We start from the raw sequence: 125,167 nt of genomic DNA, 5'->3' as shown, positions 1-125,167 counted from the left end.
GAATGGCTAAAGGGGTTCGTAGACTACTCTGAAGAAATTAACACCGACTACCGCAGCAAGGATCAAATACGTAAGCTAAAAGCGGAATTAAGGGGGCTCAGCGATGCCGACCAATGCAAAACACTGCGCAAACGCGTACGAGCGAAGAAATACGAGGACTTCCTTTACACATGGCATCCAAAGGATCTGGTGCTGAGCAGCAAACGCGCAGCACAGTCTCGCATACAAAAGGATCCGCTAAATATACACCGAGAGCGCTTCCCTACGCATCCCGTACCTGTTTGCTACAAACCCCACGACACCCGCATGCAAAAAAGAGACGTCTGGGTACCTGGTACCGACATCCAACTGCAAAACGCGGTAACGCACGATAAAGCCTGGGTACCCATACAAAAGGTGGAAAAAATAACCTCCCATCCAGATTGGCGCTTGGGCTATTGCATGACAGTCCATAGTGCGCAGGGGCTTACCATAAAAGAAACCTTATGGATCATAGACCAGCGGCTGTGTTGGAGCAACCTTATCTACACCGCCGTAAGCCGCGTAGAATATGCCAAACAGTTAAAAAGAGCCTGGGGGCCGCAACTGCGCTACGATAAGACGCCAGAGGACGTAGCCAAAGAAAACATTGCTAAGAAACTCCTTCGCTACAAGCGCCACGACGAAGAGAAGGGTCATGTCTTTGACTTATGCGTGGACGACATCTACGAGAAAGGTGCACGCTGCGCTAAGTGTAACATACCGCTACTATGGAGGTTTGATCCGAATGACGATCAACAGTTCTCCGTGGATGGCATAAATAATAAACGCGGGCAGTGCAGAGGCAACGTAAGGCTAACATGCCTAGAGTGTAATCGGGCGCGTGGAGCAGCACTACTCTGAGTCTTTGGGGACTATGAGCAGCTCTTCCTTAACAAATCCACGACTTGGGCCATTTAGGTAATACAACACGGGTTGCCCTTCCTTGGTGACGGACTTCGAAATCTCATACGTTTCCAGGGACCAGTTAGGATCCGTGGCTCTCTTACTGCCACCTTCGAGTTCCCCCGGCTGATAGAGGTATCTGACCACTATGTTGCGGGGTAGCTTTTTTTCCTTCAGTCCGACCGCCCTTGAGCTTCTGACGTAGGACTTGTGTTCCACGTGTTTCTTCTTCATAGCATCCTTGGGTTTCATTCCCGTAGCCCTGGCCGCCTCGTTGTTCAAAGCCGCGACGACCTGGGGGAGCCTCTGAGTCCATTCCCTGTTGCGTTTGGAGGGATCTTCCAGTTCTTTCCAATACTGGTATCCAAAGAGACGCTCGGCCAGGGTCTTATTGAGTCTTTCAACAATGCTCTGACCCCTGTGGTACTCTGCTTCGGCTCTCCTAATCTTAGTGTCGTGGTCTTTCAGGGTCTTAGTAACCACGCCCATGAACTCTGTCCCCGCATCCACTTGCAGCAGCTTAGGCCATTTCAAGACGCGCTTATAAATCCTACCTAGGGCTTCTGCGACTTCCCCAGAATCCTTGCTGGTTATGGGTTCGGCGTCCTTGTATCTGCTTGCGATATCAACTACGGTCAAAGCGTATCTATAGGTTTTTGTTCTCACCTTGTCGTGCGGTAAGAAAAGCAAATCTGCTTGATGAACTTCGTTGGGGGCATTTACGGTAAAGCTGGGGCCTGGGAATGTACTTAGGCACGGGAAGATAGACCTGCCAGAGGGTTTGTTTTCTTAGCCAGTTCTTAGCCGTTTCTTCTGATACCCTGGCCGCGGTCGCGAGTTTCTTGATAGCTGACGCTCCTCTCCAATAGCCTTCGGGCCCATAGTAAATCCTTTTAAGTTTGTCCTCTACGCGGCCCATTATATGAATTCCAGGACAAGATTGATCTTACGTCCGTTGAAATCCACCGTCTCTCCGTCCACTTTAATGGTGATGTTTATGCTTTCTACCAAATGAGACAAGTCATAGCTCAAAGAAATGGGAGTGTATTCTACTGGGTCAAATGGATTACCTTTGGGTAGAAACTTGGACATAAGAGAAGACTTTTCTCCATTGCTGTAACTATTGACCAAGTCGCAATAGACTTCGTAAGAGGATGCGACTTTCCATTTCACGGGTATGGCTGTGTCGGTAATCGTCTTGCCCGAGGCACATAATAAAGATCCCAATGGGTCAGACTTTCCAAAAGTTACTGAATAGTTTGGCATATTATGTTTGAGGGTCATTTCGTGCGGCAATCCCGTGGTGAGAGTATAACCGCGTTTGGCGAGCTCCTTAGCAAGGGTGATTGGCGTGTAATGTCCATCGGGTAGCGTTACTAGTTGATAACTGCCGGGCCCATTAAGTACGTTGACCATGCCATTGACTAAATTATACCAAGAATTGTACAAAGAGCAACTAACCAGCCGAACCTTATGGGCTTTGATGGGGGGATTCAGATAAGTGGTAAAGTTATTTTTGTCGCTTTCCAAAAAGACAATCATTATATTAGATACGCCAAAGCTACGCCTCCCGCCAGCCCTGCGACTCCTACGAAGACCAACTCACTATCTTTTTGTTTCTTAGAAGGCTGGTAGTAATTCTTGAACTGAGGCTTTCTTAACCTAAAGTCGGGGTGTGCTTGCGCATAAAGTTTGAAGGCGTAGTCTGTATTTTCGAAGTTCTTATCCGCCTGCGTCTTGTCTTGGTAGTTCTTGTCCAACCAATCCCTGTAAGCTTGTCTTTTTTCATTCCAAGCCGCCACGTCTCGCTGATATTTCTCCAGCGCTAAGTCGTGTCTCTTCCTTTCGGTGGCTAAATCTCCGCTTTTGTCGCCTCTGACTAATCTATCCAAATACTGACCCCCGTAATTAGCTCCCGTAAATGCTAAAGCTGCAATAACTCCACCTGCGACTAAACTAGCCATTTATATGTTAGGCAGGTACTTTTCCTTCCGTAGGTAATCCTTTACCATGATAGCCCCACCCACGGCAGCGGTCATCTTAGCAAAATTAGCGAAGCTCTTGCTTGGGTCTTCAGTAAAGTCTTCTTTGAGCACTTTCTTACCTACCCAACCAATACCCGCAACGATGGAAGTAATGATAGCTGCTTCTTCAACAGTTTTCAATAACGCGGTTGACATTATATTACAAAGCGAGAAGGTTATTCCATCACGGGTATTTTGCTTCTAGGCTCCTGCGCCACATGCACGGGTTCTAATTCTACCTTTGGCTTCGTAGCCCGCCATTGTAAGTAGAGGCTGCCTGCTGCTATGATGACTCCTAACGCGCCAATGACGTACCTAGGATTAATAAAGGATTCCTCTTCTTTCTCCTCCACCTTTTCTTCTTTTTTGGCTTTGTTCTTTTTATTCATCTCCGCGAGCTTCTTTCCGGCAGCGACTCTGCCTGGAGATTTAGCCTTGGTAATCTTCTGCTCCTCTTGGGGCTGCTCTACCTTCGACTCTGGTTCACTCATTTATATCTAAGGACTTGAAGGACTTGATAAGTACTTCAGAATGACTTAAGTAAGTACTTGAGGACGACTTGACTAAGTACTTGAGGCGACCTGAGTAATTCCCGCGAATGACTTGACTAAGTACTTGAGGCGACTTGATCAGGTACCTCAGCAAGTGCCGCCTGGAAGACCTTTTCAACGTCCCTGTCCTTCTTGAAGTCCTTCCAAGAGGCACCAAAGGTGCCCGCAAGTTCCTTCAAGTCGACGTGCTGAGCTACGTGAAGTACCGCAGAGGCGACTGCCATGAACTTACCACACTTCAAAGACAACCACCCGCAGGTTATCTTAAGTTCTTGGGATATGACATAGTCATCTCTTATGTCCTTCTGTAGTGGCTCCACGTCGTCTATAGGCAGCGCAAGTCCAAGGAGTTTGGTGGCAAGTCGGATAGCGGAGTCTGCTACGGCGTCCGTGGTCTTACTTGCAAGGGCGGCCTCATACCTCTTATGGAACTTCTTGACTTCCTCGTCGGACACCTTGTTAACCTGCTCATGGGTAAGTTCCTTGCCTATCATTTCTTTGCACTTCCCAGATGACACAAGGATGTTAAGTTGTTCCTTAAGGTTACTTTCATCTAGCTGTGTGGGGACTTCATCTATCAACTGCTCAATCTCCATATACATTAGGAGTTAAAGATCGCAGATCTTTATGGAATACGGAAACCTCAAAGAGAAGATCATTTTGGAATGTTGGTGCGTTTTTAAATGCCGCATGTATTCGTGTAACTGTTCCTTGGATATCTCACCGCCGTAGTCGCTTAAGATGGTTTCCAGATCAGACTTGCTCGGAGTATAAAATACGACAAGCGAACCTATGTTTTCCCTAAAAGGCTTAGAGACGCTGGTAAGCTGCTGCGAGAGCAACCAAACGCTGATATTGTCATGTCTGCCGCTAAAGGCGAGCTTCACTAATTCGGAGGTGCGCCTTTTTACGTCGTCCCCACAGGCAATGTCATCCAGTATGAGGAGTGTCTGCGTATCCTTAGGGAATTGTTTGTGCCAAAACTTAAGATGTCCAGATAACTCGTTAGGGTCTAAGATATCTACAAAGAAGTCGTCGTCTTTCACTCCTATGCCCGTCCAGGTGCGGTTGTTCACGTAGGTGGGGCAGAGCAGCACTATGTAGTCGAAGCGGTATTTAAAGGGTCCTAATAGCTGCTCCACGACGAATTGGGTCTTTCCGCAGCCGGTGGGTCCTACTATCAGAGCGTTACAAGGCATGTGATCTGGGTTCATTATATTTTAGAAAATCACAGGGATTTTTAATACTTTCTGAACTGATATATATGGCAGGTGCACATGAGCTCGTGGTGGAACTTACGAAGAAAGGGCTGTTGGAATCGATATGCCGACTACGGCAGCAGACATATGCATTGGAGCAAGAGGTAGATCGGTTGGGCGGACACTTACGCCCACTGTCTGACATGTGGGAGAAAGTTCAAAGGGTTTTAAATAACGTATCCCTGGTATATAATGGAGCCTGTGAAAGCAGTGGAGAAGATGGTTAACGTCGTGAAAGAGAAGTCAGACCTGCAAAGGACAGTAGAAATGCAAAGGGAGGAGATCGATCGGCTGCGGGAGCGCGTGCAGGAGTTGTACGACGAAATGTGCGGTTTGAAGCGCGCAGAACGTTTTGGCGCGCTGATAACTATGGCGGGCTGGGCGAAAGATTCCGTTAAGGACTTCATTCGGTATCCCTTATAAGGCTTATTAAATCCTTATTATATATGGAGTGCATGCGGTGCAACAAGGAGTTCAGCTCAAAGCAAATGTTAAAATACCACGTCGAAAAGAAGGTGTGTCAAAAGGTGCGCGAAAGGCGTTGCAAACACTGTAGCAAGGAGTTTAGCAGCAAGCAGATGTTGAAGTACCACGTGGATAACAGGGTGTGCCTAAAGAACATCTGTGAGCGCTGCGACGAAGACAAGGGCGACGATTGGCATCGTTTCCGCTGCCTTGCGCGGTACGAATTAGACGGCATAGCATGTGAAGACCACGGCGATATTGCGGCGCGCTGTTGTCCATAGGAGACCATAACGTGGCTGATACGTCGAAAAAAGGAAATAGACATGAGCTTTGCCATGTTCGACCGCGTTGAAGGTGTGCGCTGGGAAGACAGGGAGTATTGGGAGGCGGACTGCCCCCGCTGCGGCTGTAACAGGAGTGATCAGCATATTTGGCAGTGTTTGTATGCGCAGGCTGAGGGCCCGATCGCCTTTAAAGAGTATGTGGATCGATTCGACGACTGGAGCGCCAATAACCAAGAGGTTAAGGAATCGCGCTAAGAAGGATCCTTATCATTGAGATCCCCCAAAGCGGTCAGAAAGGGGCTCTTATTCTTATTTATTATTATTAAGGGGCGCCCAACCTCCCCAAAAAGGGGTCCTTATTTTTATTTATTATTATTGAGATCCTGCAGATCCCCCCAAAAAGGATCCTATTCATTATTTATTATTTATTAGGATTCCCAAAAGCGGTCAGAAAGGGGTTCTTATTCTTATTTATTATTATTAGGATTCTCATCTTCGACAATAAGAATAAATAATAATAAGACCGTCTTTGAAATGGATCCTGCAGGATTTAATAAGAATAAATAATAATAAGACCGTCTTTATATGCTAGCCTACGCAGCCGCCTTCTTAGGAGGATTCCTAATCACCCTTTCAATATATGGACTGTATTACATGCAAACCCCCTGCTGACTGCATCGTTAAAAAAGAGTCGCCGACCCTCATTGTCGACAAACCCCACTTAAACGACGCTTTAGACGCGTCTAACCACATAGAGGCGAAGGAAGGACGCACTTTGCGACGTCAAACGCCCAGCGACCATCCTTCTTCCCATACGACCTCAGATGCGTAAACTCCTGCCCCTCTATCACGTATCGGACGCGATCCGGCGCCCACAGGCTGTACGTAACACCCTCATGCGCCAATAACAACCGTAGCCTGTCAATATCTTCAAAGGCTACATAATGTTTTATTTCATACGTAACGCCCTCCTTTAAGTCTCTCCAGTGTATCTGCCTTACAGCCTCAAACTCCATATATTCTATGGAATATCTTTAAATGCGTTCCCAGAGTCTGCGCGTTCTTAAAGCGCTTACAGCACCACCTACATGGGAGACGCATTCCTCGTGCATACTCCGTGATGGCTCTGCAGATGTCGTCGTAATCGTTACTGATCAACACTTTATAACCATTTCTTTCGTATTCGTGCAACAGGCGGCGTTGGTCCTCAGATAATACCCCGTTGCCTTTAGGGGTCTTCAGCTCTACGCAGAAACCGCGGTATCGCACGTGTGCATTCAAGATAAGAAGGTCGGGCTGGCCGCGTTGATATCCTTTCTGCCAGCACTTTATACGCTTTCCATCCGAGTCCTGCAGTTCGCCTAGACCAGGGGTCACGAGCATTTGGGGGTAATACTTGCGGATGTAATCAACCACTTTCTTATGCAGGTCGAATTCATTTTCGATCTTAAATACCAACTTGTTAGGACCGCCAAACCGCCTTTCGATCTCATACTTACCCGTTCTCCTTAGCGCGGGAAGAACGTCACCTAGCACCCATTTCCTAAACTCCTTAGCTACGGACTTTTCAGATCCAAATATTAACTCATAAAGGCCCATTTCGGTGATGTAAACGGAATGTGGTTGCGCATTAAGGGTGTCGATCTGGCCGACACCCTTCATAGACCCTAAAATTACCTTGTTTTCCTTTGAAACGTGTGCTCTAACTTCATCCCTGGAGTTAACGTATTCCAACGCAGCCGCCACTTCCTTCGCCTTAAAGTACAATTTGTCGCCTCGCACTATGCATTGCAGTTTGGTTTCGTTGTTTTGGAATACGCGAAGCATATTATACGTAAGGAATATTTTTATGAAAATCGAATTAAGGTAATTTGTCCAATTTGCAGCCAGTACGTCTTTTTCATTTCAACTGCTCCTTTGGTAAAATACAGCTTAACGTAATGGTTTCCCGGTAAGTCTATGGTTGCCCATTGTTCTTGTTCAAAGGGAAAAAGTGCTGCATATGTCGCTTTATGTCACGCAGCCACACCTTGACATGACAAAAATCAAAATCCGTTGTGGGTTGACTTACCGCTACGGTTTTACTTTGACTAAGAATGTTTGTCACAGGCGTCGTTAGCACGGAAATGTGTGGTATGGACACCGTAACAATCGTTGTTTCTCGTTTATGTACGTGGGGATTGGAAACTTCCATTATACTTTAGTAGGCAACGCTCTTTAGCTGATTCATTTCCACGCTCAGTTGCGCGTCAGACACGACGAAGACGTAGCAGTTTATCTTATCACCGTCGCTTGCATCGGTGTTCTTGGTGCGCTTGATCTCCAATGTTATGCCATCCTGCGTATTTACTAGACGTAAACCCTGACCATGCAAATCCTCGTCGTTAATGGTGCGCATATCGATCCACAGCGCGTACTTATCCTTAAAGAATTCCTCAGGGCTAATTTGGTCGCCAAACTTACGCATGGCCTCTCTGTACACGTCTGCGGGCTTTATTCCCTGGGAGTAGACCTTGTTTGGAACGCCGTTGACATTTATCCCCACGTTAGTAATGTTGGGGTTATGGAAGGCTTCGGAGTCGCGCTTGCCGGCCTCATAGGGCTTAGCAAACACCAGCATTAACCCCGTGAGACTTCTTCGGGGGAGGTTAATACTTTGATTGATAACCTCATCCGTCTTATCCAAGAAGCTAAATGTCTTGTACATCACTACGTGGTCGTATAAGAATGCCTTCCCGGAGCTGTATTCCATGCCGGCGCTACGGGCCAGCTCTTCGCTGTACACCGTCTCGTACTGCAACTCTAAGTTGGTAACGGAATAAGGATCAACAGCCCCACTAATTGCGGTGTCCATGCCCCCAATGACGTTCGTAGTGTCCGCCAAGGTTACTTCAAACTGTAACTCGGATAACTGTCTGGGGTAATACACGCCATGACTCGTAATTACTTCGAAATCCAAGAGGATAACGTACTTGCTACCATAAGCGGTCTTTACCCTTGTCGCGTCTGCTACTGCGGTTGCTCCGCTGGAGTCGGTAGGCGCCGGGTTGGTATCACTGCGAAGCTTACGAAGAATAACGCTTCCAATTCCCTGCTCTATTCTTTGTGCGCGGTCGAACGCCCTTAGCCATAAGTCTTTATAGGTGGTGTACAAATCGTACCTATTTAAGTCCAAGAGGGATTCCCCTGCGAACTTGATTCTCATCTTAGAGACGAGGTTCCTGCCCACGTTATTGACGGTGTAACGCTTGTCCTTCGTGCTTGGTTGTATCGCTAGGTCAAACCTTAACGCCAGGGTACCGGGAACCAATACTAGGTTATCCGTTAGACGGGGTACGCCTACGTACAAGGTTTCTCCTGGCTTTGCGCTGCTGGGGGTAAAGGTGACCCGGTGAAAGGTGCGTTCGGCCTTCAGTCCGCCAACCTGCTTAGGTAATACGTTGGGGTTTAACTTTGAGCTTATCATATATAATGGAAGTAGAAGGAACGGATTTTGACCCCATCACCGAAGAAGGTCAAGTCGATATTAACGACGAAGAATACGAGTCTTTGCTTCCTGATGACAACGTAGACAAACAAGGTCTCTTTAGTAAGTTACTTAACAAGTATGGCAGCAGATTCCGCGATGCCATGCATTCCTTAAGAGACAAATATAGGTCTAAGAATCCATACAAACCCATTCCGGAATATCTACAAATGGATGACCTAGTTCCTGAACCTCCCAGCGCTCAATGGCTCAGCAAAGTCCAGGAACAGATGGACGAATCCATGGAAAAAGAACAGCCGGACGACTTCGATAGGCTGGTGGAACTATTACCCGATTGGGATCCTAAAAAAGCAATAATGTTATTCGATGAAGACAATGAATGGGGTAAAGAAATAATCCTGGGCAGACTTCCAAGGAGCGGCTCTAAAGTCTACGTCATTAGAGATGAAAAAGGAAGGTTCTTTGCCGACCCCAAGATTCCTGCAACATTGAGGCAGGCCATTGGGAAACCTAATTTAGCAATACAGGAGCAAATGTCCGAGGAGCGAATAAACATCGGTAAACAAAGAATGTACGCCGCCTTTGCGCGACTGCCGCCCGAAGCAGGTGGAAAGACAGAAGACCAAAAAGTCATGTAACTTCGGCAGGCAAGGGAAGAAATCGAAAACCTATCTACGCTAATAGAAAAGCGGAACGAGGAAATCTCTACCCTGGAACAGGAAAAGCTTGCGGCCACAGCCTCCCTTAAAAGGGAAAAAGACGCGGAAATAGAGAGGCTCGTGAACAGGATCAAAGACATAACGTATGACCGCGGGGGAGAAATGCAACGACTAACCGAGGAACTACAAACTGCAAAGAAGGAAAGAGACGCAATAAGTAAAACACACGCGGCCGCCAAGGAAGAACTCGACAATGTCATAGCAGACCGAAATGGAATATTTCAGGCTCTTCGCGATACCTTAGCAAACTTAGATGAAACAAACGAGGAACTTACGCATTCCACTAACGCCCTAATGGAAGCCGAACAACATAGAATACAGTTGTTAAACGACATTACTCGCAAAAACGAGCAAATTCGGCAATTAAGTGGCGCTGTCGAAGACTTAGAACATCACGCCAACGCGCAGCGGGAAATAATAGCCGACCAAACACGCCCCGAAGAAGAGCGGGCAGCTGCAGAAAGGGAATTGGAAACCACCCTGGAAAAACTCGAAGAGGCAAAGACGGAACTTGCCGCCGCAGAGCGGGAGCGGGGGCTTACCACCAAGGAAAAGGTAAAAAAGGCTTTGGTAAAGTATGGCGTTCCGCTGGCATTCGCAGTTGCTATTTCGAGCGTAGTAGGAGTAATCTTATCCGCGCTTAAGGCTACAGGCACAGGCGTAAAGAAATTAGGCAATGGGCTGACGGACTTGGGAAAAAAGATGGCAGCCGGTCTTCCTGGGCTGCTGGGTTCGGTTGTTTCCTTGGCACTTAGGGCCGGCGGAGAACTGCTAAAGTTCGTGGGGAATAACATTTGGATCTTGGTCGTCGCTATTGGAGTGGTACTCCTGAAGAAGATGAAGGGTTAATCTTATCCTTGTGTATTACTGGTGGCTTATCGTCGTCAGGCATCCGAGGCGTCCTCGACTGGGGATAAGTAAAGATAGTATTCGCGCCGCCCTGATAATGCGGAACTAGCGGCAGCACACTCATGGTGCTAATGGGCTTATGATTCCAAGTGGCATCCGTCGAAGGGTTAACAGTCGGGGCGGCATTTATTCGTATGCGGCCGTTACCATCGCTGGGGCGAACTTGAAGCTTCGCATATTGGCAATTAGCTATCATATGGAAAGTTACCGGCGTTATGTCTTCCCCTTGCGGAGGAACAGGCTCCGACGAAAAATGAGTTGGATGTCTGGTATTACTTTTTACCCTGTATGGCGGTAATGGGTGGTTATTCTCATCAACGATGCTAAAACCGGCATTGCATGAGTACCCCGCCGAAATACAAATAGTGCACATGATCAATCCCAGGCCTCCAACCTCCACCCACAATCCGGCGTCTTGCCACTTGTCGCCCACGTACTCCTTTTCCTCCAGGTAATGGAGAAACCAATCTTCCTTCGCGTGTGGATTCATATATTTCAGCAAATAAATTTGCTTCTAAAGGCTAAGCCCCGTAAGAGTGCTAATGGTAGCGTGATTATAAGGTCGATCTCTTTGGTCATGTATGCTATTTATCGTTACTACGCCCGTGTCGTCTACTCTCATTTGCAGCTTTACCTTCCCGTGGCAATCAGCAACCATGTGGAAAGTCCAAACCGAGATGTTTTCGGCGCTGCCGGGGTTGGGCTCTACGGAGAAATGCGTAGGTTCCCTGTTGTTTGTCTTATTTCTCATAGGCTGCAGTATGCCATTGTCATCCAGGAACCTAAAGCCCACGTTGGCGTGGCTGCTCGTGCCAATGCAAATGCTGCATATTATCAACTTCTTTCCTGAGTAGTTCAAATTCACGGACATGCCCGTGACATCAACCCAAGATGCCTGGGTGTATTTTTTCTCGCCTGTGTAAGTCGTATAGACATAATCTACTCCAGCTACGTAGGGGTTGTTCATCGCCATATATAATAACTCAGACCAATGCTTGCGGTGGCCAAGCCGGCCTTTAGTAAGTTATGGTCATATTCCTCAGGTATCGCAGGCAAAACCTTCTTTGATACCTTAACTACGAGTAGCTTAGTTTCGTGTTCCTTTTTTGGCTTCTCTACGAAGTGAGGAATGCCCTTGGTCATGTCAGAGTTTACGTCATTCGCTCCAAACTTCATGTCTTCGGTTGCTCGCTGCAGCTTGTTGTTATAACCCACAACGGAATTAGTGTTGATGACCAAATTACTTGGCATCAACCAACAACCAGGACTCAAGGCGTAATCTAGCCGCACTTTAGATTGCTGCACCGCAAGTTGATATCTTTGAACTGACTTAGAAATCTCATTTTCTATTATTGCGGACTCAAACAAGGTTAGGAATTCCTGTTGCGTTTCCCGCGAAGCACCTTGGGATCCAACAATGGGGCTGCGGGTATTTACCTGCGCTCCTAAGATGCAGTACACAAATGCCTCTATGCTGCGGTTAATTCGAGCTAGGTTTCTTAGGCCTTTTCCTTTTAATAATACGAATGGATCCCAAGGACTGGGGTAAATCGCCTCAATCCTATCGATCAGCGTAACGTCATTCTTACGACCACCCAAGTCGTAAAACTTTAGGATCCCGGGGTATTTTTGATGATACATGTCGGCCGGACGCACGCCGTCAACATGCCAAGCATAGATAATGCCCAAGCCATGCGTGGCGCCCTCCCGATAACGAAAGTCTCTTCGCTGCGGCTTAAACTCATTCATTAGTCTTTCTAGGGCAGCGGAATCGTAGTGGTTATCCATTCGATTGAATGGCTTTTCCCCCGGCAGCGGTACGCTAAGCTCCTTCAATATGCGCCGCATAGTAAAGGCAACGTGGAACCTTAGAAAGGCAATGTCGAACATATCCGCGGCAACCCCGCAGCCCTTCGTAGCCGCCCAGACGGCAAAGTTTAACTGCTGCGGCCAGTACTTAAAGTTAGGTCCCCTTAACCATTCGTGGGCTTCTTTTCCTGAAGTGTGCTTAAGGTTAAAATCCTTAAAGATATCCCTTATTACTACGTCAAACGTTTGCTTACCCACTGGGATCTTCAAATGCGTTACTATCTTATCGAAGTCGTTTATGCCACCTTCGGCATCATAAAATGGATAATCCTGGTTGGTTATTAATAGATTCTTTGGAAAATTAGGTAGCCTTTCTTTATGCTCGGGTGCCTTCTTTGTCACATAATGTGGTACCTCCTTTGGTTTCAAATCCTCATTGCTGTACATTCTGGAGCCGTTGAAGTAAATCCCATCGGGTCTTCTTTCAAACTTACTGGCGTCTGCGTGTGGAAACATCTTCCTAAACGCTCTCCAGTTCCAGTAATCCCGGTTGTCGTGATGTGGCTGCTCCTCAATATCATTCCCAAAAGCGTCGTACATTAGTATATATAATGGATGTTATACCATCAGCACCTCAGTTGTACCCAGATGTTCCCAATTATCATACTACGGCACCAATAACGAATGCCGAAAACTTCAGGCTCAATAAAGCAAATTTAATCCTGGCTTACTTAGAAGGGCAGACAAAACACTACGAAAAAGTCCGAAAAAAGTACGTTAGAACCCGGAGTACGCTACATAAGATTGCGATAACTTCAGGGTCCATTTCTGTTGTGTTAACGGGCTCCGGCGTTGCTACTTTGCTTACTGGACCGGGAATAATTGTTGGGGTTCCTTTGACCGGCGTTGGGGCAGCCTGTGGTATCATTTCGGCTGTTGCTACGGGCATTATGAAACAGTTGTCAAGCAAGATATCCAAGCATGACACGACAATAGCTCTGTCAAGGGCTAAAGTAAATACCATTACCGATCTTGTCTCAAAGGCTTTGCGTGACAGAAAGATAGACGACGTAGAATTCTCGCTTATTCTGGCCGAAGAGGAAAAGTACGAGAAATTAAAGTCGGACATAAGGAACAAAAAAACAGTCGTAAAAGATCTTTCCGAGGAATCTCGCAAAAAGATCTACCAAGAAGCGAAAGAGGAGCTTCAAAGAAAACTCGCTCAGTAAACATCTGCTTTGAAAAAAGCGAGACAGGATTTTATTTGCATATTGAACGCCGGCTGTCTGGTTCATATGTAAATTAATTTCACAAAATATTACACAGCCTGCATCGTTTTCACAAAATATTACACAGCCTGCATCGTTTTCACAAAATATTACACAAATGTGAAAAAACTTGTGTAAAATCATCGCCTGGGAATCCATCCCAAGAGGGGGTGGTTGGGGTCGATTTCGTGAAATATTTCGTAGATTACGTCAGGGTAATAAGGAATATCCTTATCCAACCGACAAAACATCCACTCAGCTCTGCTCATATCAGAAACCTCGGGAATGGGGTAGCCGGTAATTTCAGACAAAAGATAGGGAATAGCTTTGTAATATTTCCCTAGTTTTAATTTTTTCAATGTCTTCCGTAAACTTTGCGGGGTTGGCTCTTCTAAATGGTCTATGATTTTCTTCTTTACTTCGTTGTTTAAATATACCGGTCGATAACCTTGGATATGACTCATCCAGTCCCTAAAGAATTTTATTCTCTTATAAGGTGTTTTCTTACGACCTCCATTGGCGTAATACTGCTCTCTGGTAGCATTTGGTACGGCATTGCGAATATTTTTACCACACTCGTAACACTGTGCTGACGTGTCATCTTCTATCTGCATTTTCTTACCACAACACCAGGAACCCTTGGGCTTGGGTATGTTAACTTTGGATCTTAAGCAAATTATACAGAAGTCATTGGCAAACTCTTTACATTCATGCATATATAAGAAAAATATTCCTAACATTCGCGCTACCAAAATACCTACGCACGGGTAATTCCCGCGGGGGACGCGTGTTTTCGGAGGGGCCTTTGACGCCCGTAATACCCGCGAAAATCGGAGCTTAGTGTTTCGGATTTCGCGAGTCCCCCTTACTGCTGCTATAGTCCATGCTTTTTGACCAAAAACACCCATTTTTCAAGTTTTATGAATAATTCATATTTTTCCAAAAGGTGTGAAAATGGTCGAAAATCGATCAAAACCATGGGCTATAGTCCATGCTTTTTGGACAAAAACTCCCATTTTTCGTGTTTCATTAATAATTCATATTTTTCAAAAAGGTGTGAAAATGGTCGAAAATCGATCAAAACCATGGGCTATAGTCCATGCTTTTTGCCCAAAAAAACCCATTTTTAAAGTATCATTAATAATTCATATTTTTCAAAAAGGTGTGAAAATGGTCCAAAGTCGATCAAAACCTATAGTCCATGCTTTTCGCCCAAAAACACCCATTTTTCGTGTATCATTAATAATTCACATTTTTCAAAAAGGTGTAAAAATGGTCCAAAGTCGATCAAAACCTATAGTCCATGCTTTTCGCCCAAAAACACCCATTTTTCGTATATCATTAATAATTCATATTTTTCCAAAAGGTGTAAAAATGGTCCCAAAACTATCAAAACCATGGGCTATAGTCTATGCTTTTTGGCCAAAAACACCCATTTGTCAAGTTTTATAAATAATTCATATTTTTCAAAAAGGTGTAAAAATGGTCCAAAATCGATCAAAACCTATAGTCCATGCTTTTTACCCAAAAACACCCATTTTTAAAGTATCATTAATAATTCATATTTTTCAAAAAGGTGTGAAAATGGTCCAAAGTCGATCAAAACCTATAGTCCATGCTTTTCGCCCAAAAACACCCATTTTTCGTGTATCATTAATAATTCACATTTTTCAAAAAGGTGTGAAAATGGTCGAAAATCGATCAAAACCATGGGCTATAGTCCATGCTTTTTGGCCAAAAACAACCATTATTCAAGTTTTATAAATAATTCATATTTTTCAAAAAGGTGTAAAAATGGTCCAAAATCGATCAAAACCTATAGTCCATGCTTTTTACCCAAAAACACCCATTTTTAAAGTATCATTAATAATTCATATTTTTCAAAAAGGTGTGAAAATGGTCCAAAGTCGATCAAAACCTATAGTCCATGCTTTTCGCCCAAAAACACCCATTTTTCGTGTATCATTAATAATTCACATTTTTCAAAAAGGTGTAAAAATGGTCCAAAGTCGATCAAAACCTATAGTCCATGCTTTTCGCCCAAAAACAACCATTGTTCGTGTATCATTAATAATTCATATTTTTCCAAAAGGTGTAAAAATGGTCCAAAATCGATCAAAACCTATAGTCCATTCTTTTTAACCAAAAACACCCATTTTTCAAGTATCATTAATAAATCATATTTTTCCAAAAGTTGTGATAATGGTCCAAAATCGATCAAAAGCATGGGCTATAGTCCATGCTTTTTGCCCAAAAACACCCACTTTTCAAGTTTTATAAATAATTTATATATTTCAAAAAGGTGTGAAAATGGTCCAAAATCGATCAAAACCATAGGCTATAGTCCATGCTTTTTGGCCAAAAACTACCATTTTTCAAGTTTTATAAATAATTCATATTTTTCAAAAGGTGTGAATATGGTCGAAAATCAATCAAAACCATGGGCTATAGTCCATGGTTTTTGGACAAAAACTCCCATTTTTCTTGTATCATTAATAGTTAATATTTTTCCAAAAGGTGTGAAAATGGTCCAAAATCGATCAAAAGCATGGGCTATAGTCCATGCTTTTAGCCCAAAAACACCCATTTGTCAAGTGTTATAACTAATTCATATTTTTCAAAAAGTAGTGAAAATGGTAGAAAATCGATCAAAGCCATGGGCTATAGTCCATGCTTTTTGGGCAAAAACACCCATTTGTCAAGTTTTATAAATAATTCATATTTTTCCAAAAGGTGTGAAAATGGTCCCAAATCGATCAAAACCATGGGCTATAGTCCATGCTTTTTGCCCAAAAACACCCATTTGTCAAGTTTGATAAATAATTCATATTTTTCCAAAAGGTGTGAAAATAGTCCAAAATCGATCAAAACCATAGGCTATAGTCCATGATTTTTGCCCAAAAACACCGATTTTTCAAGTTTTATAAATAATTCATATTTTTCCAAAAGGTGTGAAAATGGTCGAAAATCGATCAAAACCATGGGCTATAGTCCATGCTTTTTGCCCAAAAATACCCATTTGTCAAGTTTTATGAATAATTCATATTTTTCCAAAACGTGTGAAAAGGGTCCAAAATCGATCAAAACCATGGGCTATAGTCCATGGTTTTTGGACAAAAACTCCCATTTTTCGTGTATCATTAATAATTCATATTTTTCAAAAGGGTGTCAAAAAGGTCCAAAATCGATCAAAAGAATGGGCTATAGTCCATTGTTTTTGCCCAAAAACACCCATTTTTCAAGTTTTATAGATATTTTATATTTTTCCAAACAGTGTGAAAATGGTCGAAAATCGATCAAAACCATGGGCTATAGTCCATGCTTTTTGCCCAAAAATACCCATTTGTCAAGTTTTATGAATAATTCATATTTTTCAAAAAGGTGTAAAAAAGGTCCAAAATCGATCAAAACCTAGGGCTATAGTCCATGCTTTTTGCCAAAAAACACCCATTTTAAAAGTATCATTAATAATTCATATTTTTCCAAAAGGTGTGAAAATGTTGAAAAATCGATCAAAACCATGGGCTATAGTCAATGCTTTTTACCCAAAAACACCCATTTTTCAAGTTTTATTAATAATTTATATTTTTCAAAAGGTGTGAAAATGGTGGAAAATTGATCAAGACCATGGGCTATAGTCCATGGTTTTTGGAAAAAAACTCCCATTTTTCTTGTATCATTAATAATTCATATTTTTCAAAAAGGTGTGAAAAGATTCCAAAATCGATCAAAACCATGGGCTATAGTTCATGCTTTTTGCCAAAAAACACCCTTTTTTCAAGTTTTATAAATAATTCATATTTTTCAAAAAGGTGTGAAAATGGTTCAAAATCGATCAAGACCATGGGCTATAATCCATGGTTTTTGGACAAAAACTCCCATTTTTCTTGTATCATTAATAATTCCTATTTTTCAAAAAGGTGTCAAAAAAGTCTAAAATCGATGAAAACCATGGGCTATAGTTCATGCTCTTTGCCCAAAAACACCCATTTTTCAAGTTTTATAAATAATTCATATTTTTTAAAAAGGTGTTAAAATGGTCAAAAATCGATAAAGACCATGGGCTATAATCCATGCTTTTTGCCCAAAAACACCCATTTGTCAAGTTTTATGAATAATTCATATTTTTCCAAAAGGTTTGAAAATGGTGGAAAATCGATCAAAACCATGGGCTATAGTCCATGCTTTTTGCCCAAAAACACCCATTTGTCAAGTTTTATGAATAATTCATATTTTTCCAAAAGGTTTGAAAATGGTGGAAAATCGATCAAAACCATGGGCTATAGTCCATGCTTTTTGCCCAAAAACACCCATTTGTCAAGTTTTATAGATAATTCATATTTTTCCAAAAGCTGTGAAAATGGTCGAAAATCCATCAAAACCATGGGCTATACTCCATGCTTTTTGCCCTAAAATACCCATTTGTCAAGTTTTATGAATAATTCATATTTTTCCAAAAGGTGTGAAAATGGTCCAAAATCGATCAAAACCATGGGCTATAGTCCATGCTTTTTGGCCAAAAACAACCATTTTTCAAGTTTTATAAATAATTTATATTTTTCAAAAGGTGTGAAAATGGTCGAAAATTGATCAAGACCATGGGCTATAGTCCATGGTTTTTGGAAAAAAACTCCCATTTTTCTTGTATCATTAATAATTCATATTTTTCAAAAAGGTGTGAAAAGAGTCCAAAATCGATCAAAACCATGGGCTATTCTTGGCTTTCACGTGACGTCACTGACCTATTTCGACCTATCCAAATATGGGCGTCCGCCATCTTTGTGCTCCTCCGAGTGTGAAATGTTGTGATAATAGTAGGCCATTTTTATAGTGTTTAGAGTTTTAGCTCGCTTCAGAGCCAAATAACGTCTCAAAACTTTGGAAAATGGCTGTGCCAGTGCTCTCGAAATATGGATCAGGTCTTGAAAGTCATGTAAAGGAACGTTATTTGAAGAAGATCGAGGCAGTAGGCGTTGATCCAGTCACCATACCAAGTGAGCAGTTTGATCCTGAATGTTTTGTTTAGTTACTTGGTTTTGCAGACGAGCTATTATACGAACGATCAGTTTAAAAATTACAAGAGTTTGGAAGCATATAATCAAGTGGTGTCTGGATTTGTGGCTTCAGTAAGAGGACGAATTATCTCAAGCAAGCATGTGGTCGTGGCGAAAGTTCGCCATTCCCAACGCATGAATGACCCTCTGGCCGATATTTGGATCATTGCCGGCAAGGATGGTACGATTTTTTCTGCTCATTGTTTGGGTTGTAAAGCAGGCCTAGCAGAATCTTGTTCGCATGTTGCCAGCGTCTTATTTTACATCGAATGTTGGACAAGAATCAACGGGAAATTAGCCTGTACCCAAGTTAAGTGCACGTGGCTTCTTCCCACGTATGTCAACCAAGTATCTTACGCAAGGGCCAAGGACATAGATTTCTCTTCTGCGAAAAAACTCAAAGAGATTCTAGACAGTAACATTGATAAATTGAATGATGAAAATTTAGGACAGTCTCGTAAAAATCAAGCTGGACCTGGACGAGACCCGAACCCTTCAGCCCAAGTTTCAGCAGCGGAAAAGGAGGAATTTTACACAAAACTCTACAACTGCCAAACAAAAGCTGCTTTGTTAAGTTTAATCGACCCCTTCGCTGACCATTTCATTTCCAAAAGTCGGAATGTTCCAGTTTTATGTGATCTTTACGAGCCTTGTAATTTAGATCTAGATTATCTAGAACTGTTGCGAAAGTGCTTAGATGTCAAGCTGAACATTTCAGACGAGGAGATAAAAGCGGTTGAGCAAGACACAAGAGATCAAGCTAAGGGCCCAGGTTTTTTTAGACATCGTGCTGGCAGAATTGGAGCCTCTGTATGTGGTGCTGCCTACAACACCAACCTAGCTCAGCCCTCCCAGTCACTGATCCAATCTATCTGCTACCCCCACTTGTACAAGCTGGATAACAAGGCCATTCGACATGGCATCAAGTACGAACAGTATGCCATTAATGCATATGAAAGCTTAATGAAAACAAAGCATATTAACTTTGAACTTAAGAGATGTGGTTTGTTCATCAACAGGGAATTTCCTTTCATCCATGCAACCCCAGACTTTTTAGTTTCTTGCAATTGCTGCGGATTGGGATGTGGAGAGGTGAAATGTCCCATTTCCATCCCCAACTGTGACTTTAAGCAGTATGTTCTACAAAAAAACTCTTGTCTTGAGGTGGTAAATGGCCTAATGAAGCTAAAGAAGAGCCACAATTATTACTTACAGGTTCAACAACAGTTGTTGACTCTGCCAGAAAGAAAATATGCTGACTTTGTTGTTTGTGCTGTGGATTCAGATGGAAATGCACACATTGTGTGTGAAAGAATTTACCCAGACCCCCACCACTTCAAAACTGTTGTGAAAAAGCTTGAAGCATTTTGGAGGATTGGCATACTCCCTGAGATCTTGGGACGGTGGTACACAAGAAAGTGCAATGTTATCATTAAAGTTCCAGGTGATCAAGCAGTCTGCTTTTGTAGAGGACAGTGCAGTGATGAGATGGTCTCCTGCAGTAATGCTGACTGTCCTTATGGCCAATTTCACATAGAATGTTTGGCTGTAGGTGGGAAGTCCATACCTAAAAGATGGTATTGTCCTCACTGCAGCAGGCTGCCACAGTTTAAGAGAGGAATTGGGGCTTCAAAAGCCAAGCCGAAACCATCTACTGTCAACCAAGCTGCAATGCAATGCAATGCTATTTGTGTTTGTAATGCAAAGGCACTCATAAGTGATAAACTGGTCGAGTGCCACAATGCCAACTGTACAAACGGTCATTTTTTTCATCTTAGCTGTTTGGGATTGAAAAGAATGCCAAAGAATCACCAGTCAACGTGGGTGTGTGGTGCCTGTAAAGCTAAAGAAAACAAATCATCCACACCTACCACTTCTACTTCTTCAAAGACAACCTCTGCCAAGCCAAGCAATTCACCATCACCAGAAACTTCAGAATCACAAACAGATGATTGTAATAGTGACAGTGAAGACGATATTGAAATCACACAGGTTACAACCGGTGTTGTTGACAAGTATAGTGCCCTTGCAACACTAAACAATGCTGATTATGACCTCATCAGTGATCCTGCTGGATGGCTTAATGGTGATATAATTCAAGCTACCCAAGTATTATTGCAGAATGTAAACCAGTCAATTGAGGGATTTCAGCGCCCAACCCTAGGAAGAGTAAGGAACTTTGATGTAGTTTCGGGAGAATTTATTCAGATTTTGCATACAGGGACTGATCACTGGGTATGTATTAGCAGTATAGGATGCTTACCTGGTGTTGTAAATCTTTATGATAGTCTCTACCATCATGCAATTAGCCAGGAAATAGAGGAGCAAGCAAATGACTTAATAGGTGGAAGACTAGTTAATTTAGAATTTGTACCAGTTCAGCAACAAAGTAATGGTAGCGACTGCGGAGCTTTTTCAGTTGCTTTTGCTACGTGTTTGGCTTTTGGTACTAACCCCAGTCATGTAACTTTTGATGTTGCTAAAATGCGTCCCCATTTATTAGCTTCCCTTAAAGGTGGACAAATAAGCATGTTTCCAACTTTTTAATTCATTCTTTAGCAAAGAAAAGTATTAGTGATAAGTAATAGTCAGTAATATGACATAAATATTATAATAAATAATTTTTAATAAATAACCAAAAGCAAAAAGCTGATAATCAAAATAAATACTTCATTTAAGCGATTTAAATCAGACATCTTTTCATTGGAACTCAGTGAATAAAATGTAAAAATGTTTGTGTCTGAACTGTCCAGCATTATCAGCTTCTTACTTTAGGCTCAGTCAAAACAGATTAATTCTGCTTTGAGAAATACACCAACATATTAAAATCTTTTCTTTCGAGATTCAATCTACATCTCTTATTATGAAATCTAGTGACAATATTAAAATAAGCAGGAACCCATGTTCAGGGAAATGGTGTATCAGGGAAGAAACAGTAACATGACAATGAGTCATACATAGAGCAATATTTCTAGCAATAAAATTAATTAATAAACATTTCAGTTGCTATTGAATATTATTAGACCTCTGTTTACCTTTGGCATAATATTTTTCAATTTCTCTCTGGCTAAAAAATTGTTAGTTGAATCAAAATCAGTATTCATGTGTTAGCCACAGTTATCTTCTTAGCACATAATCTCAGATGAAAAATTAGGCCATAGGTAAAGAGTTATTTTCACTTTCTTTTTCCTTCATGCCCTTTTTCATATCAAAATTTAATTTTTAAGATTGTTTGTCCCCTCCATATTTGGACTTGTTGAAGAACGTGAATAAAATTGTTGCTTTATTTCTAGTGAAATAGTAATTGTGATTTTAGTGTTTTGTGCCTGTCGCAATGTAATAATGATTTCTCCTGGTATAATGTTATTATAGAAAAAACTTTAAACATTGTTACCACCCCTGCTTTTTATGAAAAATGTACTACTCAAATGGCACTATGGAAGGACAAAAATTAACAAGTGCAGAGCAAACCCTTAAAATGCGGTCAATGATTGGTACCTGGAATTCAGGTGACCCATTCTGGTTGCTGCTTACAAAGTTTGTGGGCAGTGTTCCTTCCAGAATAGTGTATTTTCGCCGCAGTAGACCAATCACTCTTTCGACGTGTATCCTAACACTGGCTATCCCCCTTGAATGTTCAACGTCAATGGGATCTAACTGGGCTTTCCCTTTGGTAAATGCTGGAATTACCAGTTTTCCATGCTTTAAACCAACACTTTCTGTGATGGTAAATCCCCGATCAGCCATGACTGTATCCCCTGGGGTCAACTTATCTAAGAATCCACAATTCTCAGTTAAATATTTATCTGAGGTGCGGCCACCCCAAGCTTCAGAAACAAAGCAAATTGTACCTTGGGGAGTGATACCAATAAGGATCTTTATGGTGTTGTGGCGCTTATAAGATGAGAACGTTTGAGCTCTGGCCATAAGATTTGTTGGTTTTTCAATAAAAACTTCAAAGCAATCGATTATGACAGTTACTTTGCGCCTAAATGTATATTGAAAGCACATTGGCATAGTTTTCCACAACTGTTCCCTTTCAGGCCAAATGGATAAAGCAGGACAACCTAGAATCCATTGCCAATATCCAAGAGGTAAATATTCTTGATACACTTGACAGGGACACCACGAAACGATACGCTAGGTCTTGAAAGGGAACGTTTAGTCTCAGCTTCATCAGTACCAGCACAAATTCTTGAAATCTATTAAGAACTGTAGATTTCCGTTGAACATGTGGCGCGACATGCTCAAACACCACCGTCAGGACTTCATAGGAAGGTAGTCCTGTGTAAAATCGAACTTTATCAGCTGTATCGAAGAATTCTCTGTCCGGAGCTTGATATGCAGATTTTAAAAACGTATTCAAATTCATCTGTCTGTGTGTCAGCGTTCTGTGAACCTTCAAAATAAGTTAAGTCTAAGTCCATCTGTGTTGACTCGTCCTTGAAAGTCACTACGGGTGTCTGGGTGCTCTTGTCGAGTATTTCTTCACGCTCATCATTCGCACTGCTGCAAGAAGGCTCAATATTAAAACATGAATTACTCTGTGTTTCGGTAGAAAACTCGATATCTTGGACAGCACTCCCAATTTGATTCAAGTCCTTCTTTTTCCTCTCGACTCCAAGTTGCTGATGTTCTATGATTCGCTTCCTGCGCTCTCTTGCCCTTTCAGCTCGTTCTGTCTTAGCTTTCGCTGCTTCCTTCAGATCTTCTTCCTGACTTTCCTTTTTTCCAAGGTTAATAGGTGGAACCCAATCAATATTATATCTGTCCCAGACTTTTGCAGGCTTTCCAGAGACAAAGTGAAGACCACAAACACGTTCGGTTTCAAGAACCCTCTTCGCGTCAGTATCGCCTCGACTGATGGCCGAAATCCAAAGCCTTCTCCGCTCTCGTGTCATCTCTTCGTGCTCTTCGCCTTGATTCGATATCACTTTAGGTATTGAAGAAAAGGAAACTTTTTTCTTACCGCTCTTTGAACCGCAACCAACTACGATACAATGCACCATGTTCAGTGAAAAGTTCACACATATCTCTCTGTCGCGTCTGTTTGTTTACTATCGAGGGGCACAAAGATGGCGGATAGCAACCGTTGTCAAGACCGGTGTCACGTGGGTGAAAGCCAAGAATAGTTCATGCTTTTTGCCCAAAAACACCCTTTTTTAAAGTTTTATAAATAATTCATGTTTTTCAAAAAGGTGTGAAAATGGTCAAACATCGATCAAGACCATGGGCTATAATCCATGGTTTTTGGACAAAAACTCCCATTTTTCTTGTATCATTAATAATTCCTATTTTTCAAAAAGGTGTCAAAAAAGTCTAAAATCGATCAAAACCATGGGCTATAGTTCATGCTCTTTGCCCAAAAACACCCATTTTTCAAGTTTTATAAATAATTCATATTTTTTAAAAAGGTGTTAAAATGGTCAAAAATCGATAAAGACCATGGGCTATAATCCTTGCTTTTTGCCCAAAAACACCCATTTGTCAAGTTTTATGAATAATTCATATTTTTCCAAAAGGTTTGAAAATGGTGGAAAATCGATCAAAACCATGGGCTATAGTCCATGCTTTTTGCCCAAAAACACCCATTTGTCAAGTTTTATATATAATTCATATTTTTCAAAAAGCTGTGAAAATGGTCGAAAATCGATCAAAACCATGGGCTATACTCCATGCTTTTTGCCCTAAAATACCCATTTGTCAAGTTTTATGAATAATTCATATTTTTCCAAAAGGTGTGAAAATGGTCCAAAATCGATCAAAACCATGGGCTATAGTCTATGCTTTTTGGACAAAAACTCACATTTTTCGTGTATCATTAATAATTCATATATTTCAAAAAGGTGTCAAAAATGTCCGAAATCGATCAAAACCATGGGCTATAGTCCATGCTTTTGGCCCAAAAACACCCATTTTTCAAGTTTTATAGATAATTCATATTTTTCAAAAAGGTGTGAAAATGGTCGAAAATAGATCAAAACCATGGGCTATAGTCCATGCTTTTTGCCCAAAAATTCCCAGTTTTCAAGTTTTATAAAAAATTCATATTTTTCAAAAAGGTGTGAAAAGAGTCCAAAATCGATCAAAACCATGGGCTATAGTTCATGCTTTTTGCCCAAAAACACCCTTTTTTCAAGTTTTATAAATAATTCATATTTTTCAAAAAGGTGTGAAAATGGTCAAACATCGATCAAGACCATGGGCTATAATCCATGGTTTTTGGACAAAAACTCCCATTTTTCTTGTATCATTAATAATTCATATTTTTCAAAAAGGTGTCAAAAAAGTCTAAAATCGATCAAAACCATGGGCTATAGTTCATGCTCTTTGCCCAAAAACACCCATTTTTCAAGTTTTATAAATAATTCATATTTTTTAAAAAGGTGTTAAAATGGTCAAAAATCGATAAAGACCATGGGCTATAATCCTTGCTTTTTGCCCAAAAACACCCATTTGTCAAGTTTTATGAATAATTCATATTTTTCCAAAAGGTTTGAAAATGGTGGAAAATCGATCAAAACCATGGGCTATAGTCCATGCTTTTTGCCCAAAAACACCCATTTGTCAAGTTTTATAGATAATTCATATTTTTCCAAAAGCTGTGAAAATGGTCGAAAATCGATCAAAACCATGGGCTATACTCCATGCTTTTTGCCCTAAAATACCCATTTGTCAAGTTTTATGAATAATTCATATTTTTCCAAAAGGTGTGAAAATGGTCGAAAATCGATCAAAACCATGGGCTATAGTCTATGCTTTTTGGACAAAAACTCACATTTTTCGTGTATCATTAATAATTCATATATTTCAAAAAGGTGTCAAAAATGTCCGAAATCGATCAAAACCATGGGCTATAGTCCATGGTTTTTGGACAAAAACTCCCATTTTTCTTGTATCATTAATAATTCATATTTTTCCAAAAGGTGTGAAAATGGTCCAAAATCGATCAAGACCATGGGCTATAGTCCATGGTTTTTGGAAAAAAACTCCCAATTTTCTTGTATCATTATTAATTCATATTTTTCAAAAAGGTGTGAAAAAAGTCCAAAATCGATCAAAACCATGGGCTATAGTTCATGCTTTTTGACCAACAACACCCTTTTTTCAAGTTTTATAAATAATTCATATTTTTCAAAAAGGTGTGAAAATGGTCAAAAATCGATCAAGACCATGGGCTATAATCCATGGTTTTTGGACAAAAACTCCCTTTTTTCTTGTATCATTAATAATTCCTATTTTTCAAAAAGGTGTCAAAAAAGTCTAAAATCGATCAAAACCATGGGCTATAGTTCATGCTCTTTGCCCAAAAACACCCATTTTTCAAGTTTTATAAATAATTCATATTTTTTAAAAAGGTGTTAAAATGGTCAAAAATCGATAAAGACCATGGGCTATAATCCATGCTTTTTGCCCAAAAACACCCATTTGTCAAATTTAATGAATAATTCATATTTTTCCAAAAGCTGTGAAAATGGTCGAAAATCGATCAAAACCATGGGCTATAGTCCATGCTTTTTGCCCAAAAACACCCATTTGTCAAGTTTTATAGATAATTCATATTTTTCCAAAAGCTGTGAAAATGATCGAAAATCGATCAAAACCATGGACTTTTTGCCCTAAAATACCCGTTTGTCAAGTTTTATGAATAATTCATATTTTTCCAAAAGGTGTGAAAATGGTCCAAAATCGATCAAAACCATGGGCTATAGTCCATGCTTTTTGGACAAAAACTCACATTTTTCGTGTATCATTAATAATTCATATATTTCAAAAAGGTGTCAAAAATGTCCGAAATCGATCAAAACCATGGGCTATAGTCCATGGTTTTTGGACAAAAACTCCCATTTTTCTTGTATCATTAATAATTCATATTTTTCCAAAAGGTGTGAAAATGGTCCAAAATCGATCAAAACCATGGGCTATAGTCCATGCTTTTTGGACAAATACTTCCATTTTTCGTGTATCATTAATAATTCATATTTTTCAAAAAGGTTTGAAAATGGTCCAAAATCGATCAAAACCATGGGCTATATTCCATGCTTTTTGCCGAAAAACACTCATTTTTCTTGTAGCATTAATAATTAATATTTTTCCAAAAGTTGTGAAAATGGTCCAAAATCGATCAAAACCATGGGCTATAGTCCATGCTTTTTGCCCAAAAGCACCCATTTTTCAAGTTTTATAAATAATTCATATTTTTCAAATACGTGTGAAAATGGTCAAAAATCGATAAAGACCATGGGCTATAATCCATGCTTTTTGCCCAAAAACACCCATTTGTCAAGTTTTATGAATAATTCATATTTTTCCAAAAGGTGTGAAAATGGTCGAAAATCGATCAAAACCATGGGCTATAGTCCATTGTTTTTGCCCAAAAACACCCATTTGTCAAGTTTTATAAATAATTCATATTTTTCCAAAAGCTGTGAAAATGGTCGAAAATCGATCAAAACCATGGGCTATACTCCATGCTTTTTGCCCTAAAATACCCATTTGTCAAGTTTTATGAATAATTCATATTTTTCCAAAAGGTGTGAAAATGGTCCAAAATCGATCAAAACCATGGGCTATAGTCCATGCTTTTTGGACAAAAACTCACATTTTTCGTGTATCATTAATAATTCATATATTTCAAAAAGGTGTCAAAAATGTCCGAAATCGATCAAAACCATGGGCTATAGTCCATGGTTTTTGGACAAAAACTCCCATTTTTCTTGTATCATTAATAATTCATATTTTTCCAAAAGGTGTGAAAATGGTCCAAAATCGATCAAAACCATGGGCTATAGTCCATGCTTTTTGGACAAATACTTCCATTTTTCGTGTATCATTAATAATTCATATTTTTCAAAAAGGTTTGAAAATGGCCCAAAATCGATCAAAACCATGGGCTATATTCCATGCTTTTTGCCGAAAAACACACATTTTTCTTGTAGCATTAATAATTAATATTTTTCCAAAAGTTGTGAAAATGGTCCAAAATCGATCAAAACCATGGGCTATAGTCCATGCTTTTTGCCCAAAAGCACCCATTTTTCAAGTTTTATAAATAATTCATATATTTCAAAAAGGTGTGAAAATGGTCCAAAATCGATCAAAACCATGGGCTATAGTACATGCATTTTGCCCAAAAACACCCTTTTTTCAAGTTTTATAAATAATTCATATTTTTCAAAAAGGTGTGAAAATGGTCAAACATCGATCAAGACCATGGGCTATAATCCATGGTTTTTGGACAAAAACTCCCATTTTTCTTGTATCATTAATAATTCCTATTTTTCAAAAAGGTGTCAAAAAAGTCTAAAATCGATCAAAACCATGGGCTATAGTTCATGCTCTTTGCCCAAAAACACCCATTTTTCAAGTTTTATAAATAATTCATATTTTTTAAAAAGGTGTTAAAATGGTCAAAAATCGATAAAGACCATGGGCTATAATCCTTGCTTTTTGCCCAAAAACACCCATTTGTCAAGTTTTATGAATAATTCATATTTTTCCAAAAGGTTTGAAAATGGTGGAAAATCGATCAAAACCATGGGCTATAGTCCATGCTTTTTGCCCAAAAACACCCATTTGTCAAGTTTTATAGATAATTCATATTTTTCCAAAAGCTGTGAAAATGGTCGAAAATCGATCAAAACCATGGGCTATACTCCATGCTTTTTGCCCTTAAATACCCATTTGTCAAGTTTTATGAATAATTCATATTTTTCCAAAAGGTGTGAAAATGGTCGAAAATCGATCAAAACCATGGGCTATAGTCTATGCTTTTTGGACAAAAACTCACATTTTTCGTGTATCATTAATAATTCATATATTTCAAAAAGGTGTCAAAAATGTCCGAAATCGATCAAAACCATGGGCTATAGTCCATGGTTTTTGGACAAAAACTCCCATTTTTCTTGTATCATTAATAATTCATATTTTTCCAAAAGGTGTGAAAATGGTCCAAAATCGATCAAGACCATGGGCTATAGTCCATGGTTTTTGGAAAAAAACTCCCAATTTTCTTGTATCATTAATAATTCATATTTTTCAAAAAGGTGTGAAAAAAGTCCAAAATCGATCAAAACCATGGGCTATAGTTCATGCTTTTTGACCAACAACACCCTTTTTTCAAGTTTTATAAATAATTCATATTTTTCAAAAAGGTGTGAAAATGGTCAAAAATCGATCAATACCATGGGCTATAATCCATGGTTTTTGGACAAAAACTCCCTTTTTTCTTGTATCATTAATAATTCATATTTTTCAAAAAGGTGTCAAAAAAGTCTAAAATCGATCAAAACCATGGGCTATAGTTCATGCTCTTTGCCCAAAAACACCCATTTTTCAAGTTTTATAAATAATTCATATTTTTTAAAAAGGTGTTAAAATGGTCAAAAATCGATAAAGACCATGGGCTATAATCCATGCTTTTTGCCCAAAAACACCCATTTGTCAAATTTAATGAATAATTCATATTTTTCCAAAAGCTGTGAAAATGGTCGAAAATCGATCAAAACCATGGGCTATAGTCCATGCTTTTTGCCCAAAAACACCCATTTGTCAAGTTTTATAGATAATTCATATTTTTCCAAAAGCTGTGAAAATGATCGAAAATCGATCAAAACCATGGACTTTTTGCCCTAAAATACCCGTTTGTCAAGTTTTATGAATAATTCATATTTTTCCAAAAGGTGTGAAAATGGTCCAAAATCGATCAAAACCATGGGCTATAGTCCATGCTTTTTGGACAAAAACTCACATTTTTCGTGTATCATTAATAATTCATATATTTCAAAAAGGTGTCAAAAATGTCCGAAATCGATCAAAACCATGGGCTATAGTCCATGGTTTTTGGACAAAAACTCCCATTTTTCTTGTATCATTAATAATTCATATTTTTCCAAAAGGTGTGAAAATGGTCCAAAATCGATCAAAACCATGGGCTATAGTCCATGCTTTTTGGACAAATACTTCCATTTTTCGTGTATCATTAATAATTCATATTTTTCAAAAAGGTTTGAAAATGGCCCAAAATCGATCAAAACCATGGGCTATATTCCATGCTTTTTGCCGAAAAACACTCATTTTTCTTGTAGCATTAATAATTAATATTTTTCCAAAAGTTGTGAAAATGGTCCAAAATCGATCAAAACCATGGGCTATAGTCCATGCTTTTTGCCCAAAAGCACCCATTTTTCAAGTTTTATAAATAATTCATATTTTTCAAATACGTGTGAAAATGGTCAAAAATCGATAAAGACCATGGGCTATAATCCATGCTTTTTGCCCAAAAACACCCATTTGTCAAGTTTTATGAATAATTCATATTTTTCCAAAAGGTGTGAAAATGGTCGAAAATCGATCAAAACCATGGGCTATAGTCCATTGTTTTTGCCCAAAAACACCCATTTGTCAAGTTTTATAGATAATTCATATTTTTCCAAAAGCTGTGAAAATGGTCGAAAATCGATCAAAACCATGGGCTATACTCCATGCTTTTTGCCCTAAAATACCCATTTGTCAAGTTTTATAAATAATTCATATTTTTTAAAAAGGTGTTAAAATGGTCAAAAATCGATAAAGACCATGGGCTATAATCCTTGCTTTTTGCCCAAAAACACCCATTTGTCAAGTTTTATGAATAATTCATATTTTTCCAAAAGGTTTGAAAATGGTGGAAAATCGATCAAAACCATGGGCTATAGTCCATGCTTTTTGCCCAAAAACACCCATTTGTCAAGTTTTATAGATAATTCATATTTTTCCAAAAGCTGTGAAAATGGTCGAAAATCGATCAAAACCATGGGCTATACTCCATGCTTTTTGCCCTAAAATACCCATTTGTCAAGTTTTATGAATAATTCATATTTTTCCAAAAGGTGTGAAAATGGTCCAAAATCGATCAAAACCATGGGCTATAGTCTATGCTTTTTGGACAAAAACTCACATTTTTCGTGTATCATTAATAATTCATATATTTCAAAAAGGTGTCAAAAATGTCCGAAATCGATCAAAACCATGGGCTATAGTCCATGGTTTTTGGACAAAAACTCCCATTTTTCTTGTATTATTAATAATTCATATTTTTCCAAAAGGTGTGAAAATGGTCCAAAATCGATCAAAACCATGGGCTATAGTCCATGCTTTTTGGACAAATACTTCCATTTTTCGTGTATCATTAATAATTCATATTTTTCAAAAAGGTTTGAAAATGGCCCAAAATCGATCAAAACCATGGGCTATATTCCATGCTTTTTGCCGAAAAACACTCATTTTTCTTGTAGCATTAATAATTAATATTTTTCCAAAAGTTGTGAAAATGGTCCAAAATCGATCAAAACCATGGGCTATAGTCCATGCTTTTTGCCCAAAAGCACCCATTTTTCAAGTTTTATAAATAATTCATATTTTTCAAATACGTGTGAAAATGGTCAAAAATCGATAAAGACCATGGGCTATAATCCATGCTTTTTGCCCAAAAACACCCATTTTTCAAGTTTTATTAATAATTCATATTTTTCCAAAAGGTGTGAAAATGGTCGAAAATCGATCAAAACCATGGGCTATAGTCCATTGTTTTTGCCCAAAAACACCCATTTGTCAAGTTTTATAGATAATTCATATTTTTCCAAAAGCTGTGAAAATGGTCGAAAATCGATCAAAACCATGGGCTATACTCCATGCTTTTTGCCCTAAAATACCCATTTGTCAAGTTTTATGAATAATTCATATTTTTCAAAAAGGTGTGAAAATGGTCCAAAATCGATCAAAACCATGGGCTATAGTCCATGCTTTTTGGACAAAAACTCACATTTTTCGTGTATCATTAATAATTCATATATTTCAAAAAGGTGTCAAAAATGTCCGAAATCGATCAAAACCATGGGCTATAGTCCATGGTTTTTGGACAAAAACTCCCATTTTTCTTGTATCATTAATAATTCATATTTTTCCAAAAGGTGTGAAAATGGTCCAAAATCGATCAAAACCATGGGCTATAGTCCATGCTTTTTGGACAAATACTTCCATTTTTCGTGTATCATTAATAATTCATATTTTTCAAAAAGGTTTGAAAATGGCCCAAAATCGATCAAAACCATGGGCTATATTCCATGCTTTTTGCCGAAAAACACTCATTTTTCTTGTAGCATTAATAATTAATATTTTTCCAAAAGTTGTGAAAATGGTCCAAAATCGATCAAAACCATGGGCTATAGTCCATGCTTTTTGCCCAAAAGCACCCATTTTTCAAGTTTTATAAATAATTCATATATTTCAAAAAGGTGTGAAAATGGTCCAAAATCGATCAAAACCATGGGCTATAGTACATGCATTTTGCCCAAAAACACCCATTTTTCAAGTTTTATAAATAATTCATATTTTTCCAAAAGGTGTGAAAATGGTCGAAAATCGATCAAAACCATGGGCTATAGTCCATGCTTTTTGCCCAAAAACACCCATTTTTCAAATTTTATAAATAATTCATGTTTTTCAAAAAGGTGTGAAAATGGTCCAAAATCGATCAAAACCATGGGCTATAGTCCATGCTTTTTGCCCAAAAACACTCATTTTTCTGGTATCATTAATAATTAATATTTTTCCAATAGTTGTGAAAATGGTCCAAAATCGATCAAAACCATGGGCTATAGTCCATGCTTTTTTTCCAAAAATGGCTCAAAATGACCCTTCTTCAAAAGGGCATAATTTAGTGAATAAATTGAAAACGGCCTAAAAACACCCAAAATCGTACAAAACCATGGGTGAGTATATGAAGTTATGAGTCCCTGGGGAAACGTCGAACTAACCATGAGTTTAATTTAGTCGAACCTATTACACTTTTGAAATAGGCACAAGCTTCATGCCTTCATGCCTTCATGCCTTCATGGCTTCATGCCACGAAATGAGACTCTTGAGTCTTGTAGTTTTTGTTTTGACAAAACGAAATATGTTTGCATGGTTTGTGAGATGCCGACCTACAATAAATGTGCTGTATTCGAAAGCAACGATAATGAGCCAGGCTGGACAGCGGGCAAAAGCAATGCGTATTGGGAATGCTGCGAGACAAACAAGCAAACAAACAAACGGAAAAAAAAAAAAAAAAAACGAAAAAAAAAAAAAAAAAAAAGAAAAGAAAAACAGGCTATAAGTGCAGAGTGCAATGCCATTCTCCGTTGTCTGTTTTGTAGTACTGCATCCCATATAAATAAATGCCCGTTATAATAGTGGACGAGCGCTATATTTCGCCATCGCAAGGATATGCATTAATCAGGAAAAGACAAACAAATGTCCGTGCGTTCCCCCTTGCATTTTCATGTCCAATTAAAAATTATAATAACAATGGGGGAGTGAAATAAGATCAACATTGGTTCGACGTTTGCCGCCACGTAACCCCTTTAGTCGGCCTTCCACCGAATGTTAAATAGGTTCGGTGCGACGTTAGTCCGACGTTTGCCATGGGCCAAAGAAGTTAACACAATATTTTCTTAAAATCGAAAACAAAATGGCCGTCTACCGCATGACTCACACTAGCACAAGTGCGCATGCGTACATGATTTCATTTCCAAGTCTGATGCATTAACATCTTAACAGTTGGTATACCTTACAAGCAAAAACGAAATCCATGTGATTCGTTGCAAATGAATTAAAATCATTATTTACATATTTTACATTGTAACGTTTTAAGTCATCCAACCTTGACTCAACAAAAACAAAGTAGTCTTAGTCCAATGTTTTCCCATTTCAGACCATGCGCGTTTTTATTCCCTGGAGTATCATTTTGTTTGTTTAACAGTTGTGCATGAGAAGACACATGAATATGGATACAACTCAAACAAATAATAGTATTCTCAAGAAGATGACACGTGGTCTGAAATGAGCAAAACATTCCGCCAAAGTGGTGTAGGTCCCTATTTCTTGTTCCACGTGAGCGGAAACTGAGGTCTAAAAATTCTACTTCTAATTCTATGTTAATCAATGTCTATACATGACTGGGAACAATTTGAAGGCCGTTTGAGGAAATTCTAATGGTTCCTGACAAAAAAGTCTTCCTTTTCAGAAAGGCCCAATTTTGGTTTTACTGTTGAGAGTCTTGAGAGGCAACTGATAACTTTCTTTTAGAGGATATTAGAACTAGATTATCCAATTGACTAATGGTGTACTGCGTGCACACCTAAAGGGCGATTTAGACGGTACGATTTTCGCCTACAACTATTATTGTACACAACACACTCGCGCCATCCTACAACTCGAGTCGTAGCGTGTAAATTAAGCCTACAACTCGCCTACGACAGACGCGAGCGTGTTGTATACGATAGTTGTAGGCGAAAATCGTACCGTCTAAACCGGCCTTAAGAGCCCATGAAATACGACTACATACAAGGAGCCCTAATTCATGTTGTAAAAAATAATATACTTTTACGTAATAATATACTTTTCATTTGTCTATACTTTTCTTTACGATATCATCGATATTTTATCGGTTCTGTGAAATAACTTCTTATCTTTTTTAATTGAAGTGAGAGCATGGCTAATTCCTCACACATCAAACCTCTTTCAAGGAACGGATAAATCACATGTATTGGGCTCCCTGCTGCAGTGACAATGGAAAGCATTAATATTCCAATCATATATTTTAACTATATACATTATCAATACACTTGATTGGCAAATATTCTTGTGTGGTGATGGATCGGCTCTTTCACAGCCTAGTAGCACACCCATGTAGCAAATCGATCTAGAGTACAATTCGGAACTGATAGGTAAGAGTGATGCAATTTTGGACGAGCCTTTGGGTGAGTCCAACTTTTAAAACATCACGAGTATCTATAAATTTCGATTTTTTGCTTATAATACACTGAACAAAATTGAGCAACTTTATTGGACTCTCTAGAGTACACTTAACGATTTAATTGTTCTCCTCTTGTCCAATCAGAATCGAGTAATTTTGTTGAGTGTATTTTAATAACTTCTATCGATTTTCAAAAACTTATAAATATTATAAATTTATAGGTCTTGGATCCAATGGGAGCGACCATACGGAACGTACATAGACTTTTATTAGCCATTTTGAGGTTGAGGGAAAACTGGGTAGAGTTTGTATTGCAGTGTAATTTGGGGCTGTTTGAGGGGGCATATTTTCAAGATGGCGTCCAAAACAGCCGGTCCAAAATGCACTGCATAGCCAACTTTTGAACAATAATCGATAAATGTATCGTTAGCTGACAAGGAAGTCCTTAACGTTCAGCTGATTGACGGAAGGTATAAACGGTTATTACCTTTTCTGATGGTCCCTCGGTGATAGAGCCGAACCTCTTAGAACTAGCTATTCATTGTGTCCTTTATTTCTGCATCCTCTGTATATCAATCGGTGAGGTCAGCGGTTCTTAATATTACATTCGTTTTTATGTAAATCCATGCACTCTAACCGCTTTGAAAATCCCTCTGCGTCTCTCATGATTGTTTTGCAGTCGAACTGGAGACGTTCTAAGTTTAATTTGAGGATAAGCCAGGATTAGAATGTTGCTAGTTCAGCTTCACATACTGTTTGAGAGGTTCTGTTTTTACTCTGTTTCCTCGAGAAACCATTCCTCGTATGTCAGAATGTGTTACTAGGCTTAGCAGGACTTGCTCTGTTGCGTCGACTCAGATATAAATACAGGCAAGGGTTGATAGCGCAGTTTGCATGAGCCAGCCATATACAGGTCAGCGGTATATAGATGGAAGTGCAAAGGAAGACATCGGCATTGAAGGCGGCAAGAAAATGCATGACGTGGACAGGAAACCAGCAAAATGCGAAGACAAAAACGATTGTCATTAACTTCTTAACAGAGTTCCTTCTTTGCAAATGAATCTTTCTTTCAATACTGTCACTAGCGTAACCAGGGGCCTTGCGTCGCCATAGATACCGTATGATGAGTCCATAGAGAATCGCCATGGCAGAAAGAGGAAATCCATAATTAAGAACGAACTTAACAATGGTGTCAATCTCAATTGCCTTGTTCCCCCACATGCGACGATCCTGAAGACAAACTATATGTCCTGACATTTCTAGAACTCGGAACCTGTAATAATCACTCGAGAAAATCATCCCAGAAATCACCCAGATCATGAGAATGGAAAACTTGACAGTGCGTCGAGATAAGGAGCGCTTAGATCTGTGAGCGATAGCGAAGTACCGATCGACCGCTATAGCCACAAGGGTGAACCCCGAGGCGGCGATAGAAATGTTTGTGCCGAAGTTAATTGTCTTACAAGTAAGCTCGCCTAGAACTCCAGGGAACCATTTGATTCCCATGTAGAAGTAAGCAATATTTGAAGGGATCCCAACCATCGCGTCCAGGATATCAGCAACCGCCATGTTGACTATCAGTCTATCGAATGATCGACTCAGCTTCTTCCTCGAAGCAGCGTAATGTATCACCATGATGTTGGCAATCAAAGACACAATGATGACGGCAGAGTAAGCAATCGTTAACAGGATCACGAACGGATGACTCACTGCTTCGAATTGACACTTTGGGATGGCGACAGAAAGAGTAGGAATAATAATTGATAAGTTCTGGGTGGTATTTATGAATAGTGCCGTTTCCATAGTAACTGTTGCTATGGTGGTACTTATGAAAGTCGTGGTTGCCATAGTAACAGTTGGTATTGTGGGAATGTCGTTAGACTCTCTATTGCTCTACTTGTTCTTGAAATCTATAGCTCCTGTAAACTTTCTAAGCTTTTTGAAATTCTGTGAATATAATAATAGTAAGATTTAGTTGTCAAATATCATTGAAGAAAGAAAAGATGAAAAAGCTGATTATAATTGTAGACTTTATAAGCTAAGTGTTTTCTTTTTCAAATTCAATTTACCTGTGTATAATATGTGCTATATCAGAAACTGAAGAAATAGAAAACCCGCGCACATGCTGTGTGCAGTTATAAAGCACGCGGGGGTTGGCAGAGAACACGAGAGAAGTGTTAGGAGAAGCACGAAGCGCAGCGGAGTGCTTCTCGACACTTCTCGAGTGTTATGCAAATCCCCAAGTGCTTTATAACTGCACACAGCACAGCAAGCAAGTTTTTTTAATTTCTTTTATAAAATACGCATTACAACAACCGTTATTTTAGATGAGAATGACACTGAAAGTGCGCGCGCGTGCTGTGTGCTCTCATAAAGCACGCGCTTCCAACCAATCAGAACGGGAGATTAATAACAATTATTTTATAAAGTACAATAAAAATGTTATAATATTGTAAAATTCAATATTAAAACAATTTAAAGCATGTACACATAAAATAGAATTATAAGAAATAATATCTATAAGAATATAAAAATGAGAATATTAGTATTTTTGAATAATTACATGAATAACTTTACTATTAATTTAAAATAATCAAATTAGATATTTCTAAAATAAATGTATTGGTAATAAGGTTACTCTAATAAATAAATCACCAAAAATTAGAAGAAAAAAATTAAAAAGAATCGGTTTTGTTACTCTTTTTGAATACTGATTCAATGATTTTTTTAAAAATTTTCAAAAATATAAACTAGTTGACATTGACTAATTAACTACAAAAGGCACTGCTTTGACGAATAAATGCGGAATGATCTTTAAACCTTTAACATCTTTGACTTTTTTTTCTTTTAGAAAGGTTTACTTTGTTCGACGAGTTTTTATCGCTATGTTAGACAATTACAAATAAAGCCATGTTCTTAACGCTGACCAAAAACAACGCGGGCTCGACGAAATATTTTTTGACTTGATCTTGAGCTTGCTCAATCGTGGAAAACTTTTTTTTTCTATTATGAATCAATACGATTAGCAAGATTGTGTTTATTTATATCTAGATATTGTTGGAATTGCTTCCCGGGAAGAAACAGTAAAATGTTATGAATCCAAACTGATGGAAAAATCCATTATTTTTTAAAGAAAAAGTCTCTTAAATCTCTTGTTGTGTTTCTAAGTTCCGCTATTGAGTCTACGGGAATTGAAGAGTCGTTTGAAGTAAGTGTTGCCGTTGGGGAGTTTAGAGTTGAAGAGCGTAGTATTTTTTCGTTTTACAGCCAAAATTAAGAGTCGTTTTTTGTTAGTACAAATTAATAAAAATAAAATATAAAGTAACTGAAATAAATAATTAGACTTGTTATTTGAAGATGGAAAGCTTTCAAAAAATCAAAGTACAATGTCTGCAGTAGAGAGTAAGACAGACCAAGAGGAGGATTCAATAGTTTCCCAGAATGCATTGCGAGTGCGATATAACATTTCTTAAATTTTAAACAGCTAAAACAAATATTTCGAAACTGAAAAATCAATTGTACCGCTTAATTTTAAATGTGTGTCATACCTCTTAGCGATACATATTTCTAATTTTCTCAAGAGATTTAGAGTTACTTGTCAAAATATTAATATTAGTCGTAATATTAGTGGTAGAAGTATCAGTTACAAAAAGATTCACATAAACCTGTGAAAGCAAAAGCCAAAAGAAAATAATAATAAGCGTGCATAAAGGCATTTGGTGTGGTGTATTTGTGTTTTATTATGTACGATCGTCATATATAATTACATGTCAATCAATGCAAATCTAACATTTCCTCCCTTCTTAGTTATGAATCACTGTGATAGAAAAAATAACTCAATAATAATGTCTCTGAATGTTCATATCTCTTATGACTGTCCTAATATTGTTCATACATATAACGTTTTGGTGGGCTTCTGTGCCTTGTTGGGTATCGATGTCCTTTGCCTTGTCCTTCTTGCGTCATGTTGCTCTTAGCGGGGGTAACTTTCTTGCTTGTCTGGGTTGTGCTGACTGATGGCTGTTCTACTGCTGATGGGCAGACATCTTCTGCTGGTCTTGGTTGAGGGTCGCTTTGATTTTCATCATGCTTCCTTTCTTGGATTTGGTCTGTGTGCCTTCTCCAATAACTTCCAGCTTCTGTTTTGACTTCATACATCAATGGTCCTAGTTGTGTGTTGATGGTTCCATTAACCCACTTGTCTTGTCCTCTGTAGTCTCGAACTGTCACTGGCTGTCCATCATCAAACAAGCGTATAGGTGTTTTCTTCTCAAGTGCTTTCTTCATTTGTTTCTTCTGCACTGTGCTTTTTATATCTGGCTTCATCAAATCCAGACGTGAACGTATGTTTCGACCAAGGAACATTTTGGCTGGTGTTTCGTTAGTGGTAGCATGAGGTGTGTTGCGGTACATCAGTAGGAAATTTGCTATCTTCTTGTTTAAAGAGGCTGATTCTGATTTCATTGCCTTCATACTCTGTTTGAAGGTTTGCACGAATCTTTCTGCTTGTCCATTCGTTGCAGGATGGAACGGTGCTGATCTAAAATGGTGAATCCCATTGCTCTTCATGAATGTTTGAAATTCCTCTGACGTGAATTGCGGTCCGTTGTCAGAAACGAGCTGCTGTGGTACGCCGTTTCTTGCGAATACTGAGCGTAGTACCTCAATAGTGCTTGTTGCTGTGATCGTGTTCATTGGAAACACCTCTGGCCATTTAGAGTGTGCGTCGACTATAATCAAAAACTGTTTGTTCATAAATGGTCCAGCAAAATCGATATGGATGCGTTCCCAAGGTGAACTTGGCCATTCCCAGGGGTGGATGGGTACCTTTGTTGGGTTGTTTCGTACTTTGTTACAACCAGAGCAGGTTTTGGTTATCTGTTCAATTTCGGAGTCGATTCCTGGCCACCAGATGTGACTTCTAGCGAGGGCTTTCATTTTCACTACGCCTAGGTGAGTTGAATGGATGACCTCCAATACTTGTTTCCTTAGGGTGTCTGGAATGATTACTCGTATTCCCCACATGAGACATCCCTGATACGTTGTGATTTCATCTCGACGATTGTAGTACGCCAGTAGTAACTTGTCGTCTGGCTTAGTTGACCATCCAGACATGGTCTGTTCATAGACTCTACTTAAGATCTTGTCCCTTGTTGTCTCTCGCCTGATTGTTGCGCTTGTCACTGGTAACTGTTCAAACTGACTTAAGTGAAAAATGTCAACAGCTTCTTCCTTTTGATCCTCTGGGGTTACTTCGAACGGTAGTCTTGAAAGGGCGTCAGCGTTAGTGTGTCGCTTAGTGTTCCTATACTCTATGTCGTAAGTATAGCCTGATAGAAACATAGCGTATCGCTGTAGTCTTGTAGCTGTGGTCACTGGTATGCCTTTGGTTGGGCTGAAGATGGTTACTAGTGGTTGATGATCCGTAACCAACGTAAACTGTCTTCCGTAAAGGTAGGTGTGGAATCGTTTGATTCCAAAGATGATTGCTAATGCTTCTTTGTCAATTTGAGAGTAGTTTTTCTCTGCTTTCGTTAAGGTGCGAGAAGCGAATGCTATGGGTCTTTCTTGTCCATCGATGATATGGGACAGAACTGCGCCGACTCCATATGGTGACGCGTCGCATGCTAAGCGGATAGGCTTCTTGGAATCATGATGACACAATACCAAATCTGACGTGACCATCTCTTTTACCTTCTCGAAGGCTTTGTCACATGCTTTCGTCCACTGCCATGCTTTACCTTGTTCCAGTAGCTGGTGGAGTGGTCTCATTACCGAGGCTAGGTCTGGTAGAAATCTGTGGTAATAATTTACGAGGCCAATGAATGCGCGAAGCTGAGTGACATTCTTTGGTGCTGGAGTATCACGCACTGCTTTAATCTTCTCCTCTGTCTTGTGTATGCCGTGCTTGTCTATCTTGTGTCCACAGTATTCGATCTTATCTTGGAAGAACTGGCATTTGTCTAGGTTGACCTTGAGTTGGTACTGTTGCAGACGGCTCAACACACTATCCAGATTGTTAAAATGTTCGGTATTGTCCTTACCAGTTATTATCATGTCATCTAGGATGCATTGGACTGATGGTATTCCTTGCAGAATCTGTTCCATAGTCCTCTGCCATATTGCTGGTCCAGACGCGATTCCAAACAACATCCGGTTGAACTGATATAGACCCTTGTGCGTATTCACAGTTAAATACTTCTTTGAGTTTTCTTCCATCTCCATGTGTAGGTAGGCTTGTCTCAAATCGATCTTTGTGAACTTTTCTCCATCTGCTAACGATGCGAACACATCTTCTATCCTGGGTAACGGGTACTGGTCCACTGCAAGCTGGGGATTAACTGTGAGCTTAAAGTCTCCGCAGATTCTTACTCTTCCGTTTTTCTTGAGTACGGGAACTATGGGTGTGGCCCATTCGCTTGTTTCCACTTTGGATATTATTCCCATTTTCTCTAGCTCGGCTAATTCTTGCTCCACCTTTGGTCTCAAGGCATATGGTAGTTGTCTGGCTTTCAGAAATACTGGTTGCGGTTCCTCTTTGAACTTTAATGTCGCCTTGATGTCCTTCACTTTTCCAATTCCTTCTTCAAAGACTGTTGGATATTTGTTTAAGATATTGTCTAGTGCGTTGTTGGTACTTGCAGGTTCCTTATTCAGTGTTAACACGTTGTTTATCTCTTTCCATTCTAACTGTATCGCTGCTAACCAATCTCGGCCAAACAGTGCTGCTGTGCCTCTCTCGACTAGATATAATTCGAGGTTTTTCTCTTGATTGTTGTACTTTACCTTGACGCGTGTGATTCCTAACGGATGAATTTTCTCTCCTGAGTAGGTTTTTAAAACAACTTTTGTGGGCTCAATTTTAGCCTTGCCGACTTGCTTCTCAAATTCATCTTTAGACATAACTGAAACTGCTGATCCTGTGTCAAGCTCCATTGATACTTTCTTTCCATTAATATTTAATGGTAGTTGAATAGGCTTAGTTTTCTTCTCTTTTATCGAATTAATGTCTAAGCTTCCTACGGGAAGTTCATTGTCGCTGTCCGACTCGTCTTCGCTATCGGCATTGTTATCGAGGGCGTGTACATTCCGGCGTGTATGGCGGCGTGTTTGTTGTCTGCGTTTAGCTAAACATGCTTTCTCGATATGTCCTTTCTTCTTGCAAAAATAACATGTAGCTTCTTTATGTTTACATGAATTAGATGAATGACCTGGTTTATCACATCTAAAACACGTATTATCTCTTGGTTTAAGCTGATTTTCGGTTGGTTTTCTAGGCTTTGCTTTAGCTATCTTGTTTACACCAACTTCTTTGTGCTTACCTTGTAATTCAATGGCGTCTTTCGCGGCCATTTCCATTGCTACGGATATTGCGATAGCTTTTTCCAGTGGTAACGTAGATTCTGAAAGCAATCTTTTCTGTATTCCGGTATTACGGATTCCACATACTAATCTATCTCTGAGTGTGTCGTTCAGGTTATCGAAGTTGCAGTGAATCGCCAACTTCCTTAGTTGTGCTACATAGTCGTTTATAGTTTCTCCTTCGTCTTGCATTCTTGTATGAAATCGGAAACGTTGAGTGATTACAGACGGTTTAGGCGATAGTTGTCTCTCCAAAAGGTGTACGATGGTATTATACTCAAGCTCAGAAGGCTTTTCTGGAGCTGCTAAATTTCGTAAGAGATTATAAGTTTTACTTCCAAGTAGCGTAAGAAGCGCGGGAACTTTCTTCTCTGTTTTGATCTCGTTGACTGTAAAATATTGTTCCAAACGCTCGATGTACGCACTCCATGTTTCTGTAGCTTCGTCGAATGGTTCTATTCTTCCAATAAAGGCCATTTTTGTTTGTGAAAACCAAGGAAATCTCACATTATTTCAAGAAGAAGTCCTCCGAATTTTTACAATGTGGCCATCCTCGTCGCCAGTAATTGTGGTGTATTTGTGTTTTATTATGTACGATCGTCATATATAATTACATGTCAATCAATGCAAATCTAACATTTGGGATACAAGTGAATCCTTCTCTGACTTAGCAGGGGCCGCGGAGAGGGAGGGGCTAGGGAGGATTTAGCCCCCCCCCCCCCCATTTTTTCCCCATGATTTTTTTTTTTTTAAATTTAATTTTTTTTATTTTTTCATGATCAAATTTTTTTTTGTAATTTCTTCATAATCAAATTTTTTTATGCGTTTCATACGTCTATCATTTAGCTCATCAAATTAATTTTTCTGGATTTTTTTTTCAACAACGTTAGAACAACAAATTTTTGTAATCTATAAAATATCTTACCCAAATTGTTTAAAAAGAAAAATTAAGAATTAAAAAAAAATCAAAATCGTGCTGAAACACGCATAGACACAAAGATAAGAGAATAGGAATGTTTATGCTAAAATACTGCCTCAGAACGCTGGAAAGCGCATCTAGAGAGTTTAAGATTGTAAAATTTTCCGGGGCAGCATGCCCCCGCCCCCCTACCTTGCAACCGCCCCCCGGTCCCCTTCCTTGCAACCGCCTTCGAATTCCCTCCACTCTTTGGGCCGCTACGCGGCCCCTACTTAGACCCTATCCGGGATTGTTTGATATTCTGAAATACAGTAATCTTACTATACCCCTGAAAATTAAAACATACTTGTCCAGTAATGTGTAATAGTCAATCATATAAGTAAGTACAATCGACAAGTTTGGAAATTTAGAAGCTACTCTGCAGGATCAAGCCAAGGTTTAAAGACGAGACTCCTGTACCGAGTCAACCAAGCAAAGAATATAATTGTCGAAATTACAACAGAGAGCTAAATAAATCAACCAATTAATATAACCAAGCAACTTCCAAATTGTCGAGAAATAAGATCAGTTGGAATGAAAATGAACTAAGCTTACCTACGAACATTGTTTCACATTCCTGTATAATTTCAAGTATAAACTTACTGTAGGCACTAAAAAACGTTGAAACGTTCGCTGGGTTGTTGAAACTATTTCTGTATTTAACTTGAATCAGTCGAAGTACAATAAGAAGAATAAGTTCACAGTAAAGTAAGTTGGGTAATTTGATCGAATGAAACGAGTGAGTCGAGTGAGGTTTCTAAACAAAAACAAACAAAATATTACAAACTAATATGAATATAAGGAAAATAATGCACTAGTTACATACCTGACGGTTAAAAGTCCTACATAAATTTATGATACGAAAAATTAAACGAATAATACTACGGATGATTTTGCACGTGTAAAACAAAACTCGAAAGTAAAAAGCTACCGCGCAGGCCTGGGTCTGATTTACCTTTTTTGGTAATTTATGTTAATTCGTTGTTACACTTACTTTAGCAGGACTCCACGGGTTCCAATTGGTTGCAATCTTCGTGGTAGTGTCAACTTCTGAAAAATGAGGATAGTGCAATAGGCCACTGGACCACGAGTGGAATTTGAAGATTGTATTAAACAACAAAGAGGTCTGATGAAAAATTTCTCGACCTCCAATGCAAAGCTGCACTAGAAAACGTCAGGAGTTCTGAAATTAACCGCTTCAAATTCGATTATATAAATAAAAGCGATAAAGTCTAACGCGCAGGCGCGAGTTGCTTGATTGTAAATCAAGTCAGTTTGTAATCAACCAATAGGGTGTCTTGAAACCCTTGAATCTCCAATTATCATCACAGCTGCTTCACGTTTTCAGAAACGAACTTTCAACCCGTACGAGCTTCGTGACAAAGCAATATAAATAGCGACTTATTATTCTATCAATAAAAGCAAATTCAACAATAAACATTTCATAATAAAGTAATCAAGTTAAAAAGCTTGACCATTCGAGAATACTATCTTAATTGTGTTACTTTATGGAAACGCGTTGACACTGAAACAGTGATCGATGATAGGATACATGAAACGCTTAGGTTCACCCACTTTCATATTTGAAATCAGTATCTGTAATAATCGTATCTTTATTCTCGACTTTCACATCCCCAAAATGCCTTGCGTTTTGGGGGGGGTAACCAATCAAAAAACTGTCCCAAATTGAAAGGTTTCTTAATTGAATTTTTACTATACCTGCTTTTATCTGTACAATACTGATTATCAGTTTATTCCAAGTTATTTTTGCGTGTACAGATCATCAAGAGTTTTGGTCTTACAGAAAATGTATTGACTTACGAAAAAAATGTTTAAAATTGACCTTAAACGTCTTCAAGCTTCTATCATTTTCTGTTTTTTACTTCTTCATTTTATCTTTGGATACCAAACAAGGTATTTTCAACATTGTCTGATCAGCCTTCAGCAAAATAAGTGGGTTGTGAAAGTCGAGAATAAGCCGAAGTGTCTTTAGATATTAATTTGTTGTTCCATCTACATATATCTATTATTTTCCGAGCTTGAACGACAAGTGAATATTTTTTAAACGAATGTTTTGATCAAACACATTTCATTCTTTGAAAAAGAAATCCTTTTATTTTTAGTCGTCCTTTTCTCGTGTTCGAGAGAATATTCTGCCTCATAGTTGAAAGCGTTTCCGGTTAATTACGGGTATTCGAAAATTAATCTATCTCCGTGAAGGCAATTAGCAATAGACGTCATCTAGAGTAATTTATTACTAGCGGTAAGTTAATTGATGATTTGTGTAGGAAGGAAAAGGAATGTTCTTTTGATTAACTTCCATTCATAACAAATGAAAACCAACTTGTTATGTGTGCCAATATACGGTAATATAGATTTTTGAACGTCACTGACCGATTTTTCCCCTAAGGCTTCAACTGTGACTCATCTATTTCTGCTTCGTGTTCTGTCTATTGCTAATCATATATACTTATTTCAATAAAGGTAGTCACCAAAAAGCTAGAAAGCAGTGATCGCTGAGAGTCATGGGAAATATTTCATATCCAACAAGTAAAGTTTTCGACACAAACTGCAGCAGTTGAGGATGCTAAGAGGAGGTTAACTTGTAACTGGTAGAAGATCTCAAGTCCATCAACAGTTATCAAGCGCTTGAAACATGTAAAATGTATCTACCCATAATCCTTGTCGGTCTCAGCTTTGAACTTTATTGAAATAAGTGTATAAATGATGTCAGAAATGCTTTGATTCGTTAAGCGGTTTACTGGACAGTATGTGTCCATAGCTTGTCTCATCAGTTGGTTTAATTTTTGTTTTTTTTTTAGTTCTTCGTCTTTTTTCTTGTTTTTCTTTTTTTTTGTTTCGTTTTGTTTCACTTTTGTTGTTGTTCTTGTTGTTTTATGCTATTGTTCAGTTTTGTTTTTTTTTTAATCTTTTAGCTTCGAAGCAAATCCTTAACTTTTCTCTTTCTAGGTCTGCATAATGACTACTGACAATCGATACTCTTTCTTATCAAATTTGATATATTGGAGCTGCTCCAATATATCAAATTTGATAAGAAAGAGTATCGATTGTCAGTAGCTGGAGCTGTTCCAATATATCAAATTTGATAAGAAAGACTATCGATGTGGCGAATACAGAATTTTTCAAAGGGGGGTTCCGTTTCTTAAACTGTGTATAATTCTCTTTTGTTTAGTCGATGTTTGACAAAAAAATTGGCTCTAATCACCTAATTTACTATTTAGTAACGGACCAAGCTATAATAACACGACCCAACGCAAAACTACTAATATTTTTTTATTAAAATTTATATAAGACATATTTCTATTACCTAAAATACCAAACCTTCAAGGGGGGTTCCGTGGACCCCTTCGACCCCCCCTGGACCCCGCCACTGGAGCTGGATCATGGAATTACCGCAGCTGGAATAAGACTTACCCTCCAATAGATCCTCGTTAAATAGTACCTTTCACAGTTCCCTGCGCCATCTTGAAAGGTAGCCGTGCCTTTGAATCGAAGCGAAGCGAACGGTGAACATTCAATAAAAGAGACCCATATTAACACCTTTGAACGATTATTCATGTCTCTATCATATCAAGCTCACCGTTCGTGTAGCTTCGAAACAAAGAGGCGGCTATTTTTCAAGATGGTACAGGGAACTGTGAAAGGGACTTAAAAGACTTGAACGTTACAATGATTAGGAAGTACAAAATCAATCCCAAAATAGATCATTAATTTCAAAAAAGTATGATTAAGTGATTTGTTTCTGAATGGAACTGATCGGATCTGCGTTAATGAACAGCGTGGAATCCTTTAAAGAATAGTGTTGATTCATTAACTGTTATAAGTTCAAAGCTTAAGATTAGTAAGTTTAACGAACCGAAAAGACAGTCGATTACATCTTATTTTTCACCCCCTTTTAGGTGACGTCAGCTATTCAACAGTTAGACTAAATTATATGTATATGTTAGGGTTTCATGGATATTCGAATGGAGGGTCATGGTACCGATAGTACGCTGCCTCTCACCTCAGGATTCTTTGGTTCAATCTCTAGACTCGGCATCACATAATTGTAAGAAGAGTTCGTTGAGTCTCTCGTTTGATTCAAGGGCTGTTTTCTCTGGTTTCCTCAGCTTTCCGTTATTCCTGTGCAAAAGCCTAACACGCTTAATTCAAATTCGATCAGTTGAACTGCCCTGATTTTGATCAGCACAGAAGCTGTTTCATCTGTTTAAAGGTTTAAAGTTTCCCCTATTTATGGCTTTCCATTTACTTAATCCTTAAATGACTTGTAAGTAGAGTTTGTTAGGTCTCTCCTTTGATTCAAGGGCTGTTTTCTCTGGTTTCCTCAGCTTTCCGTTATTCCTGTGCAAAAGCCTAACACGCTTAATTCAAATTCGATCTTTGAACTGCCCTGATTTTGATCAGCACAGAAGATGTTTCATTAAAGTTTCCCCTATTTATGGCTTTCCATTTACTTAATCCTTAAATGACTTGAACGTCATCCGTTAATCCCCAAAACAAACAGCGTTGATTTCTTACCTCTGATTTCAAGAATAACATGCACCTTTTCCAGCTCAAATCATTCAGACACGTTTAAAATGATTGTAACACTCAATGTTTTAATTTTATGTGCTTTTAAAGAGATTTCGATCTTTCTAGTCTTTGCATAATAACTTGTTATCGATATTTACCAACGTACGTATGACAGCGGCGCAGTTAAGCGCGGGCAAGTACTCATGTCCATTTATCATTGTCACATCGCTGAAATTACACGAAAATTCATAATTTGTTTTCATGAGCCCAGAAAATTCTCTTGTTTTTTAACTCTCTCTTGCTTATAACCTTGATCATTTTATTTAAAAAAAACTATTAGCGAATTGTAAAATATCAATAATCGGTTTTCGAATCATCGCTATTAAAATCAGAAATTTCAAGAAAAATGTCCGTTGATTCAGCGTGTCACGGCTAGACTTCAAATATTTCTGGAACGATGTGACGTCAACAGTAAAATCAGCCAATCGTTGCACGCCTTTATCTTTAATTTTAACAAATTAGTACGACATCTAAGCAGTCGGCGTCTCGTAAATCTGGATACATTAAATGATTCTTTTGATTACACTCAACATTAATGGGCGTTTATCGTGCAATATGGTCAAGGTTTGCCGCTCCTTAAAACGATACCTTAATTTGACGTCGTCTATGAAGCTTATGCTCTAGAAATACGCCCTGCATTATGAAATTTCCTTATTGCTGTCATGTTTTGATCGAATCCTCCTTAAACTGATGTTACACTGGACGATTCGCAACGACGATGTTTAGCGATACACCGTTACTCGAAAAATTGATACCGTGTAATATGCCATCTACAACGATTTTCGGATTCGGCAACGCGTTACATGCAAGTTTTTGATTTAGCTTCAAAAACTTGCAACGCAGAATTGCGATTTTTTTGCAAGTTGATTAGTGTAACAGCTTCATTAACGATTTTTCGCGCAACGCATACCCAAAATACAGTTCAATACTCTCATATTGATGTCAACAAACAAAATGGCGGCTTTGAAATCGCTAAAAATAGTCCCGCGTAAAATGTTGATTTACGAACTGATAAAAAGGAGATTGCTTTGATCCTTGTGCTTATGCTTATGCTTGTGCTCATGTCTTAGTGAGGCGGAGGACGTCAACAGAGAAGTGAGTGGGCTTGATACGCTTATGTCGGTGATTATGCTTATGCTTATGTCGCTAGTGAAAACCACGCTTTACGTTACGCAAAAAGCTAACTCGTGAGCATGTATTGAAAATCAACGAGTCGTATCGCGAAAAATCGTCGTTGCGAAACGTCCTGTGTAACCTCATCTTTAGCCAAAATAACTGCATAAAACTTTACTCCCTAAACACTACTCTAGACAGATTTGACTTCCCGGCCCCTATCGTACATGGTCTTTGATCTATTTGGATAATCTTGGATTGGGCAAGTACAGTCTTCGAAATTAATTTTTCATTAAAAAAGCCACCAGAATTTTCTAGATGTTTCCTTTGACAGGTTCCGTTTGCTCTAAGTGTTTTCTCGTACTGTCTTCAATGTACGTCCATGCAGATTGACCTTATCTTATAACAACGAGTATTTTTCCGGTAAGGAACCTCCCCTTTTTGAGGAGGACATGAGTAGGTATCTTTTTACACATTACATTGACTAAGTGGCCTTCCACATATAAAAAAAAATTTATAAAAGCTAAAAAAAATAATTTTTAATTTAAATTTTTTTTTTAATTTTAAAAAATCGAAAATTAAAAAATTAAAAATGACTTTCATTTGACGTTTGGGAAAGTACCAGCTGTCCGGAGAGCGCGCGAACTGACCAATCACGGTGCGTTTTGAATTTCAGTCGAGCGGCTTTCGTTCTAAGTCCTCTTTCAAGAAAAATACACGCGGTTCGACGAAGCTCGGAAAGGATTTCTGACGGATTTCACGGATTTATGATAGAAAATAGAGTTTACAACACATTTGAATATTTCTTATATTATCTACATACAATTTCATTGTTTATTTACCTGCAAAGGTAAATATAAGACGATTAAATGGCTTGAGAGTAGCGTTTGGTGATTCTGGCATTCACGAATGCGAGTAGGTTCACAGGAGTTTTGTGTTTTTATTCTTCTTTGCCTTGTCTTTGGCTATAAAATTGTTGATGGCTGCCTCTAGGTCGTTCTTCCCATCGAGTAGAGTTGGAACAGCGATCTGTGCTGCTTGAACGAGTGTTATTTTGCTATTTTCTCGCTGAATGACTCAGCCAAAGCACAAGAACCGTTTTAAGTACTTAATCTTGCTATTTGGAATATTTCTCGACATATAGCAAGTACACCTTTTGCTGTTCATTAACAGAAAATGTACATTCATTTGTGCCAATAGTTGTATCAATAATGTGTAATGTACTTTCATCAACACCACAAGTAACATCATTAGCGCGGATCAACTTTCAATAACGACAATTGAATATGCGTGTACATTCATAGGCATCAATGGACAATCAATAGCGCGTTCGTACATTCATATGCGCGGAATGTATTTTCTTGTGCGCGAAATTCAACTTCAACTGACACCAAATGACAAACAATTGCATTTATGGACAATCATTTACCTAAAAGTGAAAATTCATTAATGCTATTAGCATAATCATTGACAATCTATAACGCGTTTGGACAATCATGAGGGTCAACGTTATATTCTATAGCGTGGTTCGACAAACATTTGCATGATTCGAATAAACAATAAGAGAAATAAAACAATCATTAGCGTTTTTTTTTTTAATCACTTTAATACATATACTGTAAAAAACTCAGGAAACTGCCTCCATAATAGCGGCTGCGTAGGAGAATAGCAATTAGCTCACTTAAAGCAGCAATCAAAGCCGATCTCAGCCGTCCAGAGATCCAACAACATACGAGCGATCGGGCTGAGGCAAGACGACAAGGGATTGCTCTAGGTCTCTACAGAAAGCAGTTGCTAATGGAAGGGTTCCAGAGAAATGTGGCAACCATCACTATCGCTAAATGTGATCAGTGGTTCAAATATATGCAAACGTATTTGCCACGATGTATAAGTGGCTAAGAAATTGAAGGCTAAAATAGTTTTTTAAAAAATCGCTAATGATTGTTTTATTTCTCTTATTGTTCATTCGAATCATGCAAATGTTTGTCGAACCACGCCATAGAATATAACGTTGACCCTCATGATTGTCCAAGCGCGTTATAGATTGTCAATGATTATGCTAATAGCACTAATGAATTTTCACTTTTGGGTAAATGATTGCCCATAAATGCTATTGTTTGTCATTTGGTGTTATAGAAGTTGAATTTCGCGCACAAGAAAATACATTCCGTGTATATGAATGTACGAATGCGCTATTGATTGTCCATTGATGCCTATGAATATACACTCATATTCAAATATCGTTATCGAAAGCTGATTCGCGCTAATGATGTTACTTGTAGCGTTGATGAAAGTACATTACACGTTATTGATACAACTATTGGCACAAATGAATGTACATTTTCTGTTAATGAACAGCAAAAGGTGTAAAATCAAATGTAAGCAAACTCTATTTTTACGAGTGAAGAACCAAGACAATTCACGATCGTTAGAGTCATAATCATATTCGCATTTATTCTTGTTTCTTTCACTTACAATCAACAGACGTAATTGTGTATAAGTAAATTAACTCAGATGAGGCTTTGGAGACACAAAGGCGTGAAAAATTTGCCACTATTCACTAACTAGGCAAATCTTCAAGATGGCGGACTCAAAATTCATGTGATGAACCGTGCGGTCTAAAAGTGAGAGACGTTTCTACCAACAATCCTTTTCGCGCGTACTCCTTCGGACAGCTGATAATGATAGCTTTTCGGAAATAATTGAAGCATTAATTAGTGCAAAAACCCACTTTGGAACTTTGACAACTGGTTTCTAAATAGAGGTTGGTCGATAAATGGAGAGATAGTAAATTAGTGCACAAAGCCTCTTTGGGACTTTGACAACTGTTCGCTAAATAGAGGTACATAAACTACATTCTGCAAAAATGTCAAAATAGAAATTAGCCAATTTAACTTTAGATTCTACTGCATTGTATTTTCTAAATTGCCAAAATATTTTCTAGCAACAATCATGAAATAAGGTATATAAACTAAAATCTATCTATTTGGGGGGGGGGGGGGGGGGGGGAATTCTTAATTGGTTGCAATTTGTTTTTTCGGTTGACATATATGCGCTTGTAAAGATCTGTTTATTTGAACACTGAAATTGAAATTTGAAAACCCGGATCTTAGTTAAACGAGATTGTTGTTATTTTCTCAGTTGTAACTGAGAGAAGAGTAAGGAGAACGAGGATAAGAACTCAGTTTTACTCTCTCGAAAATTTTTCTTCAAACTTTTCTTTTAGAAAATTCTTTCCCTTGAGAACAAGAAATAAACTCTACAAACACTCTACAATATACCTTCGTTCAGTATAACTGACCTTCTTTGTCCGTGCAAAGTCTTCTTTTCTACCGGATTCAACCTGTTTCTTTCCACTTCTCGAGTCTTCCCAGTTCCCTAAGCATACAAAGTGTTTCCGCCCAAGTTGAGCTCAACACTAGATTCAAACGTTAACATTCTGATTTATATAAAATAAGACAATTGATCGTATACGTACGAATTAATTTGACACAATCTTAGTCACTACCCGATCGCTAATTAAAGTGTTTTCAAAATACCAAAATTAGCAAAGAAATGGGTATGCTATAATTTACAATGCGCGTTGGCGTTAAGTAAAAAACATTGACCTACTAGGTGCAACAGAGGAAAAAGTAATATAATAAGCCTTTGATTTTATTTGCTTTTTGAAAATATATAATAGCGTTACATGTGCCTTAATTTTGCGAGAACAATATTTGTACTATTATTATTAGAAAAGAGTGCTTTAAATTCGAAAATTCATTGCCGTCTGTGAAAAATTATGTGAAATGTTAAAGAAACAGTGAAATTTATACTTATTTCAATAAAGTTAGTCACCAAAAACCTAGGAAGCTGAGATCACTGAGCATCATGGGAAACTTTTCATATAAAAAAAGAATCTATATACAAAGCTTTTTTAATACAAACTTCAGCTCGATGATGCTCAGAAGAGGTGAGACTGTAACCGGTAAAAGATTCGCAAGTCCATGAACAGTTATCAAGCGATTGAACGTGTAAAATGAATCCACCCATAATCCTGGTCGGCCTCAGCTTTATAGCTTTTCAGGTGACTAACTTTATTGAAATAAGTGTATGTATACATACATACACATATAAAAAATGACCTGACCTCTATAAAACTTTAGATTAAGAACCTAAACCTATTTTATATTAAGGTGTTTTTGTGTTTGGGTAGTTATTAAAGATGTCGAAATTACGTTTTTTCAAGTTTGGAATTTTTTTTCTGTGATAAATGTTCTTGACTGAAGCGTAGTTCAGATCTTCCATTTTATATTTTTTTCAAGAGATTTCAACGACCAAAACAATTCTATCAGGCGATTTTAGAATCAAAATGTTATTACTTTTGATTTCATGTTCTTTGATGTAAACATCTTTGGATCAAGTTTCTGAGTTTTAAGACGATTTACATTTCCATTTTATATCCAAAATGTTTGTCTCTTTGCAAAATAAGATAATATCTACGTGAATGACATGTGGTCTAAGATGAGAAACCATTCAAGCAAAAGTATAAAAACGTGAACTAAATAGCTAAATCTTTTTATAATTACCTTTCGTCGCTATCACAAAATCAATTACTAGAGGCTAGGCGCCCAACAGCTAAGTATTCTAATAGACCATATCTGGCCTTATTTGCTTTCTCTTTGAAGATTAATTGGCAGTTTGCTCCAAATAGGCACTATGGTATATATAAATGTATAACATATATATATGTATGACTTTTTGTATATGCTAAAAAATTTGCGGTGTTTGACAAAGTGCTTTACGAGATCTCTTCATTTTATTATCTATTTCAACTCAATCTCTCGAAAAATACTAAGGATATTTCAAATACAGGATCGTTGTCTATAGAAGCATCTCGGCGTTGGCCCTTGTAATTAGACGTTATCTTAAATATAATGCTCGTTGCGATCTCCAAAGTGGACGTGAAGTATTAGGCGTAGCTATCTTTAATCAAAAAGTATTAGGGCCAAACTGGGCCAATAATTAAATGTCTCTTTAAGTTTTGAAAGGGTGCTTGTTAAGTAGGCGTGGTGACTCATTGGCTATTCATAATTAAAGATGGTTTTTAAAGACAATCCCTGAAGATAATCAGTCTTTAATATAAATATGAGTCATATATATGTAGATCTGTGGTCTGTCGTAAAAATACACATCTAGTGGGTGATCATCTAGTCTATACATAGGAGTCATTTTTAGCTCGTGGAGAGCTATCGAGGTGGCTAGATTTCGCATTTTTCGGATAACGCTTCTCATCGTTTTGGGTAATTCCCGTAACCATGGAATCCATTGTACTCGCCAAGTGACGTCACTGGAAGAATCCACGCACGTTGTTTGCAGAGGAAGCCATTTTGGATTTTCGATCACTTCATAATCAGCAGCATATTTTGAGTATTCTTAGTTTACTTTATGCTCTTTTTATTGGACTTTGAGATATGAGATTCTCGTATTTATCATTACGTTGGAAGAGGAATCCGAAAACAGCCTGGTTTGTCATATATTGGATCGATTAGACTTCAGATAATGATCTCAATCGTAGAAAAATTTCGTAACCAGAAATTGGAAAAGAAAGGATTCTAGCCAATCAGAAGCCAATAATTTAATTGATAAAGACAACAGTTTGTTTGCCAAAACATAACTTTAACTATCACCTTACTCGGGTCACAATACCCTCAATGAAATGAGTCACCAAGAGTCATTTGTTATCCTCTTAGTTCATTGGTACTCAAAAAGCTTCACGAGCTTACCATGATGTCTGTAAAATACTTTTTTTTGCTAAAGATGAGCATCTAAAGGGTGAGTATTTATTCTATATATAGAAGTCGTTTTTATGTAGGCGTGGTCTTTCACGTGGCTATACATAATTAATCATGTCTGTAAAATACTTTTCGTGCTAAAGATGAGCATCTAAAGGGTGAGTATTTATTCTATATATAGGAGTCGTTTTTATGTAGGCGTTGTCTTTCACGTAGCTATATATAATTTATGAAAAAATTATTTGAAATTTAATTTAGAATTTAAAATTTATTTCTGTAAAATATTTTTTTACTAAAGAAGAGCATCTAGTGGTTGAATATCTATGCTATATATAGAAGTCTTTTTTATATAGGTGTGGTCTTTCACGTGGTTTATCCATAATTATCAATATCTATAGAGATAAATATTGCCAATTTTAATTGCCATATGTACTGGAACTAAAAAATTAGATCAAAATCTCTTGAGACATTTCCGTCTACCATCCTGAGGAAACAATAGCTGCCCAAGATAAACTCTATGAACAATCAATTATATATCTTCTGAATTCTAAGAGCTGACCAGTTTCGATCTGCTCTGCTTTATATCTTATTCCAATTATTAAGTATATTTAAGTATCCTACCAAACTTAACATTAATGACTTTCTTTAGATAGGAAGCTACAAACTATTTCATTGAAATTGTCAGCCTTCTTAGGCTGCGTAATGTATAATGTATGGCGGGGGGGGGGGGGGGGGGGGGGGGGCAGGTGAAATCTTCAATTGACAAAAAAATTCTTAAGACCCCCCCTCCCCTTGAAGTCCCCCAAAAAATGATTTTTCCCCACCCCTCCGGAAACCTCTCGTAGCTTCTTCTAAAAACTTTGCATCCCCCCCCCCCCACCCCAATTCTCCTATAAAATTTTTCAAACCCCCCCATTTTACTGGTAAAATGTTTTCCGATCCCCCCTGAATTTCCCCTGCTCCCCTTCCCCCCCTGCCATACATTATGAACGCAGCCTTATTCCTACTGTCTTTTCCAACTATTACGATGAAGTAAATTAGAAACTAAATAAGAGGAGCATCCGTTTGGCTATTCATTTTACTAACTATAAACTTCATTAACTCAAATTCAATTCATTTTTTAGTTTTTTTTAAGCAATTGATATAAAATCGGTTACTCTAGATAACGAGAATTTTATATTCAAAAAATAATAATATCTAATATTATTATTATTATTATTATTATTATTATTATGGGGAACTTTATTGATAAAATCTCACTAAATGTATCAACATCATTACGGGCTTAGCGTAGGCAATGTGGACTAAGTATACTATATAGTATTTACATTATTATAAAAGTAATAAATAAATAAATAAAATAAATATATTATTATTATTATTATTATCATGGGGAACTTTATTGATAATCTCACTAAATGTATCAACATCATTACGGGCTTAGCCTAGGCAATGTGGACTAAGTATACTATATAGTATTTACATTATTATAAAAGTAATAAATAAAAGAATAAAATAAATATATCATTATTGTTATTATTATTATTATTATTATTATTATTATTATTATTATTATCATGGGGAACTTTATTGATAAAATCTCACTAAATGTATCAACATCATTACGGGCTTAGCCTAGGCAATGTGGACTAAGTATACTATATAGTATTTACATTATTATAAAAGTAATAAATAAATAAATAAAATAAATATATTATTATTATTATTATTATTATTATTATTATGGGGAACTTTATTGATAATCTCACTAAATGTATCAACATCATTACGGGCTTAGCCTAGGCAATGTGGACTAAGTATAATATATAGTATTTACATTACTATAAAAGTAATAAATAAAAGAATAAAATAAATATATTATTATTATTATTATTATTATTATTATTATTATGTGCACAAAGGCATGACAATGTCCGTGATCTACTTGCCATACTTTTAAACAAGGTTTGCAACAACGTTCAAAAGGAGCCACAGCTTATCCCATTGGATGGCGAACAATTTAATCTAAAATCTACTAGCACAAGTAAGGATGCAAGGCTCGACATCAAAGCTGGATCGTTTTGGGCACAGGGAGTAACTGCATTTTTTGACGTAAGAGTATCGCATGTTAATTCCAAGAGCAACCAAAACAAATCCACTTCTACAATCTTCAAGGATCAAGAAAGCGAAAAAGAGAGAAAGTACCAGCAAAGAGTAATCGACGTCGATATGGGAACTTTTACGCCTTTAGTTTTTGGTACAAATGGAGGAATGGGGGCAGAATGCCAGATTTTTCTAAAGCACCTTACTGAGAAATTAACCAAGAAGACAGGGGACACATATGCAAGTACTATAACATGGATTAGAACTCGATTATCTTTTGAAATAATTAAGTCAGTACACATGTGTGTCAGGGGGACAAGAACCCCTTTTTTTATGGACAATGAATTCTTGAATGACTTTAATCTTAACGCCAATGTAGCGGAAATTTAGAAATATTTAGATTTTAATAATAATTGTATAGTTTTAATATAGTATTATATCAGTGTGAAGAGCTGGACTCGTGTTTTGAGCTATTAATTTATTTTACAAATATGTTTTCATAGATAAATAAGTATATATTATATAGATTTGTTATTTTATATTCATAATCTTTTCTTTTTTGTTTTATAATTATAGCAATATTCTTATCACGTCTCATATTATAATGAATTATTAGTTAATTATTATTGTCAATAAAGTTATTTATTATATTTTATTATTATTATTATTATTATTATGGGGAACTTTATTGATAAAATCTCACTAAATGTATCAACATCATTACGGGCTTAGCCTAGGCAATGTGGACTAAGTATAATATATAGTATTCACATTATTATAAAAGTAATAAATAAATAAATAAATAAAATAAAAAAGAATTTTCAATAATCTATAAAATGGGTATGATACAAAACAGAAAAAAAAATTAAAGATAAAATATACTAAAAGTTCTCAATTGAGTATATAGTACATGAAGCTAAGATCAACTTTGAGTTCTTCAAGATTAAATGAGCCTCTCTTGGAACTACAAACACATAAAACGTTTAACAATTTCACAATTCTGTGAAATAATCCATTTCTGAGAGCGTTCTATGGTTAGGCTAGCTAATTGCTGTCCAAATAACACGTTCTGTCTCTACTTAGAATTTCGTAGTGAGCACCTAAGAAGTCAATATTTTAGTCAATTATTATTATTGTTATTATTATTATTATTATTATTATTATTATTATTATTATTATTATTATTATTATTATTATTATATAGACCATTAGCAGACAAAAACTTGTTGGAAAACAATGGAAAAGATGATATAAGGATATGGAATATATGTCTGAGGTCCCGGATGTAGTTCGTCTGAAAAATACGAGTGGCGTATTTCCCAGTAAAACACGAATGTCTACATAATAAATTAAATCATCCCAAGTCGTTCAAAAAAAATTTGAAAAAAAAAAACCAAAACATTTTTGATGGGTAATATATACAAAAACCTGGTTTTGATGGCTAAAATTGAGTTTACTCAGACGAGAAACATTGTTTTGTTTCCCACCCTTTTCGTATATTTTGCTTTGACAGTTATTCCAGACTTCATGAAAATTAAATCAACCAATGACTAAGAAGGTTTTTATACATTTTAAGCTTTGAAAAATTTTAAAATAATTGAATTTTAAATTGTCTTACATAGAAAATTTTAAGTCAAAGCTTTTGAATGACCTTTCTAAGTTTCTTTTAGAAATGGAAAATGCTCTAGGGCTTTAGAAAATTTATCAAAGTCTTGATCAACTAGGTTCAGAACTCTCCAAATGTCACTATTCACGATATTAGGGAGTAGCTTTGAAGTGAGGTCTCAATTTTTGAGCACAACACTTCAGCTTCAAATACTTGATGCTTGATGTCATTTTGATATACTGAAGAAAAATATTTTGAAACGTTTTAACTTCCTGTTTATCACTCACGTCTTTTTTTCACTAGGTTTTTTATTCAATTTCGTAAATTGTTGATGCACACATTAAACTAGTCATTCAGTTGATAACATTTCATTTCAACACCAACCGATATGATGAAAGAATCGAATCATCAATTTTAAACGATTTTTGAATCAGAAATATCTGACGTCAATCCTATACGAAAGACTTGGGAATGTGTTATAAAAGGTGACATTGAATGCTAACAAATTTATACCCACTCTAAGGGCAACGGTAGAAGACGGGTTTTCTACAAAAAAAAAAAAAAAAAAAGACTTCGAGTTCCTATTTTTTGTCGATCAAGACAACAACACCCATGCAGTTCAAGAGGGATTTCATTTTCTTCAAAAAACATCTTTTGCCTCAAAGTAAATAATAGGATTTGCTTCACGGCTTAAACCAAAGTAAATCTCATGTAGATATGCAGTATGAATTTTAAAGCAAACTTTTCCGATCCCTATTCATTTTAATGACTTCATCTCTTCTCTTTACTTTGAGATAACAAATATATCTGTGAGAAAAAAATTGGAATCTCAAGCAATTAAAATTCACTGATACGACGCGTTGGTTCACGTTCTAAATACTTGAGCAAAGTACCATCGCTACACCAATATTGGGATATTTTTGGCAATATACAGCCAGTAATTACGGAAGCCTTAAGATAAAGAAGATAATCTCTAACGTACAAACAAATGATTTATCTTAAGAAGCTCTATCTTTTCTAAGCCTTATAGTTTAGTTTTATTGGGTTATCATCTAGCCACAGAACTAGGATTAGTTATTTGTCTATCGTTAGCATTGATTTATGGCTGTCAACTGATATATCTACATGCTTCTGATGATCCCCAGGGTATCCTATTTCTATTATATATATGATGGTAATTGAACTGAGTGGAGTGCAATTTGGTCTGAAATCAAACGCGCGATTAGAAAATCGTACGACCGCGTAGGGAGAGTGTGATTTGTAATTGCAAGTTTGATTTCAGACCAAAATTGCACGACACGAAGTTCAATTACCACTTAATCATATCCTTTTTGTAATCATACACAAGAAAAAGACACAATAAAGAGTGCAGAATAAACAATTTAATGTAGTAGAAGAACTAAATGCGAAAAAAAACAAAACCATATAAAAAACTTTTTTTTTGATAATTTTTGTACGTTCTATTTTGTTTTATTTTATTGTTAAAATTTTTTTTTTAAGGATGCGATTATAGGCTCCTAAGGATTCGATTTGGGAATTAATCGCACTCCTTTGAACCAATCAGATTGCAGGATTTGGTAGTGATTACAAAAAGGATATGATTAATTCTTTAGATAAAGGTGTTCTTTCATTTATCGTTATTGGATACTAAATTGCTCTGATCTCAAAAATCCGACAGATAGTAACTAGTAGCCGAGTCCCAAGCCGTATTCAGAACTGGATGTACGACCAGTTAAACATTGACCATTGCTTTTTATAATATAACTGCTCTTTTCATGATCGGCTAATAATTTCTCCTCAACTTACGCACGTGAACGAAAATGAGTGACGTGAGTTACTAACTAGTACACAGGCCACTGACTTTCAAAGTAATTGGGCTGGCTTTCTATAGAGAGATATACTGCTTTTACTTCAAGATTAACTATTTATGTTGTCTAGCCTTAATGGTCTCCATCTTAAACTTCATTAAAATGTTTGTAATAATTGTTTAATGTATAAAAGCATTTTTTTTCTTTGCAAGTTTTTTACAATCGTTTAAGTTATAAGTTTAACTTATAATATGTGCTTGTGTAAGACAGGTCACTTAAGTGGCCATCAAACCCTTTGATAAAAGGCTGAGCAAATACCAGGTGAACTTATGTGGATTTCAGCAATTTCTATCATACATAGACACGACATAACGCGTGCTCTGATTGGCTGGTTATTTATGAACAAAAAAATGGATTGTGCACGCATGCGCAGGTGATTGTGCAAGCACGTGATCAGAACACAATCATTTTCTTTCAGTACAAAGCAGTTTTAAAACCATTTTATATTTTCATTTCTTATATATTCAAAATTGTTCTCGTGCTTTGGAACGCAGTTACTGAATTTTAAATGATATTTTTTTTGCCACAGCATGTTGCATGTTTTTAAACGAAATTCAGAACTCCAAACATATTGTTGCCATTGATTTGTGTTGCCTGTCGCGCCATGGTACACGAATACAACGTACTTTTAACGAAACAATATTGCGCTAAAAATCGTGTCGTGTAAAATCACCTTTATAGGAAAACCAAATATTTCAAGCATCATTTCCTTAAGAAGAAATTATTTGAATTAATATTAGTGTATTTTTATTAAGTGAAGACTTTTAAAGTGCTACTACGACGAAAATCGCTCAAACTTGGATTCAGCTGAAACTTCCTAAGAATACTCTTTAAAGGTCCAATAATCACTGTATGAAGTGTTTTCTCGATATTCAGGACGAAAGTATGATATTTTTACGATTATTTTTTGGAGTCTGTGACGTCATACACTCAACATCGAACATCGCTCCATACATTTCTTTGTAGTTTATGATCAAAATATCAGTAGTAAAGGGAGAAAGAAATACCCAAACACCCCAAAATATAAATTATAGTCACAAGTAATGTGAAATAAGCACATTAAAATAGCCACCCTTTGGGCTTCATAGGAATAGAATAAATTAAGGATTTATATACAAAGAAATATATGTAGCAATGTTCGATGTTGAGTGTATGACGTCACAGACTCCAAAAAATAATCGTAAAAATATCATACTTTCGTCCTGAATATCGAGAAAACACTTCATACAGTGATTATTGGACCTTTAAAGAGTATTTTTAGGAAGTTTCAGCTGAATCCAAGTTTGAGCGATTTTCGTCGTAGTAGCACTTTAAAGCTTATTCGTTTTGTTGCCAGGAAGTTCGTTTGTAAGCGGGTTGGTTTAATTAACTAAAAGCACATTTTTTTCGTTGGAAACCTATTTTTTCCTAAACGACAACCAGCATGGCAACCGATAATATATCTTTTCTTTAGCGGTAGTTACTCAAATAAAAATATATAGGGATTCCAAAATTATCCTTGAGATTGCAGACTGACTTGTCTAATAAAATGCATTAAGCCTTTTTCTTTAAAATTTGTTTATTTTGGTTTATTTGGTTTATTTGTTTATTTGTTTATTTTGGTGTTTATTTGAAATAAAATGTTACAAATGACCAATATTCTTTGGGAAGTCTTCAACGTCTTTTCTATCGCATAGCTAACAAGTTGAAGTTTTTTCCCGACTCGAAATGACAGCCTTGCCCAAGGCAATGATAAGACCTATGTATCTAGTATGAATCAACACGCAATTTTTCTCTGTTGTTTTAACATGATCTTATCGTAAAGGACGTCATATCTATAACTAGATCCAGGTTTTAAACACTCCGATTGCGTAAGTCGCGGTAAAAGGCATTCACGTCTGCACGGACGGCACGAGTTTAGTCGCCACCACTAGAGCAATTTTGAAATTTCATGTCGCTGTGAATTCACGGCACGAACAGGAATGAGGTGCCGTGACCGTGATGGTAACGGGGCATTTTCATTGGATTATCTGTGAGCTCAAACGTCGTGATTAGGTTAAAGGAAGCCACACCGTACCGCGATTATAACAGAACCGTGTGCTGTTTCAAAGTTATACAAAGTCCGCTCTACAAAAGCTGCTACTTCACGGCATTAGTTTACAACTCTGGCTAATCTTTCGGCAAAAGTCTTTCCCGCAACGATCACTGACGAAAAGGGTTCCAACAAGCTCCCCAAGCTAGCCTAGGGGAACCACGTACGCTCTCTTTTATCTTATGAGTACACCTTTGTAACATAGAGGTATTTCGGTAATATCGGCAGTCATTTAAAGACGCCCCGAAGCGTTTATTCGAAAGAAAAAAAAGAAATACAAGACAATTTGATCTAGTCATATCTAGATTAAGATTGAAGTTGAAAATGTCTTCCTCTTTAGATTTCATTCTCCTCTTTACCGAATCCTTGAATTTTTATTATACTACACGACATGATAATAAATTTGTATCCAGCACGCGAAAACACGACTACGCATGCTCGTAATCTATGCACGTCTGTTCATGCTCCATATTTGTAAACAAGTTTATCAAACACATCTTCGTCCTATTGTAAAAAATATGCACATTTAATCTTCAAACTTCTCTCACAAATGCCCCTTAAATGCGAAATCGTAAGTCAGTATCGAAAAGTAGCATCGAGGCGTGTTTCAAACTGATAAAAGATTTATTATCACTCACGTAAAACTATCAAAATGTATATTAAGTGAATTGATCGAAAGAAAAGTAACGCAAACAAACTTACCACTGTGCCGCTCTAAGATGAATTGAGAACTTTTTACTACCTCTCTACGCAGTGTCTTTTTTGCAATAAATGATAAACTGAATAAATTCACTTTGACAACTAAACGAAATTTGCATCAAGCAAACCCCAGGGGGAATACTAATCTAAAGTTGAATGAACAAAGGAAATAATATCAAAACTCCCGGGATTACAGATTAAACCGGAAACAAACAAAAGCTATTTCTTTCTTATATTCTATTCATTGATATTATTAAGTATCCTCACAATTTTTTTGCATACTCGGAGAAAACGATTATTTACTTTCTCTTTAAAAATCTTCTGAATTCTTAGAAAACATACTAAAAGGCACGCATGCGTAAACGTTTTTATAGATATTGGGTGAATTTTATAAAATATGTAATTTTTAAGTTCAGTCGATTCAGTTTATCATCCAACATGGCGCCGGGTGTGTCATTCTTTGGGAAAGAATTTTTATAAGATGTTGGGTGAGTTTTATAAAATATGTACTTTTTAAAAATATGTATTTTTTCAAGTTCAGTCGATTCAGTTTATCATCCAACATGGCGCCTTGTTACTGATCTTTATGTTATTTTGTTGTCGAAGTCTAAATGAAATAAGTGATCATATAGCTATATCATTCTAAAATCCAAGGAGAGCTTTAATGCTCGTGTTTCTTATTATTATTCGCGTAAAGAATACGAAGATTAATATTGAGTTATTAAGGCCTAGGGCAAACGTCGAACTTTCCACGCACCGAACTTAATTACATCAAAGAATGCCGCCTCATTATCACCTGATATCCATTTATTTGAATGAGTTCGGTGCATGGAAAGTTCGACGTTTGCCCTAGGCCTTAAGTGAACTTAATATAGTGGAGAAAGCCGTTTCGTGAATATGATGGCTTTTAGTTTGTTTGCTTTTTCAAATTTATTTATTTATTTTTCAAATTTTAGTAAATTTCAAGGAAAGGTTTTGATTTCATTAAAGCTTTTTCACTAGCGATTGGTTAAAAATCACTTTATACCTAAATATTTTTGTATTGATACCGATTTTATCGCCATTTTTTATCAGATATTTTCTATATTTTCTTCTCTTCGGAAGGTTACATATAATGTTATATACCAAAAGCCGCTTTACAAGATAAACAAAGCCTAGATATGTCTATTTTCTGTTAATATATATATAAACTTCCTCAATAATGTGGATAAACAATCTCTGTTTTGAGAATGAATTTCACGGGATTATTTCGTAGAGGCAGAGCAGATTTCAAGCCGATATTACATATTTTGTTTGAAAATACTTTAAGGCTTGTTTCGTTTGTTAGCTGTTGAGCTAGACCTCAATGTTCTAATCTTTCCTTTTTGTTCTAACTTAACGTAAGATGACCATTTTGTATCGTAGATGGCTTTGTGAGCCGTTCTTAATAGAAGGAACTCAGTCCTTTCTTTCACTGGAAGCCATCTTAATTTCAAAATTTCTTTCTCTTTGCTGTATTTGTTGTATTTATACTATCCAAATTTTCTGTTTTCTTAACATGTTCTTACCACTTTAAATTGTCTTGTATCCAGATACCCAAACATTTTATCTTGTAATCATGAAAGTAATGTCTACGAAAATGTGCCGTAGCAAAACAACAAAGAATGAATTCATGATCTTCTGGGACTAGAAACTCTCTCTCAAGCTTGCGAGTTACACAAAAAAGAAAGTAATGAAAAAGATGAATCTATAAAATCCTTAGAGAATCGTCTAAAATGGTACCAAAAGAAAGAACTCAATTCACAAAATATAAAACGCGACAAAAAAAAAAAAAAGAAAACAAAATTCTTTACGGGTTTTATAATTAGGAATTATTCGACATTTGCTTTAACTTCATCACTTATGGTCAAATTATGGAGGAAGAAAGCTATAGCTTACCCCTGAGCGAGCAGTCTTACTGAACAATATCTTGCCTACAAATTTTCTATTTGTATAAAAACTGCCACAAGAATTTTTCGTAGATGGATCCTTCAAAAGTACCGTCGTTTTAAGTTGTTGTATATTTGGCCATCCAAGGATCAAATTGTGAATTCAATATGCCCATGTCCATAGCACTCAAGCATCCTTCTCTTCGAGTAATAATTGATCGTACTGACATCAATATCACAACCCAAAGGCCCCACTAATCAGCAGATTGCATACTCTAGTTATAAGAACAGTAATACCGCAAAAGAATTAGTGGGGATCTCTCCAACAGGAGCAATATTTTTTATTTCTGAGTTGTTTAAACGGAATTTTGTTTTTTCAATAATTCATCCATTTATAAATATATTTCATTTGTTTATTCCCATCTTCGATTTGTTTATTCATTTGGACTGTATGTTACTCTTCTTTTTCAATTCAATTATAGGTTCACAAACATTTCTTTTAAATTACCCCTGAAAGTCTTCATTCACCTACTCACTGCCTTATATCATTCTTCCTTGAATTAAATAACATTTAACGTATTGCGATTTTGAGCCGAAAATACGGGTTTATATTGGAGGCTAGTTGGGAGAAACTATATTCCGTATTGGCCGTAGTCGCGAAGCGGAATATATTCTCTTTCAGCGCCGCTAATATAAACCAGTATTGTCGGCTCAAAATCGCAATAAGTTTTGTATCGCGATCCTCCTATTTCGTAAATCTTAAAATGAAGAAAAAAGCGATAAACAAGCCTGATTTGTTTGAAATTCTCACTACCTAACAGTGGTCTCCCTAGCAACGGTTTCTGGAAAATTCGAGTTTTCGCAAAAAGAGAAAGATTTTTCGTAAGTTTGACCTGTTTTTAACACTAGAATTAATTTCATTACTCTACTTTGTAAAACAAATCGTTAATAAGAGAATTTATCTGATTTTACAACTATTTTTGTTATGAAATAACTTCTAAAAGTCGAGTTTTCTTCGAAAGTTTAGTTTGAATGAAAACAAATATTTGGCGTTGTTTTTTCACTCACCTGTAGCAGAAAGCGTAGGATACAGCTTGTTATGTTCTTATCCTTGTGTATCACAAGTCAGGAAATAAGTTATGAAAATCAAAGTTGTAAAAAAAAGGATGTAAAACATGTAAAAAATAGATTTTCTGCCATCGATGTTGAGACTCCAATGAGAACCGTTGCATTCACGAACCAGACTGAGATACCAAACAAGTGTTGTTTTCGCCGTCAATCAAATCTCTTGAGCCAATCACGCGCGGTAATTCTGAGCCAACAATACGGGTTTATATTGGCGGCTCTCTCTCGATCAAACTTATAGGAGGATCGCGATACAAAGAAACACTGCAGCATCTGCCCTCTGTCTTGCTGTATTGACCTATATTTCTTTCTAATGATCGTATCGACTAGTATTTCAACTGATGAAGACTATAGACAGTGCACTTAGTGTGTTTTATAGTTTCCGAGGGCCACTTAGGAGGTCGAAAAGGATGGCATCCTGGTAATGAGTGTTTAGAAAAATCGAATGATATTCGCCTATTATTGTTTAATGTTCGTTTAACCTATGTTCTTCATCACATTTGACAATTACGCATCACTATTCAAAAAATCTTTCATTTGAATTTGTGAATAATTTGTGGCTGAATAAGTTGTTGTTTGAACTTGTGAATTTATTACAAATTATATATTTAAAAAATAAACGGTGTATTTGGAATGCGGAATCTTTTTTCCTTTACCTTTCATTTCTTCTATACATCCATATCTTATAATTCCTTCGTTCGTTCATTCGTTCATTCGTTCATTCGTTCATTCGTTCATTCGTTCATTCGTTCATTCGTTCATTCGTTCATTAGTTCATTCGTTCATTCGTTCATTCGTTCATTCGTTCATTCGTTCATTCGTTCATTCGTTCATTCGTTCATTCGTTCATTCGTTCATTCGTTCATTCGTTCATTCGTTCATTCGTTCATTCTTTCATTGGTTCATTGGTTCATTTCTTCATTGGTTCATTTGTTCATTCGTTCATTCGTTCATTCGTTCATTCGTTCATTCGTCATTCGTTCATTCGTTCATTCGTTCATTCGTTCATTCGTTCGTTCTTTCGTTTATTTATCTATCTATCCGTCAATGCTATTTATTTACTTATTTATTCGTCTTTTCATCCATTCTTATTTTTCATTCATTCATTCAGTTACTCCTTTATTTTAGTCGGTCGGTCGTCCAGATATTAACACACTTCTTTATATTACCGTTTTTTTCGTAAAACCTATTTTAGCTTTTTTTATGTTTGTCCCATATATTGCTCTTCCGTATCACTGAAACTTAATATCAAAACACACACAAACGAAACTACCACCCCACACGGATTTGCAGCCTCAAAAACCTTAGGATATTTTGAATAATTTTCCAAAAAATATTTGGCAAATACAACCTAATCTTCAGTACTTTAGCAAGTGAAATCTGACATTGAATCACCTTGTTGTAAAGTATAGGACATATCTTTAAAAAAATTCAAACGCGAAAGATAAATTAAAGATTAAATTGAGAGTCAGTTTCGCAACACGGGAAGGCGGAAAGAAAAAAAGATCAAAACTCACTCTAAACGAGAGAAAAATATCAGAGTTGTTTAAAAAATGTCTTTTGTATTATCAAAAATGATTCCAAATTAAATTTACATTGAGAAGAAATTTCATTTCCTTCATTCTATTGAATGTATTTTGTTTTTTCCTAAAAAATATATTTTCAATTACTTACCTCGAATTTGTAAAAAATCCACGTCCTTTTTTTAAACCTTTTAGAATCCTGACTTGAATATATACGTCCTTCCCTTGAATGAGGTTTTCTTAAAGACGAAAATGAACTTTTCTTCAGTCTTTTAATATGTTTTTAAATGCAAAATTATAAGTACACAAAAGCCCAGCCTTCGATCGATATCGCTTCTTCCACCTAATACGGCGCCTTGCAAATCATTGGATTTTAGAAATTAGTGATCACTCTTTTCAAGCCAAACTCGACACATCAGTTTCGGTGTAAGTCTGATATCTCGTTCTGCGATTTTAAGGTAATAGCTCTGGATATAAAGTGCACTTATCGCCAGGTCAACCGCATGATTTCAGTTGCATTCTAAAAATAATATTGAAAAAGAAAGAGTAAAGCTCATTTGAATTCGTCAGTAGCCCAAAGCTTTTAAAGCTGTGGGGCTAATAGGAAGATATTTTGACTTCCATATAAATTGGTTGTTCCATTAAATTGACCAAGTCTCGTCTTTGTTACAGTTTTCTTTTCGAGAGTTAACATCGAAGTTTCGTAATGAAATATTCATGAAATCTGATTGGCTATCTTACGATCTTTTTCCGAATTGAATCTTCCCAGTCTCACAAACCTTTATATATATTGAGAGGGAGGTTTATCAATTGGGGGACTTTGGTCGTTTTTTTTTTTTTTTTTTTTTTTTTTTTGTGTGTGTGTGTGTGTGGGGGGGGGGGGGGGAGGGGTAGTGAACTGGATTACGGTTTTGGGGGTACCTTAATGGTATCAGAATATATTGGGGAACATAAGAAAGCATACAATTGTTGGAATTGGGAAGGGGATGAGGTTCGGCCGATTTCCAGAGGGTGGGAGTTGGGAGAGAGTTGATTACATTTTCCTGAAGGTACTTAACTATTTTGATATGACACAAAATTTGATTCAGGAAAAGGTGGGGAAAACTTGCTTTAATGGTAACTTCTTCTCTAGCTGTTAATTTTGATAAAAATAATTAAAAACCTCACCATTTTTCAGTATTAATTCTCATTTCATATTTTTAAATTTTTTTATTTTTTCTTCTTTATTCTTTTTCTTATTCCACGCGACAACTTTTATATACAAGCAGTAGTTTCCAGAAAATATTTACAGTACTATTTTATTTCAAAATATTTTTTAAAACAATCATTGGTTTATGGCCCACCAAAAGAGTATAGACCATTTATATTCTTAGTAAAAAGAACATATTGACTTACCAAGATAAATGGCATCCACTTGACAAACTTTTTCTTTTTAGATAATGAAACAGCAGTAGATGGCATAAAAGGTACGGAAGCAGGCCTACACAAAAAAAAAAACTTTAAAGTAATTAATATAACATATCTAATATCGTTTTGACACAAGTTTAATTTTTTTGTCAAAGTTTACCTCAAATAAAATCAATATTTAATGTTAAGAAACGTCCGAGCGTATTTATGTATTTATATCATGTTTTTCTGTCTATTTGAGTGTCTGTCTCTCTGATGATTGATTGATTGACTGAGCTTTTTTGTCTTCCTATCTCTATTCTTGATTTATTGATGTGAGCACTGAGTATGTAGTCAATGCAGTCGTATGTACTTGTTGGTTGTGTTGGCTTAAGCCACTGAATATGTAATGGCGTAACATGGCCAACACAAGTACGTCATGTTAATCTCAAATTAGTACATTAGTTTTCTTTCCATTGTACTATCACCCATTGTTTTCTTCTGCTATATATTTTGTAATCTCACTTTACTTTACCATCACTGATGATGGTAGTCGAACCTGCCGAAACATGTTTGGTTTAAAACTTTAAAAACTGCCAAATATCAAAAGCGTCGTTGTTTGCTTAAAACTATTAATTCACTTGTTGGTACTAAGACCTTTTGACCTCTGTCAAAACCGCGACAAGTTACGACAGCACTACTCTAGAGCATCAGAGCTTAATCGGATAGCCTTTTACAGTGCTTAGCAACTGGATTTAGTGAACAGCTAAACCGTTTGGTGTCTCTGGAAAAGACTAGACCTGATTTTTTCCCCTTCATTTGAGTCGGCTTTGGATGAATATGTGTGACGATAACGGCGAACATATGGCGATAAGGGCCGATCCATCGCTCTTCAGATACAGAAGTCTGTTATAACAAGTTCGCTTCACATTGCACGAACTGTTAAGATTTTAAACTGAGCATTAGATATATAATCTAGAATTTGCGCTATATTTACAAGCGTTTCATTTGTCATTATGTTGAATTGTTTTAGTAGTGAGCCTGGAATTTTCAGTGTTCTTAGCTATTTCCTAAAAATTAGCGTTTTTCATTTTCGGGTTTCGTCGTTTCGTTGTTCGTTTTTCATGATTTTTTTATCATCCCATGATTAATGCGGTAAACACGGAACCTTTATGTCAAGAGAATGACACGTGGTTTGAAGTGCTAAAAGCATTAAGCCCAAAAGTAAAGAGGTTGACAGCTTTCTTTAAGACAACCAAAATGGCCGCCATTTTTATGCCGCCATTTTTATGCCACCATTTCTTATGCCGTCTTTTTTTATGCCGCCATTAATTCTTTGTTTTCTCGTGTTGTTGTTCGTTGCTTTTTAATGTTTTTTATCCCTCTATAGTAGATTATGAATGGTTTCCTGTAATAACTCACTTTACTAATGTATTTTTTATTCTCATTACAGAATATTCTAGCTACAATCAATCACTAACAAAAATATTTTAATTCCATACACGATATTTATATTTATATTAAATCGGTGAAGACTGGTGCTCATAAACATCTAAATGAGGCTAGTGGTTCTTTATATTCACCGCACCTTTTACGATAATGCGCTTTTTTTTTAATATGAATTATTTTCGTGAAACCAGACGAAGTTGGACTTGATTGATGTGAAACAGTCTATTGTTTATGAGACCTAGACAAGTGAAGTTTTCCCTTTTGATGCCTCTAAAGAATAAAGTGAATTGCAGGGCCGGTAAATATTCACCAACAATCACTTCGCCTTTGGCGAATATTTGCTAGATATATCTGGTATTTGGTGGCCATGATTGCTTTTCTAAATTCTAAAAAATACATTTTTTCACAGTTCAAATATCACCTGGATTCGAGGTTAAGCCCGTATCACGTGACTTTTAAGAATCGTCAATTTTACCAAAATCTTGAAATTTACGATATTATTAAACTCAGTCCCCGATTGACCCAGGTTTTAAAACTACACGATAATGATCAAGGGACCGATTTTTATACGAATGTATTAAATTTTCATGGCAATGAAGCTGATTTGAACTCTCTACTACTAACATCTTTCTCGAACGCTTTGTTGATATAGTTGTTCAACGTTAAGCTTCTCGAAGACGATGGACCTGATTCAGTGCTAAATCTCCTCCTTCTACCCAGACCTCTCTCGATCTGGAGTGGTCGAAAAGTACTGGGTTGGTGTATGTCAATTTCAGCCTCTGTCGTCACAGCTTCGTTTGTTTGCCCTGTTGCAATGGCACCTTCGTTTGGGGAAGACGTGCAGCGGAATTCGGGGCTTGGTTGATTTGTTGGATCATTTGGATCGAACTTATGGTTAAGTGTTGTGTTTCTAGATTTAGAAAATGTCGTCGAGAACGTCGCAAAACGAGACCATCCACAGAGGCGCCTAACATTTCTCTTTAGCTCGTTACGAAAAGCAGTAATGAATATGAAGTACAAAAAAGGATTGATGACGGCATTGACATGAGCCAGAAGATAAAAGAGCAGCGGTACTATTGTGGGAAGACAGAGGTATGTCTGATAATCAAAAGCGATGAGCATGTGATTGATGTGGACTGGGAACCAGCAGATGGCGAATATGATCACCAAGGTGATGAACATTTCTACAAGGGGACGGTTTTGCCGCTCGATACGCCGTTGAAGTGACTCGTTCTGTTCGGTGACACACGTACGAAGTCGCTTACGAAGCTCGCGTATAATTATTGCATACATGATTATCATGAGGAACAAAGGTATCCCATATGATAGTGCAAACTTGATAAGCATCTCGAATTGTGTGCCTAGTACGTCTTCGTCTGGGTCGTTTGTCCAGGAAGAGAAACAATAGGCCTGACCTTTGACCTCAAGCACCCTGAATTTATACAACTGAGGCGACGCCAACAAACACGATGCAAACCATATACCAGCAATGATAACCAGTGTCTTAGCACGTGACAGAGGTTTATAGGTCATGTGACATACAGCAAAGTATCTGTCGGTTGTTATGGCAACGAGTGTTAAAACCGAGACGAAAATAGACACTTCGACGGAATAATAGATAAGCTTACAAGTGATTGCTCCAATGGTACCGCCAATCCATTCATTGCCGTAGAAGAAGTAGATCCAGTGAATGGGAGCCACGGTCAAGACATCGATGATGTCGGCACTAGCCATGCAGATAAGAAAGTAGTTAAACACGTTGAACTTCATTCTAGAATTCGTCCGAGCGTAATTGATGACCAAGGAGTTTCCGGTCACAGCGAGCACTAAAACGAGGCTGTAAGAGATTGACAAAGCCACGGCTGTCGATTGGCCGGGTGGTGATGATTGACAGCCAGTAGGCTTCCCTGTGGAATTTTCAGGACTGGTGTAGTTCATGTTCTGAAAAAAAAAAGCTTTTATCATATTGAGTATATTACAGCTGCAAGTCATGTGTATCACAGCCGGAGAATTTGTACGAGTGAAAGCGGATGTATTTTTTCAAACCTCGTATCGAGCTCGAACCACTGACGTTAGCCGCACACAAAGGAAAATTTCCTCGCGCTGACCATCAGTTAAAAAAACCCGTGTATTATCGCTCTGTAATTGCGCTCGAAAAATGGTCGTGATACACGAAAATTGAGTGCGTCATATAATAAAATACGATCCCTATCAAGTTGAAAAAGGAAAAGATATTCTCGACTTTCACATCTCCATAATCCTTTGCGTCTTTGGGGGGTAACCAGAGGGTAAAAACCCACTTATTTTGCTGAAGGCTGATCAGACAATGTTGAAAATACCTTGTTTGGTATCCAAAGATAAAATGAAGAAGTAAAAAACAGAAAAAGATAGAAGCTCGAAGACGTTTAAGGTAAATTTTAAACAAATTTTCGTAAGTCAATACATTTTCTGTAAGACCAAAACTCTTGATGATCTGTACACGCAAAAATAACTTGGAATAAACTGATAATCAGTATTGTACAGATAAAAGCAGGTATAGTATAAATTCAATTAAGAAACCTTTCAATTTGGGACAGTTTTTTGATTGGTTACCCCCCAAAACGCAAGGCATTTTGGGGATGTGAAAGTCGAGAATGAAAAATTATCTTATTAAGACAATAATGCGCATGCTCGAAAAAATTATAAGCGGTTAAATGGCAATCGCATGACGAAGAAATGTCGATATACAAATGAATGAAGGAAGTGCTTTGAACTACTGTAAAATTGTTTTGATCGCCCGAGGTCATTTTAAATTTTTGAAGGCCACATTTTTTCATGGTTCAATAATGCCAAGAGGCGATGTATTCCTTCTGTTTAAACAAATGGCTGACGGTTGTCGATAATTTTAAATTTGAACATAGTTTTTAATCTTTGAGCTACTAGACGAGGATTTAAATCAACAAGGATTTCGAATTCTCTGTTCACTTATTTTGTGCAAAATATTTACATGTTCAAGTGATGAAAGTTTTTGTATTGTTAACGCTTTGCATTCTATGCATGCACTTCAGTCATTATCGTTGGCATTTGTGAATATTCCGCCGTGACATTGAAATGTCGCGTCTAGCACTTCAAATACATTTTTAAGATCTTCAAATTTTATCGATACTTCGAATAAGCCTCTGGGCTATAATTCAACTGAAGCCAGAGCAAAATGGGCAAATGAGTCTGTAATCAAGGAACAAATGCAGCCAACCAATTTTACAGATATAAAAAAATGTTTCATTTAAGATTTTTGAAAATATCATTTTGAAAACATCCAACAAGATTAGGGTCAAAAAAAAAAGAAGAACATTAGCAGTTCTAGAGAAATCTAAAGTATGACTGATAGAAATTAATAGGAAATTTGAAAAGGGCCCTTAATTAAATCACTTAAATATCAAAGCTACAATTCATATCAGGGAATTCAGGGAGCTCAAACGGAAATTGATATTTTTTGCTGATTATATTCTGAGATATAATGTTCATAGAGATTCAGTGAGATTTTTGAAAAGGATCATATAATCTGTATCTACTGTTACTTGAGAATATTAACCGTTTACAAGGTTGAAAGAGACTAATGGCCTTACTAGACCAGACAATCACAAAACTAGGTGTGCAAAACCAGATTTATCATAAAATTCAGGGCTGTAACCAGAGGGGGAGCCCTATAAAAGCTTAAGGTCCGCTCATCCATCTCCTTTTTTTTTTTTTTTTTTTTTTGGTTCTGCTTTCTTTTGGTTACCTTGTTTTTCTTTTTGGTTCTACATATTGTGCCTGTGCACCTCCCTGCAAGATCCCTAGTTACGCCACTGAGTTGGTAATAAAAAAAAACGATTAATGGCCCGATTTTATTCGATGTGCACCCTCCCTAAAAGTTCTGGTTACGGCCCTGAAATCATCATTTGAGACACGTAAATATTCTACACAAAATCGAGGCTAAGCCTGAGTAAATGAGTCTGTGATCAAGAAACACAGCGGTAATTTGGAACTCGAAAAGGGTCTATTAAAACTATATCGTCTACTTATTTAGCAACAGTAAGGGGGGCCCGCGGAGAGGGTACCGGGGGAGCCGGGTATTACCCCCGCCAAGTACCATTGGTCGGCCGCGGGTATTACCCGTAAGGTCGCTATGTGTGTGTTTGAAAAGCTCTCTACGGGTTTTATTAAGTTAAAATATTTGTTCTATATACGATGCATGAATGTAAAGAGTTTGTTTATTATAAGAGTATATTTCTTTCCCTTTTTTCGGCAACCATTTTCGGCTACCTTTTCTACTCCCACGCGGGTTTTCCTGGCAGACACATTTTGCGTAGGAAAAGCATCTTTTTTGTGTCCGCTGGTTTGGTAGCAAGCACCAGGAATGTCCGTAGTAGCAATTCCCAGATTTTGGATAGCAAGGGCCGCGAAACAGTGCCTTCGTAGCAAGGGTGTCCACCAGATCGACACCCTCTATCTACGTCGCGGTAGTTGCGCCAAAGTTGCTACGTAGCCCGGTATGCGAAGTCTGTAGAGACCTTCTAAGATCTCCAGAAGTATTTGTGTCGTTCTTTGTTTTCCTAGCATGTAGCTAGCTATGCCTATGGCTATGTAGAGATACATCTATATACCTATGGACCCACGGAATACCCCTATGGATCCATAGTGTTTGTCCATGGAATACCCATATCCGAACCATATTCGTAGATATATATGGCAACACCCAAAATACTATCCGAGGAAGAAATTGCAGGATTGTTGGAAGATCGAAAGAACGGCATGGGGCTGCAGAAGGTAGCCAAGAAGCATGGCATAGGAACACCAAAGATACGCAGGATAGAGCGAGAGAACGGCGTGGAGGTAACAATTCCCGAAAAGCCACCAACTACAGACTTGCAGAAACATTTCCTAGAGGTGCAGGATTCCTTTGCTATAGTCTTGGACGATCTCCAAAAAGCTAGAGAAGAACTCCGAGACGCAAAGGAGGAATTGCTAGCCAGAATGGAGCAAAAAGACGAGGAAGATTCGTTCGAGAAAATAGACGCAGAGGATTTGTCCGACGAAGTAGAGGAAGTATCCACGAAGATAGACTGGCAAATAGCTGGCAATGTGCTATTTGCAGTCGTAGGCATTGCTGCCGTCGTTTGGGCGCGCATGCAACCACCCAAAGTTGTCTACTACAGACATCCAGTGGAGGATACGAAACCGCAGAGAAATTCTAGGATTCCAGAGATGGAGTAGAGACATGCACCAGTCGGTCTTTCTTCTTTGCTTTGGTAGTCTTTTCTCTGCCTATCTTGCAGTACAAAGGCGGCTGCTGCGTCCAGTCTATTTTCTGCTCCTCCAGGAAATGCCCCCAGACAGGACTTGTGGGGATGTTCTACCGTGCAGCCCTCCAAAACGCACTCTGGACATTTCTCCGAGAGGAACAGAATTGTCCTTTCTTTTTTTCTGTACGTGGTTTTGGCGTATCTCCAGCATTGGTACTCGCCTGGATGCATATGTAGAGCCTGTACACATTCTTTGTTTGGTGGCGCAGGCACTTCTAGTAGTCTTTCCGGGTGTTTGGGATATTCTACTTTCCTAGCCAACTCGTAGTACGTATCCAAACCAGGTCCTTCGGGCACGAAGGCAGTGGCTATGTTGTTCTGCCACTCCACCAATATTTCTTCCCCCGGTATGGCGACGCGCATGTTGTCGTTTGCTTCGAACTTTCCAGCCACAAATGCGTCCAGCATTGCTTCTATGGCCCACGCAATGCAGGTTTCTTTGCCTTTTCGCAATGCTACGCGGTGCCCTCTTGCCAACCAGTTGGCATCCAAGTTTCTGGGGATCGCATATCCTAGTATCTTGTAGTCTCCTGCAGGTATTTGGTCCATCCTATGCACTTTGGCCCTAGGCGTCTCTGGGCCAAACGGGCTTTCCTCTCCAAAGAACAATCTACGCAGATTGTTGGTTCTCCTGGAAATCCTATCCAATAGTTTCCTATATTTTTCCAACTCTTTCCCTATTTTCTTCCTGTCCTCTTCCTTCTGCCGCAGCACGAAGTTCCTTTGCTCCAGGAGTTCTGCGTGGTATCGTTTCGTAGCTTCTATCCACTCGTCTCCTTCCAAGTCGTCCTGTATGTCTTCCAGGCGTTGCTGTCGTTTTCTTTTGGACAGGAAGGATATTCTGCGGTCTGTAGGCACTTCTAGTATTCCGAAGAGACTCTTTTCTATGTCTATCTTTTGTGCCTTCTTGGTGTGCCAAACCCACTCTACGTGCTCCGTGGTTGGGAGAAAGTCTGCTATCGTAGGAGGATCTTTGTGCACTCTGGTGGGTTTGTTGGACTCCGCCAACACCGTAGGAGAATCTTTGGTGTAGCAGCGTAGCGGTACTATTTCTACGGGGTCCAAAGAATCTACATCGATGCGAAAGATAGGGCATTTGCGCAAACCAAACTCTGCAATGGTCCAAAGTACGCATTGTTCCCATCTTTCGTTGCCTCGTACTCGTATGCCAGCTATTCTTCCTGTTTCTGCGCTGCAGTACCAAGCTAGAAAGATTTCTTTTGTTTCTTCGCAGCAAATACACAAACATCTGTCCAAGTGTTCCGCGAGCGCCAACCACATGTTTTTGGGTGGTTGTACTACGAATATGTTTTCTAGAGGTTCTATAGTCTCCGCGATAGCATTCGTGTGTTCTTTGGAGAAATCCCTGCCGTAGATGGATATTTCCACTCTGCTGCATCCTCTTTTCTGCACATCTGGGTGCAGGAATGTCCTACGCAGGTGGTCGTTCGGACAATCCACGTACTCTGCCAACTTTGCTCCTACTGGATTCTGCACTTCCTCGGCTTCGAAGTTCGATACTATTTTGTTGTATATTTTTGTACGTTTGCCGTCTTCCATCCAAGTACAAACATGCCCGCCTACTTGGTGTGTATTGTCCAAAATAGTACCCTTTCGTCCACCCAGTTCTCCTTGCATTTCGTAGCCCAGCTGCAACAATCTGCGTACCAAAGCTTTTCTATCCAAAGTACCAGAGAAATCCTGCGTGTAGTCCACGGAATAGATACCATATCCGTGCGCATCTAGCAAAGTAGCAAACTTGGGTATTTTTTCCTCTACGGTTTCTATGGACAATTCCGAGGTATCTACTTTGGCTACGAAAACCGCTGCGGGTTCTCCGTGCAAACTGGACCACTTGCCTGCCATGTGGGAGACGCGATCTACTATTTTTCCTTGCCTGAAGCTGTGTACTATTTGGACATGTAGGAACGTACCAAAGGCTTCCTGTGCCGCAGTGGATATTTTTGAGACCAAAGTCTTCGCGTTTCTGCATATGCGTCCATACACGTCGTTCTCTGCGACAAATCCGTATACAAACACATCGTCTACGAACGGTGGTAGCCCGGACAGCGGCTGCAGGCTGGTAGTACCTTCGTTTCCGCGCAAATAGTCGCACTTGGATATGTCGGGCAGCAGATTTCCATCGTATGCGTTGTCCAACAGCAAATGTGCCAGCACTCTATTCTTCGCACGTATTCCCATCTCTTGCAATGTTGCCGAAATACTCTTTTGCTCTTCCATCTATATATAGGTGTCGAAGGTTTTTGGCTACTACGATCGTTCCTCCATGCAGCGGTGTCGCGACCCCTTGCTACTAGGAGAGGCAAATCGCCTCTACCTACCAAACCACGGGGAATTCTGGTGCTTGCTACCAAACCAGCGGACACAAAAAAGATGCTTTTCCTACGCAAAATGTGTCTGCCAGGAAAACCCGCGTGGGAGTAGAAAAGGTAGCCGAAAATGGTTGCCGAAAAAAGGGAAAGAAATATACTCTTATAATCTTCTATTTGCATTTTTTTTACCACAACAAACAAGCTTCCTTGGTGGTTGGGGCACAAACTTGGGTTTCAAGCACTTTATACAGAAGTCATAAACAAACTCTTTACATTCATGCATCGTATATAGAACAAACATTTTAACTTAATAAAACCCGTAGAGAGCTTTTCAAACACACACATAGCGACCTTACGTGTAATACCCGCGGCCGACCAATGGTACTTGGCGGGGGTAATACCCGGCTCCCCCGGTACCCCCTCCGCGGGCCCCCCTTACTGCTGCTTATTTTTACTGGTGTGTTTCATCACACAACCCTGCTCGCATGATCATTTTGTGAGAGAAACATGTTGTCCTTTATTGACATACACTGGCCAATGACTGATCGATCCTAAGAGCTTCACGATTCATATTGAAATGACACGATAAGCCATGATTTTTGACCTTTTAATCCTCAAACGAACAGAAAATAAGCTTAAAGGCTCAACGAAAGCCGTGATTCTTTATAAAACAAACTCGTAGTGAAAGATAATTAATCCCGCCGCTAATTGAACTAATATAAACTGGTATTCGAAGTCTTCAGAATATCGGAAATAAGAGTCAAAAATACTAGTGTGATAGATGAAGATGTCTGTACAATGTCAACATTCGCATTAGCGTAAAAATGTGAAAAAATACTTAGTAGTTTGCAATATCTCGGTTATTTACGCAATAATTTAACTATGTTTGCCTACGAAAATCCCTCTTATGAATTCTATGAAATGCAGAGGAATTTTAATATCAGATGATGATAAAAAATAAATGTTTTATGGGGTATGGATGGACCTTAGTCTAAAACCAAAATCTTCTGCACTTGTTTACAAATGAGTGCCATACCTGATTTGTTTCCTATACAAACATGTGGAAAAGTGAGTTTGAAAACAATAAAATATAGGTTGTCAATATTCTATGCTTCGCCATAAGTAACTTAAATATATTGACATAAAATATAAATTCGAGATGTGCGCATGCCACAACTCAAATATCACCAATGACGTGCATTATTCCTGCTTAATTAAAAACAAATAGAACTAGCTACTCTTGTACACTGAAAATGTAGAGGACTCCAGAGAAATTACACGAGATTGGACAAAGAAATTTCATGTTATATAGGCTCCTTGATCCAAAAATATCAAGTTATACGTATTAATTATCGAATAATTGTTAGTTGAAATCGTACGAAAACATCAACAGTATGAAGAGATGAAGTCCAGATCAAAGGTTTAGTACCACTCACCTTAACCTGAAAATTTTATCAGTATAAATTTGATATCGGGCCGGCTTCCCTGGACAATCCAAAACAAAGATTTAAATCCTCTCACTAGCTTATAGTAAAGTACTATATGTCATAGGCAATTGAATCCACTATTGAAAAGAATACCGATCGAAGTCTGTGGCTCTTGCCTGAACGAGTGCTTGGCGATTGTCAGTTGGAAGCGCTTTGACATATTTAATACAATGTTAATCCACAGAAAGACTGATGTTGCCATGGTGATGATTGTAAGACAGCACTAATGTGACGCATTTACGAGATATTTGCGTTCAGAAATATATGTCGTGGCGCCTTTAGGTTTTCAATGCAGTTTAATCATTCTACCAAAAGTATTCATGTAAGCAGCTATAATATATTGTGCCACGATTTAAATTGTCTTAATTCTTGTGATGAGTGCTGTCTTAACAGAAGTCAAGATTTATAGGCACGCTCCATCGATCATTGTATGGCTGGCTGGCTGTGCCCTGATTTGTCTTGACACGTTTAGGCTAAGGAATATAAACAGTTGTTCTAATATATCTCTAGTATTTTTAACTCTTATCTCCCCTCCCTTTCATGGCCCCTCCCTCTTTATCTCTCGGCTCATCTTCCCCTAACTTACCTTAATCTATTAATGAATAATTAGTTGTCATTAATCAGTCACTGCGGAAACCTGAATGTACCGACGAGTCGTACTCTCTAATCTTTAGGATCTTTTAACTGTAAATAAAAGGCCACAACTGTCAGATCCACTACAGTCATGCAAACTGTAATGAAATATTTTAAAAGCAGTATATTAAAATACAACACAACGACACAACTGACATTTATAACATATACCTACTGGCATTCTAATTATCGGCCACCTTTTTTGATTTTTAATAGTACTGTTTAATTAACATTTCATATAATGTATTGTTGCCCAATAAATGATTATAGAGTGATTATATTTAACCCGTGAAAAAAAGTATGCATAATAGTTAGTAGTATACTCTACACCCATTGTTTTCTTTTGATTTTATCCACTACTAGTCCTAACTAAATAGTCATTTTTTCTTTTGTGGGTTAAAGAACATCCCTCTACCACTACCACTACCACTACCACTACCACTACCACTACCACTACCACTACCACTACCACTACCACTACCACTACCACTACCACTACCACTACCACTACCACTACCACTACCACTACCACTACCACTACCACTACCACTACCACTACCACTACCACTACCACTACCACTACTACTACTTTACTTAGGGAAGCACGGGTGGCGTGCGCTTCTTATGCGTCGTCTCTCACCAATGCGACCCGAGTTCGAGCCCCGCCGTGCTCGGATTCGTATGTGAGTAGAGTTGTTTGTTGGTTCTCTCCTGTGCTTCGAGGGTTTTTCTACAGCCACTACTTACCACTACATCTACTTATCCCTACCACCACCGCCGCCACTATCACTACTATTACTTTAAATCTTTAATTCCTTTGCAATTTTTTCTTACTCCACACATTTTATAAACCCAAAGTCGTTTTCCCACCGATCTTTTAGTTAGCCCCGTATCGAAGTTTAACTTAACTCAAAAACACCTTGCACTTATGAACTTCGCTATGTGGAGTTAGTATTCCATTTTCCCCATTTATTTCTTGACAGTATTTCGATACTCTATACTTTATAACCCAATATTTTTCTGTTCTTTTAGTCCTACAAACGTTCTACCTACCTCAAAAACACTGGTTACTAATGACCTTCCCTAGTGTATGTGGAGCACAAATACTCTATAAATACTTTGTACCCCAAGACTTTTTATTTTAGCTCTACAAACGTTCTACCTACCTGGAAACTTTGAGACTCTAATGACCTTCGCTAGCTATGTGGAGTATGTCTTCCTCATTTTCTCTTTTTCATTTAGCATTTTTTCAATACTCTACAAATACTCTATACTTTGTAACCCAAGACTTTTCTTTTTTTTCTTTCAAGACTTTTTATTTTAGCTCTACAAACGTTCTACCTACCTGGAAACTTTGAGACTCTAATGACCTTCGCTAGCTATGTGGAGTATGTCTTCCTCATTTTCTCTTTTTCATTTAACATTTTTTCAATACTTTATAAATACTCTATACTTTGTAACCCAAGACTTTTCTGTTCTTTTAGTCCTACAAACGTCTACCTACCTCAAAACCACCTTGAGTGTTTTCCAGCTCTCTTCTTGTTCATTTTGCTAGATTTTCCTCTTGTTATCTTAGTAAAAGCAATGGCATTCCTAATCCAATTTGCGCCCGGAATTCCCCGAACAAAAGCGATAAATATCTTCCCGGCTTGATTAAGGTAAAAAGTTTCGTAAATGAAAAGAAAAAGCAGCGGCCACATTTGATCTCGACTTCACCAACGGAAAGATCGAAGACAAGCTCAGACGAAATTACCCTCAGTAGTTCGAACCATCTTCTTTGATTTGCGAGCCTTTGTTTTCCAGATTATCATATGTCTCTATGAATTGTGCTGCACTACAGGTCTTAACGATTACTTTGGCCAGTGTTATTATAAGTCACCTCTTCCTAGCCAAATCCTTGTATTTATTCCCATAATATTGAAGAGTATAATTTAGACATGCTTATCCCAATATATTTCTATGTGTCATAGGACAAAATGTTTGTCAAGTTTGATTATTGTAGATCATCATAGAAAACAGATTATCAGGCACGAAACTTAAGTAGGAATCAATTAATCAATTAAGAAAAGTAGGTCTATTTGCTCTGAGTGTTATTTCTAGGATTACATGAATAGGCTCGACATTTTGGTTCCACATGTCGCAAGGGAGAACAGAAACGCGTGTCAAATTTAAACAGAATCAATTGATCGGTATAAGCAAGAAACGTGTTCTCGGAACCAAAATGTCAGTCCTAATGGTTTGCTTGAGGTTAAGGTCGACAGCTCAGCACTTGGAGTTGTTGGCCATCTGAGCAAACATTCTATTCACTTTTGACATCTCTAAAGCTTTTGTTCTCTGATAGTACTGCATAATCGGGTGTGTCAACAATCTATCGACGCCCCAACTTTAGTCTCAATAATCTCCTTCATTTTTGTTTCAAACTTGAATCACCTTCAAGTGGTAATTAGTTAAGTTAAGTGTATAGCGACTACTGTATGATCTATGCGATTTAGAGTTGAGTAAATCATAGGAATTTGGGTTAGTTCAAATTCCTCCTCGGGAATTGGGAACTAGCTCATTACTCCTCTGAGTCGCATTGACCAATCACAGTTAGCGTCAGGTCATTATCGGCTTGACGTCACTTTCTATAGACCACAAATAATACTTAAGTGCTTGTAGCACACACTAAGAGTTAGTTCGAGTTCGGGTTCTAGTTCGAGTTTTAGTTCTAGTTCAAGTTCAATTTCCAATTCACACTAAGAGTTAGAAGAGAAGTGTACAGACCAATAGTCAGACGAGTGAAGAAGACAACCAAGCGAATAAAAGACCAGAAAATCCATAAAGGTCTGCATGTGTGTACGTGGGACGAGCTAGTCCGCCCCATCCCAGTCATCGGGAAAAACACCCCGCGTCACATATGTCCTGGGGGGTGATTTAAGTGCGCTTAATTTTAATTGTCCCAAGTATATTCATTAAGCTTTCACTTTGGTTGAGCAAATGATGCCTTAGTTTGAAGACCTTTGATTAATTTTTTGTCAACGATTCAGACCACTAGCTCTACTTTCCTATGTCGGTGTTCCTATAATGTCTGCTGTTTTGTTAATATTATAGCCAGTCCGTTGGAATCGTTAGGGAATTTGCCGGGTTTTTGCCGAAACGTTCATACAAGATAACAACATCAAAAATAAGTCGTTTGCTTGGCTATTAAAATACCGATTCACGTTGCTACAATGATAAGCAATGCTTGAAGGACGAAGAGCAGAAATATGCGGATTCATTCTGATGAAGGCTATCATGCCAGAACATCATGTTGTCAAACAATCTACGCGTTTTATCGGTAATCTTACATTTAATATCATGTCTGAACGCGAAAGCCTTAAAGAAACTATGAAGAGGTTAAAACAATAATAGTCTACTTTCACATGACCTAATTCAGAGGGGAGGGGTGGGGTTACCCAGTACCCACCCACTCAGGAAATGAAATCTATGATAACAATAAGGATTTATTGAATTTGTATAATATAAATCTCAATAGTCCCCTTCACAGTTCCCTGCGCCATCTTGAAAGGTAACCGTGCCTTTGCATCGAAGCGAGACAAACAGTGAGCTTGCAATGATAGAGACGTGTGAATAATTGTCCAAGGTGTTAAAAAAGGTCACTATCATTGCAAGCTCACCGTTCGTCTCGCTTCGATGCAAAGGCACGGTTACCTTTCAAGATGGCGCAGGGAACTGTGAAGGGGACTATTGGGGTATTTTGTCCTAAAATAGAAGGTACCCACCATACACCTCGATTCCTATTTTGGACCATTGTTCTAACTAACGTTGAAAGGCAGATATCTACTAACCATAATTTCTAAAAGCCAAGTTTCATAATGGTTTAATTGTCCAAAGGATTCTTTAGTTTTTTGTGTGTTTTGATTTTCCTCTTTATGGGCTCCCTTTGCTTTTTTTCACTCCAGCAAGAAGCCCAAAAGACCGTGACGTCTTAATCGTATTTATAGGCGTGGCAAAATAGTGCGTGACAGTACTAATTCCATGAACTTCTAGTTTAGTAAGCAGGAGTTTCCCCACATTACGAAATATTTTTCTGGAATAAATTTCGTTTGGTGAAAACGAAATCTTTATAAGACGTGAAGAAAGGTTCGCTCCAGACAATCATCATAATGTCGATTTTCAATGGTGTCGAAAAGAGTCTAATGGGTCTGCAATGTCACTTCACATAGAAAGAAATCCGTCCAGTGCAAATGAATATCGAAAACCTTGAAGAGTACATCGAACAGACCATCCATGGTACCGAAGTTGAATCATACAACCTGATAGGCTTCTACAAAATAGAGGAGAAATCCTACATCGAAGCGAGAGAGCATTTCAATATAAAGGCTCTGGAATACACAAGAACAGAAGATGAGAAGAAAATCGTTTGTCTTGCTTGTCTGGTCTGACTGACCTGGAAGGAGGGGTCTTCAGATTCGTTTATTCAAGAAAAAATTGAGGAAGTCAAGAAGATTATAAACGAAAGAGGAAGTATGAATATTCCAGAAGTTATTACAGAGAAGGCATTTGCTATTTGTCGCAGCAGATTTACTCAAAGAGGCTACCCAGAAGCCTATAGGTGCATAATTAAAGCATTGGTTGCAAGGCCAGACAGCGTGAAAATGAAATTTAACAAAGGAATCGTTTTGAAAGATCTTTGTTTACAAAGCAAAAACCGTTCCTTGTTCGCCTGTTGACAGCGTAGAAGTCGTAGAGATGCAGAAAAATTGGTTAGAAATTAAAGAGAGTTGGAAGAAAGCTAAAGCATCGAATACTATTCCAGTATCTATGCTATGTCCTTGATCGAATATGCAACATTCCTGCATCAGGTAAATAGGGATTTTGGTCAAAGCGGTAGAAAACTAGAGCCGAACAAGCAGAAACAATTCTAGACAAGTCCAATTCGAATGCTGCTTTGATGAAGAAATTAGCTGAATTTTACGTTCACTCTGCCAAGCACAACAGCAAAGTCCTCGAAAAAGCGGAAGGCATTCTTGATAAAATTATAGAAGCGAAACCAGATTGTTCAAGAAGTCTCCAGCTACGAGGGCAGCTATTCTTCGACAAATACAAATTTGCAGCAAAAGAAGACAAAGAAAAGCATGTTTCTATAAGTCATGGAATAATGGTGGTATGAAAGATGTTTCGCCAGCTCTTGACCTTGTCAATCTCTGTCAACAGAAGTATGAAGACACTCTCGAGCCAGCAGCAGTAAGGGGGAACCGCGATTACTTACGGGAATTACATGGGTATTCCCCGCGCTCACGTAAAGGCGTCCGCAGCGGGTATTGCCCAGCGGCGCGATAATTCCCTTACTGCTGCTGTGTTTGCAAAATCTATGATATATATATGCACGAGTGTAAAGAATTTGCTAATGACTTCTGTATAAAGTGCTTGAAACCCAAGTTCGTAACCCCACCGCCAAGGAAGCTTGCTTGTTGTGGTAAAAAAAATGCAAATAGAAGATGACACGTCAGCACAGTGTTACGAGTGTGGTAAGAATATTCGTAATGCCGTACCAAATGCTACCAGAGAGCAGTATTACGCCAATGGAGGTCGTAAAAAAACACCTTATAAGAGAATAAAATACTTTAGGGACTGGATGAGTCATATCCAAGGTTATCGACCGGTATATTTAGACAACGAAGTAAAGAAGAAAATCATAGACCATTTAGAAGAGCAGACCCCGCAAAGTCTACGGAAAATGCTGAAAAAGTTAAAGCTAGGGAAATATTACAAAGCTATTCCCTATCTTTTGTCTGAAATTACCGGCTACCCCATTCCCGAGGTTTCTGATATGACAAGAGCCGAGTGGATGTTTTGTCGGTTGGATAAGAATATTCCTTATTACCCTGACGTAATCTACGAAATATTCCACGAAATAGACCCCAACCACCCCCTGTTAGAATGGATTCCAAAAAGATAGTGGATCTTATGCCATAAGATGAGTAATTAGCATAAATCTTATGGCATAAGATTACGTATAATTTCAATATGTAAATAGAATCCTGTCGCGCTTTTTTCAAAGCAAATATTTACTGAGCGAGCTTTCTTTGAAGTTCTTCTTTTGCTTCTTGGTAGATCTTTTTGCGAGATTCCTCGGAAAGATCTTTTACGACTGTTTTTTTGTTTCTTATGTCCGACTTTAGTTTCTCGTACTTTTCCTCTTCGGCTAAGATAAGCGAGAATTCTACGTCATCTATTTTTCTGTCACGCAAAGCCTTTGAGACAAGGTCGGTAATAGTATTTACTTTAGCCCTTGACAGAGCTATTGTCGTGTCATGTTTTGATATTTTGCTTGACAACTGCTTCATAATGCCCGTAGCAACAGCAGAAACAATACCACAGGCTGCCCCAACGCCAGCCAAAGGAACCCCAACAATTACTCCTGGTCCAGTAAGCGAAGTAGCAACGCCGGAGCCCGTTAACACAACAGATATGGATACTGAAGTTATCGCAATCTTATGTAGCGTACTCCGGGCTCTAACGTATTTCTTCCTAACTTTTTCATAGTGTTTTGTCTGCTCTTCCAAGTAAGCCAGGATTAAATTTGCTTTATTCAGACGAAAGTTTTCGGCATCCTTAGGAAGTTCAGGATAAAGTGGAGGTGCTGATGGTATAACATCCATTATATATACTAATGTACGACGCTTTTGGGAATGATATTGAGGAGCAGCCACATCATGACAACCGGGATTACTGGAATTGGAGGGCCTTTAGGAAAATGTTTCCGCATGAAGACCCTAGTAAGTTTGAGCGCAGACCCGACGGGATTTACTTCAACGGCGAAAGAATATACAGCAATGAGGATTTGAAACCTACGCCTCAGCTAAAGCATCCTAAGATTTTACCACATAAGCCTAAACCCGTGCATGTCGAACCTAAGCCCAGTTGGTCAAAGGAATTATTGCTTGGTACCAGTACTTATCCGATACCCGCGGTTCCATTTAATAAGCACCCAAGTTTGGGCCTATCGTTGAACATGCGGATCTCTAACGACCATTCCTTTTCGTTAAAAGTGCGAGATATCTTCAAAAACGTGCCCATTGTTCATACCACCGCTAAGGAATCTCATGAATGGTTAAGTGGTCCTAACATGCGATACTGGCCACAATAACTGAACTTTGCGGTTTGGTGTGCCACTAGCGGCTGCGGTGTAAGTGCGAATTTGATGAAGAATTCAATATTCATGTTTCATTTTCACTTCACGGTTAGAAGAATACTGCATGAGATGGGAGTTATCGCATTGCCGGGAGATGCTGCGTTCTATCCAAGAGATAACAAATACGACGTTCCAGCCTATGACAGGCTTTGTAAGGAGTTCGGTGTTGTGGGGAAAGACTTTAGATGCACTGCGGGTGCTAACAATGGTCTGGGACATATTTGGGCTTATTGGGGGATTGGCGGACACGAGCTAAGTGATAAGGAAGTTCATGCATTGCAGTTGCGATGGAACACGGGTTATCACAAAGAAACTCACGACAGCAGCACCTTCTTCGAACCAAGTGCTAAGACCACTAAGGTAGTTAGAGACGGGCCTCTGTTCAAAGACGAGGGTGGTAAGTATGTAGGGGCCAATCCATTGATTATCAAGATTACCAACGACGAGCAAACGAAGCAATACCTTAATTTCATACCCCCAGAAGGTAAAGGACTAACTAGAGCCGGCCTTGCTCGTCTAAACCGCAGCATAGAAGCTTACGTGTATTCTATCCTTGGAGCTCAGGTAAATACCCGATCTAGCATAATTGGGAATACTGGTGCCGCAGAAGAAACGCGAGCTGAAGCCTTGATCTTATTTGAAAGTTCAATCTTGGAGGGTGATATTAGCAAGGGCGTACAGCGTTACCAACTAGCTATACAAAATTCTAAGGCAAGGTTGGACTATGCAGTAGCCCCGGGCTGTTGGTTAATGCCTAGTAATTTATCCATGAATACTGGCTCCGTTGTGGGTTATAACAACAAACTTCAACGAGCTACTAAGGATATGAAGTTTGGGGTGAATGACGTGAACTCTGACATGACCAATGGCATTCCTCACTTCGTAGAGAAGCCAAAAAAGGAACACACAGAAAAACCAGTAAAGAAGGTGCATGTACCATCAAAGAAGGTCCTGCCTACGATACCTGAGGAATATGACCATAACTTACTAAAAGCCGGCCTAGCCATCGCAAGCATTGGTCTGAGCTATTATATATGGCGATGAACAACCCCTACGTAGCTGGAGTAGATTGTGTCTATACGACTTACACAGGCGAGAAAAAATACAACCAGGCATCTTGGGTTGATGTTACCGGGATGTCCGCGGATTTGAACTACTCAGGAAAGAAGCTGATAATATGCAGTATTTGCATTGGTACGAGCAGCCATGCCAACGTAGGCTTCAGGTTCCTGGATGACAGGGGCATACTGCAGCCTATGCGCGTGAAGACAAACAACAGGGAGCCTGCGCATTTCTCCGTAGAGCCCAACCCAGCCAGCGCCGAGAATCTATCGGTTTGGACTTTCCATATGGTTGCTGATTGCCATGGGAAGATAAGAAGCGCGAAAGATGACGAATTCTTTGTAGATATCTTAGACCCTAACGAGTTATCCGGGCATCTTAAGTTCTGGCATAAACAGTTCTCGTCTCGCGAGACTCGACGAGCGAGTACTCAGACACTCCTCATACTGGATGACATTGCCTGCGGGGATGATGTAAAAAGGCGCACTTCCGAGTTAGTGAAGCTCGCCTTTAGCGGTAGACATGACAATATTAGCGTTTGGTTGCTCTCGTAGCAGCTTACCAGTGTCTCTAAGCCTTTTAGGGAAAACATAGGCTCCCTGGTCGTATTTTATACTCCAAGTAAGTCTGACCTGGAAATTATCTTAAGCGACTATGGCGGCGAGATAAGCAAGGAACAGTTACACGAATACATGCGGCATCTAAAGACGCACCAACATTCCAAAATAATCTTCTCTTTGAGGTTTCCGTACGAGGTAAAAATCTCCGATCTTTAACTCCTAATGTATATGGAGATTGAGCAGTTGATAGATGAAGTCCCCACACAGTTAGACGAAAGTAACCTTAAGGAACAACTTAACATCCTTGTGTCTTCTGGGAAGTGCAAGGAAATGATAGGCAAGGAACTTACCCATGAGCAGGTTAATAAGTTGTCCGAAGAGGAAGTAAAGAAGTTCCATAAGAGGTACGAGGCTGCCCTTGCAAGTATGACCACGGACGCCGTAGCAGACTCCGCTATCCGACTTGCCACCAAACTCCTTGGACTTGCGCTGCCCATAGACGACGTGGAACAACTACGGAAGGACATAGGAGATGACTATGTCATATCCCAAGAACTTAAGATAACCTGCGGGTGGTTGTCTTTGAAAGCGACAAAAATAACTTTACCACTTATTTGAATCCCCCCATCAAAGCCTATAAGGTTCGGCTGGTTAGTTGCTCTTTATACAATTCTTGGTATAATTTAGTCAATGGCATGGTCACCGTGCATAAGGGGTCTAACAATTATCAAGGCGAAATGCTACCCGATGGACATTACACGCCAATCACCCTTGCTAAGGAGCTCGCCAAACGCGGTTATACTCTCACCACAGGATTGCCGCACGAAATGACCCTCAAACATAATCTACCAAACGATTTCTCGGTAACCCTAGGAAAAGCTGATGCATTGGGGTCTTTACTAGGTGTTTCGGGTAAATCAATCACCAACACGGCCATACCCGTGAAATGGAAAGTCGCATCCTCTTACGAAGTCTATTGCGACTTGGTTCATAGTTACAGCAATGGAAAAAAGTCTTCTCTTATGTCCAAGTTTCCACCTAAGGGTAACCCATTTGACCTGGTAGAATACACCCCCATTTCTTTGTGCTATGACTTGTCTCATTTGGTAGAAAGCATAAACATCACCATTAAAGTGGACGGAGAAACGGTGGATTTCAACGGACGTAAGATCAATCTTGTCCTGGAATTCATATAATGGGTCGAACTCAGGACAAACTTAAAAGGATTTACTATGGGCCCGAAGGCTATTGGAGAGGAGCGTCGGCTATCAAGAAACTTGCAGCCGCGGCCAGGGTATCAGAAGTAACGGCTAAGAACTGGTTAAAAAAACAAACCCTCTGGCAGGTTTACCTCCCCGTGCCCAAGTACATTCCCAGGCCCAGTTTTACCGTAAATGCCCCCAACGAAGTTCATCAGGCAGATTTGCTTTTCTTACCGCACGACAAGGTGAGAAGAAAGACCTATAGATACGCTTTGACCGTAGTTGATATCGCAAGCAGATACAAGGACGCCGAACTCATAACCAGCAAGGATTCTGGGGAAGTCGCAGAAGCCCTAGGTAGGATTTATAAGCGCGCTTTGAAATGGCCCAAGCTGCTGCAAGTGGATGCGGGGACGGAGTTCATGGGCGTGGTTACCAAGACCCTGAAAGACCACAGCACCAAGATTAGAAGAGCCGAAGCCGAGTACCACAGGGGTCAGAGCATCGTCGAAAGATTCAATAAGACCTTGGCCGAGCGCCTCTTTGGGTACCAGTATTGGAAAGAGCTGGAAGATCCCTCCAAACGCAACAGGGAATGGACTCAGAGACTTCCCCAGGTCATCGCGGCTTTAAATAACGAGGCGGCCAGGGCTACGGGAATGAGACCTAAGGATGCTATGAAGAAGAAACACGTGGAACACAAGTCCTACGTCAGAAGTTCGAGGGCGGTCGGACTGAAGGAAAAAAAGCTCCCCCGCAACATAGTGGTCAGATACCTCTATCAGCCGGGGGAACTCGAAGGTGGCAGTAAGAGAGCCACGGATCCTAACTGGTCTCTGGAAACGTATGAGATTTCGAAGTCCGTCACCAAAGAAGGGCAACCCGTGTTGTATTACCTAAATGGCCCAAGTCGTGGATTTGTTAAGGAAGAGCTGCTCATAGTTCCCAAAGACTCAGAGTAGTGCTGCTCCACGCGCCCGATTACACTCTAGGCATGTCAGTCTTACATTGCCTCTACAATGCCCGCGTTTATTATTTATACGATCCACGGAGAACTGCTGTTCGTCATTCGGATCAAACCTCCATAGTAGCGGTATGTTACACTTAGCGCAGCGTGCACCTTTCTCGTAGATGTCGTCCACACATAAGTCGAACTTTAACCCCTTTCCTTCGTCGTGGCGCTTGTAGCGAAGGAGTTTCTTAGCAATGTTCTCCTTAGATACGTCCTCTGGCGTCTTATCGTAACGCAGTTGCGGACCCCAGGCTCTTTTTAATTGTTTGGCATATTCTACACGACTTACGGCGGTGTAGATAAGGTTGCTCCAACACAGCCGCTGGTCTATGATCCATAAGGTTTCTTTTATGGTAAGCCCCTGCGCGCTGTGGACTGTCATGCAGTAACCTAAGCGCCAGTCTGGATGGGAGGTTATTTTTTCCACCTTTTCTATGGGCACCCAGGCTTTATCGTGGGTAACTGCGTTCTCTAATTGAACATTCGTGCCTGGTACTAAGACATCTCTTCTTTGCATGCGAGTGTCACGCGGTTTATAACAAACGGGCACCAAATGACTAGGGAACCGCTCCTGGTGTATTCTCAGTAGATCTTTTTGTATGCGCGACTGTGCTGCGCGTTTACTGCTTAACACCAAATCCTCAGGATGCCAAGAATACAGGAAGTCTTCGTAAGACTTTGCTCGTACCCTCTTACGTAACACCTTAGATTGTTCGGCGTCGCTAAGGCCCCTTAATTCTGCCTTTAATTTCCTCACTTGATCCTTGCTACGGTAGTCTGCGTTAATTTCTTCATGATAGTCTACTATTTCTTTTAACCATTCATGGGGCATTTCTCCGGCTATAGGAGGTGGCTGGAATGGATCCCCGGCAAATACAACTTGGCACTTTCCGCGGAGAAAGTCTACGAACTCCTGCAGGATTTCTAGCGGCACTGTACAGATTTCATCCCAAAGTATCACGGGAGGTATGTCGCGTATCGCTTCCGGCACCCACTTTTGGCCATTCCAACGAAAGAAGCTGTGGTAGGTTTGTGCGTCGTGGCCCATCTCGCGGAGTTCCCTTTCCAGACGGTGCGTTGGAGTTAGCACCTTTATCTTAGGAAAGAGTTCTAACACACGCGTCGTCTTACCGCTGCCGCCCGTACCGTAGAGGTAAGAGAAGCGTTGGTAAGAGATTGGGTCCGCAACTGAGGGCAGTGGCTCTTCCGTCGGCGTAATGGAACCGCGGGTATGCTTGCCGTGATATTCCACGCGTGCCCTCCACGCCTTTATCTCCTCATCTTTGACGCGCCATTGACCACTTTCTGCGAGTTCGTCGGCTGTATAGAATTCTTTCATCTTTTCCAAGACGCTGGGCTTCACGTATAGGGAATCCGTGGCTACGCGCGGAACGTCCTCTTTGTCAAACCGCAAGAGCATTGCGAGGAGGTTGATGTGCGCGTAGGCAAGCATGCTGGCGCGGAGGTGGTAATACTGCGGTCGATGGTCCTGGTAGTAACACAAAGCATTCCATTTGCGTTCTTTTTGCTCGGCTTCTATGAAATAGTCCCATTTCTCCACGGAGACCATGGTTCCTTGGTCGTGGGCGCGTTTGATAAGGAAACTTAACTCACCTTCGTCTGTTATTAGGCGCCTTTGCATGTGTTTCTCGCCTTCTTTGGCGCCCTGGGTGAACTTTCCTATGACAATTCGGGCGGTGGGGTTGTGCTCCGGCAACCACTTCGTGTAGGCGCTATGGCAGAGTATGGCTTCATGCGCAGTGTACGTGAGAAGTTGGCGCTCTTCAAGGAATTTTAGCAGCGGTATGGGTATCCATTCTTTTTCCTGCAGGTGCTTGCCGTACCACGCGTAGATTATGGGATGTAAGCCCTTTGCTAACTTCCAGGTAGTCAGCCTAACAAACCCCGTAGCTGGGGCGTCGTAGTGGCCATCTAAAGACACGCGAAAGAACTGTGAATCTGGATGGCCGTAGCGGTCGTAGTATTCCTTACAATCGCCGAGGCCTTTGAAGCTGGCAGGGTAGCAGTGCTTCATGTCTAAGGAGACGTATTCGTCTTCGTCGTACTCCATATTCCAAAGACCACCATGACCATGTTCTACGCAGGCTTTGGCTATGTCCTTGAATTCCTTAGGCGTGGGTTTCCAGCCGTTTCTCTTCTTCGCCGCTAAAGAGTCCAAGCTGCGAGAGCTGAGGACTTCATCTGAGAAGTCTTCACCCAGACTTTCACAAGCACTTCGAATGCGTCGGTGTTCAATTTCGGGGCGATATAGAGTACCATCTTGCGTCATAAACTGACTTCCTTCTGAATCCATCAGCCAAATGGAGTTCTCGTCTATCAATTCTACCAACGGGGAGGATTGGTAGACCTTTGTCTCTTTCTTGCTGCGGAATCTTAACTCCCTCCAAGCGTGTCCATCGTGCTGGTAGATGACTATAGGAGCTCCTTTACCTCCATACTTATGAGTCCCGGGGTAAATGTCCCCGTCTGTTATGTCTTTCACATGTATTCGCCTCTCTAAGGCGGTCTCTAACTTCTTAATGTTCTCTATAGTTGCCCCAGCCCTACGAGTAGCATCTTCCCATTTTCTTATGGCTTCTTTTCTCTTTGGGGTTAACTTACCACCACGAGAGGAATCCTCAAAGAATTCCCTCACCAACTTGCCCACGCAGTTACCGGGATGTCTCATCGGCCTGAGTCTTCTAACGTCCGGCTCTTCAATCTCATACGCGCCGTAGATAACTACAGTAACAGGATAAGCAACTTTATAGAATAACGCGTCTATTCCTACCAATGCTCCAGGCCTGGTGTGCTTGTTCAATACAAACAAGTTTCGCTTACCTGACGCTCGAATAGGATTACGACCCTTTTCTATTACCCAATCGCCATCTAAATACTTTATGAACGTCAATTCAAGACGGTAGTTACCTTCTGGCATTAAGTCTATTATCCTTTCTGCTCTTTCCTCATTCATAGTTTCATCCGTATCTCCTTCCATAAATGTCGTGAAGGCGAAGTCAGCATCTAAACGATCCAACACCTGAGTTCGCAGCTTGCGTACAGTTTTGTTTTGAATGCGCGCGATGTTGTCCATCTATATCTAACAAATATTTTAGCCTACGTTTACGACCTTACGCGGACGCATCCAATATTTCAACTCACAATTTCACATGAATGGGAAATAAGTGGACAAACCCACTCCTTCTCAGTATCTTAACCTTCGTTTACGGCACAAACACAGCAGCAGTAAGGGAATTATCGCGCCGCTGGGCAATACCCGCTGCGGACGCCTTTACGTGAGCGCGGGGAATACCCATGTAATTCCCGTAAGTAATCGCGGTTCCCCCTTACTGCTGCTCGAGCCACAACTCGTTCTAGATGTTGAAATCCTCTTTAGGGAATTCAATGGATACATTGACAAACTGAATGATTCCTCTAAGGCACTTGTACATGAAGTTAATGGCGCGTTTTTGAAGGCTCATCACCAGGTGCTTGTGCTATCTCATTTCAAGATGTCATTTCAGTGTCACCCGGTGCAAGAGGACGAACAGCCAAAGCATCCTCTATGGGACCTTGTAAGAGATCTCACTTGTTCGTCAGAGGTAAAGGATCATAGAGAAGGGTCAAATACACTTAAATGGATGAATGAGCTGCTTGCACGAAGAGATGCATGAAGAAATACAAGAAAATTGAATAAAAAACTGGTAACGAACTAGTACTGCAATGGATTATGGAAAGAAGTTATAAACAACTGATCTGAGGCAAAACTGAGGTGTAATTTTTCTCTTGAAGGTATGGATTTATAAGCTACCAAAAAAACAACGCTAATAAACTAATAACTAATAAACGCTTGCTAATTTTACATAATAGAATCACAAGAATATATATAGCTTGAATAATATTAACAATTTTTACTATTATTAACATATAATAGGTGTAAGTGTACGACAGCCAAAGGAGCTAAAGCTTTCTAGTTGGCTGTCGTAATTTTCATTTAGGGTCAAAAAAGAAAAACAATAACTCGTTTCTATGCTTCGCGTATCCTCGAGTTAAAAAAGAGAAAAAAAGAAAAAGAAAAAAGAAAAAAACAAAACAAACGAGGCTACAATATTATAATAATACTATAATATTAAATTCAACAGTATATATGTTACGGCTGGGGCAATCTTTCGAGGATCCCCGGGTCGGCCGTGTTAGAACAGCAAATCACTCACTGGGATTCCATCATTCAATCACTGCATTTATTAGAATCACGTAAAGACTGGGTAAAATACAATAAGGTATATCTGTATTAGTTAAAAACCGCTTACAAATAGAAAAATGTGCTTGATTAGGGAATGATTATGCAACACGTGGTCTAGCGATACTTAGAAATGAATGCTCAGCCGACTATAGGCAGTTTATGCTGAAAAATAATAATATTGATAATTTCTTGTAGGAGAACTAAATATAATATGAGTTACATACCTCTGTGCTACTTGGCCGGATAGCAAATTAGTTAATATTCTAAGGAGCTTCTTTCTTAGTTTAACTTTCCTTCGGCACGCTACATCAACTTATCACCCAAATCAAACTATCAGATTACGGCTATGTGATACGAGCATAATCACTGGTAAATCATTAACAATATAGCTTAAAGTGCCTATCACCCTTTTTTTTTTTTTACTTTTTTATATCCAAATATAAGCTATTCTAAGAAACGTGTCGAAAGAATTTTTTGATTCTGACCCTTCTTTCTATTTTTTTCGAGCGGTCAAAAGTGCGAAAATAGGCATTTCTTTGACTCTGGCCGCGTAAAATGATAACCTAGAGGACTGGGCTGTGACGTAAGAGGAGTAAGTTGGGTTTAGATGTTTCCTCATTCTCTCTAGATTTCACTGGTATTTATGACCAATTTGCCGTTTATACGCTTTCAAAAGACCTCATTTTTCTGGTTAGAGGATGTTAATTACTTCAGACTTCAAGAATGATATTATTTTTGAATTATTTTAAGAAAAAGAAAAGCAGCGAGAAGTTAAACGCAACCTAGGGAAAACCTCATATTAGGCTGTCACGCTCAGAATCAAGTGTAATAAATTAGCTTCAAAAACTTATAGATTTCACATACAGTAACTCTGAGCACTACATGTACCTACACCCTTTAAGTCATAATTTTTTTAGCATTATTCTTATTAATATCTGATGTATTTATGGATGAATATGTGAGTCCGTGCCGCGCAAAATTCTTCCAGGTCGTTTCCAAATCAGAAACATCAAATGTAAATAACAGAAACAATGAAATAACTCCAGGTAGTTCACAAAATCTTTTTCAATGTAGATGGCTTAACAGTTTTCAAAATATCTAAACATGAATTGCATTATATATTTATACTGTAGTAGTTCAGTCGAGGAACTACATGTAAGGGTGCGTGACACTTCGCATCATCAGTCTACTGTTACTCTGCAGGTCAACATGGTTTCACTTCATAGTCAAATATAATATTTTCTATTCTATCAGTTTTCTATCCTGTCTCACAGTATCTAGCCATACCTATCTTTAAAGATAAAACGATCGTCTATTGAGGGAAATTCGATAAAGGTAAAAAATCTGAAGAGCATTCTACGGTAGCAAATAATTAAAATATTGTGAATAGTAGTATTATTGTGTCAATCGTACGGGAATTTTGTCTCAACCATTCATTACAGCCCTTTTAGCAATGCACCAAATACTTCTTAAGAGTTTAATAACCACTGAAATGTTACCACAATCACCAAAACTGTTTTATTCTTTAATAAACCGGGAATAAATTCCCGATCCGGTGCGAAGACGACTCAGTTCGAGCAATGGCAAGTAAAATGTTACCTGTTATCAACTTCGGTTCCCTATAACGACTCTAGGAATTTCCAGGTAGGAATTTCTATCTATGCTGCTGTACTTTTGGTGTATTTACTAAGGTTTTGACAAGTTTTATTCCCAGCCAATGAGATAATATTTGTGATCGGGTCGGAATCACTTCACTTCAGTCACCTCGCTTGCTTTGCTAGGTTGTGTTCGCTTCACTAATATACCAGTAAATTAGGCTACGAATTCTGATGAGAACTGGAAATGGAATCTTTAGATAATTAACTTCCTCATAGAAGCCCAAGAAAGTAGTTAAAAGTCCAAGGACTTCTAAAAAACCCAAGAAACGCAAGGACGTCTTCAGTATCCCCCCTAGTATCCCATACATTTCTTTGTAAATCAAGAAGAGCGTGTTGCTCCTTCTACGTCACTAGCCCAGTCTCCCCTCTCGCTCGGTCATATTTTGAAATCTTCCTATTTTCGCACTTTTGACCGCTCGAAAAAAATAGAAAGAAGCGTCAGAATCAAAAAATTCTTTCGACAGGTTTCTTAGAATAGCTTATATTTCGATATGAAAAAGTAAAAAAAAAAAGGGTGATAGGCACTTTAAAAAGATAATAATAAAAAAAAGAGATAAATGAAATAATTACCTATATATATGTGTGTTCATATGTGTTCTTTGCCTCGTGTGCGTCAGCCTGAACTTTAAATGCAAAATTCAACTTGTGAATCGAAAATCCAGAATGCCTCGACTATTTAGTGGGGATTTAAGATGGAGAATGGTATTTCAGCGTTTGTTTTATGACAGAACCTTCGAGGAAACACGTGATATTTCTTTTTGTCTAAATGTCTAAATGTGTAGTTGTGTAAATGTCTAAATGTCTTTTTTCGATAGACAACGTTAATGTTATTGACTGTATATATAATTATGCAATTGTTATTGATTATTGAGTAAGAATTTCTTATACATCTGTTTGAAGGACGAATAAGGAAGACTTTTGATTGATTTGGGTATTGTTTCTCAGATTTTAGAAATGCTAAAATTACATGTAAATTTGCCATAATGATAAGCATCATGTTCGTGCATGGGAGTAGAATAATTCTCTACTTTCACATCCCCATAATGCCTTGCGTTTGAGAGGTAACCAATCAAAAAACTGTCCCAAGTTGAAAGGTTTCTTAATTGAATTTATATTATACCTGATTTTATCTGTACTGATTATCAGTTTTGCGTGTACAGATCATCAAGAGTTTTGGTCTTACAGAAAATGTATTGACCTACGAAACTTTTTTTAAAATTTACCTTAAACGTCTTCAAGCTACCTTTTTCTGCTTTTTACTTCTTCATTTTATTTTTGGATACCAAACAAGGTATTGTCAACATTGTCTGATCAGCCTTCAGCAAAATAAGTGGGTTTTTACCCTCTGGTTATCCCCCAAAGACGCAAAGGATTATGGGGATGCGAAAGTAGAGAATACAGCAAAAAGTATTACCAATTTTTTTAGAACTCTAGAAACAGCGACCAGTCACCAGTTATTGTAGGATAAGCATTTGCTGAAAAAGTGTTTGACAACTAGACATATCATTTCAGATATACAGAGTAAAAATATTCTATATTCTTATTTCCTTTACCATTCTGCCCCCTTTTGTGCAATTATACCTCTTATACCAGAGTCAGTCTTATTTTGATTGCAAAGGGCGGGCATGTTTATATTTTTCCCTGGTCAAATGAGATCTCATTTTTGTGGGGCGTCTTTTCTACCTCACTATTTCACCTCAGCTGGACCAATGATGGTATAATAGTACTGGTAAACAAGGACAAATGATTTACAGTCAAACCAGCTCATGCGTTTGCATTTACTTTCTCATTTCAAATAAGTTCATGATCTCATTTCAAATAAGTTCATGATCATAAAGTATTCGTATATATTGTATATATTGGTCGTATTGATGTTGCAGCTGGTCAGAAATTCTATAAGTGCCAGACAGTGTACAAGCTGTTAATATTGTGACGAGAGACATCATTGATTTGAGGCGGATTTCACACACACACACACACACACACACACACACACACACACACACACACACACACACACACACACACACACACACACAAACGAAAGCTCGCACGGCGATAAGTAGTATCATTTATTAGTCTAGTTGATGCAAAGCTTTTTTTCTTGATAATTAAAATCGTTCAATCTCAAGGTCAAGTTGTTCAATGAGGGACTATAATCAGACAACCAATCAGATGGAGGTTTGTAGTTAATTTGATTCCGAAGCACCTAGCAGGGTTCTCAATCAATCAATGTCCTCTCCACCAATCAGGTGTCAGAATTATGTCTTTAGAGTTGGAAGTGAACACTTGATGACAGAAAACTATAACGGAACCAGACTTGCATAATTTTGGCCTGAAATTGAAAAACCGTAATCAAAAAAACCTCCCCCAATCGTTTTTTATTTGAATAAACCTCCTCCTTTAAGAACAAGCCTTTAATTATAAAAACGTATGTAGCCTGAGACTCAAGACTGTTCCAAAGCTAGGCTTTGAAAACCACATCAGATAAAAAGGCGAGGAATATTTCGAGTTGAAAATTGACCAGAGGTAAGTCTAAAAAGTAGCTTTTCGACTTCAGGTATCAAAAAAAACAAAAATCAAAAAAAAACTCCAAGCCGTTGTTGAACAAATATTGCAGGAAAGCAGATGTTTTAGAGACACCTTTATCTAAATAAATTGGTTGTTTATCATTGGCGAAACATCGTCAAAAGAATATCCAAAAAGTAAGAATTAAACAAATAAATTATTATGTATCTCAAGAAATACATCCCATGTGAAATATCGGGAAATTTAAAAATCTTTTCCAAGCCTTTAAAGGATCTTTTTTACTTCCGCCATAAACTGCTTGCTTTATCGCGAAAAAGACTGAATGCCTTAGGAAGACATTGATTATTTGATGAATATTCGTAAAAGGAAAATACTGTACAAGATTTCGAAAATCAAATACCTTAAGCCTATATCATGTCAAATTGAATTTGCTATCATAGCAAGAATCGGAGTCAAAACCCGAACATTTTGCTAACATAATGAAGTGTTTTTACACGATATTATCAAAGCGAAATCAAAGAAAGAGTTTAGTTTTACATTTTTAATGAAGATTAAGAATTAATAATGAAAAATCTAGACATTTAGAAGTGCTGGTGTACAAGGTTTTAGATCATGTAAAAATGAAGTATCTAGCTTGAAGGAATTTTGTGTTTTTAGAAATTAGACGTTGCTAGATATATATTTATTCTATTCAGAAGAAACTTAATATTGAATTTATATGGAAAATTAGGCTTCAAAATAGAACTTAAAATTCAGACAAAATTTATTGGTTTCGTATAAAGTGCTGTTATAAACTTCTAAACAGAATTTGACGATTTCAAGTTCTCGTTTTCTCAAAACTACATTTAAAAATGATAACGAAAATAATAATATGCCAAAAAGAATAAAAGCGGCTGTGCTTCCAATCAATATGCCCTTAAGAAAATTTAAAAACACAACATTTAATTTGAGGAAATAAAGTTAGTAAGTTATGAGTTTGGGCGGGGAGTAGGTGCTTGATGTATTGGAATAGTTTATTACGAAAATACAATTATTGGATTATTATATATATAATAGATTTTGAAGTATATGACAAGAATATTGTCCCTCGATAATACTACATTTTCGATTGTGAGTGGCCTGATCCCTGAATCTATCTTACATTGATTTTTTTCGTATTTTTTCTATTCTGTACTTCGATAGGTTTTCTAAGGCGTCTTTCTACAAAAATGAATCAAAACGTTTAGCTTTCACCCCATAGCAAACGCCGATTAATAGCGACAATTACACTGCCCGACGTCTCGTGAGATTTTCACAGATTGATTAAATTCGAATTTATTAGTGGAAACTTGAAGATCTAATATCAAGAGTAAATATTGTACGGCCAGCCATGGCAGCCATTTTCAATTTCACTCAAATTCGACAGTGGTTTGTGTGTATGATAACATTTTATGGTTTTGCCGTGTTTTACAAGATTTCAAGGACAGAATTGTATTTGAAATTGCTAGAATTCAAACCTTGGAAACGAATATCGTGAGCAATTTGTTTAGAGTTCGTTAGGATTTTTTCGCAAGGAATTTTGAAAAGGAAATCTTGACAATTATTAATTTCTGTTTTCCTTCCTTCCGCACTTTTTAATGCACAGCGAGAAAAAATATAAAAGAATTAGCGATTTAACCCGTGAAATTGTTAAACCGAAATAGGACGTTTGCATGATGGCGTCATTGACCTCTACTACCAGACTCCCTTAATTGCAAACTTTCTTTTGTTCAGTTAATTAGCACCAATTGTCTTACTATTCTCATGAGGGAATACAAATTTAAATAAGAAAGAAAATTCGCGAAGCATTATGGTAGTAGCGTCCTATTAGGCGGAAAAAATCAATAATATACCTTTTTCTTCTAAATAATAAATACCGCTGTGTCTTATGACTAAATACTCATTTTCGTTTAAGAACATATCATTTAAAGAATTCAACTGTAATGTAAAAACTGTGCAACTTATCGGTGTTTTACTGTTAAAGTGCTACTCTGACGAAAATCGCTCAAACTTGGATTCAGCTAAAACTTCCTAAGAATACTCTTTAAAGGTCCAATAATCACTGTATGAAGTGTTTTCTCGATATTCAGGACGAAAGTATGATATTTTTACGATTATTTTTTGGAGTCTGCGACGTCATACACTCAACATCAAACATTGCTACATATATTTCTTTGTAGTTTATGATCAAAATATCAGTAGTAAAGGGAGAAAGAAATACCCAAACACCCCAAAATATAAATTATAGTCACGAGTAATGTGAAATAAGCACATTAGCCATCCTTTGGGCTTCATAGGAATAAAATAAATTAAGGATTTATATACAAAGAAATGTATGAAGCGATGTTTGATGTTGAGTGTATGACGTCACAAGCTCCAAAAAATAATCTTAAAAATATCATACTTTCGTCCTGAATATTGAGAAAACACTTCATACAGTGATTATTGGACCTTTAAAGAGTATTCTTAGGAAGTTTCAGCTGAATCCAAGTTTGAGCGATTTTCGTCAGAGTAGCACTAAAGAATCATTTTTACAGGCTTAGCCTCGTTTAAGTTCAAATCACTTGCAAAATATAATTCAAGTGTAATTTAGAGAATGGAGCAAGCTTAATGATACTTAGGATTTGAAATCCCAAGGAATTTAAATGGTATCTGTGAAAAGCCTGTGCAAATGAGTCTGTGTTCTTCAAAAACAGCGGTATGCATCGAAAAGTGTCGAATGCGAAATTGGTGTATTGCGTCCAAAGGTCGTAAAATAGACCCCTTGCATGTGACGTCAAAGCAGCTCAATTTGGAGGACAAAACAAAAAAATGTCATTCTCATGAGAACTGCAAAGCGATTGTTATGTCCTCCAAATTGAGTTGCATTCCAAAGTGCTGCAATTATCTTAGAGCTCATTTCTACCAAGAGATTTGAACTATTTATTCGTACCTTTATCGCGTTTTTATCCATTCCATTCCATTCCATTCCATTCCATTCCATTCCATTCCATTCCATTCCATTCCATTCCAGTTTCATTTCATTTCCTTTCATTTCATTCCATTCCGCTCCATTCCGCTCCATTCCGCTCCATTCCGCTCCATTCCGCTCCATTCCGCTCCATTCCATTCCATTCCATTCCATTCCATTCCACTCCACTCCACTCCATTCCATTTGATTATTTATTCCTCCTCTTATTCATCCAATCATTCAATCGTTCTTTGATCAATCATCTATTTCCTCATTATCCTGTCCACTTTCTCGTTCATTTGTTTGTGTATTCATCCAACATTCAGCAGTAGTCACGAATTTCTTAATCAATTATTTGTATTCGCCGAAACTCATTGATTCACTCAGTCAGATTGTCTCACACTGATTAATCATATGACATCTTTCCTCCGTTTAGTTTCTCGAGAAGATTGTCTTGCTCTTCAAATCCTATTACATTCATTTACTTAACATATACGTTAAATGATCCAAAAAAAGAGAGAACGAACGAACAAACGACGGACAGACGTACGGACAGACGAGCGGGATGAATGACTTAATGAATGAATCTCTTACTTGTATATTTGTCCATCTATCTTCCCTTCCATTTATGCCTCCATCCATCCTTCCGTCCGTCCGTCCGTCCGTCCGTCCGTCCGTCCGTCCGTCCGTCCGTCCATCCGTCCATCCGTCCGTCCTTCCATCCGTCCATCCATCCATCCATCCATCCATCTGTCTGTCTTTCATTCACCTACTCATGTACTAATTCTTCCTTTCCTCCTTCATTTCATTCGAATTCATCATATTTAAAACACATTCTGAGTGTTCAACCCTGGACTAATCTAATCTCCTCATGTCTTACAATCTTTAATCTTTCAAGTCCTGCTCGTTTTGATCTAAAATAAAAACACTTCAAAGCATTACAAGTCGAGTGATGACGTCATACCACTCTGTCTTACTTTGTGATCGACCGTCTATCTGATAAAATTTCACTGAATTTCACTTAATTTGCGATATTTATATATTCTGAATGTTTGTCAAAAATAGTTTTGACAAAACATCTTTCACTCATTATACATATTTGACTTTTGAACAAAGAACAATTTGATAAAGTTTTTACTGAATTTCGATAAAAATTACCTGAATTTTATTCACTGGTTCTGATATTTATATCTTAAAATTTGTCAAAAAGCCTCAACTTAACTTATTATACATCTTTGAATTTTGAACAAAAAATCCTAAAATCCCCAATGAAAATAGTCAAGAGAAAAGCAGATAAGTCAGTTGGCCTCGAACATGTACTAGGCATTTTAAGAAAGCAGAGTGTTTTCGGAAGCCTATTAATTATTCTAATAGTAGTCTTTTATATTAATGATGGATAAGTATTGAAGAGACTTTAAGAGTAATTAAAGTTTAATTGAGGGAAAAATGGATATTTTTTTGGTCGATATCTTCAGACGTTAGCTTCCGCCATGCGATTAAGTTTTTAGAAGAAAAGACGAAAAAAGGAAGACGACAAACAGGATTTGTTTTCATTCTAAAAATAATAAAGATTAAGGTAGATTAGATTGTTTGATAGAGGGAAAAACATCCGAGGGAAAAAGAAGAAAATGAACCAAGAAAATTAGAAAAAAAGAGGAAGACAAGTAAGAGAGAGAAAAAAGAAAGAAAAAAAAAAAAGAAAAAAAAAAAAAAGAAAACCAGAAGGAAATAAAAAGCGAACGAAAAAGAAAAACGAATAAAAAATGTAAAAGGGTAAAATACAATGAGATCTTTTGAAAAAAGGGAGAAACCTAATAAGTAAAATCATATAGAAATAATTAATCGCACATGAGAAGCAAAAAGCGATGTAAGAAAGATAAAAAGAAAGGAGAGCAAAACATTATTAAATGTAAGAATAAATATATAAAAATACGAAAAAAATGAAAAATGAAAAAAAAAAAAAAAAAAAAAGCAAATAAAACAAAATAAAATAATATTGATGTTATAACTTTATTATGACAAAATATGATGGCACTTGCTTGAGGTTTTGTCGTTATTGTGAGTTATAATTATTGGCTTCGCGGATGTAGATAAACCGGCAAATACCCGACAGCTGCTTAATCCATTTAAAAACAACAACAAAGTCTCAAAAAGATCTCAGAGATTGACTTCAGCCTTTTGGCTGATCAAAAACCCGAAAGGCTCAAAATGCTTTAAAAGTCATCTACATTATGATACCGCGAATCAATATTATGACGCCTTTGTTAAGACTTAAAAACAGCGAAAAATCCCTAAGCAGGGAAGACAATCTAATGTATTCACCATGGCAACGCGCACGGTGGAATGACGCATGCTTTTTATAAGGAGCGACCCTCAGGCGAGATCTCCAGAAATCTCCAGCCTTGTCTATGTTGCTTAAAAAAAAATTCGACTAAGTGATCTCTATACCAAACAGGTTTGTATTTAAGATTTTAGTTTTTGAGACAAATATATAAGGAGGAAGTCTTAACTTGAATTTTATTGAATACAATTTAAAAGAAAAATCCACTTTCAGGAGAACATCTTTCTTCATTGATTCCTCTAATTTCATTCCCCCAAGCTATCCATTATGACCAAGTAACACTAAACAAAAACTAAACAATTTTTTTGTGGTTTTAGAAACTGCTGCAGCAGATACTTTAAAGCCATTTGTGCGCATAACTCAGAAAGGCAGGATCTTATATCTTATATCTTATATTGGATGAGCACTTAGAATCGAAGTCTAGGATCCGACGTCGCTTCATAACTGAATTTCTGTAGAGAGATAGTTGGCAGTTCAGGTTAGACATAATCTGGTTCTTGGAAGTTTTACAAGCAGTGGTCAAAATGGTAAATTCTACAACCGCCAGTGAAGACATTAGTGAGAGAAGAACGCCGATATGGGTCATCCAAATGATTCTCTACTGTACAATCATTGTCGTTGGAAGTTTCGGAAATGGGATTATTTGCTGGAATGTGTTCACGAATAAGCAGCGAAGAATCAGCGAATATTTAATCGCGAATCTAGCGGTTACTGATTTAGCAACGTGTTTGATCAGTGTACCTTTTGATTTCATTGAACGCGTAACTGGAGATTTCCCATTCGGTTCAATCATGTGTTTTATGATCTACCCTTTTCAGACAATACTGATGGCGGTATCAGTGATAACTCTTTTGTGCATGAGTCTAGAGAGATACCGCATCGTTATGGCTCCTCTTCGACCGCGCATGACGGCACAAATAGCCAAGTTCTGCATCATTTTAGCTTGGGCTGTCCCAGTTATTGTTATCACACCTTATGCACTAGTTCTACGTCTAGAAGGAAAACACTGCCTCGAAATCTGGCCGGAAAATTGGTACGTTAAGGTCTTTACTTTATCCGTTTTTGTTCTCTTCTTCGTTATCCCGCTCTTCGCGATTGGATTTTCTTACATTCGCGCGGGGAGAAAGTTACAAAGAGATCTTGTTCGGTTCAGAAAGATGAGCGACACTCGCAGTAGAACGCATGCTATCTATGCGCAAAAGCGCGCACTTCAAAAACTACAAATAACCAAGATTTTCATCCTGGCTTTTGTAGTGTTTACAGTTTGCATGTTTCCTAACCACGTGATGTGGCTGTGGCATGACTTTGGTAATGGGTGGAAGAACAAAAACTTTCGGGAGATTCTTGTTTTTAGTAACATCTTGACTTACGTTAATAGCGCTGTTGACCCGTTCATTTTCCGTCAAATAAGCATACAAATAGGATCGAATGTACGAGGAATTGAGTTATGTATTGGAAGAGAATGTCATTGCTGCTTGATTGTATACGCTTTGAGGATCAATTCACTTGTAGCTGAACGACAGAATGTCATTCGGAAGAAACATAAGAGGCGTTCACGGAGCTCAAGAAAAACCTTTGAAATCAGTAGTTCACAAAGTGTAAGAAAAACAAAGAGTCCGAAAGAGAAACAACACATTTTGTATGTGACAGCTGTTTAAGCGTGGATGCTTCTAGCGGAATTAAAATGAGAAGGGAGAAGAGAACAAGACGGTGGCTTCAGGCGCGTAAAGTGTAATTCCAGAACACTATAGTGGCTTCTGATGTCTGTCTTAACCAATCACAAAGCGCCGGTTTTATAATCGAGTTACTGTAACATACTGTAGCATTTACACCTTCCAACCCGCTGTTTCAACTATTTACATCATATTTTACTTTCGTCCTACTTAAGAAAATAAAATTTGAAAAAATTAAGATGTCATCAAGCCAGGGCTACCCTGGGTGCCAGAGGCCCGTGTGGGTAAGGCAGGGCGTGTGAGACAAGGAAAATAGACATCTACTTTTCTTTTCTTTCGTTTTTTCTTTTCTTTCTTCTTTTTTAGAAAAAAAACGCACAAAGTTTGCTCAGAATATAGAAGTGTACAGAGAATATAGCCATCAGACGCGAGAATAAGTAAGTCTCAGCTGGCTTCCGACAGCTAAGTAGATTTGGTACCATTAGGCTGGCTAGTTTGCTAAATTGCGAGACAGAAAAAGGCTACACAGTGTGACAGTTGGGATATAATCTCTCCGTCGTACTTGAGCAAGTTTTCGTATCAGGAAGATAACACGGAGCCATTGCCTTTGCGGGAGAAAATAATTGATTTCTAAAACGTGATGGCACTCCAAAATGGCATAGCTTGATATGTCGGATTACTCTATAGTATCGTTAATATTATGTCCAAAACGTGACAGATATTCTTCGCGTGCTGATAATATTATTGTAAGGGAAAAAATTTAAAACGTGTATAAAAGGCGATTATTAACTCTAACACGTCTTCCGCTCTACGTGCCACATTGTTGCCGCTCCAGAAAACGCAATTGCAATCGTCAGTTGTTGTTAAATTGGAGGTAGACTCCTTTGCAGCCGTTCTTAGTGGCAGTCCGAAAATCCCAGGGGATGGAAGCGTTCGGATCGACACTAAGGACGGCTGCAAAAAAGACTACGTTGGAGACGCAAGAGAAAAATAAAGCTTGTGTTGTTTCTTGCGACAACCTCAGAACTGGATTTAAAAGTAAAAACGTAACGAAAAGTTGATAATTCAAAATGTGGAAAGAAAACTCCTCGTTTGCAAATCTGAATATTCTAGATAATTCAACCACAGGAAGTCCAAACAATGTACTTGTATTGCATTACAAAGAGAATGCATGTGGAATCTCATTCACAATTTTCCATACGTTGGTTCACTGGTCAAACACAACGCGCTCAAGCGAGGCGCCAAGGTACTTTGAAACGATCATTCAAATTTGAACCTTGCAACCTTGACTGAATGCTTTGTGTTTGACCAGTGAACCGATGTATGGAAGGCTGTGAATGTCGTAATAATATCTTTAATAAATTTGTAGTCAGCTTACCCATGTTTGCCTGGTTGTTTTTGCTGCTGTTCTTTGTCTCTGTACGCGATTTGGGGCCAATCCGATAAGTTTTAGTCTTTTTATGGGCCTAACAATATAAATAATGAGAAGGACGGAGACTCCAGTCGCCACCGGTAGACGATCGACTCGATGCCTCATTTCTCCCTCAAAAACAAACGGACTGCAATTCTAAAACTTCACAGGGACAAACCGACAAACTTCTTTCGTGGGGAATGCTTTTTTGAACGGCATTTATATTTTTACCGAGAAGCTATTCAGCTTCAAATTTCCAAAATATAGCCAGCCGAAGGCGCATCCATCAAGATCTGGACGGAAGTAAAGCTCCACGTGCAAAGTTGCAGGTCTAAAGAGAACTAACCCCATTATATGAATACAATTGAACGAGAAACAATATGAACAAAACAATAGAACGATTCGACAACGGTTCCACGGGCCTGCTTCCCTTCGCCCTCTCATTGGTCAATCACATAAAATAACCCTTTTACTACATTCCTCGTGTAAAATAATACATTCCTCGTCAGAAAACAATACAAAGCAATGGAAAGAGTAGACAATCGTTCCACATAAATTAGTGATGAATACAAGATTCATCATATCATGTATTATTTTGAATATCCACTTGTGTGTGGGAACATCAATTCTTCGATTGCACGTTACGTCATCGCGGCCATGTTGGTACCATTTAACAAAAGATTTCTCATTAGCATCCATTGTTAATGGTACCACAATGGCCGCCATGTTTTTGTCTTTTAACTCTCTTGGGAATGCTTGCAACCCATCAATATATAAAACGTGTATGACTGGGGCCCCGTCCACGCGTATCCGGAAATTTTTTTATCCGCAAATTATTCTTTACGGATACGGGTTGCGTCCACACGTGTCCGCAAACTTTTGTGTCCGTATCCGCAAATTTTACGAAAACGAATACGTGTGGACGGTGAAAACGATTCGAATACGCTGCGTGTGGACGCAAACATTTTCGTATCCGCAAAAAATAATCTGCAGATACAAAAATTTCCGGATACGTGTGGACGGGACCTGGAATAGAAGGGCGGACTAAACACTTGTTACTGAGACACTTATCTGTCTTAGGTGAAAGCGAGAGGATAATTATCTCATTAAAACATCAAAACAAGTACTTGAAGGGGCGAGCCCGAGGGTAAAATGTTTAAAAGATAAAAAGATATTGAATAAACAAGTTTTCTCTCAAAGGCTCGATACATATGTATCAGTGATTTTGGTACTAATAACCTGACCATTAAAAATCCTCGATTCTGATTGGCTGGCTACTCGGTGATTTTTCCCAAATCACAGTGCAAAAACGCGAAATCACTGTGCAAAAAAAAGCTAAAAAAAGATATTTACATTTAAAATCAATGTCTTTTATGTCATTATTAGTAGTAGTATTTTTAACAACAAAAAACCGAAGTAAATTTCGCTTCATCATACGAACGCACGCCATGAAATGAGAATTTGTATTTGATCTAAATATTTTTGATGCTTGTGAAGCTTGAAAATTAAGAAAAATAGCCTGAGAAGGCTCGTGCAATTTAACATTTTAATTTTTAAGCTTAACTCGTGCTGATTTTTTTCAAATTGCATTTGAAATCATTCGATTTCCTATACGAAAAATGTTTTAGAAATTCGATTCATAACTTTTATCGCTGTAAGAAAATAGGGATTTATAAAGCTTAAGTTGATGATAAATCAGAGTATAATCTGTAAATAAGTATAACATGAGCTCAGTGTCGTATGTGAGTAGAGTTGTTTGTTGGTTCTTTCCTGTGCTTCGAGGGTTTTCCGGGTACTCCGGTTTTCCTACCTCCGCAAAAATCAACTCCTAAATTCCAATTGGAATTACAGTGGATGAAGAGCTACTCTGTAGAAATGCCACTGTTAAATCCCATTTATTATTTTATTTTATTATTCTATTTTAGTCCTATTATGAAGTGGCATGCGAATAATGGGTGCGCAAAGCATCAAGGAAAATACAGGTGCGCAAAGCACCAAGGGAAATGCAGGTGTGCAAAGGAACAAGGAAAATAAAGGTGCGCAAAGAACCAAAGAAAATGCAGGTGCGCAAAGGAACAAGGGAAATGCAGGCGTGCAAAGGACAAAGGAAAAGTAGGTGCGCAAAGGTCCAAGGGAAATGCAGGTGTGCAAAGATTTTTCATTTCAGTTCGATTGAAGTCGTTGAAATGCTTGTCGGTGAACAAGACATCAAACTTCGCGGGTCGCACTTTAACTATAATCGTAGTAATTTAAGTAAAGTTAAGTCTGTTGTCGGGAAGATAATCCCCAAATATTGTTTTATTAAAAAAAAGCCTAGTTTAATTTTTTATACGATTTACCGGCTTTGAAGACAGCTTAAAGGAATCTATATCATAATACGCTAACCAGTCCCCCGTCTACCCGGGAAAAAATTCTCTCAGGCTCTGGCTTCACTATCCAGGCAACTAATGCCCGTAGATCTCAAGAACAGGTGTTAGTGTGGTGCCTTTTGGATATCTATGGCTGAGTGGTTCGCTTTTCGCAAAACCACAGGTAGCCCAAGCTTGGTTTCTGTGGTGTCATGTAATAAGGAAATGTATTGGGATTCTTCACAAATTTCAATAAAATCATTGAAATAAAGCCTTGAAATTTTACCCGATCATTGAGAAATAGCACTTCTTTCGCTCTGTGTGGTTATTTTTTGAATTTAGCCCGTTTTAAGGATTTTTTCCCCCACCAGTAAGAAATAATCCCTATGCATTTCCTTATAACATGACACCACAGAAACCAAGCTTGGGCTACCTGTAGCTAAACTGGAAATCAAAGTTTGCTTCAAAAATCATGCACGCTCCGCCAAATCACCCACAGGTAGCCGCTATATTTAAATCTGCATGCCGGTTACATCATGTCCAAAATTATTTTTTTTCTTACTGATGAATTCGAGTCTGACGTCAGTGATAATTTATTCCTAATCGGTAAATTTACTAAATCACTAAGTTACTAAATTACAAATGTTCTATTCTTGTATGACAACTTTCTTGCAAGTAGGTGTAAGTAAAGAACGGAAATTGCGTCTCTGGGGTTTAATTTTGATGAAGTCGACAGAAATATTAAAATTGTGCTCGGATTGTTCCAAAGTGAAAATAATAGGATAGTAATCTAGAGGGGATTTTTTTTTTTTTCGCTTCATCAAATTTTATTGAAATTGTTTTCAAAGAAGGCGATGGGTGGCGTACTTTTTCCTGGCCCACAACTTCTTTGAGCACTCGCCGGCTATCGATATTACCCCCTTAAAATTAACGTCGATATTTTTTAACAACTATACCTGTCGAATATACAGATTTCACTGCTAGCTACATCAGGCCGTCATTCTTCCGTGGACAGTAACTTTAGAAATGAGAATTTATTTAAGAATTGAGAATTTAGAAACTTGTTTTATTTTATTCAGTAGCAAAACAAATAAAATTGAACGCTGTCATATTTAGTCCAAGTTTAATTAGTCTCTTAAAAATGGCTCGAAGCAACCACGAGACTCGAACAGGTGGCTGCAAAGATTAGGTGACAAGATCTAAGCTTTTAATATTAAAGTTGAATGATGTTTATTTTCATAAACAAATTCACTAGAAGAAAGAATAAAGTATAGTTCACGTACTCGTCGAGATCTTAACTTCGAATTCTGGACTCAGCTTCACATGTAAGTACAGTTTAATGGATTTCGAATCCACTCTTGATTCAAGCTTTCTCTGGATTCTCTGGTTTTAATTCCTGTAAGTTAGCCAAGCCCTGACTTTAAGAGATCATGAAATGCCATTTTTTGAATTCGAGAAAGTTTGAAGTACAATACCCAAGCATTTTTGGTAATTTATTTCAGGGCTTCGTAGAACACACAGTTTTCACGATATATAGCTCATAACTTTATCAAATTTATTTTCTAGGTACATTTTTAAGAACCTAGAAGCGTTCGTTAAAAAGACATTTGTTTACGTCGCTACACTTAAGAACCAATTCCAACAAGAGATTTCACGATAAATATAGATAAATATTCTATATAATCTACATACATTTTTAATATTGATATTTTATGATGTTTAACCACAACTTAATCATATATTTACAGATAATTTCCTAATCCTAGCTTCATAGTTCCTTGAGAACTTACAGAGTACCGTTCGATAAAAAAAGCATCTGTTTACGTCGCTACACTTAAAGTTTATATCAAGGAAAAAACTATATTTTCAAAAAGAATTTTATGTAAACAGTGTAGTAGTATGGTTGCAGTATTTTTGTATGTGGTCTTCTCTCTTACGATAAACATTTGAAATAACCTAAAAGTGTACAAAGCCATATATTTCAGCTATGAGGATGATTTGCAAATGAAAAAAAAAAAAACAAACAAACAAAACAAAAACAAAAGCAAAACAAAACAACAAAAAACAGTACTTTCCAGTACTTTCCACAACAGCATTTTTGTATCATAAATTAGTCTTGAATTTACGTCATCTCATATTTATTAATTTATACATGTTGAGAAATTCCCAAAGCTCAAAATTCAACCGGTTTTATTTTAGTTTACAATGTTACTAGGTGTAGGGTTTTCCAATTCGCCTTTTTGGCGCAAGCCGTCACGTGGTATAAAATTCTTTTGAATTGTGTTACGGTCACCAAAACGTTCGGACATTAATGTTCTTGAATTTCCGTACAAATGTACTGACTCTAAATGAACTATTTACTTGGTTTGTTTAGTTAGTTCTCTAAATACAAGTAAATAATCATTTTTCTAGCTTGATTGAAACTTTTCTTACTGCTGTTAAGAGAGCTAAAAGAAATCTACCTAAATTTTCTCTTTAAACTCAGTGAATTTGTATGGAAATCCGAGAACGATGTCCGAACTTTTTGGTAACCGTAACGCAATCCAAGCTAGCGCCGAAAAGGTGGATTTGGACTGAGAAATGCTGGACCCTTACCATATTAATAACAGAAATGATATAAAGAATTAAAATATAAACATTCGATTTTTCCGATCGAGATTAACAGCCAATGTGCACGAGCACGAATCTCTAGCACAATGCATGATGGGAAAGCGAGTACTACACAAATTGGAACAAAGAAACCAATAGGATTATCACAAAAAATCACTCTTTTATTTTCGTCTGTTGAAATACTTACTGTTTCATAGAAAATGTCGAAGGAAAAATTGTCAGAGGAATTTTTAAAGATCTCGGTTTCACATCATGCTTTGTGCTAGAGATTCGTGCTTGTGCACTTTGGCTATCGTTTACTTTACCGTTATATATAATTCAGATAATGAGCAAAAAGGGTGGCCACTATTTCTAAAAAGACATTACCAAATTGATGATAATATACATTAAAAAAAAGAAAATCTTATCTGGATACGATGGGGTTTGAAACCACCGACAGAAAAAAAAAAAAAGAAAAGAAAAAATCGATTCAATTTTGCCATACCCCCGAGACATCCGCAGAGCTGAGGCGTCGTATGGACTTCGGACCTGACGGCGATTAAATCCTTCTGCCCTTGGGTGTACGAATTACGCAAGAAAATGTTCTAGCCGAAGCATCAGGGGAGAGACCAGCCGGCCCCCAGACCATATCGGCTAATCCCTTGCATCTCTGCCACGCACGGAATCGGTTGAAAATTTAATGTTAAAAAGTCTAGTCTATTCGGTGCATTGTTTTCACGGCTATTGTTATGCTGATTCACCTGGAACCGTGGTCCAGTGGAAAAAACTTGGGCTTCCAAGACACTGAGTCAAGCCCGGTTGGGGGAAGCTAGTAGCGGGATGGGTGACCTGTAAATTATACCTACTTAACTTTTTTTACAAGATATCTTTTTGTAAAAACAATTACAAATCGTTTTAGTTAATAATTCGTAGAAATTTTAAAACCTGCCTGGCATTTTAACCTATACCTAGTGAGTATTGTAATACCATTAGCTTAAACCAATTTATTTTTGTTGAGTGATCTAGCCAGCAATTTTTTCAGTTAATTATTTCAGTCATGACTGAAGAATAGAATAAGAGGGAATAAGACTAAACTTAATAAAATCAACTAAATAAATTTTAAAGGTTCTTTCAAGAAGCTTGGGTTTAACAATACTTCAGCCAAAATACACTCAAGCAGATTTAATTTCTTTCTGATAATAGCTTTAGTCTAATTTTAAAATATTAAAAATTCGAATGTAAAAAAAACCCAAAAAAAACCCAGGATTTATTATTCTTATCAAGTGAAATTCTTTATTCAATCTTTATTGATTGGAAAGAAAAGAAAAGAAAAGAAAAGAAAAGAAAAGAAAAGAAAAGAAAAGAAAAGAAAAGAAAAGAAAAGAAAAGAAAAGAAAAGAAAAGAAAAGGAAAGGAAAGGAAAGGAAAGGAAAGGAAAGGAAAGGAAAGGAAAGGAAAGGAAAGGAAAGGAAAGGAAAGGAAAGGAAAGGAAAGGAAAGGAAAGAAAAGAAAAGACGACAGCCTTTCACAAACAACTGACATCACAAAAAAAATAAAAAACAATCAAAACACGCTTTTTTTCATCCGTCTTTTCCTTACCGCTAAATTTGTCAATCCTTTTTCAAGATAACAGCTGCTCAAATAAGCAATAGTAAAGGTCATTAGCCAGGTCTTATCATTATTGACTTTAAATGTGCTGAATATTAGCCCACCTGCGAACTTTTTGTCCGTTAGTTTGAATAGATGCGGCTTTAGTTGCTTATGTTTTCACAAAATAGTCTCAATAATCTGAAACGTTAATTTTACAGGCAGAAAGGACGACGGCGTCAGAAGGTCTGTTCCTTAAAGCTAATTGTGTTCTACGTTGTAGAGAAGACTTGATGATATGCAAGTTTGTTAATTCTGGTGCTACAAAAAACCTTTGAAAGACTTACAACTTCGTGACGAAGCCTCGTATTTGATCGAGCTACAGTCTTCGCTTTTTTTTTCTACGACTAAAGACCAGAAAAAAATCAAAAATCCACAAGGAAAAAGAAAAAAAAGTCAAGCACTACAGATAATTGAAGTTTAACTTTTTCCAGATGTATATGAGAGACAGGAGAGATTACGAAGAGGAAAAGGTCGTGGTCATAAATCAAAGTCGATGAAAATATTCATCCACGCTTGAGGTCATTAAATATTTATATTTGACGTAAGATAATCACAGGCAGGGTATCAAGCCAATCAAGACAAAATAGAGGAAGGTGATCAAAACCATTATTTTTAAGACGAGACGGTCGACCTGCTTTGACTGGATCTTGGTTTCAAATCGAGTGATGGAAAACTGGACGAGGGAATCTAATGGCACGGACTCCAACACCAGTAGCTCAAACCAAACTATTCTTGTCTTCCAACTTATCTTCTACACTGCTATCATCTCCGTTGGTACTTTTGGGAACATCTTTATATTCTGTTCCATAATGTACAAGAAAGGACGGAAAATAAGCGATTATTTTATCATCAATTTAACAATCGCGGATCTTCTTTGCTGCGTGATCAGTATACCGTTTGATGTCATGGAACGGATAGTTGGTTATTGGCCCCTAGGGCTATTCATGTGTAAAGTTGTATATCCATTACAGACTGTTATAATTGCTGTCGCAGTTGGCACGCTCCTGTTTATGGCATTCGAACGACGTCGAGCAATAATGAAACCTTTAAAGCCTAAAATCTCAGGGAAATATATCCTGTTGATAATCATCTTTCTTTGGATTACCTCAGTTATTCTTGTTTCCCCATATATGGTCGTACTGAAGATGGACGGGTCGATGTGTGTCGAAAACTGGCCAGATCCTGCATTCGTGAAGTCTTTTACAGCCAGCGTTTTTGTCCTTTTATACATCGTTCCCTTGAGCATTATTACCGCTGCGTACATTCGTGTGGGGGCTCGACTTCGTCGTGGAAGTCCTTCATTTAGAAACACGTACGGTGCGTCTACTGCTGGGCAAAGGGTCTTAAAACTGCATGCCAGACGAAACATCCACGTTGTTAAGATCTTCGTTTGCGCTGTTATAGCATTTGCAGTCTGTCTTTTACCTTACCATATAATGTGGCTATGGTACGACTTTGGCGATGCTAAATATTATGAACATTACAACGACCTGCTGACCTTTGCTAATATACTCGCCTATAGCAATAGCGCTATTAATCCGTTCATTTTCGGATCACTAAGCAGAAAATTCCGAAGTTGCAGTTTTCTTTGGCGACGACGGTCTAGCAGTTCAGCGGGTTTTCCCAACAGGATACTCCAAGATGGACCATCTTTGGGGAAGAATTTCAAGAGATATCGTATATTTGATCGTAAATCGTCGAATCGTAAAAGCTTGATAGTTAGGATTAAGAGCGATGACGTTACGGTTAGGAATGGATTGAACAAGAACGAACACGCGGGTAGAAAAGGGTGTGACAGACAGACAGAGGTTAATTGTCCTATCGTTATGATAACGTCACTATGACAACGACCATCCAAACCCCAGAAGATGAGGGGCGTCCAGTTTTTCAAAGAGGGCTCTGCTCTGCTCTGCTCTGCTCTGCTCTGCTCTGCTCTGCTCTGCTCTGCTCTGCAGAGCATGCACATAACATGACTACTTAGTGACATGGGCTCTTGCCAACCTCCAAATGTTTCCATTCAAATCTTTAAAAAAGCTTTAATTTTATATTTAATGCTATTTCTCCTATTTTCTACGTTGTAAGCTTAAACTCCCCCTTTTGCTAACACTAAGTTGTGCTTTTAACATCTGCAGCTCATTTTGGCAGAACTTCAGGGTCACGTGACCTGTTCTTCTTTTTCATTTCTTGATTTAACAAAAACTACGTATATAATCTCACAATAAAATTATTTAACAAATCTTGAATTATAATAAGCATTCTAATGTTAAATGTACCTGGGTTAATAATTCAGTTTATTGTTTTGGCCATGGACATGATGAATAAATAAATAAATAAATAAAGCTGAATAATCTAGTGCTTTAGAAATATTTGTACAGTGATTAAAAGCAGTGGGAAAAAATAATTTATTATCTAATATATGGTATTCCTTCCTTCCTTCTTTCATTCAGTTCTCTTTCTTTCTTTCTTTCTTTTTTACTTTCTCTCTTTCTTTCTTTCTTTCTTTCTTTCTTTCTTTCTTTCTTTCTCTCTTTCTTTCCTTTCTTTAATTCAATTTAATATTTTCTTTTCTTTCCTTTCCTTCCCCAGTCTTATCTTAAGCCCCGTCCACACGTATCCGGAAATTTTTGTATCCGCAATTTTTTTTTTACGGATACGGGTTGCGTCCACACGTGTCCGCAAATTTTTGTGTCCGTATCCGTAAATTTTACGAAAACGGATACGTGTGGACGGTGAAAACGATTCGAATACGCTGCGTGTGGACGCAAACATTTTCGTATCCGAAAAAAAAAAAAGATTGCGGGCGCACAAATTTCCGGATACGTGTGGACGGGGCCTTACTTAAATCAATTTTTCTTCGATTCAGTCACTGATTCATCCCCTGATTTATTCATTAATTCATTAATTCGCTCATTCATTTACTCATTTATTCCTTTTTTCCTTCTTTCTTTCCATGATAATTCTTTTTTTCATTACATCTTTCTTTCTTTACTTCACTCACTTATTCATTCACACTTCACGCTCTTTCTTTCTTTACATTATAAACAAATTTCATGTCAAAGTTTAAGCCTTTTAATAGAGAGTTTTAGTTTACGTTCACGGCTTATGTGCAACGTCAGTTGACCATTTAAAAAATATTTTAAATATCTTAAAAAGAATCGCAAAAAAGTCCAAGTAGTAGAAAAACAAAAGAATATTTGTCTTTGGTGAGAAGGTTTGCAAAAGATAAAGTTTAATACAGGAAAACGATGAAAACGTGGTCACGTTTGCCGCTTTTGCGGGGAGAAAAAAAGTCAATCTAAAACTCTCTAATTGTTCTCGTACGTTTTTTGATTCTGGTACCGAATTTAAATTCCTCACAAATAATAATAATAATAATAATAAAGCGGGATTCTTTGATCAGCATACTAGATCCGACAAAATCAAATTTCGAAGTCTATAATGAACCTAACACATCATCTAATTCAAGTTGTCATCGATGACCATGCAGAGCTAGTGCTAAAGGATTGTTTACTTCAAAACTTAAAAATACAAAAACACCAACTGCTCTATGTCAGAAATTAGATTTACCAAAACGAAATAGGCGGAGAATTTCATTGAGTTCATAAAAACCGCACAGAATGAGGTTTTATCAGATATTTTGAAAGTAAAATCCTAGCCATGTTAAAATTATAAAGCAAAACAATAACTACTATAACTGGAACTATATGGAGTATGTTAAAATTGAAGATATATATATGAATTTTGACAAAGCTGGGAGAAAAGAAAACTTCGTTGGAGGCAAGAGACTGCCTCTACAATAACGAATTTTCCTTCAAATTAACAGTTTTACTATAATTCCAACCAGCTCTTTCCAGCTATTGTAATTACTCTTCTAGTCTATAGTGAGTTTTGGATTTAAATTATAAAAGCTAGCTTGTTGTCGTTGAGCATTTCAAGAGGTATTTGGAGAATTTGTAGGAAACTTTTTACGATTTAAAAAAAAAAAAAGAGTCATTACGAGTGCAAATTAATAATTCATGTATTTTTATTATTGGAAATAAAAACCCTTAAAGTAATTGAGTCATTCACCGTTGCGTTCAAAGCGCTCGAGTATTCCTCTCAAAAGCGAAGTCGTTAGACTCTCTACACTTTTTTAATTAAAAAAAAATCTACAATCAATAACTCAAGTATACATATCTTGAGATAAAACATATTCATATTTCCCCTTTGGTTTTACGTTGGTAAAGGATTACGAGTAAGTTACAAGTAATAATAATAATAATAAATTTGTTTACTTCACACAGATCAAGCGGTGAATATTTTTTGGTTATCTGAGATTTTTGAGCATGCGTACTACGTATCAGATGGCTACAAAACATGGCGGCCGCATGCATGGTTGGAAATGTGGCAAAAATCAATCGTTATTATATGTCTTTTATCTGTTTTCTTTATTTTTAAAGCAAGAGGAGGTGATTGACTAGAAGGAAATTTGTCAAGAAAAAAGTTGAATATTTTGGAGCACAGCGATGCAAAAGAAATCAGTAGCTGTTACACGTTTCAAAGCTTTATCTTTTCTATCAGTGGTCTTATCCGGCACATCCCGGCCCTCTACCTTGATAATATCATGCAACGTGTGTTTTCATCTTACTATTTATGTTCACGACTATTTGCGACACTGGTCGAATTCATTACCATCGGCGTTGTTGTGGACAATATCAAAACAACAAGAACTAGGTTTTAAGTACCATCATCTTAACTTGTTTAATCATGATCATATCCGAAAATAACCGGTTATTTTAAGCCAAAAAAATACTATTATAAGACCTTTTTGATCCGTAACCATAGCAAATATTTCTAAACAGGTGTAGCGGATGCGATTTATTATGTGATGCCGTGTAATAGAAACTGATCGTTCCTTGAGGCTTCACACCATCACATGACAGCAGCCATATTAGATGGCAGGAACAATATAAATGTCTTATATGAGAAAGAATTATATTCCAGAGAGCAAATGCATTTTATTATTCAGTCATCAAACCACAGGCAGTCCAAGCTGTATTATGGGCGCCGTCACCTGTCTGTTTTGAAAATATAAACATACGCTAGCCAGGTTATTTTAGAATTACGAGATCCCTTCCTGGCCTAGCACCGGAGATACCATACTAGGAATCGGTTGTTTAGATCAATCCTGGACAAAGGATCGACAGAAATTGACCCAAAGCAGAACGAGAGTCTACTTGAGTAAACTTCCCGTTTTATTGAGAAGTTCCTGTTTTAAAAGCAATATTTTATATCTGCATTAATATTGAATTCGTATATAATAAAACGAGGACAAAATAAACAAACTTTTATTGCGGTGATTTCGTGTGTCAGCGCTGCTCTCACCAAACAATAACACCTAAAACTTTTTTAGAAACTTTCTATAGAATTGGTCAAAGTATACATGAGAAAATATCCTATTTATATCCTTGCTATTGATGGGTTGCAAGCATTTACAAGCGAGTCAAAAGACAAAAACATGGCGACCGTTTTGGTTAGGAGAAGTGTCTTGAAGTTGTCATGTATATGTTATCTTTTATTAAATAATTTCTTTGACAAAGGTATGTTTTTGTGATTCTGCTTGTGAAGCCCTTCCACTCCTAGGAATAAAGAACGTACTAATAAACGTTTTATCATGATTTACAAATTTCCTCCAATCAGTCGATAATTTTGAATTAGTATTAAATTCAAGGAAGACCCCCAGGGTGGGATTTGTCGGTATTACAAAGCAAATAAGTTTACAATATTTAATATATGTTGTCGTTTTCGCTATTGCTTGTTTTCGATATACAAGCTTACTTATTTTCGATTCTATAAGTTGTACAAAATATAACGAACACTGACTCTGAAGTATGAATCCAAAGTACTTCATACTCTCCATCGCATTTAGTTTTAAAATAAACATATAACAAACAACTAGGATTATAAATATCATAAACAACTAGAATTGTAAATATTAAATTAGTGTAAAAATAAAAAGCATTACTGATGCTCGTATATACTTATTTCAATAAAGTTAGTCACCTGAAAGCTACAAAGTTGAGACCGACAAGGATTATGGGTAGATACATTTTACATGTTTCAACCGCTTGATAACTGTTGATAAACTTGCACATCAATCAGTTCCAGTCTCGCCTCTTCTGAACATCTTCAAGCTGAGCCGCAGTTTGAATCAAAAAAGTTTTGTTTTTTGTTTGATATGTAAAGCTTCACATGATCCTCAGTAATCTCAGCTTTCTAGGTTTTTGGTGACTAACTTCATTGAAATAAGTATATTAATATTTGTCCTTCTAAAAATCGTCTGTTTGAACGATTGGTTATTAAAAAAGCCTAAAACCCAATCAGAGGGCTCATAGGCGCGCGCGCCGTTCTTTTTCTAGATTGGCGGGAAATTGAGAACCAATCGAATCGCTGCTTTGTTTTTTGTTGTCGTTGTTCTTTTTTTTTTTTTTTTTTTTTTTTTTTTTTTTTTTGTTTGTTGCTTCGTAATTACGGTTTGGTTGTTATTGCTGTCTGTCATTTATTCCAAATAACATTTGAACAATGTTATTTATTAATTGAAGGAACTTGAACTTTGAAATATATTTTTTACCTTTCTCTAGCACTTTCTCGTAAATTTTTTTATTGTAATTGCAAAAAGGGTGACTTAATAATTATTTCGTATACGCGGTTTGGAGGCTTCATATTCATTCAAATTAAAACTACTTCTTTCGCATATTGCTAACTCCTAATAATTATGTTCGAAAAATATATATTAGGGTATTCGACTTCATATTAAACTAAACTAGTAAAAAAGAGAATTTGAGTTTATAAAAAATTAATATAAAATAAAATATTTTTAAACTGATATTTATCTAAATGACAACGCTTATAATCAATCAAATCATAAATTTTTTGCTTCCTAATTTGTATATCTTTTCATTGCCTTAATTTTTGGCGTCTTCTATTCCTGTTTCAACAAGAAACAACGAACAACAAAACACTGACTGCAGGTGGTTAAGGCTGCATATTCATCATAATACATATGTGACTTGCTTAATAAGATATCAGGGAATTGATCTATAGTCATGATCAGAAGTGCTACTTAGCTAAGTCATTATTACTCGATAATTCAAACCAGCTCTAGCTATTGAACAGGTTATACTTCATCGCCATATTGTCGCCTTAACTTTATTATTGACAAATTCGCTTAAAACGAAGTTAAAAAGGCGCCAAGTGACTGAGTCTTGATGAATTTTTCTGCTCTTTATTCGAGGTAAGTGCAGAAGACCGTTAATTTTATCGAATGAAAAAGTTTGAAGGCAATTTTTAGTTAATCTTCTGAACAAGATAGAAATTGAAGCTAAAAGAAAAAATCGGAGCAGAGGAAAAGATCAAAGAGTATTATTAGCGAAAAGGTTTTTTAGTTTGATCTGTATGGTTTGTATTTTTTGACGGAAAATTTCGCGAATGGAAATCATTCCTTCCTCACTTCTTTTTAAAACTTGGTGCTGCTAAATGTATTGTCAAATCTCAGTTTCCCTGCCTTAGAACATGTATTTGTACGATTATTATTAATCTTTATTTATATATTTATTCATTCATTTTTCGTATATTTGAGCGCACAACAATAATGTTTAACTCGAGGCAAAGTTAGTTCCTAGAGTAGAGGAAAGAAAATCAGAAGGCGTACCCATTTTATGACCTTTGTCAAATGACTTTGTGCTTTTTCAGAATAGCCAGTATGAAAACATGAACTTGCGGGATTTTAAAAAATCCTCTAATACTTCCGAGCCAATTTATATTTCAATAATTGATAACAGGGTGCAAAGAGTTCAAAGATAAAAAAATCATATTAGATTAATATGCATCCTAAGAGAAACCCTAAAACGGAAATGGACGATAAACCTTTTAAGAAAAGCTTGAATTTTCGTCTATCGGTTTTTAGGTTTGGGTTGAAAAAGCGAGAGAGCGAGAGAGAGAATATATATATCTATATTCTAAAAGTATGGTAGATTACACGATAAATTCTATCGAAATACGAAGGAGTTGGGTATTATAAAGATATATTAGATTATATTATTATCTTCGAAATAGGCATTCGTCTCCTGCGTATGGCATAGGTTGATCACAGTAATTAGGAAAATTTTCGATAAATGTCAATTTGCAATTTCTTCCTTTCTTCTATCTATCTATTTTTTCTTCTTTCGGGCTTGCGCTTTTCGGGGCTTCGGGGGGCTTCTTCGGGGACTGGGCTTTCGGACTAGTTAGTCATCGTACGGTCTTTTTTTGTTTTCTCTTTCGGGTTCTTCTTTCTTCTTTTTCTTGCTCTCTCTTCGATTTCTTTTTTCTTTTTTTTCTTCTTCTTCTTCTTTCTTTCTTCTTAGTTTTACTGTACGGTCTTCTTTCTTTCTTTCTTCCTTTCTCTCTTTCTTCCTTTCTTCTTTCTTTCTCTCTTTCTTTCTCTCTTTCTTCCTTTCTTTCTTTCTTTTTCTCTTTCTTCCTTTCATCCTTCTTTTTATTAATCAATTATTTCATTCTTTTTCCTTTTTTTATCCATTTTTTATTTCGTTCTTTCGTTTATTGTTTTATTATTTTCTTTCTTTTTTCATTCTTTCGTTATAGTTATTTTTCTTTTTCGTTCATTCTTTCCCCTTATTTTTACAATCTGCTACCTCATCACTGACACTCGACACAAGCAAGATAAGATTCACATTTTTTCTTAAATTAAATTATTCTATTAGGTGGCCTTCCTGTGGTGCAAACTTTTTGATTTGGCGAATACGAAAAAATTTCTCATCCACTTGAATAAAAAGAAGAGGGAAGAAGAAGAAAGAAAGAAAAGGCAAAAACTTCTTTCAAAAGAAAATAAACAACCCTATCTTGTCGAACCAGTTTCTTATCTTAGCCCTAGGTATAGATTAATTTCCTTAAATTCATTTCCTTTTTCGCTGGTGTATTGATTTTACCTCTGGCGCTAGAATTATTTAATTAAGCTTCAGGTTCCTGATATGTAGAAATTGTTTAGTGATTTTTAACTTTAGCACTAACTTTTCGTACTCTCAACCAACACATTAGTTTTCTTCTTTTATTTGTGAGATATCAGCTGTTACCTGACTTAGATCAGCCTAGAGGTTGTTTCAGGGTTCAATCTGTGAGTTAGTCGTGCCCTGACTTAGATCAGACCAGAGGTTGTTTCAGGGTTTGATCTGTCAGTTAGCCATGCCCTGACTTAGATCAGCCTAGAGGTTGTTTCAGGGTTCAATCTGTGAGTTAATCATGCCCTGACTTAGATCAGCCCAGAGGTTGTTTCAGGGTTCAATCTGTGAGCTAGCCATGCCCTGACATAGATAAGCCCAGAGGTTGTTTCAGGGTTCAATCTGTGAGCTAGCCATGCTCTGACTTAGATGAGCTCGGGGTTTTTCAGGGTTCAATCTGTGCGTTAGCAGTGCTCTGACTTAAGTTAGCCTGAAGATTGTTTCATGGTTCGAAAAATTTGAAGGTTTAGTAAAAGATATTTAAAATGTCATTTTTCAAATTCATCGTAATTAAATTTCAATTTTAAACTCCCCTTCCTCCTTTGAATTAATATGATTGATTGATATAACGATATGCTGATCGACGCCCGCGAATAGGTAGGTTATTTACATGTCAAACAGTTGAGTAATGCTAGCGATTTTAATGTGTTCAGCTCTGTTCATTCTACCATGGTGGGAACCACGAAATAAGGTATCTACCAAGAAAATGTGACTGTTATTCTCAGTTTCATAGGTAAATATTGAAGTATTTCTAATTTCTATTTCATCACTGGTCTTTAATTTTTGCGTTTTTTTAATTTTTATTTATTTTTTTTTTTTTACGGTTTTTTTTGTTTTGCTTTTGTTTTTGTTTTTGTTTCGTTTCTTTTTTGTTTTTGTTTTTTGTTTTTCTTTTTGTTTTTTCTTTTTGTTTTTATGTTTTTTTTGTTTTGTTTTGTTTTGTTTTTTTTTGTTTTTTTGTTGTTCGTTTTTCTTTCTTTTTCTTTTTCTCTTTTTTTCTTCAATAGAATTTTTTAAATGTCTTCGTTTGCCTTTGTCAACACCGAAAAAAAATATGGTGTGCAATTCGAATAGCTATTGTTCTGGACTGCCTGGCCTCTAGTTCACGTAGAAACATAAAAAAAAGATTCACTTTGCTGTTGAAGGCCTTTGGAGAAAGGCAATTAAAAACATAGCAAATCCTCTCGTATTACTATTTCTTATCAAACTGTATATGCCTGTGGAATTATATTTGAACATAAAAAACGTTTTCAGGTGTTAGTCAGTCCAGAATGACAATAGTTTATCAAATTGGTCGCCATATTTCGTTTTATTTATTTACTTTTGTATTTTGCTTCTTTCTTCTAAAATTTTATTTTCACATAGTATCTTCATCCATAATTACCCTAAATCTATCATTTATGAGTCTAGCATCTTTCTCAGAATACAATCCATTCTTTAACTCTATCGAAAACTGTCTGTCTCAAACTCATAGAAACGTATATCTCGAATGAATAATCTATATAACTGCTTGTCATATTTATTCCTTCATCTACTTGTTCGTTTGTTTGTTCTTTCTATTTCTCGTTTATTTATCCATTCAACAATCTATTATTTCACGTAAGTAGTTAATTGTTCTAACTCGTGTGTTGTTGTGTTTGAGGAGGAGAAGTGGACTGAGAAAGTCTTCATATTTTGCTAATACAGCCCGCCATCATACAATACCGCCTCACAATCTTAATTGCATCTCTCCTGGCCCTTAAGGGGATTGATTGTCTGATTCTCCGGTTTTCCTCCCGCTCCGCAACCTCAACGCTTCCAAGTTCCATTTCAAAGAAACTCCACAACATATATAGGTTCATCAACTATTGAGCAATAAAATGCT

The 125,167-nt window shown here is 37.7% G+C and overlaps 7 protein-coding genes across 11 annotated transcripts in view; 4 read left to right on the top strand and 3 right to left on the bottom strand.

Annotated features, from left to right (window-relative positions):
• The first annotated feature begins 18,417 nt into the window (after window positions 1–18,417).
• On the top strand, window positions 18,418–22,045 carry LOC148910591 (uncharacterized). The gene has a single exon (XM_089031141.1). The coding sequence runs from the start codon at window positions 18,889–18,891 to the stop codon at window positions 21,298–21,300; it is 2,412 nt and encodes an 803-aa protein (XP_088887267.1). The 5' UTR covers window positions 18,418–18,888; the 3' UTR covers window positions 21,301–22,045.
• Window positions 22,046–22,173: 128 nt separating this feature from the next.
• LOC148910590 (uncharacterized) lies at window positions 22,174–22,770 on the bottom strand. The gene has a single exon (XM_089031428.1). The coding sequence runs from the start codon at window positions 22,768–22,770 to the stop codon at window positions 22,174–22,176; it is 597 nt and encodes a 198-aa protein (XP_088887554.1).
• Window positions 22,771–33,370: 10,600 nt separating this feature from the next.
• Window positions 33,371–67,474, bottom strand: LOC116301943 (substance-P receptor). 4 transcript variants are annotated; one of them, XM_089030925.1, is made up of 2 exons: window positions 67,385–67,474; window positions 33,371–36,478 (listed from the first exon to the last, which is right to left on the bottom strand). In XM_089030925.1, exon 2 carries the CDS (start codon window positions 36,377–36,379, stop codon window positions 35,339–35,341), a length of 1,041 nt encoding a protein of 346 aa, XP_088887051.1. In that variant the 5' UTR covers window positions 36,380–36,478; window positions 67,385–67,474; the 3' UTR covers window positions 33,371–35,338. The 4 variants fall into 4 exon arrangements, with proteins under 4 accessions (XP_088887051.1, XP_031566976.1, XP_088887053.1 ...); XM_031711116.2 differs by lacking the exon at window positions 67,385–67,474 and adding an exon at window positions 51,859–51,949; XM_089030927.1 differs by lacking the exon at window positions 67,385–67,474 and adding an exon at window positions 47,391–47,438.
• Window positions 67,475–70,088: 2,614 nt separating this feature from the next.
• On the bottom strand, window positions 70,089–81,770 carry LOC116301941 (apelin receptor A-like). Of its 2 annotated transcripts, XM_031711114.2 has the most exons (3): window positions 81,350–81,770; window positions 79,799–79,896; window positions 70,089–72,009 (listed from the first exon to the last, which is right to left on the bottom strand). In XM_031711114.2, exon 3 carries the CDS (start codon window positions 72,004–72,006, stop codon window positions 70,654–70,656), a length of 1,353 nt encoding a protein of 450 aa, XP_031566974.2. In that variant the 5' UTR covers window positions 72,007–72,009; window positions 79,799–79,896; window positions 81,350–81,770; the 3' UTR covers window positions 70,089–70,653. The 2 variants fall into 2 exon arrangements, with proteins under 2 accessions (XP_031566974.2, XP_088887076.1); XM_089030950.1 differs by lacking the exons at window positions 79,799–79,896; window positions 81,350–81,770 and adding an exon at window positions 79,162–79,339.
• Window positions 81,771–104,856: 23,086 nt separating this feature from the next.
• LOC116301942 (neuropeptide Y receptor type 2-like) lies at window positions 104,857–107,647 on the top strand. Its single transcript, XM_031711115.2, has one exon. It carries the CDS (start codon window positions 105,122–105,124, stop codon window positions 106,253–106,255), a length of 1,134 nt encoding a protein of 377 aa, XP_031566975.2. The 5' UTR covers window positions 104,857–105,121; the 3' UTR covers window positions 106,256–107,647.
• A 6,789-nt stretch (window positions 107,648–114,436) lies between these two features.
• LOC116301944 (neuropeptide FF receptor 2-like) lies at window positions 114,437–116,567 on the top strand. Its single transcript, XM_031711117.2, has one exon. The coding sequence runs from the start codon at window positions 114,934–114,936 to the stop codon at window positions 116,110–116,112; it is 1,179 nt and encodes a 392-aa protein (XP_031566977.2). The 5' UTR covers window positions 114,437–114,933; the 3' UTR covers window positions 116,113–116,567.
• Window positions 116,568–121,371: 4,804 nt separating this feature from the next.
• Window positions 121,372–125,167, top strand: part of LOC116301937 (galanin receptor type 1-like) — a 7,420-nt gene continuing 3,624 nt past the window's right edge. The window contains exon 1 of the mRNA XM_031711106.2: window positions 121,372–121,541. The gene's annotated coding sequence lies outside the window, so the exon portion shown is untranslated. The remainder of the gene's footprint in view (window positions 121,542–125,167) is intronic.

Source organism: Actinia tenebrosa, unplaced genomic scaffold (assembly GCF_029948245.1).
Source record: "Actinia tenebrosa isolate PJP-AT-01 unplaced genomic scaffold, QUT_ActTen_1.0 PGA_scaffold16__25_contigs__length_10494907, whole genome shotgun sequence".
In the NCBI taxonomy this organism is placed as follows: domain Eukaryota; kingdom Metazoa; phylum Cnidaria; class Anthozoa; order Actiniaria; family Actiniidae; genus Actinia; species Actinia tenebrosa.
This window is presented reverse-complemented; position numbering and strand designations above follow the sequence as displayed.

Coding starts and splice junctions, on each gene's coding strand:
- LOC116301944 (XM_031711117.2), top strand. CDS start 114,934: ATGGAAAACTGGACGAGGGAATCTAATGGCACGGACTCCAACACCAGT.
- LOC116301943 (XM_089030925.1), bottom strand. CDS start 36,379: ATGGCAACCACGACTTTCATAAGTACCACCATAGCAACAGTTACTATG.
- LOC148910590 (XM_089031428.1), bottom strand. CDS start 22,770: ATGCCAATGTGCTTTCAATATACATTTAGGCGCAAAGTAACTGTCATA.
- LOC116301942 (XM_031711115.2), top strand. CDS start 105,122: ATGGTAAATTCTACAACCGCCAGTGAAGACATTAGTGAGAGAAGAACG.
- LOC116301941 (XM_031711114.2), bottom strand. CDS start 72,006: ATGAACTACACCAGTCCTGAAAATTCCACAGGGAAGCCTACTGGCTGT.
- LOC148910591 (XM_089031141.1), top strand. CDS start 18,889: ATGAATGACCCTCTGGCCGATATTTGGATCATTGCCGGCAAGGATGGT.